This window comes from Pelophylax lessonae, assembly GCF_965119305.1.
Source record: "Pelophylax lessonae genome assembly, chromosome: 5".
NCBI classification, from domain to species: domain Eukaryota; kingdom Metazoa; phylum Chordata; class Amphibia; order Anura; family Ranidae; genus Pelophylax; species Pelophylax lessonae.
Window position 1 is genome coordinate 410,487,524 of NC_138772.1, and position 144,179 is coordinate 410,631,702.

At 43.0% G+C, this 144,179-nt stretch overlaps 1 protein-coding gene across 2 annotated transcripts; it reads left to right on the forward strand.

Annotated features, from left to right (window-relative positions):
- The first annotated feature begins 9,001 nt into the window (after positions 1–9,001).
- On the forward strand, positions 9,002–113,831 carry DSG2 (desmoglein 2). 2 transcript variants are annotated; one of them, XM_082259741.1, is made up of 16 exons: positions 9,002–9,084; positions 38,832–38,867; positions 51,186–51,314; positions 53,331–53,492; positions 60,562–60,706; positions 68,001–68,164; positions 75,532–75,669; positions 76,458–76,643; positions 78,093–78,249; positions 78,280–78,448; positions 81,602–81,744; positions 83,970–84,197; positions 84,719–84,949; positions 85,452–85,579; positions 106,754–107,128; positions 112,675–113,831. In XM_082259741.1, exons 1-16 carry the CDS (start codon positions 9,040–9,042, stop codon positions 113,692–113,694), a joined length of 3,456 nt encoding a protein of 1,151 aa, XP_082115867.1. In that variant the 5' UTR covers positions 9,002–9,039; the 3' UTR covers positions 113,695–113,831. The 2 variants fall into 2 exon arrangements, with proteins under 2 accessions (XP_082115867.1, XP_082115866.1); XM_082259740.1 differs by having other exon boundaries at positions 78,093–78,448.
- The last annotated feature ends 30,348 nt before the right edge of the window (positions 113,832–144,179 follow it).

The following is a 144,179-nucleotide window of genomic DNA, read 5'->3' on the forward strand; positions in this document are numbered from 1 at the left end:
TGAATGGGGCACATATACTGAACAAAATTATAAACACAACACTTTTGTTTTTGCCCCCATTTTTCATGAGCTGAACTCAAAGATCTAAGGCCTCTTTCACACGGTCCGCCTCCGTAGGCGGATCCGTGTTGCTCAGCGGGGATCGATCCGCGATCCCCGCTGAGACGGCGGATGACAGCTCCGTCTCCGCTTGCAGTGCGGAGAGGGAGGTGTCACAGCCCCCGCTGCCCTCTATGGGGGATCGGATGAGAGCGGACCGCCTGTCCACTCTCATCTGATCCGATCCGATTACTGAACGGATGGAAAAATAGGGTTTCCATCCGTCCAGATTTCACGGACAGGATCGGATACGGATGGCAGCGGGTGTCAGCGGAGGTGTCTCCGCTGACATCCGCTGCCCCATAGAGCTGCATGGAGGATCCGATCAGATCTGACAAAACTGACAGGCGGATCTGATCGGATCGCCCGTGTGAAAGAGCCCTAAGGCCCCTTTCACACATGCTGTCCGTTTTTCATCCATCCGTTGACGGATGAAAAACGGACATCAATGTATCTCTATGTAAAAACGGATGACAACGGATAATCATCCGTTAATATCCGTTTTCATCCGCTTCTGTCAATGTCCGTTTTCTTGAACGGATGAATGCCCTATTTTTCATCCGTCAAAAAAACGGATCGGACGAAAAACGGATGACAATGGATGAAAAACGGATGACAACAGATGAAAATGGATGACAACGGATGAAAAACGGATGACAACAGATGAAAAACGGATGGAAAACTGATACATTTTGACGTGACTGAACCGATGAACTGAACGGATCGTATGTGTGAAAGGGGCCTAAATCTGCGTTAGGCCCCTTTCACACATGCTGTCTGTTTGTCCGTTTTTCATCCATCCGTTGACGGATGAAAAACAGACATCATTGTATCTCTATGTAAAAATGGATGATCATCTGTTAACATCCATTTACATCCACTACCGTCAATGTCCGTTTTTTTGAATGGATGAGTGCCCTATTTTTCATCCATCAAAAAAACGGATGAAAAACGGATGACAACGGATGAAAAACGAATAACAACTGACGAAAAACAGATGAAAAACGGGTGAAAAATGGATGGAAAACAGATGGAAAACTGATACATTTGACGTGACTGAACTGATGAACTGATTGGACCGTATGTGTGAAAGGGGCCTGAGCACTTCTCCTTTGCTGAGATAATCCATCCAACTCACAGGTGTGGCATACCAATATGCTGATTAGACAGCATGATTATTGCACAGGTGTGCCTTAAGGCTCGTACACACTTGATGGAAATCGGACAAAATATCTTCCGATTTTTCGCTCTCTTGCTCAGCGTTCATAACCGTTTTTAGTTGACAGTGCATAAATTTTCACAAAATTTCTTGTCCGATTTTTTTTTTTTTTTGGACATTTGTTCCCAGACTTCCGGGTTGTCAGCAACTTCAGATCATGCGCGGTCTTTCGTATCCGATTTTTCACGGACATACTGCATACACATTAAACGAAAATTGGTCATCTGGGGACAGACGATAAACATTTTGGTGTTTGGCCCTCCGTTTTTTTTCGTTGAAAATGTCGGCATCGGCTGCTGAAAGTTGTGTACACACTAGCAGAAAATCGTACGATTTTACCTCGGACAGGAATTTTCGGCAGATTTTCTACTAGTGTGTACCCCACTTTAGGCTGGCCACAATAAAAGGCCACTCTAAAATGTGCAGTTTTATCACACAGCACAATGCCACAGATTTCACAAGTTTTGAGGGAGTGTGCAATTGGCATGCTGACTGCAGGAATATCCACCAGAGCTGTTGCCCGTGAATTGAATGTTCATTTCTCTACCATAAGACGTCTCCAAAGGCATTTCAGAGAATTTGGCAGTACATCCAACCGGCCTCACAACCACAGACCACATGTAACCACACCAGTCCAGGGCCTCCACATCCAGCATCTTCACCTCCAAGAGCGTCTGAGACCAGCCACCCGACAGCTGCTGCAACAATCGGTTGGCATAGCCAAAGAATTTCTGCACAAACTGTCAGAAACCGTCTCAGAGAAGCTCATCACCCTCATCGGGGTCTCAACCTGACTGCAGTTTGTCATCGTAACCGACTTGAGTGGGCAAATGCTCACATTCTATGGAGTCTGGCACTTTGGAAAGGTGTTCTCTTCATGGATGAATTCTGGTTTTCTTAGATCTTTGAGTTCAACTCATGAAAAATGGGGGCAAAAACAAGTGTTCAGTATAGAAAACAATGTGCATTTATCAGGGGCGGAAAAACACAGGTCACTGCAGATAGTTGGGACAAGCCCTTGTGACACTAAACAATGCCCTTACTCAGCAAAAATCAACCATACACATCCAATACTTAAAATGGGATGATCCGCTTGTTTGGCTCCTCCCCCCTCCTCTTTAACATTTCACACTTTTTTTTTGGGGGGGGGGTGGCTGTAACTGGTTTTGACAGCTACTTCTTCTGCTTCTGCACAGGTTGCCTAGGCGATCTGAATGAAAGACCCCCCTCCCCCCTCAGCCTTCTGGGATTCTGGAACACATCACAGGTTCAGGGGATTTGCCCTTCTCTATTTGTCCTGTTTACCATTATCATTAAAAGTGAAAGTAAATGAAAATCCCACATTTTGGGTTGTCCCCATAAGAATAATAGAATAATAGAGGGGAAATCTTCCAACGGGGGACATTGATTCTGGTAACCGGAGGGGGGGGGGGGGGCAAGGAATTCCCCTAGATTGCAGGGATTTCCTCTCACTTCCTGTTTTTGAAATCTCCACAATGGGACACAGATAGCGAAAAAAAAAAAAAAAATCGGACCCTCCCCTGCTCTATCCAAAATAAAAAAAAAGTTGACCTGGGGGGGCCTCAAGAGACTCCCTGAATTTGCAGGGATTTCCTCTTACTTCCTGTTTTGGCAATGGGTCAGGAGGTGAAGGAAAAACGGACAGGGGTTGTAACCCTCCCTTTCTCTATCCATAATGAAAAAGTTTTGCCTTTAGTTCTGCTTTAAGCACTTAAGCCCCGGAAGATTTTACCTCCTTCCTGACCAGGGGGTATTTTGCGATTCGGCACTGCGTGACTTTAATGGACAATTGCGCGGTCGTGCGATACTGTACCTAAACGAATTTGACGTCCTTTTTTTCCACAAACAGAGCTTTCTTTTGGTGGTATTTGATCACCTGTGCTATTTTTACTTTTTGCGCTATAATCAAAAAAAGAGCGACAATTTTGCAAAAATAACAATATTTTTCACATTTTTTTATATGAAATTCCCTCCCCAAAAAAATGTAAAAATCTAAATTTTTTAAATTTTTGGCCAATTTGTTTTCTGCTACATATATTTGTTAAAAAAAAAAAATCACAATAAGCGTATTTTGAATGGTTTGCACAAAAGTTATTGCGTTTACTAACTAAGGGAAAGATTTTTGTCATTTTTGTTGTTTTTTTTTTTAACGAGTAATGGCGGCGATCTGCGATTTGTTTTGCGGGACTGCGCCATTGCGGCGGACAGATCGGACCCTTGACTGACATTTTTGACACTTTTGGGGGTACCAGTGACATTACTATAGTAATCAGTGCTATACATATGCACTGTTACTGTAAAAATTACACTGGCAGGGAAGGGGTTAACTTTATTGGAGAGGGAGGGGTTAAGTGTGTCCCTAGGGGCGTGATTCCAACTGTGCAGGGATGTGGCTGTGTGTGTAACAGCACAGATCAACGGTCCTACATAGCAGGACCGTTAGATCAGTGCTTTTACACAGGGAAGAATGACAGGAGGCTTTGTTTACATTAGCCGCCTGCCTTTCTCCCTTCACAGCGGACGATCGCGAGTGACCGGCGGACATAGGGTCGCACACGCACGGAGGTGTCCGTGAACGAGCCGAGGAGGTACGTCACTTTGCCTGGCCGGGGCTGACCGCCGCAGTATATGTACTTGCGGCGGTCGGCAACCGGTTAAGAATATATATTTGAATAGAATAGAGTTCAGGGTCACTTACGTATAACATTAAGTAGGAATGCACTGCGACACACAAACACAATGCATTACCATATCCATTTAACCGCTTGCCGACCGCCCACAGTATATTTACTGCTGCAGTCAGCCCCTCCTGGGCAAAGAGACGTAGTACTGTGCGAGTGACCGCCGACTCCGATGTCTGCCAGCTACTCGCGATCTCCCGCTGGAGAGGGAGAAAGGCAGGCGGCCAATGTAAACAAAGCCGCCTGTCATTCTCCCTGGTGTAACAGCAGAGATCATACAATCCTGCTATGTAGGATCGTATGTGTCTGTGGTTACATCACAAGCCACGCCCCTTTACAGTTAGAATCACGCCCCTAGGGACACACTTAAACCCTTGATCACTAATAAAGTTAACCCCTTCCCTGCCAGTGTCATTTTTACAGTAACAGTGCATATGTATAGCACTGATTACTGTAGTAATGTCACTGGTACCCCCAAAAGTGTCAAAAATGTTAGTCAGGGGTCTGATCTGTCCGCTGCAATGTCGCAGTCCCGCAAAAAAAAAAAAAAAAAAAAAAAAAAAATCGCAGATCACCGCCATTACTAGTTAAAAAAAAAAACAATAAAAATGACATAAATCTTTCCCGTAGTTAGTAAACGCAATAACTTTTGCGCAAACCAATCAAATTACGCTTATTGCAATTTTTTTTTTACCAAAAGTATATAGCGGAAAACAAATTGGCCTAAAATGTTAAAAAATTTTGAATTTTACATTTTTTTTGGGGAATTTCATATAAAAAAATATGAAAAATATTGTTATTTTTTCAAAATTTACGCTCTTTTTTTGTTTATAGCACAAAAAATAAAAATTGCACAGGTGATCAAATACCACCAAAAGAAAGCCCTGTTTGTGGAAAAGAAAAGGGCGTCAACTTAATTTGGGTACAGCGTCGCACGATTGCGCAATTGTCCCGTTAAAGTCACGCAGTGCCGAATCGCAAAATAGGCCCTGGTCTTTGAGCAGGAAAATCCTCAGGGGCTTAAGTGGTTAACCACTGCCCTATAGCAAGTTTACTGCTACAGGGCGGCCGTGTGTAATATATATATATATATATATGTGATGCTGCACTTCTGAGCAAGGGGCGCGCGCGGGCCTCTGCTTCTGCTCTGATTTGTCACAACAGATGCGGATCAGTGGGTGCCAGCCAATGGATGGGTGGATGGAGCTTTGTCTATGTAAACAAAGCAGAGCTCCATCCTGACAGCAGGGATGTGATGCATTTCCTTCCTTGCAAAGCAGGGAATAAAATCCATTACTTCCCTTAGTAAAAGCACCACACTGTGTACAACAAAACACAGGCTAGGCAGACATTTAACCCCCTGATTGCCCTAGATGCTTAACTGCTTCGCAGCCAGTGTCATTAGTACAGTGACAGTGCATATTTTAAGCACTTTATTAGTGCCGGTTCACACATATTCAATGTCAGACATTGCATGCGATTTGCACCGCACTGCTGGGCAAATCACATGCAATGTCTGTGCGATGCGAATTCAGCCATGCAGATTGCATGGCTGAATTTGCATTGCATTCGGACCAAAGTCGTGCAGGAGCCTTTTTTTGGTCCGAACCAGAATCGGATCGCATGGGTATTAACATCTATGTGATTTGATTCTTGACCGAACTAAAAGTTTGCACTGCGATATGCAAATTGATCTGGAGGGGTCGTTAACTTGGTATTGGCACCCCCAGCGATTCGCATATGGCAGTGTGAACTGACTGCGAGTCGGGTGCATTGCGGGAACCCGCAGTGGATTTGCAGGGTTCCCACATCGCACCAATGTGAACTGGCACTTAAGCCTCATACACATGCAATGATTGTTGGCCGTGAATTTTCGGCCAACGTCCGATCGGCCGATTTTCGGCTTGTTAGTATGATGCTTCCGACAACCGACTGCGACTTTTCGGCCGAAAAAAATCTGGTGTGCAGGCTATAAAATTTTTGTTGGCCGTCAACAGAACGGACGATTTTCCATCAGTCAGTACAGATTTCGGCGGCTAAAAATCAGATGAGCAAGACTGGGCATGCTCAGAGAAGAAAAAGCACATGGAAAATAAACCAGCACATGACATCACTTCTGAAGTTGGTTGTTGTTGGCCGAGAAAATTTGTGTGCAGTCTAGGCACATTCCAACCAACAAAACACAACTCTGGACAAAAGACGGACGATCTGTCGGCCAACAATCGGTGCATGTGTACGAGGCTTTAGTGTCACTGGTTCCTGCAAAGTGTGAGTTTGTGTCAGATGGTCCGCTGCAATATCGCAGTCCTGCTATAAGTCAGTGATCACTGCCATCACCAATATAATAAAAATATATAAAAATTCCAGTTTATATATCATACTTTGTAGACGCTATAACGTTTCCACAAACCAATCAATATATGCTTTTTGGGGATTTGTTTACCACATATTTGTAGCAGAATACATATTGGTCTAAATCAGGGGTGGGGAACCTTTTTTCTACCAAGGGCCATTTGGATTTTTGTAACATCATTCGGGGGCCATACAAAATGTATGCATAAATGTAATAGGCATTGATTTGCGGCAAAAAACGCTGTAAAAAATTGCGTGACTTTGAGGTCACAAAAGTGTGAAAGGGGCCTTCAGTAATCAAGGTATAGCGTGCCCCCTTTCAATGCAGACTGACCACAGCGTGCCCCCCTTTCAATGCAGACTGACCACAGCGTGCCCCCCTTTCAATGCAGACTGACCACAGCGTGCCCCCCTTTCAATGCAGACTGACAACAGCGTGCCCCCCTTTCAATGCAGAGTGACCACAGCGTGCCCCCTTTCAATGCGGAGTGCCCAGAGCGTGCCCCCTTTCAATGCGGAGTGCCCAGATCATGCCCCCTTTTAATGCGGAGTGCCCACAGCGTGCCCCCTTTCAATGCGGAGTGATTGACCACAGCGTGCCCCCTTTCAATGCAGAGTGATTGACCACAGCGTGCCACCTTTCAATGCAGAGTGATTGACCACAGCGTGCCCCATTTCAATGCGGAGTGATTGACCACAGCGTGCCCCATTTCAATGCGGGGTGATTGACCACAGCGTGCCCCCTTTCAATGCGGAGTGATTGACCACAGCGTGCCCCATTTCAATGCGGAGTGATTGACCACAGCGTGCCCCCATTCAATGCGGAGTGCCCACAGCGTGCCTTCTTTCAATGCGGAGTGATTGACCATAGCGTGCCCCCTTTCAATGCGGAGTGATTGACCACAGCGTGCCCCCATTCAATGCGGAGTGCCCACAGCGTGCCCCCTTTCAATGCGGAGTGATTGATCACAGCGTGCCCCCATTCAATGCGGAGTGCCCACAGCGTGCCCCCTTTCAATGCGGAGTGATTGACCACAGCGTGCCCCCTTTCAATGCGGAGTGCCCACAGCGTGCCCCATTTCAATGCGGAGTGATTGACCACAGCGTGCCCCCTTTCAATGCGGAGTGCCCACAGCGTGCCCCCTTTCAATGCGGAGTGCCCAGAGCGTGCCCCCTTTCAATGCGGAGTGCCCAGAGCGTGCCCCCTTTTAATGCGGAGTGCCCAGAGTGTGCCCCCTTTTAATGAGCAGTGCCCAGAGCGTGCCCCCTTTTAATGCGCAGTGCCCAGAGCGTGCCCCCTTTTAATGTGGAGTGCCCAGAGCGTGCCCCCTTTTAATGCGCAGTGCCCAGAGCGTGCCCCCTTTTAATGTGGAGTGCCCAGAGCGTGCCCCCTTTTAATGTGCAGTGCCCAGAGTGTGCCCCCCTTTTAATGTGGAGTGCCCAGAGTGTGCCCCCTTTTAATGTGCAGTGCCCAGAGCGTGCCCCCTTTTAATGTGGAGTGCCCAGAGTGTGCCCCCTTTTAATGTGCAGTGCCCAGAGTGTGCCCCCTTTTAATGTGGAGTGATTGGCCACAATGCAGAGTGAACAGCGTGCCAAGCCCCAGAGCACTTACCTGTTGTAGCGGCGGCCGGCTTCCTCTCTTCAGTCCCCGCGTCTCTTCGAGTCCTCCCGCGTCCCGCCTCCTCCTCGGCCAACGACATTGGCCGAGGAGGATCCGTGACAGTAGCGAATTTTCATTCGCTATTGTCACACAAATGGGCGGGCTCGAAGCGCACTGCTCTGCGCCTCGGGTCCAGCCTTTTCGGAGATTCACAGTGTCAGAACGGAGCCATCGGCTCCTTCTGACACAGCGGCACGGATTGCGGGCCGGACAGAAGGTTCGTGCTGGCCACATACGGCCCGCGGGCCGGAGGTTCCCCACCCCTGGTCTAAATGGATGCAGAAATTAGATTATTTTTTACATTTTTTTTTATTAGAGATGTTTTATAGCACAAAGTAAAAAATATTTTTTTATTATTGGTCATTTTTTGTTTATAGCGCATAAAATAAAAACGGCAGTGGTGATCGAATACCACCAGAAGGAAGCTCTATTTGTGGGGAAAAAAGGACATCAATTGTATTTGGGTACAGCATCGCACAACCGTGCAATTGTCAGTTAAAGTAACGCAGTGCCGAATCGCAAAATATGGCCTGATCATAAAGGGGGGTAAATCTTCCGCAGGGCAAGTGGATATTGTGTGGTATAATAACGCGTTATACCTGACACTGTAGACTGCGGTGTGAATGAGGCCCAGCTCTCTAGGTACACACACACCTAGGAGACCATTTGTAAACACTGCAATGGATATTAGTAAACACTTTGTATAGAGAGAGAAGGTCCCATGTAGTGAGAGGAGTCCCCTGTGACACACCTAGCAGTGACGTCAGGAATGTGTCATCCCGGGCGGGCGCTATCACCTGTATACACACAGTACAGTCCATGTCGTGTCACAGCACCTCCCTGCTCCCCTCCCCCAATCTCTACACCTTTCCCTGCACTCCGACGGCTCCATTTTCTGGTGTGGTGTGAGGAGTGCAGAGTCCAGAGAGGTCCTCATTCCCGGTGCACCCCCTTCATTCGGCGACTTAACCCCAACTCTGAGGAGGATCCCCCGGGCTTCACTCACTATGCGGCGGAGTCTGGCCGGAGGAGGCGTCCTTCTACTCATACTGGTAAGTGTGTGCCGGACTGGTGAGGGGGATAGATAGAGCGGTGTACAGAGACTCTGTATTATAGTCTGCAACCACAGCGAGACTCCCACATAGAAAGAACAACGGTATCTGTGTGTGTCTGAGTGTGTGTGCCACACCTCACCTGTGGAAGAGTCCAGACCTGAGAGCCCCGGAACCAGCATACTCCATACTACCCTCCCTCCATCACACAGGAACCCCCCACCATTCTTATGGATTGGATCTCACACTGCTATGGAATGTAAAGACACAACTAACTGCTCTTTACATTGTGGATAGAGAAGGGAGGACAACCCCTGCTGCTTAGATTTTATTTTTCAGTGAACCAGAGGTAATGGAAATGGTGACAGAAAAAAGACAAAGTGTCCCATATTTTAAAAAAAAATAAAATAAATAAAAAAAAAAAAACCACACATTTTAATAATAATAAATGTATATATAAAATATTATATATATTTTTATTTTTTGTAAAAAAAAGTATATTTATTAATATATATTTTAATAATATATATTTATATGTACATGTACGTACACACACACACACATATTAATATTAAAATATAGCCATTATATTTGAAGAAAACCTTATTTTTTAATAATATTAAACAAATGTGTATGTGTGTGTATGTGTGTATATATATATATATATATATATATATATATATATATATATATATATATATATTTTTTTTTTTTTTTTTATTTTTTTATATTATTAAAAAAATGTTTTTTCAAATATAATGGCTATATTTTAATATTAATACGTGTGTGTGTGTGTACATATACGTATAAAAAAAAATAAATAAATATATATATATATATATATATGTGTGTGTGTGTGTGTATATGTGTATATATATATATATACATATATATATATATATATATATATATATATTTATATTTTTTTTTTTATATGTACACACACACACACGTATTAATATTAAAATATAGCCATTATATTTGAAAAAACATTTTTTTAATAATATAAAAAAAAAATATGTATGTATGTGTGTATATATATATAGTGTATGTGTGTGTGTGTGTGTGTATATATATATATATATATATATATATATATATATATATATATATAAAAAAAAAATTTTTTTAATTTTTTTTGATGTGTGTTCTATCAGGTTAAGGACAGGTGCAGGCCAGTCAAGTTCCTCCACCCCAAACTCGTTCATACATGCCTTTGTGACTTGTTTTGTGCACTGGTCCAAATCATTTGGTTGAAGGGGGATTATGGTGTGAGGTTTTTCAGGGGTAGGACTTGGCCCCTTAGTTCCTGTGAAGGGAACTCTTAAGTTGTCAGCATACCAAGACATTTTGGACAATTTCATGCTCCTAACTTTGTGGGAACAGTTTGGGGATGACCCCTTCCTATTCCAACATGACTGCACACCAGTGCAAAACAAGATCCATAAAGACATGGATGAGTGAGTTTGGGGTGGAGGAACTTGACTGGCCTGCACAGAGTCCTGACCTCAACCCGATAGAACATCTTTGGGATAACTTAGAGCGCAGACTATGAGCCAGGCTTTCTCATCCAACATCAGTGTCTGCCCTCACAAATGCGCTTCTGGAAGAAGGGTCAAACATTCCCGTAGACTCACTCCTAAACCTTGTGGACAGCCTTCCCAGGAAAGATGAAGCTGTTCTAGGGGGTGGGCCAACTCAATATTGAACCCTATGGATTAAGACTGGGATGCCATCAAAGTTCATGTGTGTGTAAAGGCAGGCGTCCCAATACTTTTTGTAATCTCGTGTATATACACAGTGTGTGTGTGTAGATGGATAGATATATATCTATGTATATCCCAAGCATGTGTGAATCCACTAAGGCCACGTTCGCACAGCCAGTTGCATGCGGGCATTAAGAACCATGGCAGGCCGACCACAGCTGCTGTTGCTCACATGGAGCCGCACACAGAGCAGTTAGCTGTGATTATAAATGGATATCCGAGTCTGGACGCTGGAATACGGTGCTTCTTGTAACTAGCCATGTGAAGGAGGCCTTATGGTTGACAGGCTCATCTCTGTTGGAAGTCTATCCCAAGCATTAACTTCTCTTTCAGTAAAACAATACTTTCTAAGATTAGTTTTGAACTTCCCTTCTGCTCGTTTGAGGTTTTTCTTGATCTTGACTTCATACTGAAAATCCTCCCCTCCTGAACCTTATTCACCCAGGTTTAAATCATGTCTTCCCTTTCCCTTCTTTCCTCCAGACTGTTCATATTATTATGTTCCTAAAGCCTCTCCTGATATGTTTTATCCACAGACCTCTTTTGTCACTATTTTTGTTTCCCCTCTCGTTCTGTCTAATCACCATCTTTTTGTAAGTGTGGTCTCCAGGCAGAAATGTTCCTTCACTTCCTGTGTCAGGCTGGGTTCACACACATGTGGGTTTCCCCGCATCCAATTTGCATGACAGGAGAGTGTGACCGCCTCTTAAAGAGGCCGATGCAGGTCCGCATTCAAAAAGGGTTCTGTGCGTCTTTGGGTTGATTCGGGTGCAAATTTAGGCAAAATTCAGACCTGGTTCGCACCTGAACCAGTGACCAGGGATGCACCGGACCCCAGGCATGAACCGCGTATGTGTGAACCCAGCCTTGGAGACTCAACAGGAAGTTAAGGAAACTCTCCCTAAGTGATGGACATTGCCCTCTTAGGCTTCCCCTACAATAGCTGCAGGCTAAAAAACGCACACTGCTTATCAGATCCCAGTTAACAACAGGCAGACATTGTTAATGTGCTGCCTTTAAGTTCTCTAGACCTCCCAATGTGCTAAGACCCAGAAAAAAATGATCTTGCTGAATGTTTTTAGGCTCCATTCACATCGGTGCATCTTCAAAGTCACGACTTTGATCCAAATTTACACTCAATGAATCTAATGGGCCATACACACTATAAGATTTTCTGAAGACTTTTTCCTTTAGGCTCCTTTCACACGGCCGCTCCGTGTGTCCACAAATCATGCAATCCGTTTGCGGATGATTTGCGGACATAATGTAAGTGAATGGCACTGCGGGTGTCAGCGGAATACCACCCGCTGACACCCGATTTTCCTCCATTCAGTTCTGTTCCGTTTTTACAAATGGAACAGAACCCATTTTTTCTTCCGTGTAAAACACGGAAAGGAAGGAAAATCGGATGTCAGCGGTGTCATCCGCTGACATCCGCAGTGCCATAGACTTACATTATGTCCGCATATCATCCGCAAACGGATGGGATGATATGCGGGCACACGGAGCGGATGACAGAAATGTCATCCGCTCCGTGGTAAAAAAAAAAAAAAAAGTCCCGCAGCGGACCTTTCACACGGAGCGGCCGTGTGAAAGGAGCCTTAGACTTATCAAAACCATATAATATGAGGTCAAACCTAAACACTTTCAATTTGTATGCAATCTGGCAGGCCCTTACACTACATAGAAAAGGTAAATCTGAAGGAAATCTAACCACAAAAGTTGGATAATGTGTATCCAGCTTAAGTTACATCAAAAGTTGGACAGTAGTGCAGGCATCTCTTCAAAGTCACTGTGACTTTGTCACATTGATTTGAACAGGTGCCATTGAAAAGAATTGGGTGTGATTTGTCATGCAAGTTTGATGTCCAAAGTCACATGACAGATCGTACAGGTGTGAATGGAGCCCCGAGTGCAGACAGACACTTTATTATAGAGACATTGGACAAAACTTTTTTAGGCCTCATGCACACTGGGCATGAAAAATGCTTCCTATTTTGGTGTTAGTCATTTTTTCTTTCAGCCTGTAGAAGCAACCCTGTTAGCCCCGGTGTCCATACACATTTGGGTGTTTACAGGTGGGAAAAAAATCACAAGTAAAGCCCCGTACACACGTACCGATCGTCGGCCGACCGATCGGCCGTCTTTTGTCCCCGGGCTGTTGTGTCCGCTGAAAAGTGCAAAAGACTGCACAAGAATTTTGTCCGCCGACTGCAGAAGTGATGTCATGTGATGGTTAACTTTCCCTGTCTTTTTTTTCTTTTCTGAGCATGCCCAGTCTTGCAAATCTGCTGTCTGTCGGCCGAAATCTGTACTGACTGGCGAACAATCGGCCGTTCTGGTGTCGGCATACAAAAATTTTAATGCTTGCACGACAGATTCTGTTCGGCCGAAAGTGCGCTGTCAGCTGTCGGAAGCATCATACTAACAAGCCGAAAATCGACTGATCGGTCGTCGGCCGAATCTTTTCGGCCCAAAATCTGCACGTGTGTACGGGCCTTTAGTTTTTTTTGAGGAGCTTTTGGGCAGAAAAAAAACATTTAAAGCATCTAAACGTGAGATTTAAGTGTATGTTTTAGGGGAAAAAGGCACCTAAACGCTCCTAAATGTGTGTGCGATATGCTCCATAGGGGGTGTTTATGCTGCTTTTTTCTTCCAGCAGTTCTGGCATTTTTTGTGCTGTGTGTGCATGGACCTTTAGCCTGTTGCAGCGTATGCGGTAAAACACAGAAGTGTAAGTGGGCCCTAGAAATGATGTTCCTTTGTCTGAAGTGACACTAGAATTCCCCCTTCACCAAATAAAGATCAGATTGAGATTTGACTTCTGCTTTTGTTTGTTAAAGCCTGACAGTTTTAACTAGTTGTTTGCTGGTGGCCTGATGTGCTAAACATTTGGTGTTCTATGGTGATGGCCAGATCTGACTGTAATGGGAATTCAAATGCCTCTAATGTATAAGAAATAATGGGAGCTGTCATGTAAGAAATCACACATCTGTCATTGCAGCCCTCCTACAAAATCATTCCCAACTGTTTGATTACCAAGCATATATAAAAGTGGAACTTTATTCTCTCAATCAACATTGACTATTTGTAATCATTATGCTGGTAGCATTAGTAAATAGATAGGAAGATATATTTCCGTGTTAGGTTTCTTTCACACGGTCCGCCTCCGCAAGTGGATCCGTGTTGCTCAGCGGGGATCGATCCGCGATCCCCGCTGAGCCGGGCGGATGACAGCTCCGTCTCCGCTTGCAGAGCGGAGAGGGAGGTGTCTCAGCACCCGCTGCCCTCTATGGGGGATCGGAGGAGAGCGGACCACTTGTCCGCTCTCATCAGATCCGCTCCGCTCCGATTACTGAACGGATGGAAAAATAGGGTTTCCATCCGTCCAGATTTCAGCACAGGATCGGATGCGGATGGCAGCGGGTGTCAGCGGAGGTGACCTCCGCTGACACCCGCTGCCCCATAGAGCTGCATGGAGGATTCGATCAGATCCGCCTAAAAAACTGATAAGCGGATCTGATCGGACCGCCCGTGTGAAAGAGCCCTTAAACTTTTTTTTTTTGTTTTTATCCATTTCTTTAGTTACTTCCTGGTTTCTATGACTAGGCAAATGTCATAAATCCCAGAAGTCTTTAGGAGGGGCATTCTCCGCTAAGTAAACCCTCCTGCATCTACCCTTATTGGGCGGCACAGTGGTGTAGTGGTTGGCACTTTCACCTAGCAGCAAGAGGGTTGCTGGTTCGAATCCCAACCATGACACTACCTGCCTGGAGTTTGCATGTTCTCCCTGTGCCTGCGTGGGTTTCCTCCTGGTACTCCGGTTTCTTCCCACACTCCAAAGACATGCTGGTAGGTTAATTGTATCCTGTATAAAATTGGCCCTACTATGTATGTATGTGAGTTAGGGACCTTGGATTGTAAGCTCCTTGAGGGCAGGGACTAATGTGAATGTGTAATGTATATGTAAAGCGCTGCGTAAATTGACAGCCCTATATAAGTGCCTGAAGAAATAATAATAATTCAAGATGGCCACAGCCAGAAATGTTAGGGAGTATTTTTTCAAAGTGATTTTCCAGCATCATAAACAATGGTGACATGGATGGATAGGGGAGTTTGCTTTGAGTATTAAAAATGTATTAAATAGTGTTTTTGTTTTGTGGTGTTCATATACAGTGTAGATTCACTTTAACCAGCCTTGAAATGTAGAGATGACCTAAACATTGGAGGAGTATTTACAGAGAACATCGGACAGTCTTTCCCTGGGGATTATCTCCCTGTATATGCTCACGTTTTGCTCTTGTATACTGCTTGCTTTGTGCACTATATTGATGTGTTTTATCATGCCAGTCTATCTAATGAAGTATAATGTGTTAAGTATAGAAAGCCTTAACAACCGCTTTCAATGATTTTTCAAGCACCTGATTTGTTATGGTTGTTTTGGGTTAGACAACCACACTGGCTATCAGGGTTTTTGCATTCACTTTAAAAACGTAACGTCTAATACTGTTCTGATGAAAGTTGGAATCTGATTGCTAAAAGCATTGTGGTGAGTGCTTTCGCTTTCCTTTTTTTTTTTTTTTAATGAGCTGGCAGAAAGATTATCCTGTGAAAGAAACCTGTTACTGCATTATCTGTTGCTCTGCACTATATCATGGCACAATCCATTCAGCTGCTGACGGTTACCCATTGATGACTTTTACCAAAATATTTAAGGAATGTCAGGAAGTGAAAGCCATTGATGTGGAAGGCTAATATCTTCGTGCTTCTAGGCAGGTTGCATTTTTTTTTTTCAACACATTGAAGAGACTGCGGCCTAGGCTACATTCAGACTTCTGCATTTTATTGTAGTGCATTCAAGCTGAAATCCAGTCAGAATTCACACGCTGCTAATCAGTTGGTGCCCTTTTGCACAGCAAAGGTTACAAGTTTTAGTCTGGGGGTAGGGCTAGCTATGTAATGTTAGATTTCCTTTGTTCAGCACTGTGGGCTTGGAGAGAAATCGGTCAATTTCCTCTTCTACACTAAACAGCATAGATGGCGGAATTTCTCAGAAATGAGCTACAATGTGATTGGCAGCTTATGGAATAAGGAGGAAATACTTGCATTACTCCTGGCTCCCAACGATTTCCTCCCTGCTGTGCATCCAGTCCTCCAAAGTCGTTCCTCTTCCCCTCTTATGCCCCTTACACACGCATCGATTATTGGCCGGGAATTTTCGGTCAACGTCCGATCGGCCGATTTTCGCCTTGTTAGTATGATGCTTTCGACAACCGACTCCGACTTTTCGGCTGAAAAAAATCTGGTGTGCATGCTATAAAATTTTTGTTGGCCATCAATACAACGGCCGATTTTCCATCAGTCAGTACAGATTTCGGCAGACAAAAATCTGATGATCAAGACTGGGCATGCTCAGAGATGAAAAAACACATGGAAAGTAAACCAACACATGACATCACTTCTGAAGTAGGTTTTTGTTGGCCGAGAAAATTCGTGTGCAGTCTAGGCACATTCCAACCAACAAAACAACACTCTGGACAAAAGTCGGACGATCGGTCGACCTATAATCGTTGCGTGTGTACGAGGCATAACTCAGTCCTGGTCATCAATGAGTACAATGCAGGACCAGTGCTCCTACATTGTACACTGATCTCTCGCCCACAGAGAAGAGTGTAGGAGTGTGCTGGCTATTGGATTACTCTACCCTCATATGAGGTTAACCCTTGCTGCGTAACTGGGGTTGCAACTGAATAACAGATTATGAATGCTGATTGTAGACCTGCTTTGGAGTAGATGAAAACCTTATTTTGCTAAAGCACTGTGTTTCATAAACAGTTGGTGAGTTGCTTTTTTTTTTTTTCTTAATTTTCTTGCATCTCAGTGCTGCTGTTTTCTTTGCATCTCAGTGCTGCTGTTTACTTGATGCCTCTTTGCAGTCACTTCCTGTCTATATGCTGCACTCCAGGGATAGGATTTTCGATGATAACATCAGACTATTCCTTCATGATGTGTGTAGAAACCACCACTTGTAATTTTTGTTGGAAGTGTGTGCTACAGGGTGACAACACAGAAGCACAGTTATGCCCCGTACACACTATCAGATTATCTGAAGACTTTTGTCTGCAGACTTACCAAAACCATATAATATGAGGTCAAACCTAAACACTTTCAATTTGTATGCAATCCGGCAGGCCCTTGCACTACATAGAAAAGGTAAATCTGAAGACAAAAGTCTTCAGATAATCTGATAGTGTGTACGGGGCATTAGGAAGCGGACACAGAAAGTTGTCACTCTATAAAAGTGCCTGAACATGTATCTTCATGGCAGGGTCACCAGCAAATTTTAAAATGTTGAAAGTTATCTTTAAAATGTAATTTTCTGTTAGGGTTTAGGAAATTGTATTGACTGGGTTTACATATACAATGCAGAAGTCTAAATGTAGCCTATTAAAGCGGCATAATCTGGATGGTTTTTGTAATATTTTCGACAGCCCTGTTTTAAATTTGAGTTAAATGACCAATCTATTTTTTAAAAAAAATGCCAGCAGTGGGTCTGTGCTTTATCTTGGTGTCATGTAGCATGGCTTGAGCCGTTGAGGAGGAGGAGGAGATGCCTTTAGGGAAGGCGGAGGAGGAATGTTACCACACCTTGTGTCTGAGTCTGTGGAAAAGAGAATTATTTATGACCAGATCTTGTATGCTGTTTGTGTGACAAAGAAGGGGGCTTCTTCACAGAATTCTGTTTTTATTTCCCATTTGACCTTGGCAGATCTTTGTGCTGAGTGGGTACACATGCTTGCTTCTGTTACCTGGGAGATTGTGTTTGTTTTTTTTTTGTTACTTTTGTAGGAATTGAAAATGACCTAATCCAGGATGGAATTCCCCTTAGATCAGACTCCCCAGTGCCTTTCCTTCTATTCACAAACAAATGACACAAACTAACATGTAAATTGTAAAATTGACATTGAGGATGCTGGTAAAATACAGTGCATTTAAAAAGTATTTATACCCCTTGGAATTTTCCACATTTTGTCATGTTACAACCACGAACATAAATGTATTTTATGTCAGAGATCAACACAAAGTGACACAATTGTGAAGTGGAAAGAAAATGATAAATGGTTTTTCAATTTTTTTTTTTTTTTTTTTTTTACAAATATCTGAAAAGTGTGGCATACATTTGTATTCAGCCCTTTACTCTGATACCCCTAACTAAAATCTAGTGGAACCAATTGCCTTCAGAAGTCACTTAATTAGTAAATAGAGTCCATGTGTGTAAGTTAATCTCAGTATAAGTACAGCTGTTCTGTGAAGCCCTCAGAGGTTTGTTGGAGAACCTTGTTGAGTAAACCGCATCATGTAGGCCAAGGAAAACACCAGACAGGTCAGGGGTAAAGTTGTGGAGACGTTTAAAGCAGGATTAGGTTATATATATATATATATATATATATATATATATATATATATATAAAAAACCCAAGCTTTGAACATCTCCATGGAGCACTGTTCAATCCATCATCCAAAATGGAAAGATTATGGCATAACTGCAAACCTACCAAGACATGGGAGTCCACCTAAACTGACAAGGAGAGTATTAATCAGAGAAGGGACCAAGAGGACCATGGTAACTGGAGGAGCCGCAGAGATCCACAGCTCAGGTGGGAGAATCTGTTCACAGGACCACCATTAGTCATGTACTCCACAAATATGTCCTTTATGGAAGAGTGGCAAGAAGAAAGCTATTTTTGAAAGAAAGCCATAAGAAGTCCCGTTTGCAGTTTCCGAGAAGCCATGTGAGGGACACCGCAAACATGTGGAAGAAGGTGCTCTGATCAGATGACTTTTTGGCCTAAAAGCAAAACTCTGTGTGGTGGAAAACTAACACTGCACATCACCCTAAACGCACCTCAAATCCTCACCTCCCATCCTCACCGTGAAACATGGTGGGGCAACATCAAGTTGTGGGGATGCTTTACCTAAGCAGGGACAGGGAATCTGGTCAGAGTTGATGGGAAGATGGATGAAGCCAAATACAGAGCAATCTTAGAAGAAAACCTGTTAGTCTGCAAAAGACTTGAGACTGGGGCGGGGGTTCACCTTCCAGCAGGATAACGACCCTAAACATACAGCCAGAGCTACAATGGAATGGTTTCAATCAAAGCATATTCATGTGTTAAGCTGGATACACACTATACATTTTTCTTTAGATTTTTTTTTTTTCCTTTAGACTTGCCTAAACCATATAATCTGAGGTCAAACCCAAACACTTTTAATTTGTATGCAATCAGGCAGGGCCTTGAACTACATAGTTAAAGGTAAATCGAACAACAAAAGTTGTATAGCGTGTATCCAGCTTTAAGGGCCATACACACTATAAGATTTTCTGAAGCCTTTTTTTTTTTTGTGTATGGCCCATTAGAATGGCCTAGTCAAAGTACAGACCTAAATCCAATTGAGAATCTGTGGTAAGACCTAAGCCCCGTACACACGATCAGATTATCGAACGATCTGTCGTCCGTTTTTTGTGGCATGCTAGTCTGATGTGGAAAGTGAAGAGGTTATTTTCATACGAATTTTCCCGTACGACAGAATTCTACTTCAGAAGTGATGTCATGTGTTTGATTGTTTTGTATGTGTTCTTTAGTCTCTGAGCATGCCTAGTCTTGCTCTTAAGATTTTTTATATCATATAGCCTGCACATCAGGATTTTGTCAGCCAAAAAGTCAGAGTTGGCTGTCCAAAGCACCATACTAACAATCCGAAAATCAGCAGATCGGTCGTCGGACGAATTTTCCCTTCAGATTTTCTTATCGTGTGTACGGGCCTTTAAGCTGGATACACACAATACAATTTTCTTTTGTTTTTTCCCTTTTTAGATTTACCAAGACCATATAATATGAGGTCAAACCTAAACATTTTCAATTTGTATGCAATCAGGCAGGCCCTTGCACTACATGGTTGAAGGTAAATGTAAAGGAAATCGGACAACAAAAGTTGTATAGTGTGTATCCAGCTTTACAAATTGCTGTTTACAGACCAATCTGTCAGCGCTTGAGCTATTTTGCAAAGCAGAATGGGCAAAAGTTTTACTCTCCTAGATGTGCAAAGCTGGTAGAGATCCCCAAAAAGACCTGCAGCTGTAATTGTAGCGAAAGGTGGTTCTACAAAGTATTGACTCGGGGAGGCTGAATACAATTGCACGCCGCACTTTTTAGATATCTGTAAAAAAAAATAAAAATTTAAATCATTTTTCTTCCACTTCACAATTATGTTTATCACATAAAATACCAATAAAATACATTTACGTTTTTGGTTGTACCATGACAAAATATGGAAAATTTTCATGGGGTAGGAATGCTTTTTCAAGGCACTGTAGATCTAAACCCTAACTAGATGAGTTATGTGTAGCATAAACAATGGCATCATGTTTTCTATGAAATGCAGTTTTCCATTTTTTTTTTTTTTTTTTTTTTTTACTTTTTTTCTGCAATTCAGGCTCTATTCACACCAATGTAGATGCGGCTATGCACGTGGGCTTAGGGCAGCTCATTAATCTTAGTGGGCTGTCCTACATGTTCACAATTGCACAAAAGAAGCAGTGCATTTGGGGTGCCATTAAGAATGAATCGCACCACACCTGCCTGTTTACATAATGCCCAGACTAATGCCTCGTACACACGCAACGATTATCGGCCGACCGATCGTCCGACTTTTGTCCAGAGTTGCGTTTTGTTGGTTGGAATGTGCTCTAGACTGCGCACAAATTTTCTCGGCCAACAAAAATCTACTTCAGAAGTGATGTCATGTGCTGGTTTACTTTCCGTGTGTTTTTTCATCTCTGAGCATGCCCAGTCTTGCTCATCAGATTTTTGTCTGCCGAAATCTGTATTACTGACGGAAAATCGGCCGTTGTATTGACGGCCAACAAATTTTATAGCCTGCACACCAGATTTCTTTTTCGGACGAAAAGTCTGAGTCGGTTGTCGAAAGCATCATACTAACAAGCCGAAAATCGGCCGATCGGACGTTGGCCAAAAATTCACGGCCAACTATCGATGCGTGTGTACGAGGCATAAGTTTAGCAGCATTATATTTAAAATTAAGCCGAATTCCAGCTTTGCTATTATTTTTTTAAATCGTGTTTGTGGTGTTTTTTTTTTTTTTTTTTTTGAGCCAATCTGGCCCAACCTAATACCTGGACTAAGGCCGCTATCAGTGCTATGGAAACTGTACCATCAGGAACTTTCAGTATACAGTGCTGTTTTATGGCAATGGTACAGAGAGATCATGAACATGACGCTGCTCAGCCATTCACAGGAAGCTTTGTATTTGATCAATGAATAAAAGCCTTCCTTTTAATGGCTGAGGTGAAGTTCATGACCTCATCCCGGCCTCTCCAACACAGCCATTCAGGGGAAGCCTGACTCTATTTTGTTGCAGGACAGAAAGTCCCCGTACTGCTGCCAGAGCACAGTGCTGTATATTGTACGATTTTGAAAGTGGTTGAGTGGTTTGTTAAACCTGTGGTTGAAGAAAAGAAAATTTGCATAATTTATTGCCCTCCTAACTTTTAAGCATAGTGCTGCAAAATTCACAACACATGGATTGTCCATTCATTAGTTTAGCCACTTTACCACCGGAGGATTTTGCTGTCTTCCGTCCAGGCCACTTTTTGCGATTCGGCGCTGTGCGACTTTAACTGACAATTGCGCGGACATGCGACGCCGTATCCAAACGAAATTTACGTCCTTTTTTTCCCACCAACAGAGCTTTCTTTTGCTGGTATTTGATCACCTGTGCGATTTTTACTTTTTGCGCTATACACAAAAAAAGAGCGTTTATTTTGAAAAAATAACAATATTTTTCACATCTTTTTATATGAAATTCCCCCCCAAAAAAATGTAAAAATCAAAATTTTTTTTAATTTTTGGCCAATTTGTTTTTTGCTACATATTTTTGGTAAAAAAAATCACAATAAGCGTATTTGTATTGGTTTGTGCAAAAGTTATTGCGTTGACTAACAAAGGGAAAGATTTCTGTCATTTTTTTTTTTTTTTTTTTTAACGCGTAATGGCGGTGATCTGCGATTTTTTTTTTTTTTTTTTTTTTTTTTTTTTTTTTTTTTTTTTTTTTTTTTTTTTTTTTTGGGGGTCTGCGACATTGCGGCGGACAGATCAGACCCTTGACTGACATTTTTGACACTTTTGGGGGTACAAGTGACATTACTGCAGTAATCAGTGCTATATATATATATATATGCACTGTTACTGTAAAAATGACACTGGCAGGGAAGGGGTTAATTTTATTGGAGAGGGAGGGGTTGATGTATGCCTGGTGCTTACTGACGTGTGGGGGGGGGGGGGGGAGGTGACAGAGTGACACAAGGACAGATCCAGGGTTCAGCTATGCTGAACCCTGCCTGTCACTTCAGAGATCCGCCTGCTGTGTTTACACACAGCGGGCGGATCTCCAGACTCGATCCCCGACGATCGGGTAAGGAGCAGCGGCGATTGCCGCTGCTCCTCCCCTGGCCCGACTCCCGCTGTGACTGAAAACAGCGGGAGCGAGCCTCCGGCGGCGCGCGCGTGCCGCCCACAAGGGGCGGAGTCCAGCAACGTAGGTCTACATCGCTGGACGGGAACGAGCCACTTTGCTGCAGTAGCAGCAAAGTGAGCGGGGGTAAAGTGGTTAATGCAGTTTTCATACACAGGCTGAAGCTTGGAACACCACGTGTAAACCAAAAACGTGTAAAGAGGGTGTTAGTTACACAAGTATGGTTGCATATTTGTAATGACTTTTAAAGCAAAACTCCAACTAAAGCCCCGTGCACATGGGCCGAATGGCGGGCGACATCGGCTGTTTAAAAAAAAAAAAAAAAATGGCAGATATTCAGCCAGTGTGTATGCCAGCCTGTTTGACAGAAGCTGGCTGAGCAAACTGGAAAACCAGCAGCCGACCAGCTCCCAATCAGCACACTAAGCCAGCGGCAGAGAGCGCTGATTGGAGTGTTCTGGAGGGGGGTGGGGGAGAGCAGTCCCCCGGTCAGAACACTGAGCTCTATCTCATTAACATGCCATTTTTAACCCTCTGTTTTAGCACTGTTCAAATGTAGTTTTTACAGCTGATGAGAACTGCAAACACAGTACAGACGGGGTTAATTATCTTAAACATTACAATAGTATTAGCCTTGGCAGTGAGGCTAGCCACAGCGCTTGCTGAATGTACCCCTAGTGATATGAAATAATAGTGGTTCAAATAGTAATCAAGTTCTTGTACATGACCAGATGTATAGATGCACTAAGTACTGAAGACGTCACAGGAAGTGACGAAACGCGTTAGTTTGGAACGCATAGCGTAACGACATTGCGTCGGATGGAACCCAAGTCGGAAACCTCAGCTCGCCGCTCTGCAGAGAGGATGTGCGGTGTGATACTGGACCGCTGGACAGTCATTTTTTCTACTTGTTTTATATTACTACTTTTAACTCATTATTGGGGAATAAAAACTTAATTTTACTACACCATCTGGAGCCTTTACTTTTTCCCACATATTTTTGGCCTATACCCACCATCCCACTGGAGAATTAAAGGGGAACCCATCCCGGCCCTGGGGGCCAATAAAGCGTGAGTGGTCCTAATGCCATAAGGCATATAGGACCCATTGGATCTGGTAAGTCATTTAATTTACCCACACCACGGTGGAAAAATCGATGTCACAAGAAATAATGGATACCCACTTTAAGCACCTGCACTTTGAATCTACTGGATAAGCACATTTGCACAAGGACTTTTATTATTTGAACTGTCTGGTCACAACAGTCACCTATTTGGACTTGGATTATATCATACATTGTTTATTTGCCATGTGCACTTTTAATTTTCACGAATGTTTATTGATTATTTTGTACAACTATTTTTATCTATGATCAGTCATTGATGCAATCGGGTACTTAGTGCATCTATACATCTGGTTATGTACAAGAACTTGATTACTATTTAAACCAATATTCTTTCATATCCCTAGGGGTACATTCAGCAAGCGCTGTAGCTAGCCCCACTGCCAAGGCTAATACTATTATATACTATACTACTCCTATAGCTGCTGCTGCACCATTCACTATTTATTTATATTTATTGTTAACACACACTCCCTGGCGCAGGAAATATACCTTGGTATATTATCTCACATCTTAAACATTACGCCACAACCCCCTCCCAAACAATACAAAGCATGTAAGGATTTTTTAGCAGGTAAAAGACTTAAAAAGGTAAAAAAATCAATCTGTTTTTTTTAAGTTAGGCCAGCCATAGACTATGCAAATTTCTTTCAGCAGGAGTGCTGACGGGGGAATCCCTGCTGCCCTAGACAGTGTCAAGACGGTGATTATTGCTAGTGGCTATAGCAGCGATTGATCAACTTAGTCTATTCAGCCTGCCCATACACAGTTAGAATTTCGGCCGGCCTTATTCTATGGTAATGGGGCAATGTAATAAATATTAATGTAGGTGTTACCCAATTTTGGCTGCAAAAGTGTAAATACACTTTTTTTAATGGTGTATTAAAAGAAGTTCAGGAATAAAAAAAAAAAAAAAAAAAAAATCATTATACTTACCTAGATGGCTGCAGCACCGATCTCAGCTGCAGCTGCCCCCCACTGATCCCGACTGATCGCTCAGTTCTCAGTATTCTGTCTGCAGAGAGCCATGACTGTCGGTCTCACTGGAGCGTTGGGTGTGGAGGGGGCAGGGGCTGAAAGCTCAGGCTTTCATTAGCTCGTTTTAGAGGCAGAGCCAGCTGCTGGTTCAGGCTTCTGGGCAGATTCTGACTGTAAAGTCGGGATCCTTCCCAGATCCTGGACCACCTGAATGACATTGACTGGCAGTGGTGAAATGGATAAAGGGGGAGAGAGGCACCACAGCGCTGAAAATAGTGTCGGAAAAGTAATACACTACACCATATTGGTCTCCTTGGCGCCTCCCCCCCCCTTTTGTTTCAGATGCCGGCGCTCCAAGCCAGAATGCAGCAGGCAGTCTGGTGTCAATCAGTCTAGATCAGTGTCTCCAAACTTTCAAGACAAAGAACCAGTATACTATACTTCAGACGGGCCGGACTGTGGCCAGTGAGTAGAAAAGTCCTGGCATCGGTTACAACGCCTCATGAATGGTGTCAGTGGGGGAGGAATAGTGCCCCAACCTTTGTGTTAGTGGGGGAGGAATAGTGCCCCATCCTTGGGGTCAATAGGGGAGGAATAGTGCCCCACCCTTTGTGTCAGTGGGGGGAGGAATAGTGCCCCACCCTTTGTGTCAGTGGGGGGAGGAATAGTGCCCCACCCTTTGTGTCAGTGGGGGAGGAATAGTGCCCCAACCTTTGTGTCAGTGGGGGGAGGAATAGTGCCCCAACCTTTGTGTCAGTGGGGGGAGGAATAGTGCCCCAACCTTTGTGTTAGTGGGGGGAGGAATAGTGCCCCACCCTTTGTGTTAGTGGGGGGAGGAATAGTGCCCCACCCTTTGTGTCAGTGGGGGGAGGAATAGTGCCCCACCCTTTGTGTCAGTGGGGGGAGGAATAGTGCCCCACCCTTTGTGTCAGTGGGGGGAGGAATAGTGCCCCAACCTTTGTGTCAGTGGGGGGAGGAATAGTGCCCCATGGGCCAGATAAAGGCAAGCAAAGGGCCGCATACGGCCCCCAGGCCGCAGTTTGGAGACCACTGGTCTAAATAAACAGCTCTACCTCCAGGATTCTGTCTTACATTACAAAGTATTGTGACAATTTGTATCCGTTTTGCTAAATTGACACTGTTTTATTTTGATTTTGAAACAATTTTCAGTTCATACAACAGTTTTTGTAGCTCAGACACTGACTGTCAGCTCACTCATCAGGTCTATTACCAGTTGCTTTCTTAAAACACCTGAACTGGGAATGAACGCCACGAGCATATTTTTTCTTTTTCTAAAAGTTATGGTAACCCTTTCCAGTAAACTGGAAAGAGCAGGTTTTAGGGACCCCCATTCTTGTCTCTTAGGTTAGCAGAAATTTAATCTACTTATATTTTTCAATCCCTGCCTTCATTTGCACACAGACCACCCTAGATAATGCCCATATGTGATGCTGAGCTTTTGTGATCGAGGGGAGGACCAGGGACAATAAAGTCTGGGGAGAAAATAGCTGGATGTCCTCCAGCCAGGAAATGAGGCGGACTCGGATATACTGCATCTAATGTACGCCATGGGATGTTCGCAATTTAGTGAAATCGAAGTAAGTGATTTTAGAGCAGAAGAGGCACTTGTCCATGACTGAAGGTAAGGCTGGAGTTCAAGCTTTGTGTCCCCAAACTATTTTTTATTTTTTTTTCATCCAAGTCCTCTTTCCAGGAAAGCACAGGTGAGAACATGACTCCACCCCTAGAGGTAGAAAAAACAATAGTTGGATGTTAAACAACGCTTGCCGACAGTACATATACGACGGTAAGGAGGCTCTCCTGTGCACAATCACGTACCTGTACATGATTCTGCACGTCTGGGGCGTGCCGCCTGCGACCTGCTCTTGCTGTGATTTGACAGAGCGCTAGCCAATCAGCGAGTTTGGCAGACTCTGTCCGCTGGGACCTGCCAATCGTTCCCGAGAGAAGCAGAATGGCGGTCTGCCGATGTAAACAATGCAGATCGCCATTCTGTGAGAAAGGAAGGTAGTGATCCTGTGTTTTTGCTAAGCAGGAACACGGATCTCTGCCTTCCCATGGTGAAAGCACTCCCTAGGCACACGTTTAACCCTTTGATCGTCCCTGATGTTTACCCCTTCCCTGCCAGTGTCATTAGTACAGTGACAGTACATATTTTTTTTTTTTTTAGCACTAATCACTGTATTAGTGTCACTGGTCCCAAAAAAAATTATGTCACTTCGTATCCAATCAATATGCGCTTATTGGGATTTTTTCTTTTTACCAAAAATATGTAGCAGAATAAATTGGACTAAACTGATGAAAAAAGTTTGATTTTTAATTTTTATTGGATGTGGTGCTTTTTTTTTTTTTTTTTTTTTTTTTTTTTGTATGAACATTTTTTACACAAGGGTTGAGATAAGATCATGTGGGTTTAATCTTAACTTGTCAGAGTACAATGCTGCAGCTGATGCAATGGATAAAAAAATCGCAGGTTAAGTCAAGGAACAAAATGCTGCAGGTAAATATTTAATGCTTTCAGCGTATTCTGTATACAAACTTGTGGCATAATCTATATAATCTATTTTTTACAGTTTAGGAAAGGGTGTAAGTTTTAGAATTCGGCTCTCATTATTAAAATATTTTAGTTATAATATTGTAGCTCTGGTAGAGCTAGAGTCCTTTTAAAGTGGTTCTAAAGGCAGAAGGTTTTTTTTTTTTTTTTTACCTTAATGCATTCTATACATTAAAGTAAAAAACCTTCTGTGTGCAGCTCCCTCCCCCAGCCCCCCTTATACTTATCTGAGCCCCATCTCGATCCAGCGATGCAGTCAGACTGCCGCAGTACTGAATGGGAAGAACTGAGTTGTGTATGGCCATCCTTAGTGATGATGAAAGCATTCATAGGTTGGAAGTGTTCTCTACCACCCCCCCAAAGGAAGTTCCTAATTGTCCTTGGGATTGAATCCTGGGCAGATTGGTTTTAAATAGTGGAGAGAGAACAAAATGTTTGTCCGTTTTTATTGCTGTCTGTGCCCCCCATTAAAGAGATTCACCCTCCTTGTTTATTCTGTTTTCCATCATAATTGAAAATGAAAGTAGAAGAAAATCTCAAATGTTAGGTTGTCCCCAGAAAAATAACAGAAGGGAAAAAGTTAAATGTGGACAGTACTTCTGGAGACCTGGGGGACCCCCAAGGAATTCCCATAATTTGAACTATTTCTTCTCACTTCCTGTATAGCTATGGGACAGGAAGTGAAAGGGAAATCTCCGTAATGGGGCACAGATGACAACAACAAAATAACCTGACAGAGGTTATAACTCTATCTAAAATGGGGGGGGGGGGGGTGAGGGTGAAGCTTTGCCTATAGTTCTTCTTTAGCAAATAGACAAGCGAGTTCTCCATGAGTGCTGGATACTGCTGACTTCCACTTCCATGGAGTTTTCATAGATAAACATCACAAGTAATTTGCATTTGGTGTTTGCTAATAAAGCCAATAATCTATTCCTGAATGAACACTACCTGTTTATGTGAGCCTGTGTGTTGGAAGTTATCTGAAATAGTGAACAAATTCTGACATGGTTCCAAAATAATCCCATTTTATCTTCATCTACTGTGGGAAATGCCCTGGGAACAGGTTTCCATGGCTACATTGGTTAGTTTTTGTCATGTTTTGTCATAGCGGATTAAAGGATAAATTCTCATAACAATCTCTTCTCTACACTCCCCTCTTACAGCATTTTTGTAAATGATCGTACTTGCCAGTAACAGCAGAATTACAGGTAAATTCTTGAGGGGCGGAGAGCCACTGTCAGATTAGAGGTGAACGTCATGCCCAAGAGGGTTAAGGCAGTGCTGGAAAAAAATTATGGCCACACAAAATATTGACCGAAGAGGAGGTTCAGTGCCGCTCCGTGCAATACCACTGCAAAGTGCAGGCAACCATACTATGTTTTAATAAAAAAGTTTTGACATTAGTGTGCAACCATCTTTTCCTACAACGCAAGCATACCTTTAATTTCCATGCAAATCAAGTGTGATGAGGTGATTAAACTTCCCTTCCCTACACCTCCCTCCCTATCACTTCATTCTATTAGTGCCGGTTTCCACTAGTGCGACTTGACACATGTCAAGTCGCACAGCAAGTCATAAGCCATTGATTTCAATTCGGCCCGTTTCCACTGCCGCGACTTCAGTTGCGGCGACTGGAGCCGGCTTCAGTGCGACTTCCCTCTATAATGAGGGACAAGTCGCACTGAAAGCCGCAGTTTACTTTCGCTACGAAGTCGCGCTAGAAGTAGCACGACTTCGTAGCCGCGGCAGTGGAAACAGAGCCTTACTGAAGTTCAGATATGTGCATTTTCTCCATCTATATAGCTTTATTGCTTAAAGTGGTCTTTAACCAGCTTTTTGTCATTGCACTCCTACCCACCTCTAGCAGTTAGGATCATTTTTAATTCTTTAATTTACTCCTCCTTCTTTTTTTTTTTTTTTGGAGAGCCTTCCCTGCACATCGTGGTTTCTCACCCATGTAAGAATGAGATATTCAGTTAAAGTGGAACTTCACTCTCCCAATCAGCATTGATTATTTTTAATCCTCTTGTTACTAGCATTAGTAAATAGGCAAATATATCATCATTTAATTGTAATTTTGTTTTTTTTATTTAGTTACTTCCTGGTTTCTTGCCTAGGCAAATGTTATACATCCCAGGAGTCTTCAGGAGGGGAGGGGTTTTCTCAGCTAAGCACACTCTCCTTCATGCATGCTTGAAGTAAGGGCAGATGGATTCCAGGAAGTAAATGCTACATGAACCATTTGACCTTACTCAAGATGGCCACAGCCAGAAATGCTAGGGGGTTGTTTTTCAAAGTGATTTCTCAACAAAATAAATCATGGAGAAATGGATGAAGGGGGGAGTTTGCTTTGAATATTAATAATGAATGAAATGTTTTTTGTTTGTGGCATGCAAGTGCCTCATCAGGAGGAATGGTTCTCTACTGGTTCGTTTATATTTTTCTCAAGTCGTCTTCCAGGACAGCCCATGAGACCTAGGGCTCCTCCTAACAGGACAGGAAACACGTTAACCCCACCAGATAAAAGGCGGTCCCCCAGTCCTCACACTTCAGTATTAGTGTTTCCTCCAGACAGGAGGTAACATGTTTCCTGGTTCTTTGGTCTCATGGTCTGTCCTTTGGAGACTTGAAAGAATCTTACTTACCTTCTGCTGCTCAGTGCGATACCTCTACTTACAGGTTAGTGGTGGCTGCTCTTTCTCCTGAAACGGCCAGAACGGTTGATGGCATCCTAGGAAGCAGGAGGGAGTCTATTCCGATCCATGTGATGTTTTGGCAGCGGGGGAGGTGCTCAGACAGTACACATGCACTGAGGTGTGTTTGCTGTTCCCTTTGCAGGCTTTCCATTTTTGGGCGCGTGCGCAGTGCATGCCATGCATTTTCTGGCTGCTTAAAGTCCCGGGCCACCTGCAGCTGCCCTGGCGGAGTGATCTTCCTTCACTCAGCTCCCCACTCAGTAGTCGGACTGAGGGCGATAGAGAGTGAGAGGCTGTGAGGTGGCAGGCAGCTGACAGCATCCAGGAGGAGAGGTGAAGCCAGAATTCATCATGGCTGCTGCAGTGTTGCTGTGTGTTATTAAGGCTTTTCAGCCGGGGGATCTGTCTGCTAATACCCCGCTGAGTGAAGTGGGCAGATGACAGATCCATGTCCACTACGCTTATGCAGAGCGGACCTGGACACAGCCGGTCTGCTCTAAGGATTACTGGTGTAAACAAACTGGCTGTCTGTTTACACCAGACTGTCCTCCAATCCAATCCTCTAGAGGGGAAGGGATTCACTTCCGTTTTCGGTTAGCGAATCAGATTTGAGGTATGCGGGTGTAAAAGTCCCATTTAGATCCATCGCTTTATAGTAGTGAATGGAGGGTTAGATCTGCTCCACCTGAAAAATGGACAGGTGGACCTGAGCAGACCTGTCGTGTGAACCCAACCCTTACATTTTCCCTTTAACTGCTTGCTCCACGCCGGCAGTACATTTTCTGCAGCAGGGTGGCATGGGCAGGCTTGATCACATACATGTATGCAATACAATCTGTTCCAGGTTAGGGACTCGCAAGCGTGTGCCTGCTGCTAACCCACTCTGTTATTGGCTACAGTGGGATTTTGTCAGCAGGTCCTGGCCAATGATTTATGGCCGAGACATGCTGATCAGCTGTAGCCAATCACAGCACAAAGTCCTGTGTTTACGTACTCAGATCAGCAATCTGGCTATTTCTTCTCCCAAAAATAGCCAGATCTATAAAAGCAGCACATGTTACACACATGACTCTCAATTAACCCCTTTATTGCCCCTTGATGTTAACCCAGCCAGTTCCATCAATATAGTGTACACTGTATTGGTGTCAATATTGATGTCAGTGTCAATTAGGCTAGCCATCGATGGTGACAATGTTACTCAGTTTAGCAGGGACCGGCAAAGATATGGACCATATATGTGCAGGCAGATTGTACACAAGTGATAGATCGACTTGTCCTGCCTTTCCCATTTTTACATGTGCTTATTGTTTCAAGGCGGGGTCTAGGGAGGGGCCAGGGGCAGGATGGGGCTGAAGGGGCCCTATCAGGTAGGCTGTACAAGACCCCATGATTTCTGTCAGCGACCCTGATTGTGGAGAGGAGTGCTCTATTGTAAGACTCTCTAAGAAAACAAATTGGGATGGGAGAGGAGGTGTTTGTGAGAAATCTTTTGGGTGGGATTTGACTATCCCGGTCAGGATTTTTTAAGCCAAAGCATGGCAAAGGTTTTTGTCTGTGGCACACAGCTGGGCAGAATGTTGGAAAAACCGTATTGGAGTCCTTGTATATGTAGCTGACAAGTTGTGTTTTTAGCTAGAAAATGAACTTTTTTTTTTTTGTACATGGATTCAGGCTTTTTACTCTTGTTGTGACATGACTTTCTCTGTACTTTCTCTATTTGACCTTCTCTGGGAAGCCTTTCTAGTGCTAATTACCCATGCCTGGACAGGAGGAGCTGCCAATTCCATTGTCTGCAGTCTTTACATTTTCTTGGCTCCGAGTCAGAAGTTGTAAAATCCTGCTTCAGATTCTGCTTATCAATTCGGGTTTTCAAATCTCCCCATGACAAAAAGGCCTCGGCTAAAGATCATGATTCCAGACCATAAATATCTTTCTGTATATAGCTGGCTACACATTACACATTTTTCTTGTTCAATTTCCTTTAGATTTACCCTTAACTATGTAGTGCAAGGGCCTGCCTGATTGCATTAAAATTGAAAGTGTTAAAGTAATATTAAAGTCTCGTTTTAAAAAAAAAAACCTGTTATACTTGTTCTTTGCAGTGGTTTTGCACAGAGCAGCCCAAATCCTCCCCTTCTCGGGTCCCTCAACAGTGCTCTTAACCCCTCCCCCCCACCGGTACCCAAGCAGCCGTGCTTCCGACCCGTGGCCCCCCAATGCTGTACTGTAAAGCAGGCCTCGACAATCCCCGGGCGCCAGGTCGCATTTGCGACTAGAATTAGCGACCTGGCGCCTGGGGTGCCCAGCAGGAGGTGTCCTGTCCCTTTTGCGTCCCCACCTTCTTTCCCGAGTGCACGGACTTCCACGCCGTCCATAAATTGAGGCCCCGGCTTTTCGGCCTTCTTCTGTGAGATGAGAGGCTAGGGGAACTGGCGCCCTCTTGTGGTGGCCGGGAGTAATGCATGTTCTCAATGCCTTCCCTCTCATCTGCTCTTTGGAAGGAGATGGGAAGTTTTTGCAGGCTTTATCTCTCTGTCCAGTTACCTTTGCTTAAAGGTAAGTGGACAGGGAGTGTGGTTATTATTATTAATTTATTTTTTAAATTTAATAAAAATAAAAAAAATTCGGATCAGATAGCATCGGATGGAAAGAGACAGACAGTCTGTTTCCATCCAATTGCGCTATAGAGGAGAGTGGGGTTCTAGTCGTATTTATGTGTAAATTTAGTATCCATTTTATTAAATAAAGCTTGGTTGTTAGTTTAAAAAAAAAAAAAACTGGCTCCTAACTTTTTTAGCTGGCTCCTAGATTTCAGGCAAATTTGTCAAGCCCTGGTGTAAAGGCAGGTTCCCACAGGTGTTGGCTTGTGTAACAGCGTTGTGTACTGCAAGCTTTTGAAAAGCAGTTGCAAAGCTTTCAGCAAGCTTCAAGCAGCTTTTTTTAGTTTCACTTTGTGAATATTATGCCTCGTTTCCACTGAGTGGTACGGTACGGTTCGGTTCAGTACGGTACGGTTCGGTACGGTACACATTGCGTTTCCACTGCCAATAGTACCCTTTTCATGATAGGCGTGGTGTAGCTGGTCACAGCAGGAAAGCTGTGATAGACGATTCTCTGTCAACCAATCAAAGTTCTGCAGAGTGTAGCTCCACCCAGTTGGTACAGGTCTAATGTGCTTGGTACCCCAACGAAAGGGTACCAAAAAGTGGTACGGTTCGGAATTAGGGTACCATTCATAATGGAAACGGCATAAATAGTGTACCGTACCGAACTGTACCAAAAAGCTCAGTGGAAACGCGCCATTAAATACAGATCTTAACTTGAGTGTTTACTAGCATTTTCACAACCTCCCACTCGCCATAGCATTCCTTTACTTGGGCTATTACACCCAGAGGACCAGAGGGTCTGTCTAATCATGTGACAACTGATTGACTGCCACAGTGGTCACATGGCCAGGAGCCGACCATTAGTACAGATGAGCAGTGAGCATGTTTACAGCACATAAACCTATGTTGCCTATAGACGCAAATGTGCAGCATGTGGATGTTAAAGCCCACCCTTTTTGTTGCTGCAAATATGCATTTTGTTAATGGCAACAGAATAAAAAAAGAAAAGCTGCTAGCAGGGTTTCAACATGCTTCCCTTTGTACTAAGTCTTCTAACAGGTTGTTTAACAACCAGTACTCTACTCATGTTAAAGGTCCATGCACACTGGGCTTAAACACTGCTGCTACAGAAGTTTTGCATTTTGCCTGTAGAAGAAGTTCAATGTTCTCCTAAGAGTCCACGCACATTAGGACCTTCTGGTTTATGTTTTTGAGAGGAGTTTTCTGGAAGAAAAAAACACTAAACACGTCTAAAAACGTGTACAAAAAACGCTCTATATGAGGTTTTTTTTTTTTTTTTTTTTTTTCTGCCAAGGGAACTGGCGTTTTTAAGTCCAGTGTGCATGGAGCCTAACTGTGTTTTAACCTGATTAAACTGCAGCAGGAAAGCTTGCTGAAAACTCTGCAAATGCTTTGATCACAGGGCGGCACTGACAGGATCAGCAGTGGGTATTTTTAGCAATTCTCTAACAGATATACCAAAATGCCTAAAGTTTTGATAACAGGCTAAATGCAAAATGGCTGCTGTTAGGGTTTACATACCCTTTAATCTATCACTGGTTCAGAATAAAGCTAACATTATAAAGCCTGCCATACATGACTCTGGTGATTTAAGGCCAGTTCACATTGGCGCGGTGCAGTTTGACGGCATCGCAGGTGCAGCACAGTATACTCACAGGTTTGATGTGGGCTAGCTGCAAGTGGAATTTTGGTGCCCTTTCAGAAAGCACACCAGAACTGAAAGATAATAGAAGTCAATGGAAAAACGTTGCTAACTGCACCAAATTTATTGGTGCACTGCACTGCATCTGCGGTGCGGTCAAGCTGCACCACATCAGTGTGAAAGGGGCCTAACTACTGGCAGGGAGCTCAGGTGCACCACCCAACTCTTTGGAGAGACTGACAGTTGATGTGCCTGTACAGTGCACCTAGCAGTACACAAGCAGTCAGGACTTGGGCAGTTGTCCCTTGATGCATGCTGCTAGGTGCACTTTCCATCCGCAGCAGCTGTTAGCCTTTCTATTAAAGGAGAAGTACAGCCAAAGCTCGTTCTACACTCCTGTGACCCATTTTTAGCTAAAGCCCACTGTTGGCTGATGTCACAGAGCCGGTCCCGGGTCGTGCAGGATAATGAAATCAGGATCCACCTACATGCCTTGACCAGTACCTGGCTCAGCCTCTCAGCGAGCTGCTAAGAGCCTGAGCTGACTGCTCCTGCCCCCTCCACAGCCTGCCCCTGTTTCAGTGAGCGTGGAGGAGACAGAGAGCTGGTGACTGATAGTCACTAGCTCTCTGCTCAGGGAGCCCTGAGAACAGAGCAATCAGCCTTGTTTGATCGCTCGGTTGTCATTGTTAGAGCTGGCTGGGGACAGATGCAGCATCATACTGATGCTGCATCCACCTAGGTAAGTATGATTCAGAAGAAAAGCAAAACCCCCATACTTCTCAGGTTTTGACAGGCTGCATGGTGTACCTGTGCCTTCCGCCCCCAACTAAAAGCCAGAGCCCGGTGCGCCAGAATTAAACACCCAGTGTGCATGGGGACTAATAGTGCAGACCCAAAAAATGATGCCCGCTCCAGCCTAGAAAGACCCTCTAGCTCAGGCATATCCAACCCACGGCCCTGTACCGCAGGCAATGCGGCCCAACGGCCGCGGAACTCCAGACAGTCTCCCGCGGTGTTGCCAACCGCCCGTTAATTTACGGGCAGCCCGTAAATTTCAGCCCGTTTTCAGGCTGCCCATAAATGCCCCTTACGGGCAGTGGTGACTGTAAAAAAGATGCCTGCCGGGCTCGGGAAAGCTTGTACAGGCTCAGCTGGGTGGGCACATGCACAGTAGAGTAATAGCGCCGCCTGGCGGCATTTTTAAGTGAAAGGCACAATCGTTTTCGGTGGCGCCTCGCTGCCACAGCAGAGAAGGAGTCGAGGAAGACTGGCTCAGAATGAGGAGGACAGACACTCATCTGAGTGAGGGGGACAATATTACAGCCATAAAGGGGGCAGAGGTTGGAGGACACACTGATGTGCCTGTGGAGGGGTGAGAGGGGCACAGCATAGGAGGACACTAATGTCTAGAGGTAAGATGGATAGGAGGAAACTACCATGTCTGCGCAGCCTCTGACCAGCTCCTGTACCCATAACCGCAGCCTCTGACCAGCTCCTGTACCCATGACCGCAGCCTCTGACCAGCTCCTGTACCCATGACCGCAGTCTCTGATCATCTCAACAATTATCAAATCACTGAAGTGGTCATGGAGGTTAAAGTGTTCCTTTAATATCTCTCAGAAGAAGTAAACCTCTGTATACTGATTCCATTTCGTTTGATCAACCTCTAGTTGTGTTAAATTAGTGTGGGAAGGGCACAGCGGCGCTTTATTACCGTACTTATATACCTTAACTATAGTATATATTTTATATGCGGCCTGAGAAAATTTCTCTACACTCAATGTGGCCCAGAGAAGCCGAAAGGTTGGACACCCATGCCCAGCTTCTATAAATTTTAGTGCTCCTTTCTGTTACTGTATTTTGTAAATATAATTTTTTTTTTGTGTGTGAGCAGTGAACAAAGTCACCCCCACACAGCACAGGGGGAGATAGAAGAGAGCAGATTGCACTGCAGGTGGTGGGATTCCACAAGTCTGATACCATGGGAAAATTCTGTACAGAGTATACAGCAGACAAAGGGAGTGCTAATGTAGCAATTTCTAATCTGACATGTTTTCTTGTTTCTGAATGGTTTTATGAATGTTCACCCTGACTGCACTTAGTTACAGTTTACTGCTATCTGTATGTCTGTACAGTTTATGGTGTGGAATATTTGTGAGGGCTTCTTTTTTTTTTTTTTTTTCAACATTTAGGGAAATTATGGGTAAAGCACACATTTATTATGTATTAGCCCTCTTGCACACTGCAGCCTAAAAAATGCTCAGTACAGTAATCCCCCGCTACATCGCGGTTCAGTTTTTGCGGTCCCGGTAATTTGCGTTTTTTTTTGTAATGTTATTTTACTATATAAATCATTAAAAATGAAAGATTTTTGTGTTTTTCATGGCTCTTGCTCTGTCTCTAAGTATCTTTTATGTGTTTAAATGAGTTTCTATTGTTTTAAAAGTGTGTTTAAAGACCTTAAAATGCTTTTACACGTACAGTGACAGTAAAAAAATCATGCCTACAATGCATTTTAATAGGGTTTTTCTATTTCGCGGAATTTCACTTTTCGCGGCTGGGTCCGGAACGTAACCCCCGCAATGGAGGGGGGTTTACTGTACAGTTTTTTTTTTTTTTTTTGTATGAGCTAAAATAGAGCCCATTCATTGTAATGTGCCTATGCACACAGGTGCGTAAATGTGCGCCGCGTATTCTTCAGTAAGAACAAAATGGAGAAATCTGCATTTTTGGACAGTAATTTGCGCCTAATGCGCACACGATCATACTGTTAATCTGAAAAAAAATTTGCATACTCAGAGGCGCGAAAATACGCAAATGTGCGCTTTTCAATAAGACAAAAATTACGGCTGAAATAGGAGATGCTCAAACAGGAGTATCGTGTGCAAGAGGCCTTATGGTTGGTCATTTCTCTTTTTTTAAGGTAAATGCACAAGTGTTTCGGGCAGCCCCATTCGTGTCAGTCGGAACGAATCCACTGCACACAATTTGACAGTAGTGTGGGTGCCGGTGCGTGGCTCCGAATGCACACTGTCTGTTTTGGGGACGGGGCACCTGCACGACTATCAGATTGGGAACAGCTGCTAAATGGGATTGCCTGCATGGTGATTCACACAACACCGGTGTGTCCCTGTGTGGACAGGTGGGGCGCTTGCAAGGACATACGCAATAGTACCTGTATGTGAACAAGGACTTGGAGACCCCATCACAAACTAAAAAATTGTGGGTAAAGCACAGAACAATAATTTGAATGCTAAATGCTTTTTGCGGTGTTTTTTTTTTTCATTTCCAGAACATTAATCAAAAAACAAAGATGCAATGTGCCTCTGAACTTGCTAGCAGATTTGGCTTTTTCAACATAGTCTGTTCCCTAGCACAGCCCCCTTCTTCCTTGCTCATCCTATCCCTCTCCTCTTTTGGAAGGGTCTAATTAACTGTCTGCCTGGTTGTCAACTTCCCTCACCACCCCCCATAAATGTTTCTGTAGCTGCTGAGGGAGGAGTGAAGGGGAAAACTATAGAATGTTGCATTAGTGACAGCTCTGAATTTGCAGTGTCATGGCTGATTAATCCCCCTATGTCTGTTATCCTTCACCCAGGTTGTTCCAAGTCACTAAATGGACAAGCCACTATTTATTTATTTTTTTTCTGGATCACATTCCATGCCTCACCATTTCTTCTGTTTTGTAACACAAATACCGGATTGCTATTATTATGAAAGCATGCTTGGTGATCTCTCTGTTATTTGCTCTGTCTGCTTGGTCTGTGTCAAATCTAATTACTAATTAGTTCTCACCTGTAGCGCACTAGACTGAGAGACTTGGGATTGTGGGATATATAGTTTCTTCATAGGAAATTCAGGTTCTCTCACTACAGACAGAGGTCATGCATTAACCTGTGCAGTGCCATGTCTTGTTTATGAACACAAACCTAAAATTCTTACACATGTTAAGATTTACAATGAAACTACATTTTTAATGCATATCTTATGCAGGTGAAAAACCTAAAGCACAGTTAGGAAGGTTTATAATGCCTTTAGGGATAGGTAAACTGCAATATAAAAACATTTTTGGGTTTAGATATGCTTTGTGTACATCCATCGTTAGAGAATTATGGTGGCTTTCATTGCCAGCTGCTTCATCTGAAAATGCTAACTTTCTAGCTGCTGTTCTGTTGTTTTCACTTTTCAATACAGTCTGAATCATTGACCTTTGTGACTTAAGAACACAAAGATAATATAATACAGAATACCAGTCCTTGGCTGATGGCTGCATTTTATTTTTTCAGACGAAGTACACTTTCTGCAGATGCAGAGAAGGAGCTGGGCAGAAAGGACGGGCATGCATAGTAAAGTTAGGGGTTTTTCATGAGTGCCTGTGACAGTTCCTCAATTCTATTAACCCCCGCCATACCAATGATTACAGTGGGATGAGGACTGTGCGGGGGACTTCCTGTCCTAGGATGACATTGTTACAACTATGTAGATATACGGTACAGTGATTGATATCAACCTAGGACAGGAAGTGTGCTACTGACAGGATCACCAAGGGGGAAAAAACCTTGAAGAGTCAATGCAGCCACCACAATCAAGTACTGGCAAGCTGAATTGTATAAAAATGTGTTCTTGGGTTTAGATACGCTTTATCAAATGTTGTTTTTGTCTTGTTTTGTTTTTTCATAATGTTTTATTGAAAGGTTTGGCATTTATTGATTACTTATTTATCCAAAATATGACTAAATATCTGTTTGTGCAAAATAAATAGTTATTTTTCTTATTGTTTGCAGGTCATCTTTGAGTGTGGACATAGTCTCCATGTAGAGGTAAGCAGTTATGGCTTCTGCCAGAAGGGCTAGTCTAAGTTAAATCACAGGCTCTGGGATGATTAGCATCTAACATACCGTACTTCTGTTTTTAAATTAGGTTTCCAGTGCTATACTAACTTTACAGCGGTGCAGTACTCCACTCTAGAACAGTTCAGTCTCCTACACAAATGTGGACTAGAAGCTATGTCCAGGCTTCTTTTTAGTCTTTCTGTTGCATTATAGCCTTTGTTTTATTCTTATTTGTTTTTAGCACTCTAGCACCAGTTGTAATTGTTTGGGTTTGTTCGCACGGGGCGCTTTACTGCAGGCCCAGTGCAGGTCTGTGTTTTCCCAGCAAGAGAATGCACAAGTGCATTTTGAGACCTGCATGTCCTATTACAACACAGTGCTGTATGCTGGGTGTCCAGTGCGCCTCTGTGCCTTTTATGAGGGATGGGCTCCCTCCAGGCTCACCTGCCCTCTGCCTGTTCATTATAATGAACACAGATAAACATCTATTGGTACTTTGATTCACAGCCTTGCCTTTGATGCCCTGTCGCTTAACACGCTCCCACTGGCCCGCAAAGCCCCGCCTTTTCTATCCCAATGTTTTTTCATTAATCCTTAACAGGGGTAAGGGCCTATATTGCACGGCAATTTTGTGTATTCATTATAATGCATGTGCATTCCACTGTGAAGGCTCTTAGGACTACAGAAAATACTGGGCCTCTGTAACATACGCATGTATTTGTAAAGGAGTGCAGACTAAACCCCTGTTTTTAACACATACTGTTATGCCCCATACATGTGCAGATTATCTGAAGACTTTTGTCTGCAGACTTACCAAAACCATAAAATATGAGGTCAAACCTAAACACTTTCGATTTGTATGCAATCCGGCAGGCCCTTGCACTACATAGGCATTAACTCTATGCAATGGCATGCACAGTTCACCCTGGTGTGACACACAGTGGACACACAGTGGAGCCTCTTACCAGATGTCTCTAATAACTTGCGTATCTGAGATAATTCCCCTCGTTAAATTGAATAATGATGTTGGTATCCTCCTGAGTGTTCCCCAGACTATCAGTTTATTCACTCTTCCAATGATATAGCTCAGCTTGTAGCTCCAGTGCATACCATGTAATGAAACAAATGAACCGCCCGTAGTGTATTATCCTTGGTTTATTAGGAAAACCTAGGCAAATGTACTTACAGGAAACAGGTCTTGGTATTGGCATGTAAATGTGGAGCCTTTCAGTATCCTGTGTCCGGCTGCAGCACGGACACCTCGGATGACGTGGTTGGCAGGCGCGACACGCCTCCTCTCCAACGCGTTTCCTCTGAAAAGACTTCTACTGGGATAGGCTTCATATACACTACAGCTCCTAAACTTGAGTTTAGGAGCTCTTGGCATTTTTTACCAAAGCTCCTAAACTGAACTCCATAAAAGTATGTGTGTCCATGTACACATAGGCGTTTAGGAGCTTCTGCAGTTAGGGGAGCGTCAACCTCTCCTAACCTTCCTCTCCTGAACGTGGAAAAATCATGTTCAGGATAGAAACGTTTTAACTGCTGGCCACAAAATGCGATTTTGATGCGTTTTCCTGTAGCCTGCGCCCAGCAGTCAAAGTAGGCTATGTGTACATGAAGGCCTTATTCTTTCAGTAGCCACAGCTCTTTGTGGATATTGATTGCTTTCCATCTGGCACTTTTTACACTTCAGCACCATCTGCTGGCCAATAGGGTTACACATCCCTTTTGTTCAGTGTTTGGCACACTTTTTACACCCTAAATGAGCAGTTAATTATCCCCATTAAGCATGAGCTTTGCTCGAAATTGCGCCTAAATCAATCAACTAGGCTTTTATCAAATTCACTGCATCAAATGCTAAAGAGTAGAATGGGCTCAAAAATTTGGATTACAGTACAAAGAAGAGAATGGGAACACCGACTGCAAAAAAAAAAAAAAGGAAGGAGTGAAACAAGGGAAACAGACAATAGGTAGTAGGGTGTGGACCACTAGGTCTGTATGCTGGTATTGAAAAGGTTATTAAGCCAAAACTCAGAAGAAACGTTTCCCAGCAGCGGGGTGTACAGGCTAAAATAATTAGGAGTACTTTAGACCATTATCCAGAGCAGTGCAATAGAACAGTAGGGAAAGGTGTATGAAGCTGATCAGTGTTGGGAAAAATAGGTTAATTTTGTCAGTGTTGAAAAGTAGGTAGTAGTAACCCCCTTTATTGGCACCCTAATGTTAACTTTTTAGGTTTAATTTTGTAATATGATGACATTGAACCTTCTAATTTTATAACAAATTTACTACAAGTAGAGCATGTTTCACTTAGTTAAGTGAATGAGTTGAAACTGAACTTTAACCACCAAGTCATATGTGATCAAAAGTTATTTTCTTTTTTTTTTTCTTTTTTTTTTTTTTTTGTCCTTGCAAGTGATCTTTAATTGCAGTTTCGCTTTGCTTCACCCAAATTGCTAAGCTCAGTATTCACTTACTTTGCAAAATGAAAATGCTCTATTCCTTTAGTAGCTCAACTCTAATGTTTCCATAACTGGCCTTCATGACTTCTTCTGTTTTGTTTTAGACTTTCATAGAATGCATTAGAAAAAAAAACACCTGTCTTTACAACCACTTTAACTTCTTCCGGCCCGCGCTATAGCCGAAAGACGGCTACAGCGCGGGCTCTAATTTCCGGTGGGCCATCTTTAAATGGCCTCCCAGTGACAGGCTCCCCGCGCTCCCGCGAGCGCGCATCGGGGAAAATCTGTGTCGGTCGTGTCCCTTGGACACAGCCAATCACAGATCGTGGTGAATGGCCAATCACATCGGCCATTTACCACGTGATCGGACCCTGCAATGAGAGATGATCTCATATGTAAACATATGAGATCATCTCTCATCGCCAGCTCTCCTTCCTCACACAGACTGCAGTGTGAGGAAGAGGAGAGCCGATCGGCGGTAAGGGGACACAGAGGAATGTAATCAGGGCACTAATCACCAGTGCCCTGATTACACAAGAGGGAAAAAAATGCCGTAAGTGCCCGCCATCAGTGCCCACAATCAGTGCCCATAGTGCTGCCAGTCAGTGCCCACCAGTGCCTGCTCATCTAGGCACTGATGGGCACTGAGTGTGGGCACTGATGGTGCTGCCCATCAGTGTCGCCTCTCAGTGCCACCTCTCAGTGCCCAGCAGTGCCACCTATCAGTGCTCATCAGTGCGGCATATTAGTGCCACCTCATCAGTGCCCATAAGTGCCACCTCATCAGTGCGGCCTCATCAGCGCACATCAATGAAGGAGAAAAATGTATTTATTTTCAAAATTTACTCACAGAAAATAAGAGAAAACTTTTTTTTTTTTCAAAATTTTCTGTCTTTTTTTCTTTTTGTAAAAAATAAAAAACCCAGAGGTGATTGCCACCAAAAGAAGGCTCTATTTGTGTGAAAGAAATTATAAAAATTTCATATGGGTACAGTGTAGCATGACCGCGCAATTGTCATTCAAAGTGTGAGAGCGCTGAAAGCTGAAAATTGGCCTGGGCAGAAAGGGGGTAAAAGTGCTCAGTAGGCAAGTGGTTAATGAACCTGCCCACAAAGGATCCTATAAAGTAAAGATTTAAAGGCAGATGAAATAAACATTTCCAGGATCACATTAATAGGTTACTGGTAAATGTTTTGAAGATGTTCTAGTTTAAAATAGTTAAAATCCTATATACATGAATTTCTACTTTGTGACTCTGTACTGTGACTGAGTTGTGAGGAAAAATGTTGTGCTTACACTTAGGTTCAGACTGTTCTGGCTTGTATCACCAATCAGTATAAACCATGAATGTGTTTGTCAGTGCAGACATGTAGTGCTTTTTTACATAATTTTTTTTTCTTCATAAAATAAAGCTTACCAGCATCCTATGCAGGTGCATCTCTAAAAATTAGAATATCATCAAAAAGTTTAATTTATTTCAGTAATTTAATTCAAAAAGTGAAACTCCAATATTCTTTAGACTCATTGTTACAAACAGAGTTATATATTTCAAGCATTTCTTTCTTTTTATTTTGATAATGGCTTGCAGCTAGTGAAAACCCAAAATTCATTACCTCCAAGTATCCAAGCATATTAATGGTAAGTTGAATGGAAAAAAAATGTGCACAAGCAACAGGGATAACCGCAGCCTTGAGAGGATTGTGAAGCAAAGGCCATGTTAGAATTTGGGGGAGATTCACAAAGAGTGGATATGGCTGGTGTCAGTGCTTCAAGAGCCACCACACAGAAGTATCCATAAAATGGGCTACAACTGTCACATTCCTTGTGTCAAGTCACTCCTGAACCAGAGACAACATCAGAATCATCTTACCTGGGCTAAGGAGAAAAAGGACTGGACTGTTGCTTCGTGGTCCAAAGTCCTCTTTTCGGATTAGAGTACATTTTGCATTTTATTTGGAAATCAAGGTTCCAAAGTCTGGAGGAAGAGTGGAGAGGCACAGAATCCAAGTTGCATGAGGTCCGGTGTGAAGCTTCCATAGTCAGGGATGATTTAGGGAGCCATGTCATCTGCTGGTATTGGTCCACTGTGTTATATCAAGTCCAAAGTCAGCGCAGCCCTCTAGCGGGAAATTCTAGAGCACTTCATGCTTCCCTCTACTGACCAGCTTTATGGAGATGCTAATTTAATTTTCCAGCAGGACTTGGCACCTGTCCACACTGCCAAATAGACCAATGCCTGGTTTTAATGATCATGGCATCACTGTGCTTGATTGGCCAGCAAACTTGCCTTACCTAAACCCTATAGAGAATCTGTAGGGTATTGTCAAGAGGAAGATGAGACCTCAGACCCAACAATGCAGATGAGCTGAAGGCTGCTATCAAAGCAACCTGGGCTTCCATAACACCTCAGCAGTGCCATAAGCTGATCGCCTCCATGACATGCCGCATTAATGCAGTAATTCATGCAAAAGGAGCTCCGACCAAGTATTAAGTGCATGCTATACTGTACATAGACATACTTTTCAGTAAGCCAACAATTCTGTATGAAAAATCCTTTTTCTCCTCTCACCTTCCCGGATGGCAACACATGAGATGAGAGGCTCCACCCTACAGGAAATACAATCACTTCACCTGTTTAAAAGTCCCCACCTTTCCCCTTGTCCCTCCAGTATTGATTGTGTTTCTCCCACAGCGAAACTTTTTTTTTTTTCTCTCAGACCAGAAGACCTGGAGAGTCAGATGGTACCCCTGTGAGGCAGATTTAGGAACTTTACCTGCACGCCTCAAGCTTTCTCAGGTCACCTCTTGATGTGGGACAGCCTGTTCAGATACAGTGTGGTGGTGCCTCCGCTTTGGTGCTCCGCTCAGCAGCTTGGGTCTCCTCCTATCTTCCCCTGCATACAGAGAGTGCCATGCTGTGAAGGGCCGGCTGCACATCAGCAGCAATGAGGGGTGGATTCAGTGTGCTCCAAGCCTCATCCTGAAACCGGAACTTCGGGTTTGAACAGGGAAGAGGCAGGGCAGAGGAATTTAAGCGCAGAGGAGACCCTGGATCTGCATGGCGACAGGAAAGTGACAGGCTCTTCAGCTACCAAGAGCCAGAAGGCTGCTAAGAGCATGAAGCCCATCTGGACCCACCTCATGGAGAAGGAGGATGGAAAGACTGCACAGTTGGCTGAAGCCAAGAGTAAATCAGGGTCTGGTAAGTGCATTTTTCTTTTTAGGGGTAATACCAGTGTCCGGCTTTAGTCCCTGGTAGTCCCCGTGCTCCCCAATTCGTGGGGGGGGGGGGGCCTGTGGCCAAGCTTATAAGAGGACAGGAAGAGTGACAGTTTACTTGTTTCCTCTTCTCTTGCAGAATCCCCAAGTGGAACCCAGGAGGCCTCTGACAAACCACCCCCTATATCCGCTAGCACTAGCGCCTCTAAAAAGTGTGGTAATTGTGGGGAGAGACTGTCCAAATCTCACACTAAGCTTTTGTGTTATAGGTGTATTAACAAGTTTGCTGGTAAGGAGGCCCAGGGTTAATGAAGGTTTTTCTTAGGGACCCCTACCGAGGAAGACGTTGGAGCCATACGTTCGTCGTAACGCGTATAGGGGGGCGGAGCTTGCGTGACCGACGCCGAACATCTCTCTAGTGACGCACGCTATCATTGCCATAACAGCAGGCACGGCGAAGTGCCCTGTCCATACCTCCGGAGGTGAGATGCTGGAGTGCCAGTCCAGGAGTCAGATATCCTCAGTATATGCCTTTGCTGGCCCGTCTGGGTCCTATTTGGAGGTGAGAGGCCAATCTATCAGGTGGAGGGATTTCACAGATTGGTGTTTACTTTTTCACAAAATTGCATCTCTGATTTGGACACTTGGACACTAATGCACAATTTATTGGATTTTGAGCACAATCTCATTCCTTATGGACTTTAGATATTGATTATATTATCATCATTTGAGTTTATTTGTGCACGTCTGGCGCAGCACGTTTTTGTATTTATATTATTTATTGTGGGATGTGAACACGATTGGTGTATGCTGCCGGCTATATATGTTTTACATATTTTTATGCACAGTGATATTTAAGCACTTTTTTAGTATATAGTTCACGCACAGTGTTTCTATTTAGTTTGAGTGGTATATCACATATTTGGTTTTGCGCTGATAGTTTTTTGTTATACATTGGTTTTGTAATACAGTAGTAAATGTTTCTTTTATGAATTCTTCATTGACACAATTATTCAACTCCTTAAAGACTACCACTCCGAAGAACAGAGGTTCATTGAAGTGTTTTCAATCAGGTATTGAAAACACCTGTGGATGTCAGGGAGCAGAAATAAAGCCTAATAAGCACCAATTAGGCAGCTTTAAAATGACTGTGATACTCAGCTCCTTCTAGACATTTACTGGTGTGGTTACAAACATGGTGAAGTCAAGAGAATGGTCCAGGAAGACAAGAGAAGAGGTGATTACTCTTCACAGGAAGGGCAATGGCTATAAGAAGATTGCAAATATGTTAAACATACCAAGAGACACCATAGGAAGCATCATTCGCAAATTCAAGGCAAAGGGCACTGTTGAAACGCTACCTGGTCGTGGCAGAAAGAAGATGCTGACTTCGACTGCTGTGCGCTACCTGAAGCGTAGAGTGGAGAAAAGTCCCTGTGTGACTACTGAGGAACTGAGAAAAGATTTGTCAGATGTGGGTACTGAAGTTTCTGCTCAGACAATACGGCGCACACTGCGTAATGAAGGCCTCCATGCCAGAACTCCCAGGCGCACCCCCTTGCTGTCTCCAAAGAATAAGAAGAGTCGACTGCAGTAAGCCAAAAGTCATGTGGACAAACCACAGAAGTTTTGGGATAGTGTTCTGTGGACTGATGAAACAAAATTAGAACTGTTTGGGCCCATGGATCAACGCTATGTTTGGAGGAGGAAGAACAAGGCCTATGAAGAAAAGAACACCTTGCCTACTGTGAAGCATGGCGGGGGGTCAATCATGCTTTGGGGCTGTTTTGCTTCTGCAGGTACAGGGAAGCTTCAGCGTGTGCAAGGTACCATGAATTCTCTTCAGTACCAGGAGATATTGGATGACAATGTGATGCAGTCCGTCACAAACCGGAGGCTTGGGAGACGTTGGACCTTTCAACAGGACAATGATCCCAAGCATACCTCCAAGTCCACTAGAGCATGGTTGCAGATTAAAGGCTGGAACATTTTGGAGTGGCCATCACAGTCACCAGACTTAAATCCGATTGAGAACCTCTGGTGGGACTTAAAGAAAGCAGTTGCAGTGCACAAGCCTAAGAATGTGACTGAACTGGAGGCTTTTGCCCATGACGTCATGGGCGAAGATACCCGTAGATCGCTGCAAGACACTTGTGTCAAGCTATGCTTCACGTTTAAAAGCTGTTATAACTGTAAAAGGATGTTGTACTAAGTACTAAGATTGAATATCACTTGGGGGTTGAATAAAACTGATAATGATGTGAGCACAGAAAAGACATTTGTGGTTATTTCATTATAAATGTTATGATATATTTGTCTGACCTACACGTGCCTCTTTGATTTAATTGTAAGCAGGATGACTGAATGATCAAAATCAATGTCAAACTGGCCAAAACAATCAATTTCAGTGGGGGTTGAATAATTTTGAATAGAACTGTACTCTCTCAGGGTCCAGTACTGCACCCCAGGCCAGAGTTCTTCCAGTTGATAGCCTGGTTAGTGAGCGCCAGATCCTTAGATAAAAGGCTGTTGAGACAGAGTGATACACACTCCTCCTGAGCAGAAAACCTGTAACGAGGGAAATGTACTCTAAGGTTTGGAAAAACCTTTTGTACTTGGCACAGGCAGAAGTGGATTTCTTCCAACTCCTGTCCCTGTAATCTTAGATTTCCTACAGGATGGGGTAGAGAAGGGTGTGGCGGTCAACACTCTTCGGGTACAAATAGAACCGCTCTCATTTTTGTTTTTTGTTTTTTAAACCCGAGACTAGCGAAAGAACCTTTTTGTTCAAATATGTTTGACGGCCAGAGCTACCCCGGTCACAAGAAATAGGTTTCCACCTTGGGACCTGACTAGGGTTCTAGAGGCCTTATCTAGAAACCCTTTTGAACCTATTGAAGAGGATTCCCTTAAGTTTTTGACCCTAATAGCCTTCCTATTAGCTGTCACAACAGCTAGAAGGGTAGGGGACTTACAAGGTCTTTCTTTTAAAGAACCATTTTTGTTGATCCTCCCAGATAGGATTATCCTCAGGCCAGATCCTCTATATCTGCCCAAAGTAGCATCTTCCTTTCATAGGAAAGGAGATCACTTTGCCATCATTTTGTGATAACCCTAAGAATGAGGTGGAAAAGACATTTCATTGTTTTGATGTGAGTAGATGCCTCCTAACTTATTTACAGAGGACCAAAGCGTTTAGGAGAACTAATCCTCTTTTGATCCTCTACTCTGGACCAAGGAAGGGAATTCAAGTGTCTAAGCCAGTGGTTTTCAAACTTCGGTCCTTAGGTCCCACTAATAGGCCAGATTTGCAAGATAACTGAAATACATCACAGGTGATATCATTTGCTGCTCAGTGATTGCAGTATTCTAGTCTGCTTCTCCCCAAGGTAATCCTTAAAATCTGGCCTGTTTGTGGGTCCCGAGGACTGGAGTTGAGAACCACTAGTCTAAGCCTTCAGTCTCTAGGTGGATCAGACAAGCCATTACCATGTCATATGAGATTTCAGGGTTTCCCGCACCAGCAAAGCTGAAAGTACATTCAACCAGAGCACTGGCAACCTCCTGGGTTGAGAAAGCGGGAGCTTCCTGGGAACAGATTTGCAGTGTAGCCACCTGGTACAGCCAAGATACCTTCATGAAGCACTCCAAAAGGTACTACAGGCTGTGGTCCCACCCTAAGGTAGGCCTGCGGTTACTTGATTATCATCTCATGTGTTGCCTTCCTGGAAGGTGAGAGGAGAAAACCGACGGTTAGACTTAACGGTAACAGTGTTTCTATGAACCTTCCAGGACGGCAGGCCTACTTCCCACCCAGTTAAAGGGTGAGGTAAAGAATGTAAACAATAGGTGGCGAGTACTCAAGTGAATGTATACCCCTTGTGGACCGGTTGGGAGAATTACTTTTTTACAACTGAGGGTCAAGGGGAAGGGTGGGGCCTTTAAAACAGCTGTGAACTGATTGCGTTTCCTGTAGGGTGGAGCCTCTCATCTCTCATGTGTTGCCGTTTTGGAAGGTTCGTAGAAACACTGTTACAGGTAAGTCTAACCGTCGGTTTTCTCTTTTGTTCATTGATGGACACAGCTCCTGGTATTCATAATCATTGGTTTATACTGCCAGTTACAGGAGTAGGACACTAGGCAACAAAAAATTCTGGCTACACCCATGGGCAGTCCCAAGGGGTATACTCCCTCTCTCTGCTATAGCCACATTTTTATGCCTAGTCAGGAGTAAGGACCTAGTTCCTTGCTGGGATCTTTGGTCCTGGCAAAATTTTTTCGAAAGGAAATTTTTTTTCCTACCTGGATTTTTACTGTGAGATCTACAATTAACTTGCGGACTTGGGCGATGGGCTGGATAACTAGATCCAGTGGTCACCCCAGTCTGGTCAGCGAACGCGCGCAGACCTCCACTCTGGAGGTGTTTCATCAGCTATGTCTCTAGTGGGGTACCCCCAAGCTGGATCTGTTGGCGTCTCGGCTCAACAGAAAGGTGAAGTGGCTTGGTCAAAGGATCCTCTAGCCGACGCCACAGACGTACTGGTGGCTCCGTGGGGTCAGTATCTGCTGATTTACGCCTTCCCTCCTCTCAAGCTTCTGCCAAGACTTCCTCGCAGGATCGAGGCAGAAGGAATTCCAGTCATCTTGGTGGCTCCAGACTGGCCTCGCCGGGCTTGGTACGCCAATCTGGTGCTGCTGGTCACCGATGTTCTTGGAAGCTTCCTGTCAGGGAGGATCTTCTGTCCCAAAGTCTTCCATCCTGCTTTACAGTCACTGGCTTTGATGACTTGGCTGTTAAACCCCTATCCTTCAGCACCTTGCGTTCATCTAAGTCAGTGATTCCTACCCTGTTGAAAGCTAGAAATCTACTCCTAGGAAGATGTACCATCGTACATGGAAGACGTACATTGCGTAATGCGAGTCTCTTGGGGTTCCTCCTCGCTTCTCGTGGCTTAGGTCTTAACCTTCCTTCAACGGGGGGGTTGAACAGAAATTGGCCTTGAGTACCATCAAGGGCCAGGTGTCGGCTTTGGTGGTCTTCTTCCAACTACCTTCGGCCACACACTCCCTGGTGCATACGTTTCTTCAGGGTGTCTGACATTTGGGTCCTCTAGTGCGGGCTACGTTGCAGCCTTGGGATCCTAATTTGGTGCTTTCAGCTCTGCAGTAGCCTCCTTTTGAAAATATTTGGGAGATTCCCCTGCTTATATTGTCCCAGAATGTGGCCTTTTTAGCGGCTATCACTTCTGTGCACAGGATATCAGAATTGGCAGCATTATAATGTTGTTCATGTTACCTGGTGATTCACAGGGATAAGGTGGTTCTTCTCCCCTGTCCGTCATCCCTTCCAAAGGTTGTCTCTGACTTTTATTTGAATAAAGATACTGTGTTGCCTTCCCTGTGTCCCAGGCCTAAACATCCAATGGAAATTTCCTTGCATGCCTTGGATTTGGTCCGGGCAATTAGGGTGTATCTGGCAGCTATGGAGTCATTTAGGAAAGTCAGACTCTATTTGTGCTCACGGATGGACCTCAAAGGGTCGTCCGCTTCCTCTGCCACCCATTTTAAGATGGATCACAGAGACGGTGGTTCAGACCTATTCTACCAAGGGTCAGGTTCCTCCTTTCCCTGTCAAGGCGCACTCTACAAGGGCGCTTAGTGCCTCCTGGGCCTTTCGTCATCTGATTGTCAGTGCACACTTGTACAAAGTTTTATGAAGTGGATGTGTTGGCATCTGCGGATGCTTCCTTTGGCCGCAAGGCTTTGCAGGCTGCTGTTTAAGAGGGACCTGATCCTGAGGATGTATTGTTTTTTTAGGTGGGCTCTGGTTATTTTGTTGAGCCTGTGTTGCCTGGTTGGCTATTGTTTAGCCTTGGGGAATTTTTTGGTTGTTCCGACCCTTCATGTTTAACACTGCTTTGGGATGTCCCAATGGTTATGCATACCAGGAGCTGTGTCCGTCCATGAACAAAAGAGAAAATTGGATTTTTGACTTACCATAAAATCCATTTCTCTGATGATCATTGAAAGGCACAGCACCCACCCCTCTGTGGAGTTGTAATTCCTCTGACACTGCTTGTAACAAAACTGAGTACCTATAGCAGAAAGAGGGAGTATACCCCCTGGGACTGCCCATGGGTGTAGCCAGAATTTCTTTATGCCTAGTGTCCTACTTTTGTAGGGGGGCAGTGTAACCCAATGGTTATGAATACCAGGAGCTGTGTCTGTCACAATGAACATGAGAGAAATGGATTTTATGGCAAGTCAAAAATCTTTTTTTTTTTTTTTTTTTTTAAATTGGTCTGACTTTTCGGTTTTCACTAGCTGTAAGCCATAATCCTTAAAATTAAAAGAGAAATACTTGAAATATTTTACTCCGTGTGTGATGATTCTATAGAATGAGTTTCACTTTTTTAAATTATATATTCTTTTATTTTTTGAGATGCACCTGTATGTGTTGGTACTTTTTTACATTTGTACTGTTAACGTTTTACATTCCAATACCGTTTAAGACCCTGAATTTTCAGCCTAGTTTTCTTTTTAATGAACTATGCCTACTTTCAAGATGTTTCTTTGCAATTGACCTTGTGTGTGTGCTTCTTTTTTTTTTTTTTTTCCTAAGCTGGTGAAGAGAAATATTAGACTGCATGATGGAACCAAACTATTGTCAAGACATAAACGAGAATGGATTATTCCACCTGTTTCAATTAGAGAAGAAATGGACAATTCTTACAAAAATCCCATTGCAAGGGTAAGCATACTAACTTTGTACAAATCAATGTTCAGTATTCAGCTTGTATGACTGAACACAGTGGGGTTGGTTTACTAAAACATAAAAGTGCAAAATCCTGGTGCAGCTGTGCATGGTGCAAGCTTCTAACTTCAGCTTGTTCAAGAAAACCTAAAAGATTGGTTTCAATGCACCAGATTTTGCACTCTCCAGTTAAAGTAAATCAAATCCAGTGTTTCTCAAACCTGGCCTTTAGAGTGTCTCTAGTTCACAAAGTTTAGATAGTACATAAGTAATTAAATTACACAGCTGAGACCAGGCTACTCTATCCCTAAGCTGGCCGTACACTGATCAAAATTCAGCCTGTTCAGCAGGGACCTGCCAAATATAGGTTAGAGTTTGGCTGTTCCCGCTTGACAGAGTTTGATTGTTTGACTTCTGTCAAAGGGACATGATGGGACTCTTCATCGATCAGCGGCTGGCCATTGTATTGTCATTGGATTTGTGTGGACGGAGGATTCGCTTAGTTTTTTCTTTAGCCCATTGGCTAAAAGGAAAAAAAAAAAAAACCTCTTTGCCAGCTTTACTCACTGTATCACTGTATGTGAGACTGAGACTTTAGGACAAGTTTGGGAAACTTAAGCTCATAGTTTAACTACCTCCCACCCGGGCCATTGTAGATATACGGCCTGGCGGGAGTCTCGTCCTTCTGAATGGACGTTCCGGAACGTCCTTCTGAATGGACGTTCCGGAACGTCCTTCAGAAGGAGAGAGATCGCGCCGCCGCGGGCACGCGCAGCTGCGCGATCTCGATGTGCCTGTGTCCCTCGGACACAGAGCAACATCATTCGGCAGGAGGGCCCTGTGATTGGCCCTCCTGATCACATGACGGCTATGTCCAATCACAGCCGTCGTGTAATGTAAATAGAGCCGTTGTAACGGCTTCGATCTCTTCTCCTCCTGACAGATCCTGTCAGTGAGGAGAAGAGGGATGATCGGTGCTGCTGCGGGGGTGATCAGTGAGTATTTCTAATTACTCACTGATCACAGGGGGGGGTCTGTGCTGGTAATCAGAACATTGATTACCAGTGCATCCCTGGGGGGGGGGGGGTGCCACTAAGCCACCAGGGATGCCCACCCATGACCACCAGGGATGCCCACTATGGCCACCAGGGATGGCAAGCAGGGCTCAGAGAGCCCCCCAGTGCCCTCCCTATCAGTGTTGCCCACCAATACCATCTATCAGTGCTGCCCACCAGTGCCGTTATTGCCATCTATCAGTGCCCATCAGTGCCCCCCATCAGTGCCGATCAGTGCCGATCATTGCCGCCCATCAGTGCCACCAATCAGTGCCCATCAGTGCCGCCAATCAGTGCTGCCTATCAGTGCCCATCAGCGCTGCCTATCACTGCCCACCAATGCTGCATATCAATGCTATCTATCAGTGCCCATCAGTGCTGCATATCAGTGCTACCTATCAGTGCTGCATATCAGTGCCACCCCATCAGTGCCACCCTATCAGTGTCTCCTCATCAGTGCCTGTCAGTGCGGCATCATCAGTGCTCATCAGTGCAGGAAAAAACATATCTATTTACAAAATTTTATAACCTAAACAAAAAAACTTTTTTTTTTTTTTTTTTCCAAACTTTTCAGTCTTTTTTTATTTGTGCACCAAAAAAGAAAAAACCTGACGGTGATCAAATACCACCAAAAGAAAGCTCTATTTGTGGGGAAAAAATGACACAAATTTGGTTTAGGTACAGCGTTGCATGACCGCGCAATTGTCATTCAAATTGCAACAGCGCTAAAAGCTGAAAATTGGTCTGGGAAGGAAGGGGGTTTAAGTGCCCTGTATTGAGGTGGTTAAACAAACATTTCCCCTGGCTATTTTCTTCATAGTTTATTTTGTATACCATTTCCCTAATATTTTCTCATTGTTTTGTTTTAATGGTTGAAATCTCTCCCATGATGTATAGTCCTACTTCTTGTGTTTTTCACAATTTTTGTTTTTGACTTTTTTCTCTTACATAATACTAGATCCAATCTGATGTTAAGCTGGACCCAACAAAGAGAATTCGCTACAGCATAGTTGGTAGAGGAGTGACACAACCACCGCTTGGCTTATTCATTATTAATGAAAGGACAGGAGACTTGAATGTAACTGGAATTGTGGACAGAGAAGAAATTGACATGTTCTTTGTAAGTTTTCCTCTATTTTCGATGCCTTTTATACTTCGGGTAACTCCTCAAATTCCTGCAATCTGTAAGATGTTAACATTTAAAGGGTAAGTTCGCCTTTACAAAAAAAAAAAAAAGCTGCCTTTGCAGAGAGGGGATATCTGTAGATAAAAACAACCAGTTCGAACTAAAATTGAAGAATACCCTTGCTGTAGGTGTAAGCCATTTACATACAGTACCTCGTGAAGCCTGACTGGAACACTCCCAGAACATTGCTAAGTGAGGCCTAGTCATTTTTGCTCACCTTTAATATCACAGGAGTGATCTTTTTATATGATTCAAAACTCCTCACTTATTCTTTCTCTCCCCTGATGCAGTAGCTTTGATAGCTCACTACAGTGATGGTGGGGGGTGAGCAGTAATAAATAGGCCTCGCTTAACCACCTCCTAGCAACATCCTGGGAGTATTCCAGTCAGGCTTCATTAGACAGAGCCGTACAGTTAATTTTTATCTACAGACGCCCCTTGTGTGTCTAGGCAGTTTTTTGGTAAAGGTGAACTAAGCCTTTAATCAAATTTATCAGTATTGTTATGATTGTATGTATGTTAGCGGGGGGCGCGCACGGCACGCTCTGTTATGTCCCGGCCCCTTACCACATGATCAGCTGTCAGCCAATGATGGCTGATCACATGATGTAAACTGAGCCGGTAATCTGCTTTTCTCTATCGTTCATTGACAGACGCAGTTCCATATTCTTCTTAACCATTGGGTTATGCTGCCCCCCTACATGAGTAGGACACTAGGCAGGAAAAAACTTTACCACGCCTATGGGGCAGTCCCTGAAGGCATACACCCACTCACTGCTATAGGATTCAGTTTGTTTCTGCCTAGTTTTAGGAGTAGGATCTAGTTCCCAGCTGGGACTTTGGTCTTGTGGTGGTTTTTTTTTTTTTTAGCTAGTTTATGTTCCTGAGAGAACTGCAATCAGCAGCCGGACTGGATATCCTAGATCCTTAAGGTCTTCCAGTCCAGCCAGCGAGCATGTGCAGGTTATAGCCCCACACTAGGCCTCACCAAGACAGAGCCCCAATGGACAGGGGCTGGCCCACGAGTGAAACACCTCGCCGGGGCGCAAACGACCTGGTTTGGCCTGAGTTGCAGCGTGCCCTTGGTGGTCAGCACCCCCATCCTGAGCGGAGAGGTAGTTTGTTTGGAGTAGCTGACAACATGAGGAGAAAAAAAAAAAAAACGGATCGGCGGCTGCTGTCAGAGGAAAATCCCCCCGAAAAGGAAAAGACACTGCTGCCTTATGTGTGCCCACCAGGGTCACCTACCAGTGAAGGTCAATGCCACCCATTAGTGCTGCCTTATCAGTGCTGCCTCATCAGAACACATCAGTGAAGGTGAAAAATTACCTGTTTGCTAATTTTTTTAACAAACTACCACCAAAAGAAAACTTTATTTGTTTGAAAAAAATTATAAATATTTAATTTGGGTACAGTGTTGCATGACCGTGCAATTGAAATTTAAAGGGCGACAGCGCTGAAAGCTGAAAATTGGCCTGGGAAGGAAGGGGGTTTTTGTGTCCCGTAGGCAAGTGATTAATTTAGAAGTTTACATCGGGAGCTTTCAGTTGTGTTAACCAACTTGGGAACATGAAATAGAATATTATACACATGCTTTGAAGGCCTTTAAAGCCCCACTTTGACTGTCACCTCCCACACCCTCTGTGATTGCTGGAACAAAAAAAAAAAAAACCCTATCTAAATGCCTGCTTTTACTTGCATTAACCTGAAATCGTACGATGCCGCAGTCCTGAGTCTCCTCTTCTGTTTACTTCTGCTTGGGAGTCCCTCTTTAGGAGTCCACATCGCAGCCTGCATAATGTGGACACTTCCTATTGAATGGCCACTGGTGGTGTCCTCAAAGGAGAGCGAAGAAGACTGACATCATAGGGTGATGACAGGGAACAGATGATCTCAGGCACCATCACAGCACTGGATTGGCAGTCCAGCCCCCTATTTTCACCTGAACTGGACCCAGTGGCGGCTTCAGCAAGGGATCTGGATAGTTACAAAGTTAGTCAGGTTGAAAAGAGACACAAGTTGATCTAGTTCAACCAATAAAACAGTTGATCCAGAGGAAGGCGAAAAAACCCAGCAAAGCATGATCTAATTTGCTTCAGCAGGGGAAAAAAATGTCTTCCTGATCCCCTGAGAGGCAATCGGATATTCCCTGGATCAACTTTACCTATAAAAGCGAGTACCCAGTTATATTATGCTTATATAAGAAAGAATTCAGGCCTTTTTTAAAGCAATCTATTAAGCTGGCTGGAACCACCTCTGGAGGGAGTCTATTCCACATTTTCACAGCTCTTACTGTAAAGAAACCTTTCCTTATTTGGAGATGAAATCTCTTTTCCTCTAGACGTAAGGAGTGTCCCCTTGTCCTCTGTGATGACCTTGAAGTGAATAACTCATCACAAAGTTCACTATATGGACCACTCATGTTTTATGTTTTTGTACTTGTTGATCATATCCCCCCTTAATCTCCTTCTCGAGAGATGCTTCTTATCAGTTTGGTTGCCCTTCTCTGCACTTTCTCCAGTTCCCCAATATCCTTTTTGTGAACTGGTGCCCAAAACTGAACTGCATATTCCAGATGAGGTCTTACTATTGATTTGTACAGGGGGACAAAATCCTATCTCTCTCTCTCGATATCTCTCTCTCGATATCTCTCTCTCGATATCTCTCTCTCGATATCTCTCTCTCGATATCTCTCTCTCGATATCTCTCTCTCGATATCTCTCTCTCTCTCGATATCTCTCTCTCTCTCGATATCTCTCTCTCTCTCGATATCTCTCTCTCTCTCGATATCTCTCTCTCTCTCGATATCTCTCTCTCTCTCGATATCTCTCTCTCTCTCGATATCTCTCTCTCTCGATATCTCTCTCTCTCTTTCGATCTCTCTTTCGATCTCTCTTTCGATCTCTCTTTCGATCTCTCTCGATATCTCTCGATATCTCTCGATATCTCTCGATATCTCTCTCTCTCGATCTCTCGATCTCTCTCTCTCTCGATCTCTCGATCTCTCTCTCTCAATATCATCTCTCTCTCTCTCTCTCTCTCTCTCTCAATATCTCTCTCTCTCTCTCTCTCGATATCTGCTCAGGGGCTTTGGTCCCTGGAAGAATCCAGGTTACCGATAAATGTATTGGAACTGAGAGCGATCAGACTTTGTCTGATTCACTGGACCGAGCAGCTCCGGGGCAGCCCGGTTCGGATCCAGTCGGACAATGCCACGGCCGTGGCTTACGTCAATCACCAAGGGGGCACCAAGAGTGTTCTGGCGGCCATAGAAGTGGCCAGCATTCTTCGTTGGGCGGAACGATTTGTTCCAGCTCTCTCCGCGGTATTCATTCCGGGGGTGGAGAACTGGCAGGCAGATTATCTCAGCCGTCAGATTCTGGATCAAGGGGAATGGTCTCTTCATCTAGAGGTATTTCACCAACTGTGCCTTCGTTGGGGCACCCCGGATGTGGATCTGTTGGCATCTCGGCTCAACAGGAAGGTGCGGAGGTTTGTAGCTCGCTCCCGCGATCCTCTAGCAGACGCCGCATACGCGCTGGTCGCCCTGTGGGGGCAGTATCAGCTACTGTATGCCTTCCCTCCTCTCAGGTTGCTGCCGAAACTTCTTCGCAGGATAGAGGTGGAGGGAATTCCAGTTATCCTGGTAGCTCCGGACTGGCCTCGTCGGGCCTGGTACGCCGACCTGGTCAGGCTGGTCGCAGACGTTCCTTGGCGACTTCCTCTCGGGAGGATCTGCTGTCTCAGGGACCGATCTTCCATCCTGCTTTACGATCACTGGCTTTAACGGCCTGGCTATTGAGACCCAGGTGCTGAAGGACAAGGGGTTGTCAGCTTCAGTTATTCCTACTCTAATTAAAGCAAGGAAAGCGACTTCCAGAAAAGTCTATCATCGCACATGGAAGTCTTATATCGCGTGGTGTGAATCCCTTGGGTTTCCTCCACGTTCTTACTCGGTGGCCCGAATATTGGCTTTTCTGCAAAAGGGGGTTGAGCAGAAACTGTCCTTGAGCACTATCAAGGGTCAGGTTTCAGCGTTAGCAATCTTCTTTCAGAGGCCTCTGGCTACTCATTCCTTGGTGCGGAGTTTCATCCAGGGGGTGCGGCACCTGGCTCCGCCGATGCGCACGCCCTTACCGCCCTGGGATTTTAATTTGGTGTTGTCGGTTTTTCAGAAACCTCCCTTTGAAAATATTAGGGAGATTCCCTTGCTTACTTTATCCCAGAAGGTGGCCTTTTTGGTGGCTATCACTTCTGCACGCAGGGTGTCAGAACTGGCCGCATTGTCCTGTCGTTCCCAATATCTGGTGGTTCATAGGGATAAGGTGGTTCTTCGTCCGAATCCATCCTTCCTTCCTAAGGTGGTTTTAGATTTCCATCTAAATGAAGATATTGTGTTACCTTCCCTGTGTCCTAAGCCCAGTCATCCTCTGGAGTTTGCGTTACATTCCTTGGATGTGGTTCGGGCGATCAGGGTATACTTGAATACTACGGACTTGTTTCGTAAGACGGATTCACTTTTTGTGATCACGGATGGCCCTAAAAAGGGGTTGCCTGCATCTGCTGCGACTATCTCCAGATCGATCAGACAGACGGTGGTACAGGCTTATTCCAAGGGTCGGGTTCCTCCGTTCCCTGTTAAGGCGCACTCCACTCGGGCGCTTAGTGCTTCCTGGGCCTTCCGCTATCAGGCGTCAGTGCTTCAGGTTTGCAAGGCGGCTACATGGTCGTCGGTTCATACCTTTGCAAAATTTTATAAAGTTGATGTGATGGCATCGGCGATGCCTCTTTTGGCCGCAAGGTTCTGCAGGCCGCTGTTTGAGGAGACCGTTGGTCTACCTCGAGGGTTTTTTTCTGTTGGGTTTTCAGTTGAGTCTCATCCTTTTGTCTGATGAGCCTTTAAGACTTCTAGTTGGCACCGGTTGGGCCTTCTGGATTGGATTTTGATTTCCGCTATCCCACCCCTCATTTGTGGCACTGCTTTGGGACGTCCCAATTGATATTAATCAAGAGGACTGCGTCTGTCAATGAGCGACAGAGAAAATTGGATTTTTGTAAGAACTTACCGTAAAATCCTTTTCTCTTAAGCTCATTGACAGACGCAGTACCCGGCCCCTCTGTTTATGAGTTGGGTTGGGTTAAATTCTCTGACACTGCTTTGTGACATAACTAACATCCTGTAGCAGGGAGAGAGAGGATATACCCTCTGGGACTGCCCCTAAGGTGTGGCCAGAACGTTTTCTTCTGCCTAGTGTCCTACTCCTGTAGAGGGCAGTATAACCCAATTGATATTAATCAAGAGGACTGCGTCTGTCAATGAGCTTAAGAGAAAAGGATTTTACGTTAAGTTCTTACAAAAATCCAATTATTTATTGATTTAGTCACTTAAGCACTGGACACTTTAATTCATTTTCATTGTGATGCACAATAATTTGTATATATGAGTTTATAGGATATTTAGCTAATTGGATAATTATTTATAGTAACAACACTATTTGATACTTTTGATTAATAGCACATACTGTATTTAATACCATTGATATATTTATTGAGATAGTAAGGTACAGTAATTTATTCATAATTTTACCACTTTAATGATTAACATTTGTAATTTTGCATATATTTATTGAGCAGCGCTGATACACATTTTATTTATCTTTCAAGGATGTTGTTCCACTGCAAAGCTTGGTGTCATCTGCAAAGACTGAAATGGTACTTTTAATCCCAGAGCAGTGGCAGCTGGTGCATTTGGGGGCACAGGGGCAGCGCCCCCCCCCCCCCTATCCATGCGTCCGGCCCCCTAATCTACATGCAGAGCGCTGGACGCATGGAGTTCAATGGGGTTTTTTTTTGTTTTTGTTTTTTCTGAAGCACGTGATTAGAGCCGGAGGTTCTAATAGGCTTCAAAAAAGGGTTGGCTCGGGGCGCAGTGAGCCCACCTATTTGTGTAACAATAGCGAATGAATATTCGCTATTGTCACACGGATCCTCCTCCTGGCCAATCAGGAAGCGAGTCTGAGACCGTATCCCGATCGGCCGAAAGGCGAAGCCATGCCATTGGCCAAGGAAGAGGAGGAGGGAGGACTCGAGGAGACGCAGGGGACTGAGGAGAAGACGCCGCTGAAACACATTAGGATATCTCTTGTCTTTCTCCATAATTGAATATTTGGTTGCATGGCTCATAGCAAAAATAACTTCACAATATCCAGGGGAACTGAGGGTCTGATGCTGTCATTTTTGCTGGAGCTTAACATGTCCAGTTCATGCTGACTGACAACTTCCTTCTCAACCCAGAAGCCTCACTCTTAACCACAGACTGATGTACATGTATGCCATAGGTTCCATAGCCATTATCTGTCGATGCTGGGTACAGACATTGTAGTGCTAGCAGACTCATGCTGTGGATCAGAGGTTGCATTCATTGATACAGCGAGAGACTGTCAGCAAAAGTTAAAGGGTGTGGTCAAAAAGTTTAGTTTTAACTTGGATTGGGGCTAGAGTTACCAGATTTTTCTACCCTGAGATTTGTTTGTATTGCCTCTTTGTTTATACTGTTTTACCTAGAACATGGATTTCTTACCTTGGAGAGTGTGTTATATGCCCATGGCACGTGATAAACAAATGTAATCTTTTCCAGATTTTGGTATTATATGAATTGGAAAATAACAGTACACATTAATAAATATTGGGTAGGTGGCCTAGAAATTTTTATGGATTAAAACATGTACATTAAAAATTATTCTATTTTTAATAGGCAGAAATTAAAGTATTACATTGGAATATTCCATATTTACCACTTGGGAGAATTCCAGTTGACAATTGTATAAAACCGCAGTTTAAAAATTTGTTAAATCTCTAAGTTTAAAGACATTCTACTTCCTTTTTTCAAATGGGGTTACAATATTTTTGCTTATTTGTGGGAGATAGTGGTTTCATTTGAACAATTTTCCAACCTGAGATCATTAATTCACTATACAATCATTTCACCTTTATTTTTTCTCAGTTAAAAGGTTATGCCAAAGATGAGACAGGAGCAGATGTGGAACCTCCTATAGAGCTTCGAGTTAGTGTTGAGGATATTAATGATAACCGTCCAGTGTTTACCAGCGAAGTTTTTGTTTGTTCAGTTGAAGAGATGTCTTCTGCAAGTAAGTAGTAATTTAATAATCTCTATAAGAGCAGTTCCATGAAAAATTGATTCGAGCGAAGTGTTCATTTATAACTGAAGCATAGTAAACTGCGTTTTGTATGCTTCAGTTTGTGTATGAACAGGAAGACTGTGCAAAGCTTTTCCTGTTAATTTCTTTGCAGTTGAGGCTAATAATTCGAATACAGGATAACGTGGAGACTTTTCTTAGGGTGGTGACAGCACAGCTTATTAGGTATGTCCTTTTTACAGTGTTGAATAAATGTAGCTCTGAATTATCAGAGCTCTCGCAAAAGCGAGAAAAAATGAGGGCTTGGGATCAAAGGAGTGGGACTTTTAGGGTACCAGATAGAAATTAAATATTTACCAAAAGTTGTAAAAATATCAAAACTTTATTAATGATACATAGATAAAATCATCCACTAAACAAGTGAGTGGAATGAAAGGATTGGGGTAACATGGAACAAACAAAAGACAATTTAATGGATATATCACATGATAATTTACAACAGTGCTACCAAGACCATCATACATTCAAATATGGGTGGCTGATCCGGTGGATGTTCCAGCTCTAGTCCACTAAGAATTGCCCAATTTGGAAAAATAATAATTTGATCCCCTGCAGATTAGGTTTGTCCACTTGCAAAGAAGTGAAGGATCTATAATTATCATAGGTGTATTTTAAAGGAAAGAGACAGAATTTCAACCAAGAATGCAGAAAAAAACACATGATACAAATGTTGTTATAATTTGAGTTGCAGTTCAGGAAAATTAAGTATTTGATCCGCTACCAACCAGACATAATTCTGGCTCCCATAGACTGGCTACAATATGTGCTCATGTGTTACACAGATTAGTCCTGTCAGTTTAAGAAAGGCGCTTCTAATAACAACTCGTTATGTGTATAAGACACCTGTCCCCAGAATCTTTCTTCCATTCAAACCTTATTATCCTGGGAAAGACCAAAGAACTGTCAAAGGACATCAGGGACAAGTTTGTAGACCTGCACAAGGCTTGAATGAGCTACTTAGAAGACCATTAGCAAGAAACTCTGTGAGAAGGAGACAACTGTTGAAGCGAATATTCGCAAATGGAAACCCAACATAACCCTCAATCGCCCTCGGTCTGTGCTACATGCAAGATTTCTCCGCATGGGCTAAGGATGATCAATATGATCATGAGAAAAGTGAGAAATCAGCCCAGGACTACCCAGGTGGAGCTTGTAAATTTTCAAGGCAGTTGGGACCACAGTTGCCAAGCAAACCATTGGTAACCCAATACATAGCCATTGATTGAAGTCCTGCAGGGCCCACAAAGCCCCCCTCCTCAATAAGGCACATGCACAGGCCCATCTAAAGTTTGCCAATGAACAGCTAAATGATTCAGGTAAGGGATGAAGAAAAAGCTGTGATCAGAGGAGACCAAAATTGAGCTCTTTGGCATTAGCCCGACTCGCCATGTTTGGGGGAAGAAAAAATGCAGACTATGACCCTAAGAACACTATCCCTACAGTCAAGCAAGGAGGTGGAAACCTTATGCTTTGGGGCTGATTCTCTGCTCAAGGTACAAGCCGACTTTGCCGCATGGAGGGGCCAATGGGCGGGGCCATGTATTTTAAAATTTTGGATAAGAACCTTCTTCCCTCAGCCAGAACACTGACGATGGGTCGTGGATGGGTCTTTCAGTGTGGCAGTGCCCCAAAACATTCTGCCAAGGCAACAAAGGTGTGGCTCAAGAAGCACATTAAGGTGACCGAGTGGCCTAGCCAGTCTCCAGACCTGAATTCTATAGACAATTTATGGAGGGAGCTGAAACTTCTAGTTGCCAAGTGACAGCCAAGAAACCTTAAAGCGTAACTCCACTTATGTTGAGAAAAAAAACATTCTCCTCTGGGTGATCTCTGTACATTGCAGGGATTTTCACAAACTTTGTTGCAGATTCCTACCTTTTTTTTGTTCTGAAGAAATCGCTGTTAGTTCCTCTGTGCTGAGTGGGTCAAATGGGAGTGGTTTCATAATTATCAGCTGTGACAGCTGCAGTAAACTGAGGAAAGCTGCTAGGCCTGCATCAATTTAGACGTGTTCTTGTTGGGAGTATCTCACCAAAAATCACATTTTTGTTGCAGGGGATGCCAGAAATCTGACTTGTATCTTAGTGCAGACTTCTGGGAAAATTGGTGAGCGAATCACACAAGCAGGAAACTGTTTCTGGGTTGTGGTCAGCACACATTCTGTTTACAGAACAGCTACAGGTTGCCATATTGCATTGCATTTTCATAAAATTACAACAGCTACAGTTTGAAAAGGAAAGGTATTTTTAATAACATTCAATCACAATATGATTTGTGTCGTAATTGTATACGCTATATTGTTTTTTTCTTTATTTGCTGATTTTTCTTTTCCCTACAAAAGTGGAGTTGCCCTTAAGGATTTAGAGAAGATCTGTAAAGGAGAGTGGACCAAAATCCCCCCCCCCCCCCCCCCCCCCAGGACGTGTGCAAACCTGGTAACCAACTACAAGAAATGTCTTGTCTCTGTGCTTGGCACGAAGTACGAAGTCATGTTTTGCTTGGGGATCAAATACATATTTTACTCACTGAACTGCAACTCAATTTATAATATTTGTATCATGTGTGTTTTTTTTTCTTTTTTGATTTTTGGTTGATATTCTATCTCTATCATTTAAAATGCACCTATGATAAAAATTGTAGCCTTCATTCCTTTGTAAGCTGGCAATCCTTACAAAATCTGCTGGGATCAAATAATTTTTTCTTTCGTTTATTGACGGACACAGCTCTTGATATTCATAACCATTGGGTTATACTGCCCCCTATTGGAGTAGGACACTAGGCAGAAAGAATCTGGCTACACCTATGGGCAGTCTCAGGGGGGTATACTCCCTCTCTCTGCTATAGGTACTCAGTTTTTTTTTTTTTTTCTGCCTAGTCAGGAGTAGGGACCTAGTTCCTTGCTGGGATCTCTAGTCCTGGCAAATTTTTTCTTTTTAGATAGAATTTTTTTCTCCTGGGTTTTTTTTCCTGTGAGCTCTACAATCAACTGCCCGACTGGGTGACTGGCTGGATAATCTAGATCCAGTGGTCACTCCAGTCTGGCCAGCGAGCGAGCGCAGACCTCAGCTCTGCGCTAGGTCAGCCGCAACCTAGCCCCACTGGACGGGGGCTGGCCTGCGAGTTAAACGTCTCACAAGGTTGCATACGACCGGGTCTCGGCCCTAGTCACAGCGTTCTTCCTGGCTGACAGTTCGATAGCCAGGGGTTCTGTCTGGAGCAGTGCCCGCCTGGTTGGTTCCTGTTATGGTGAATAGTTGTTCCCCCTGGGCCCCTCCTTGGGACAGTCGGACCCCCGGGTTCACGTGGGGCACCCCCCTTTCATCTGTTCCCATCCATCCCTCCCCCTCCACTTATGCTGGGGCTGTGTGGGTAGTCTGGTCCAGCTCATTGGGTGGGGGCAGGGTGCTATGCTGGCCGGGGGTTGCACTGCTGATGACCGGACTAGCGGCTGTGCGTGGGAGGGGTTGTACCTGGTGGGGGCTGCTACCAGGGTCCCCTGTCCTGCCCGGCTCTGTCCTTGAGGCCTACAGATCCCTCGTGGTGTTGCCATTTTGCTGTAGCCTGTGTGTTTCTTTGCAGGGCGGCCATGTTTATGTAGTCCGGCGGCGAATTTGCGGTGGTTTGCTATTGAAAATAGCAGCAGCCATGACAGTGAAGCCCTGTGGGTGGTGAATTTTCAGCAGCGGGGCCCTCCTCATCCCCTGGTGCTGACTCCTGGATCTTTTCACTTCCTGATCGCTGCATGTCTAGTGTAGATTATCCTGGTGGCTGCAGGTGCCAGTTTCTGCTAAATGGTGGGGTGCACTCCCTCTCTGCTAAGGATCCCTTGGTGCTTTGTGTCTGGCGACTGGGTGGTGCTGGCAGCGCGGTGGGGGTTGTCCCTTTGCAGTGTTACACTTTTTGTGGGGTCCCCCTGGTGACTCATGGAGTCTTTGGAGCACATGTCCACACCTGATCCCCTCTCTGAGGCTTCAGGGCCCTCCGGGTCCCAACCATCCATCGATGCACTGACGGCGGTCCTGGAGTCCTGTGTGTCCCGGGTGGAAGGGGCTTTTGGGCAACAGGCTACCAAAAAGCACCCCCCTGCCTCATCTGTCTCATCAGATCCTGAATCTGGTTCGGCCGCCGCAGACGTGGGTCACCCTGCTGGGTCTGCGACCACGCGCCCGGAATTCTTCAGATAATGAGGATGATTCCTCCACATCTGCAACGGCGCACAAAAAGGCGCTGGTGGAAGCACTGATTGTATCTGTGCGTGAGACTTTGAAGATGGAGGATGCAGCTGCGATGGAGGCGCAGGTTCCCTTTGGCACTCACAAGCCATCCAGAGCCACAAAGGTGTTTCCTTTCCCCGCCTATTTTGACAGAATTATCGCTAAAGAGTGGGGATGACCAAAGTGTCCCCTTGGGGTCCCTAAGCGATTTACTAGACAGTCCCTCTATGAGGAGCCCCTTATTAAGAAGTGGACTGTTGCACTGGTGGTGCACCCTTCGGTTTCCAGATTGAACAAGGCAACCATGATTCCGGTTGAAGAATCCCTCCACCTTATAGGATCCAGCTGCCAGGAAGGCGTAGACTATGGCCCACAATATATACTCTGTTATATATATATATATATGGCTGTTTCGGCACTGAGATCGGTATTCACCATTGCCCTGGTGTCGCAAACTCTAACCAAGTGGGCTAAGCTTTTACGCCGTGACCTGGAGGGAGAACCGCTCCCCCCTGCCTTTTCTGAGCTGGCGGACCAGCTGGTACAGGGGCTGCAGTTCATCTGTGATGCCACTTTGGATGCTATTTCCCTAGTGGCTCGGGTCTCTGTTTCGGCATTGAGATACAATGCAGGTAAGCCGCTCAGGGGAAACTGCATAATCAGGTGCAGGCCAGATTCGTAGTCCCAGGCAGCACTCTCAAACACAAAGCAGTGAACGTACTCCGATATAAATGAAAAACGTAGAATTTATTCACAGCTGTAAATCCAAAACAAGACTTGAAACCATCACGGAATAAGACCAAGGGTTGACGCGTTTCACGGAATTACATTTGCTTACTCATAACCACGGACAACATCCACTTAAATGAGACCCCTGAAATTCCATTAGAGTTCCCCATCAGTGGAGGAAAAGCAGATATATTGGTCCAGTGATCTACTATCACAAAAACGCTTTTAAAGGTGTTTGTGGAGGTGAGCGGCCACTGCACCCATTTTAGGATATGGCTCCCTTCGAGTGACACGGTTCACTTGCAGAAGTTCCACAAAAGTCACCATAACTTCTTTTTTTTTTTGTTGTGAAGAGTCACGAAAGTCACCCCTTTTGTTTCAAGCATTAATTTTGCACTTTTACACATGGACGTATTTATCATCATCACTTCACAATCTTTTTATTGATTCATTTATTGATTGTTATTTTGTATGTGGATATCGTATTATCACTACACAAACCTATCTTTATTTGTTTTTTATGCACTTAGGAATATCTTTTTTTTTTTTTTTAATCACTCATCACTATAAGTCACTATTGAATTAATTTATATATTTATATATTTTTGTATTCATCCCATCTATATATTGAAACGTGTATTGTGGTACCGCTAGGATTTTGTGCTATATACATAGCTTTGGGTAATTATCCCCTGGACCAACATTTAGCGAGATAGGCGCCAATTTCCCCTCTTCTTTCCTTTGAATGAAGATATTTTGTTGCCTTCCCTGTGTCCCAGGCCAAAACATCCGAAGGAAATTGCCTTGCATACATTGACTGTGTCCGGGCAATTATTGTGTACCTGGCAGCTACTGAGTCTTTTAGGAAGTCAGACTCACAATTTGTGCTCATGGATGGGCCTCGGAAAGGGTTGTCGGCTTCCTCTGCGACCATTTCCAGATGGATTAGACAGAAGGCTATTCAGTTCTATACCATCAGGGGTCAAGTTCCTCCTTTCCCTGTCAAGGTGCACTCTACTCGGGAACTTAGTGCCTCCTGGGCTTTCCGTCCTCAAGCGTCAGTGACACAGGTTTGCAAGGCAGCTTACCTGGTCTTCGTGTGCTTTTTCACAAAGTTCTATGAAGTGGATGTGTTGGCATCTGCAGATGCTTCTTTTGGCCGCAAGGTGTTGCAGGCTGCTGTTTAGAGGACATGATCCTCTTGAGGGTGTATTGTTTGTTTTTTCAGGTTGATTTGGTTGAGCTCCCGTTGCCTGGTTGGCCACTGTTTAGCCTTGGGAATTTGTTTGCTATGGTTATGATGATCAGGAGCTGTGTCTGTCAATGAACGAAAGAGAAAATGGGACTTTTAACTTGCCGTAAAATCCATTTCTCTGATGTTCATTGACTGAAACAGCACCCACCCCTTTGTGGAGTTGGAATTCTTCCGACACTGCTTGTGACAAAACTGAGTACCTATAGCCGAGAGAGGGAGAATACTCCCTGGGACTGCCTGCCCATAGGCATAGCCAGATTCTTTTTCTGCCTAGTGTCCTACTCCTGTAGGGGGCAGTATACCCCAATGGTTTTGAAGATCAGGTGCTTTGTCTGTCAATGAACATCAGAGAAGTGAATTTTTCAGTAAGTCAAAAAATCCCATTTTCCCACTGTACATGTCCGAAGTCAATGAATGAATGTATTGGAGCCACTGTGTCAGCATAATAGCAAGGCAAATATCACTTTTAAAGCGAAGGGTGGCAATGGCAGGGCACACATTTTTTACTTTTGAAAGTTTTTTAATTTTATCTGTTTTAGTTGGCAAAAAGTTTAATTCTGCAAGGCCCTATTTTTTTTTTTTTTTTTTGGTTCACACTCCCACACTGCGTAGCCAGGAAGGTGATGCCACTTTTCTATGTTGCAGTAAAAGGATTGGCCTCGGAAGGGTCAGAATTACTTTGGCAAAGTCATCTCTTTGCTCACCGCTTCTGCAAGGATGTTCCTCTCATTTAGCTGACTGCACTGAGAAATGCAGGAGAACTTTTCATTTTCACAAAGCATGTGTAATTGCACTAATTTGTTTGGTATAATGCTTTATGACCTTTACCTGGAACAAAGTTTTCAGTGCTAAACTATTTTTTATTCTTTGGCGTATGTCACAACATTGGCAGTTACTCCCATCTGCAGGGATTTTGGCTTTGTTTCTAATTGTAAACGTTCTCCTCACAAGATTTACAATACCTACACAAACTGTTGCTAAAATATATAATTTTGCTGATATTTAACTTTTTATTCTTTTAATTCAGATACTCTCATTATGGTTCTAAATGCCACGGATGCAGATAAGCCTAACACCCTAAATACCAAGCTTGCCTACAAAATAATTTCCCAAGAACCAGGAGACAAACTCCTTTTCCTGCTGACAAAGGATGGTGAAGTTCTCACAACGTCAGCAACACTTGACCGAGAGGTAATTGATGTTTATTAGGCATAGTACTTTAGGCAAACTGCTAAATACAGTTAACATGCAAATTTGTGTTTTTGATGCCAAATAACTTGCATACTGGTCATCCAATCATGTGATCAAGGTATTGCTTCCAGACAACACATCCAGGTCCTAGATTTCACTGCAGACTACACTGCAGTTTAGCAATATAGTCTTATAATTGGGGAGTGACAGAGTAGTAGCAAACAGCTGAGATCACATACAATCAAACCATTATACAAAGTAATAGAGCTCAGTAAAAAAAAAGATTCAGTGCTTATGGGAGTCGGGCAGCTAGCAACCAACTAGGCTGATACACCTTACCGATCATACAATACAGATAAAACAAAATTACCCATGTGCAGCACCATAAATAGTACATTACAATCAGAAAATATAATGTAACTCAATTTAAAACCAAAATGTAATCGCATAAATCAATAAGGTTCATGTACTAAGATTGTGTCTACCACCATTGTCAGATCTGTATCCAATTTAAATGTGAGTGCATGAACTTTATTGATCTCATTGATTATTCCAACATTGGAGAGCGCTGATAGGCTGAGAGTGATTCCCCTTCATCATGGTTTGAGTGATGTGCGGGGAATTATAGAATCTGGTATTAGTCTTTTATATCAAATTACTTTTTAAATGCTCCCAGAACTCCTCTCTAAATGCTCCCAGAAGCTGGCCGGCGTGCGTTCCACAGACTTGCCAGAAGTGAGGTCATTGGTTAGTAAGGAAGTGTAGACAGGTGTCATGTCATGGTAAACCCCGTTGATGCCTATGCCCTGTGGGGGATGAAACATGTTGGGGCAGGAGGGAAAGGAAGGTGTGATCTAAATGGAGTAAAGGCTGAGGCTGCTCCCACACTTTACATGAGGGTTTTGTGTGATGTGTGTTTCCTGGGACGACTTTTCCTTTCTCATTTCTCCTCCTTGCTCAACATTTCATAACTTCGTAGGTCTTTCCTTCTTGAATGCAATTTGCTTGACTCTCTGACTTTGACATTTCCCCAGTCACTAACTCACAACAAGCATGCAGCAAGTTAAATCAGAACCCCTGTTTTCTCTTTTCATTCATTGACCGACACAGCTCCTGGTATTTATAACTATTGTGTTATACTGCCCCCTACAGGAGTAGGACACTAGGCAGAAAATAATTTTGAGTACACCCATGGGCAGTCCCCGGGGGGATACTCCCTCTCTTTGCTATAGCCACTCAGGTTTTTTTTCTGCCTATTTAGGAGTAAAGACCTAATTCCTTGCTGGGATCTCTGGTCCTGGCAAATTTTTTCCTTTTTAAGATAGAAATTTTTTCTCCTGGATATTTCCTGTGAGATCCACAATCCACTGCCGGATTGGGCGAGGAGCTGGATAATCTAGATCCAGTGGTCACGCCAGTCTGGTCAGCGAGGGCACTCAGGCTCCTCACTAGGTCAGCCGCAACCTAGCCCCACTGGACGGGGGCTGGCCTGTGAGTGGAACGCCTCGCCAGGTCATATATGACTGGGTCTCAGCCTGAGTCGCGGCGTTCATCCTGGCCGACAGCCCGCCCCATTTCGATGGAGAGGGGTTCTGTCTGGAGCGGTGCCCGCCTGGTTCCTGATATTGTGAGTAGCTGTCCCCCCCTCAGCCTTGGAGGGTTTTGGGGTGGACATGGCCCCTCATTGGGACGGTCGGACACCCGGGTTCCCCTCCTTCCTGTCAGGCACCCCCCTTGCCGAGTCCCTCGCATGCCCCCCCCCCATCCCCTCCACATACGCTGGGGCTGTATGGGTGGTATGGCCACTGTTACTGGGGTGGGGGCAGGGCGCTTACTAGCGATGGGGGAGTGGGCTGCACCGCTGGTGACCGGATGATCGACTGTCCGGGGGGGGGTTGTACCTGGTGGGGGCTCCTGCCAGGACCTCCCATCCTGCCTGGATCTGTCCTTGAGACCTGGTCTCGCTCCTGTATGCCTCGTGGTGCTGCCATTTTGTTGTAGCCTGTGTATTTCTATACACGGCGGCCAGGTTTGTGTAGTCTGGTGGCCATTTTGCTGTGGTTTGCCATTGAAAATAGCGGCAGCCATGACAGTGGAGCCTCATCCCCTGGTGCTGACTCCTGGATCATTTTACTTCCTGATCGTTTCATGTGTAGTGCATTATCCTGGTGGCTGCCAGCGCTTCTTTCTGCGGGTCGTGAGTCTGGTGGGGTCCTCTCCCTCTCCCTGCTGAGGATTGCTTGGTGCTTTGTGCCTGGGACCAGGTGGTGCTGCCAGCGTGGTGGCGGTTATCCCTTAGCAGTGTTTTACATCTTTGTGGGGTCCCCCTGGTGACTCATGGAGTATTTGGAGTATATTTCCACACCTGATCCCTCTCTGCTCCTGCGGGTCCCTCCATATCCCAACCATCCATCAATGCACTGACAGCGGTCCTGTGGTCCCTTGTGTGCCGGGTTGAGGTGGCTTTTGGGCGACGGACTAGCAAAAAGCGCCTTCCCCTGCCTCATCTGTCTCATCAGATCCTTAATCTGATTCAGCCGCCAAGGACGTGGGTCACCCTGTTGTGTCTGCAAGCATGCGCCTAGAATCCTCTGATAGTGAGGATGATTCCTCCACGTCTGCGACCGCGCACGAAAAGGCGCTGGTGGATGCACTTATTCTATCTGTGCGTGAGACCCTAAAGACGGAGGACGAAGCTGCAATGAAGGGGCAGGTTTCCTTTTGCACTCACAAGCCATCCAGAGCAGCAAATGTGTTTTCTTTCCCTGCCTATTTTGACAGAATTGTCTCTAAAGAGTGGGGACGGCCATAGCGTCCCTGTGGGGTTCCTAAGCGCTTTACAAGGCGTTACTCCTAGGAGGAGTCTCTTCTTAAGAAGTGGGATGTGCCCCGTTGGTGGACACTCTGGTTTCCAGATTAAACAAAGCAACCATGATTCTGGTTGAAGAGTCCCCAGCCTGTAAGGATCCGGCTGACCAGGAGGCGGAGGCTGTGGCTCTGGCTGGTTCGGCAATGAGGCCGGTATTCACCATTGCCCTAGTGTCGCAAACTCTGACCGAGTGAGCTAAGCTCTTACACCGTGACCTGGAGGGGGAACAGATCCCCCTGCCTTTGCTGAGCTGGCAGACCAGCTGGTCCAGGGACTGCAGTTTACCTGTGATGCCTCTTTGGATGCAGCTCCCCTGATGGCTCGCCTCTCTGTTTTGGCAGTGGTCCTTAGGCATGTCTTTTGGCTCAAGTGCTGGTCTGCGGATCAGACTTAAAAAAAAAAAAAAAAAAAAAAGGCCTTGATTGACCTTCCTTTCAAAGGAGATTGCCTGTTTTGGAGCTACCCTGGAAGTCCTTATTAAAGGTCTCACAGGGGGGAAGAGTACTTTTCTTCTGCAGGCTACTAAGGACAAGTAACCTTGCTGCAGACCTGGGCTTTCTTCTCAGCTCATAAGTTTTTTTTTTTTTGGTCCCTCAGGGTCGACTGACAAGGGCTCAAAGCCTTTCAGTGCCTCTTCAGGAGGATCCTGGCTTCCTGATCTGTGGACTTCCCTGGTACAAGACAAGTGGGTCCACAAAGTCATTCGGTCCGGCTACAAGATCGAGTTTTGCTCTTGTTCACCGGCAAGGTTTTTTTTCCTTCCAACATGCGCCTTTCCCCAGATCACTTACATGGTCTGTTTGGGGTGGTACAAGACCTGTTTCTTCAAGGGGTGATTGTCCCTGCTCTGACTTTGGAAAGTTTTCAGGGTTTTTACTCAAACATGTTCATGGTCCCCAGGAAGGAAGGCAAAAATCCTGGACCTCAACTGCTTTGTGGGGGTACAGAAGCTCAGAATTGAATCAACTCGAACGGTGGTGGCATCCCTGTGTCAGGGAGATTTCCTATGCAAACTGGGATTGTGGTACTGGGCTACTTGGACAATCTCCTTTTGCGAGCGGAGTCTCCCTCTGCTCTGGTGGAAAACCTGGACATCACAATACAAACTCTGCGGCAGTTTGGCTGGATTCTGACTTTTCAGAAGTCTGCTCTGGCTCCGTCCATGAAGCTGGACTTTCTGGGCCTGACTCTGGATTCAATAGGAGGGCTGGAGGATAGGGAGCACTTCTGGTTATAGCTGTAATAATAGAGACAGTCACAGTAAAATAAAGCCAAAAAGTATGGTTTGTGGAAATAACTTAAATGAGGCTCCACTTCAAAAGCAAAATCCAAAGTCTCACAGTTTATTGGAATAAAAACCATTGAAGTTAAAACGCTGATCGGATGTCGGGCTGAGCCCGTGTACTTGCCCCCACTGCTGTTGATGTGCTAGCAAAGTCTCTGGCAAGACGAGGTAGCTAGCAGGCATCCGTGCTGTCACATGAAGGGGAGGAACACTAGATGTGGCAGGGCTCCGGGAAACAACCGGTACAGGGACCGATGCGGGAACACTTGCATCGGACAGCTGATCCAAGCAGCGACAAGGCGGGAGATGACGTCACTCAACCGCACCGGCAAGAGACAGGGAGGATAAGCCTGCGACTCCTACAGCGAGAGAGCCAACGGTCCTGTCACCATGACGACATGTTTCCGCGCTTTGTCAAAGTCAGGTGACTGGTTGGACCGGGCTATGTAATTTAAAAAGCACCAAATTAATATATTGATCAATTAAAATACAATTCTGGGTAGATAAATGAATAAACTGTGGGGAGAAGTACACACAGGACTCCATAGGATACTTTTGGCTCTAAATAACCATGGAGGGAAACAAGCTTTACAAACAAACGTTAATACAATAATATATATGATGAAAAATGTCTAAAAATACATAGGGAATTATTATATATATATATATATATATATATATATATATATATATATATATATATATATATATATATATATATATATATATATATATATATAAGGAAAGCAGAATAAAAACCAGACTTAAACATAACATATAAAATACCATAATGTCACTTCTAAGACTCATACAATAACAATCATTGCTTGAAATTACTAAGGAAAAGAAAAAAAGGTGAAAGGTAGAAAACCTGAGGGACAATATTGGACAAAATTTGCAAAAAAGCTGATGGACACATTATTAAACAAAATTAAATTATGCATCTCTATCTCCGCATTCAATATGTTGGGGGATAGTGTATTGAGCTTAAAAATCCAAAATGCTTCTCGTTTACACAACAGTGCGAATCTTTCATTATCTGTTAGGTCTTTTCTAGAAATGTGTTCAATTGCCAGAACTTCCAGAAAACTAAAATTCTTACTATGTTGGGTCAAAAAATGTTTGGGAACACTGTTTGTCACTCCCGGCCTTAATTAATTTCCTGTGTTCCCCTATACGTACACAAAGGGTACGTGTAGTACGACCAACATAGTAGAGATTACATGGGCATTTTATTAGATAAATAACGTACTCGGTTGAACAAGTAATGAATTGTTTAATACTGACCTTTGTTCTAATACTGTGACCTTTGTTATCACAAAACGTGGATGTGCCATGCGACATGGACTGACACGTGAGGCACCCTCTCTTCCTGCACTAGAAGGTTCCTACTCTGTTGTCAAAGTAGGCTTGAATGTCCATAATATGATCCTTTCCATTATTCCAAATCTTACTGGGGGCTATAAGATTTTTTCAAGGTCCTGGCCTTTCTGAAGGTCACCTGTGGATTGGAAGGCAGGATGTCTGCCAGTTTCAGATCAAGTTTTATTCCCTGCTTACGCTGTCCCAGAAGGCCTTTTTGGTGGATATCACCTCTGCGCGCAGAGTGTCGGGAACTGGCTGCGTTATCCTGTCCACCTTATCTGGTGATTCACAAGGATAAGGTGGTTCTTTGCCCCTGTCAGTCGTTCCTTCCAAAAGTTGTCTGGTTTTCGTTTGAATGAAGACATTGTGTTGCCTTCCCTGTGTCCCAGGCCGAAACAGCCGAAGGAACTTGCCTTGCATGCCTTGGATATGGTTTGGGCAATTAGGGTGTACTTGGCAGCTACGGAGTCTTTCAGGAATTTAGACTCTCGATTTGTACTCACGGACGGACCTCAAAGGGTTGTCTGCTTCCTCTGCGACTATTTTCAGATGGATCAGACAGACGATGGTTCAGGCCCATTCCAGGGGTCAGGTTCCTCCTTTCCCTGTCAAGGCACACTCTACTCAGGCACTTAGTGCCTCCTGGGCCTTCTGTCATTAGGCGTGAGTGACGCAGGTTTGAAAGGCGGCCACCTGGTCATCAGTGCACACTTTTACAAAGTTTTATAAAGTGGATGTGTTGGCAGCTCCTCTTTGGGTGTGTATTGTTTTTTTTTTTTTCTTTTTTTTTTTTTCAGGTGGGCTCTAGTGCTTTGGTTGAGCTCCTGTTGACTAATGTTTAGCCTTGGGAATTTTGTGGTTGCTCCCACCCCTCATGTTTAACACTGCTTTAAGAGGTCCCAATGGTTATGAATACCAGGAGCTGTGTCCGTCAATGAACGAAAGTTAAAATGGGATTTTTGACTAACCATAAAATCCATTTCTCTGATGTTCATTGATGGATACCGCAACCACCCCTCTGTGGAGCTAATATTATCCTGACAATGCTTGTAACAAAACTGTGTCTCTATAGAAGAGAGAGGGAGTATACCCCCCCCCCCCCGACATTGCCCATGGGTGTAACCAGAATTATTTTCTGTCTAGTGTCCTACTCCTGTAGGGGGCAGTATAACCAAATGGTTAAGAGGATTAGGAGCTGTGTTCATCAATGAACATCAGAGAAATGGGTTGTATGGTAAGTCAAAAATCCCAATTTTTCATATTCTGTCACAGTTGATTGATTTAGAATGTATAAAAGCCAGCTGATCATCATGGCAGCCAGCATCTTCAGAAGCAGCATACTTGTCTTGAGAACATGAAGGCGATTATTGCATTCTCCCTCCTTATTAAAATACCTATTTGCCTGGGCATCATGCTGAACCTCTTGCTTTAAGGTTCTTTGAATTACTGATCTGTGAATTGGGCATTCTGCCTTGCTCTGACCCTTTTCTGATTTGCTCGCCTAACTTGGGATCAGTGACTCAGTAGGAAAGCCAGATGGGCAGCTTTAAAAGAACAGACAGCCAGTGTTTTCAGAAGAGATTAGTTCCTATATTTCTCCCATGGCAGGTGTACTTTAAATCCAGGAAGAGAAGGCTTAAAAGGTTACGTAGGCCCATACATTGACAGTGCTGTCATTATCAAGACCCCTCTATTATTCATGTTGTTTGAAATGTGGTAGGCATTGTGCTCTGGAACATCAACATGCACCATTAAATCCCCTCTATATAGGTACAGTTTCTTTGTTTTAAAAAATAAAACAAAAATGTATGTAATTTCTGTGGTAAAGACTAACCTTCTATCTTTTAGCAACAATCAAGCTACAGTCTGGAGGTTGAAGTAAAAGATCGGGATGGAGATCCAAATGGAGGTCTCTCTGGAACAGCCAAAGTGAAAATCAAAGTGATAGATGTAAATGACAACATTCCTGTTCTTGAAAAGGAAGAGGTGAGACTATAGTTTGAATATATTGTTGGTTCACGGGCAACCACAAAAGCAGTGTAAATCTACATAACTACATTAGACTATTTGTTTCGGATGTACTGCATATGTAATTACGAGGAGCTTAATGTGAATGGTCTTATCAATGTGTGATGTAAAAAAAAAAAATATGTACATACATGTAGTGTGCTTTGTACTTAGTAGTGAAACATAATGATTATACTTTAATATGTTTATGTGAAATAACAGTGCACTCACGCTGATGGAAAGCACTACTATTAATTCATGACTTGTCAAATAGATGCTTTTGTGATGATCCTTTTTGTAGTATTGGATTCACTACACTTATTCATTCTCGTTTCTGCTTTAAAAAAAAAAAAATAATAATTTTTTTCAGAAAATATTGCAAACTGTGTGTTTGTTTTATTTTTTTGTTTTGTTTTTTTTCCATAGTGGTTTTGTTTTTTTTTTTTTTTGTTTTTTTTTTTTTTTTTTGTCCTTTCACATGCCTTGGCATGCCGAGCATAAGAGCCTAAAAATGTTTTCTTAAATAAAAGTAATACTACATCGGTCCAGTTCCCAACCTTGTTACAAGTAGGTGCAGTGGTTTGGTCATGTGATGCTGGCATCAAGGTCTAAGACTGCTCAACTGCCTCACCTAAAAGACCACATGACTTGTTATGGAATGCACAATTCATTGAACAGTTTTGGACTCTACCATCTTGAATAGCCTCTGTTCACTGAATAAATATGATCGAATTTCCTTGTGTTGATTTTTTTCTCCCTAATTTCAGTACTCAGGCGAAGTGGAAGAAAATGTTGAGGGTGTTGAAATATTGCGTATGAAAGCGTTTGATGACGATGAAGAGTTCACAGATAATTGGTTTGCTAACTTTTCTATAGTATCAGGAAATGAAGGGGGCCACTTTCAGATCATAACTGATGAGCAAACAAATGAAGGCGTGCTGATGCTGGTAAAGGTGAGAAAACTGAATAAAATATGCTAAGAAACATGAATGTTAAAACAGCTGCTACTTCTATTTTTTTTATTTGCTATTTGAATAATATGCTTGGGTGTTCCAGGGGCAAGAGGGGGCCCAAAGAACTCCCAATCTCATTAAAAAAAACACAGCTGTTACAGAGCCAAATAATAGCACACTTCCCAAACAGACTTTCTATAATGATGGAGAAACACTATGTGGAAGAAGCAGAGGGTACACTACTGAGGAAAAACTTGGCAATTGCTATATATAGCAGTAATTGCTTGAAAACGCCATCACTGCTCCTTGCAGTTTTATATTTTAAATTGCCAGTGTTTTGTGTTTTCAGAAGATGGAAAAAAAAAATATTGGCACAATTTTCAATCCAAAAATGCTCAAACGACTTCTCCTCAAAGTCGTAAGGGCCATTGTCAAAGGCATTTAATTGCTTCAGAACTGTTTATCTCCTCATACAAGTCTATGGGAATTCAAAATCAGCTGAATCAGGACACAGGCAGATCAAATAAACATTTGTACCTTAAAGCTAATGTCCATGTTTCATGTCATTTTAAATAGTTTGTTTGGACCAAGCTGATCCAAATTAACTATTTGCTTCGCTAAGTGCTGCAGTCTTAAGGCTCCATTCACATGTTAGCGTATGGATGGGCAGAACCGCCGCGATTCTGCCCGCGATCCGGAGATTATTGCAAATCGCGGGACGCCTGTGCGTTGCCCGTTGATTTGCAATAGCCCCCCAAACGCTGAGCGATGTTGCCGCGATTTCCGCCTGCCGAATCGCGGTAACATCGCGCAAAAAAAAAACCGCGGGACGCATTACGCCCAAAAAAGTACAAGAGCTTCTTTGGAGCGGATTGCGTCCTGCGATTTTTTTTGGCGCGATGTTACCGCGATTCGGCAGGCGGAATCGCGGCAACATCGCTCAGCGTTTGGGGGGCTATTGCAAATCAACGGGCAACGCACAGGCGTCCCGCAATTTGCAATAATCTCGGATCGCGGGCGGAATCGCGGCGGTTCTGCCCGCGATCCATACGCTAACATGTGAACGGAGCCTTAAGCACTGTATGTATCGCATGTAGCAAAACCTTCTGGCTGAGTGGCGCTCAGCCATTTATGGGCAGTTTCGTATTTTTGTGAATGGATAGCCCCAGGCTTGGTGCAAACAAACCATTTTTAAAGTGCCTTAAAACATGAACATCAGGTTTAACGGTCTGCCTCTATAGCTAATGCATACCTGAACCCAGTACAGGTCCTTGCCAAAGGTGTGATGGGTTCAATCTTTAATGTTGTTTAAAAGTAAAGCCAGCAAGTATACTATTTACCAATGTTTTGTTTGTTTTTTTTTTTTTGTTTTTGTTTTTTATTGCTTTAAAGTTTTTTTGTGTTCTATTTTGTTCACTTTTCTTAAAATGACACCTCCTATATTTTCAGGAAGCAGACTATGAACTGATGCAGAACGCACAGCTGAGTGTGGTTGTCTCAAACCGGGCGCAGTATCACAGCTCCATTATGCACCTAGTCAGTGGGTCAAGCTCATCCGGTGGCATCATAGGCGGAGGTGGTGGCGGTGGTGGCGGTGGTGGCGGTGGTGGTGGAGGTGGAGGTGGCGGCGGCGGAGTAAAAGCTATTCCCATTAAAGTGAAAGTTAAGAATACACGTGAAGGACCTGTATTTAAGCCAAGAAAGAAGAACATTGCTGTGGCTGAAGGAAAGAAAATAATAAACACAGTAATTGGTTCTTATCAAGCATATGATGCGGACACTGGAAAGATTGCAGAACATGTTAAGTAAGTCTGTGTTGTGTGTTTTTTTTTTTTTTTTTTTTCTTCCTTTTAATACAGTAAACAATTCAGTTCAATTTTATGAGAACTTTGGTTTAGAAAAAGTTGCAGATCCCTGGTGCTTCTCTTGGTGTGCTTGCAGGTCCAGTTTTTAAAAAAGTGATTAAAATTACAACAGATAACTCTGGATGAGGTTACAATGTTAGCATTTAAAGGGTTAGTTCACCTTTACCAAAAAATGCCTATGCAGCTAAGTGACACCTGTAGATGGGAACGAACTGGGCAGCTTTGAACAAAGTTAAATGTTGCCCTTGCTATAGGCGTAGGCCATTTACATACTGATTGAAAAACTCCCAGAGTAGGCATCATCCAACCACAGATGAGATAGTGGACCGCACATGTGCGGGTGGAGGGGGGGGGGGTTAAGGGATCCCTCCTGTGATGTCAGGGGTAGGAAGTAAGAACTAAAAAGGTCTTGGTAATGTACTAGAAAAATGTCTTCGTAATGTACTAGAAACAAGGCGGCCTTCAGGAGGTACATATGTATTTTAATTCCAGAAATGCCCACGGTGTAAAGCTAATGGTGGTAAATCACACAGCCATTCACACTCAAGTGTGTTCTGACATGTTCCAACTTTACTTGCCTGGTTCACCTGGTCTTTACAGAGTAGTGTTATCCTTAACACGTGCTGCTCTGTTGCCGGCAAATAAGTGGCTGACTGGTATCTCTAGCGTAGCAGATTGATAAAATTGCAAGTGAAACTTTAGCTCTGTTACAACAGGCTTTTGGTGAACATTCCATAAAGAAATCAAGTGTTTTTGAATGACCTAGACGGTTTAAGGAGGGGCTGGAAGATGTCCACAATGAAGCAGGAAGTGGACAGCCAAAAACACAATGGACAGATGCAAACGTGAAAAGAGTGCAAACCCTTGTGTTCTCAGATCAGAAAAATTGAACATAAACAGGGAAACAATGCTGTAGATTCTAACAGAGGATTTGGGAATGAGAAAGATTTGTTCTCTTCAAAATTTATCTGATCTTTTGAAAAATGCAGAGGTGTTTGACAGAGTTTTTTTATTACCAGGGATGAAACATGTTGGTTCCAGTATGATCCGGAAACAAAATACTAAAGCATATGCAGTGGAAAACAAAGAATTTATAGAAAGTTTGGGGGAAAGTACCCCACGTGAGTGACACTCTGACGTCACAGATGATGCGGCTCCACACACTGGCACATGCCAGATGCACCTACTAAGGCAGTGGATGCTATCTAGCACAGGCACCAGGATGCTTTTTTATAGCAAACAGACTGCAGACCACTTTAACCCCTGCGGGATACCTGAGCAATTAAGTACCTACATTGGCAGCCAGCCTGGTTCCCTGTGAGCTATACACCTGTGAGAACAGTTTCCTCCTATGATCCATGAAGTGGGCATACTCGTGTAATGGTCAGGCCTATACTATGCTTACAATGCAGGTGCACCTTACTGCTGTCTGAATGAATGTTTGAACTATCTCACTCATATCGGTATACACATGGTTTGCATAGCAAATCTCATCATATGGTGCTGAAGCTCTAAGGGACTCTATCCAAAAAAGTGAAGTCCTTTGCAATTTTACTTTAAGTCCCACTATTTGCTTTCATCTTTAATCCAGATGAGGACCGACCATACTATGCATGAGTGACATTATACCCTTAGATTAATCTGGTGACCAAACCCTAATAACGTTCTGCTGCAGATTTGGAGGGGCCATAATGCTTTATTATCATTATTCAGTGTACATTACAGGCAATACTCCTTCCTTGCTGACAGCTACATCATATACTTGCTTATTAGTGTGCCTATGTATGTGATCGCAGCTGCATCTATCCCAGACAACGTTGTCTTTTAAAATTTTTACCATTCTTCCAGAATCACATGTGTGAGGTCAGGCACTGATGTGGACGAGAAGGCCTGGTTTGCGGTCTCCACACTAAATCATCCCAAAGGTACTGTTTCGGGTTGAGGTCAGGACTCTGTGCAGGCCAGTCAAGTTCCTCCACCCCAAACTCGCTCATCCATGTCTTTATGAACCTTGCTTTCTGCACTGGCCCAAATCATTTGGTGGAGGAGGGATTATGGTGTGGGGTTGTTTTTTCGGGGTTGGGCTTGGCCCCTTGGGTTTCAGTGAAGAGAACCCTTAAGGCGACAGCATACCAGGACATTTTTGACAATTTCATGCTCCCAACTTTGTAGGAACAGTTTGGGGGTGGCCCCCTTCCTGTTCCAACATGATTGCACACCAGTGCACAAACAAGGTCTATAAAAACATGGATGAGTGTGTTTGGGGTGGAGGAACTTGACTAGGCCTTCTCATCCACATCAGTGCGTGACCTCACAAATGTGCTTCTGGAAGAATGGTCAAACATTTCCATAGACACACTCCTAAACTTTGTGGACACCCTTCCCAGAAGAGTTGAAGCTGTTATAGCTGTATTGGGTGGGCCAACTCCATATTGAACACTACGGACTTGAGGCCTGTACACACTTGACGGAAATCGGACGAAATATCCTCCGATTTTTCTCTCTTGCTCAGCATTCATAACCGTTTTTATTTGACTGTGCATAAATGTTCACGAAATTTCTCGTCCGATTTTTTTTTTTTTTTTTTTTTTTTTTTTTGGGACATTTGTTCCTAGACTTCCGGGTCATCGGCAACTTCAGAACATGCGCGGTCTTTCGTATCCGATTTTTCACGGACGTACTGCATACACATTAAACGAAAATTGGTCGTCTGGGGACGGACGATAAAAATGTTGGTGTTTGTCCCTCCGGTTTTTTTCGTTGAAAATGTCGGCATCGGCTGCTGAAAGTTGTGTACACACCAGCCGAAAATCGTACAATTTTACCTCGGATGGGAATTTTCAGCAGATTTTTTTACTAGTGTGTACCCCACTTAAGACTGGGATGCCATTAACGTTCATGTGTGTGTAAAGGCAGGTGTCACAATACTTTTGGTAATATAGTGTATGATACAATATAATTTTATATGGTGCCTGAATATGGATGGTTTTGGATGAACTGCAATTAAGTTATACATTGAAATTCTCATTAAGATTTCAAATAAAGTTTGTATGTGAACATGTATAAACTCTGTCCTATATATTTTTACAACAGGTATGCAAAAGAATATGATCCTGATAATTGGTTTACCATTGACCCAATTACAGCTGAAATCAAACTTACTAAAATACCTGATCGTGAGTCTATATATGTAGTTGATGGTTCCTATGTAGCAAAGATATTGGCAATAAGTGAAGGTAATTATAATATTGCTGCTTTTGTTGTTGCTATTTTATTATTAGTAGATATATATTATATTACATATTTTACATTGTCTGCAGTCTACTTAGTAAAGAAATGCATGTATTGCAAGAGCATCTACATAAATAACCTCTCCTGTATTCATTCTAAACCATGCAAAAGACCTATTAAAATAATAAAGGCTTATTTAATAAAGTGAGACTGAGAAATATGATGCACAAAGTGTCATGATTTTCAACAGCTTATTTAACCACTTCTGGACCGGAAGGTTTTTACCCCCTTAATGACCAGGCCATTTTTTGCGACATGACACTGCGGTACTTTAACTGACAATTGTGTGGTCGTGTGATGCTGTAAAATAGAGCTTTCTTTTGGGGGTATTTGATCACCTCTGCGTTTTTTTCCGCTATAAACAAAAAATGAGCGACAATTCTGAAAAAAACAATATTTTTTACTTTCTGCTATAAAACATTCCCAATAAAAATAAAAAAAAGAAATTTAAAATATTTTTTTTATTTATTTTTTCATAATTTTAGGCCAATATGTATTCTGCTGCATATTTTTGGTTTTAAAAAAAAAACTCCCAATAAATGTATATTGATTGGTCTGCGCAAAAGTTATCGTGTCTACAAACTAGGGGAAAGAGTTTTATGTCCTTATTATAAAAAAACAATTTCTTACTAGTAATGGCGGCGATCAGCGATTTTTAGCGGGACTGCGACATTGCGGTAGACAGATCGGACACCTGACACTTTTGAGGGGACCAGTGACATTACTACAGTAATCAGTGATAAAAATATGCACTGTTACTGTACTAATGACACTGGCAGGGAAGGGGTTAACACCAGGGGTGATCAAAGGGTTGAATGTGTCCCAAGGTGATGCTTTCTAACTGTGTGGGATTTACTCACTGGATGAACACCCGAGACCTGTGTTCATCACTGAAAGAACAGCAGTCTGCCGTGTTTACATCGGCAGACTGCTTTTCTGTCTCCATCGGGAGCGATCGCGGGTTCCGGCGGACATCCCATCCGCCGGACGTGCTGATTGGCTCCACCTCTCTGCCCCCACTATCTGCTACATGAAACAACGTACCTGTACATCGTTTCGCGCAACAGAGCCGACATGCTGCAATATAACTACGAAGGCTGATCGTCAAGTTGTTAAAAAAAAAAAAAAGTTCTCTTTTAGTAAAGGGCACATGCAGTCTTTAACCTACTGGGTTATATTGCTGTCTACAGGAGGATTGCATCTCAAAGCTGTGAATGTCTTGAGCCAAGAAATTTAAAAAAAAAATCCACCAAATCTGTCATTGCCTCTGTTCACAAGGGAGATTTTTGGACTTCTGTGGACATCAGACTTGTACCTGCATGTCTGTCTTCACATTATTTCCTACATTTTGCTGTGGTGGCCCCATACTACCAGTTAATTGCACTGCCATTTAGCTTCTCATTTGTGCTTTGGGTGTTTACCAACGTGTTAGCCCCAGCATTATGCCTGCTGTACCACTATGGGATACACAGATGACTTCCTATTAAGCAGGTTCTGTTGGACAATGTGGCTTTCACTGGTCAGATGTTACAATGGTTCAGGTGGATCCTGAAACTTCAGAAATCAATGGAACCGACTTATTGTTTGGAATATCTGGGTCTAGTCCTGGACATAGTTCAGGCCAGAGTGTTCTTCCACAAGAGAAACTGCAGGCTTTGCAGTCTCCAATTCGAGCTCTCCAATTCAGGAGTCCTCCAACTCTACACTTTTGCATTAGTTTTAGGCCTGATGGCAACCTCAATCGAGGTTGCATTTACCCTCCTAAAAATAGTGGTTGGGAACGCTCATTTCTGCTATGCAATATGTGAATGGGGCCTTGTATATTGCAGCCTGCAAGTCCTCAGATGCATTCATTTTTCACTTTTCAGATGAACATTTTCAGCAAGTACAGAAAAATGCCCACTATTCTTGCCAGAAATGCAGTATTGTCATTTAATTTCATGTTTTCTTACATACCCTGTGTGTAAATTACGAATCCTTTCCCCATGCACTGGATATGATGGAAGGCAGACCTGTCCAACATGCCTCCTTCCATAGATACGGTAGAGCAGTGAGTGTAATTTTTTTGGTTTAGATACACTTTATTATATTTCTATTATATTTTATCAGATTGAAAAATTGCTTGCATCAGTGAATATGTTTCTAATAAGCCTATTGATTTTTTTTTAAGATCTCTCAGGAAAGACTGCTACCGGCACCATCTCTATTGACGTGGAAGATGTCAATGACAATTGTCCAGTTTTAGTAAATGCAGTGCAAACAGTTTGTGAAAACTCGCCATTCATCAACCTGACTGCAGTGGATAAGGATTCCTATCCCAATGGTGCTCCCTTAAAATTTACAGTGCTGGATGAACCAATTGGCGTTGCAAAGTACTGGTCAATTGGAAAAACTGATAGTAAGTGATCTGTGCGGCTACCTCATAGTATGACCTCCACACATAGATGGTACCTCCTGTGTATAATACTGGATAATGGTGAGCGCTCTGGTCAGAGACTCTAGATACCTAGGCAGCTGTACTTTTACGCCACCTACAGCACATTCATGCCCTGCCCTAAATAGTAACCAGAACCTGCAATGCTACACATCCCTTTCTGGTGATGTTTAAAAAAAATATTTTTATTTGACACTGTCAATTTACAGAAAGACTGATTAAGTTTAAGAGGGACTGCCTAAAGAAGCATTCTATGTATAGTGCAAGGAGACTACCAGGAATTGGTGATATACAAAGATTACCCTAGTCTGAGATTGCCAAAGGCCTAAGATACTGTACCTTACAGAAAAGCTAGTTTTGACTAAAGATATTTACTGTAAATGGTCAGAAAAAGGGGGGGTGCCTTATCTGATACTAATTTTGTAGATCTTCGACAAATGTGTTCTCTAGTGTTTATTTTTATTTTATTTTCTTCTTTATCCTAGATAACAGTGCACAACTTATACCAAAAAACATTTGGATAGGATCACATCAAGTTAATATTCTAATAACGGACAATAAAGGTCTGAGCTGTCCAGAAAAGCAAGTCCTGAAATTAGAAGTGTGTGCCTGTGAAAGTGGCATTGCGGCCTGCTCAGGGAGACTATCGAACACGTCTGTAGGCCTCGGAGGAGGCGCTGTTGCACTCATGATTCTTGCATGTTTGCTTTTGCTATGTGCGTACTCAATAATACTTCTTTTTTTTTTTTTCAAAGCACACTATAGACTATTTCATCTTTTATGTATAATGCTGTAACAAATTGTACATTGACCAATCTAAATTTAATCTAATAATACTTTCTGATGGAAATGTTCTATGTATGTAGATTCATTTGTGGCATAGTTAAAAGTAAACCTATAAAGAAAAAAGGATACTGCTATTGCTGACCATCTTCTGGAAATTTTACTTGTCTGGCTGTTTGTAGGATGGTGATGGCGATCAGCTACCCAATCGCTACCATCTGACAAATGACAGTCAGCTTCTTAGATTTACACACAGGAGTGTGTAAACTTTCACAAATGCACATACCCCTTCCCTTTGTATGCCATACATCCGTGGCAGCAAAGGGATTACATTTTTTAACATTACAAGATTAAATCAAAGGCAGCTTTTTGATGGCTTTTTTTTTTTTTTTAATGCAGATAAATAAAGAATCATGTTTTTTATTTTTTTATTAGTGGTGCCACTTTTACTGCTTTTGTGCTCCTGTGGCTCAAAAGGGAAAGGATTTTTAACCGTTCCTGAAGATGGTCCTGAAGGAACAATTCTGATACACAACAAAGAAGGACCTGTACCTGAGGACACAGTAAGTACTAAAATGACAGAGTATAACTGTTTTTTCTGTTCATGAGATCGTCAGATAATTAGTGTTTTGTTTCTATGATCTCTGCAGTAGTTATGCACTGGCACATGTTAATCAGTACGCTTATACTTGTTTTGAATTAAAGAAGCCACTCTGAGAAATATATGAAAATGAGCTATCGGCGCTGCTGCTTCTATACCGTGCTACATATATGTGAATCAATACATAAATGATTAATATACACATGTGAATAAATATAAATAAATTAGAAATAAATTGGAATTAAAGTGACCTGTGCATATATAAATACAAATAAATACAAGTGCTCTGTGAAAAATCCTTCAAATTCAATGTTTGTATACTTGTATAGTTTTTTTTCTATGCATCAAAATGTTGATGATAAATGGGTACAAGTGCTTTGTGCAAAGTCCTTCAAATACAAGTTCCATAAATATATTTAGTAAATTCATAAATTTCTTCTGTGCATCAAAGTGCTGGTACTTTAGGGTCCAAACAAGTGAATCACTTTGTGCTCCCCCTTATGTGTCCCCACTCACCGGAACAATAAGGAATTTTGGCATCAAGTGCTATCAAAACACTATTGGTAATCCCAGTATTCTGTGACTTCCTGCTAATGGAGCGGGATATGTATCATATACCGATGACTGCACAATGGAATGAGTTCTCAGCTTTATGACTCCCTGTATAGGATGTTATAGAATGGATGAGAGGGATCCTCATAGTGTAAACTGTTTTTTTTATTCTACAAATTAATATAACACACTTAAATTTCGGCAGTACAGCATAAAATTCTTGTGGTAGAACGCTGCCGCGGCATGCGTTCCAACCACCGCAAATGACGATAGACATTTTTCCCCTGCTTGACACGTTTCGCCCCTCCCTCTGTGCGTCATCTGAAGCTCAGCTATAGAATCTCTCCATTCTATAACATCCTATACGTGGGAGTCATAAAGCTGAGAAGTCATTTCATTGTTCATCGGCATATGATACATATCCAGCTCCATTAGGAGGAAGTCACAGAGTACTAGGATTACCAATAGAGTTTTGATAGCACTTGATGCCAAAATTCCTTATTATTCCAGTGAGTGGGGATGCATAAGGGGGGGAGCACAGAGTGATTCACCTATTTGGATCCTTAACGCACCAGCACTTTGATGCACAGAAGAATTTATTCATTTATTAACTAAATATATTTATTGAACTTGTCTTTGAAGGACTTTGCACAAAGCACTTGTACCCATTTAGCATTGATGCATAGAAAGACCTAACCATTAAATTTGAAGAATTTTTCACAGAGCACTTGTATTATTTGTATTTATATATGCACAGGTCCCTTTAATTCCAATTTATTTGTATTTATTCTCATGTGTATATTTATGTATTGATTCACATATGTGTAGCACAGTATAGAAGCAGCAGCGCTGATAGCTCATTTTCATTTATTCCACAAGGAACTCACCTTTTTAATATCAGCAGCAGCTAATTATTATTACATTATTAGTATAGTTCATTCCTAAGCGCGGATACGTCCATAGCACTCTGAGAAATGTCAGTCTTCTGGCCTTTTTTTTTTTTTTTTGTACTACACCCTGTAAATTTAAAAACTGCAACATTTAAAGGACACTGCTGTCATAACTCGCCTCCTCCTAAAAAATTATAGTTGACTGCCAGATTTTGTCTTTAAACCCTTCCCACCGACAGTATGCATATATGCAGCCTCACAGAAGTGGGTCTTTATCCGTGGGGCTACTTTTATGCCTACCTGTCTTTGTGGTGAGAGCATGCTCCCAGCAGAGACAGGGTTTTTACTGACAGCACAGGGTCTCCTACTAACAATTGACCCGTGACTCCCAATTCCTGGTCACCCTCTGATTGGCTATCACAGTGATTAGTCAATGTGCCCACCCATGTGTTCTTTTGCCTCTGAATGGAGAAAAAGTTGAATTGTATCTTTCCCCTTGCAGGAGAGAAAGATGTAAACAAACGTGTAGTAGTAAAAAAAAAAAATAAAAAAAACAAAACTTGATCAAGGTTTCATTTAGGTCTAAGCCCCGGTTCACACTTGTGCGATTGCCGGGTTCGCATGTAATGTCGGAGCGCACTGCTCCTTCATTACATGCGATCGGCTGTGCGGTGCGAGTTTAGCCATACACTTTGTATGGCTAAATTCGCACCGCAGCCGCAGCAAACACGCACAGGGACCCTTTTTGGAAGCCGCATCAGGATCGGATCGCACAGCGGTTCACACTTGTGCGAACTGCACGATCGCACTGCGATATGCGATAAAACTGGGGGTGTCGTTAAGATTACATTGACACCCGTATCGCATATGGCAGTGTGAACTGCCGGGGGTGCGTGTGCGATGCGGGAACAGGCTGCGGATTCGCAGCCTTCCCACACTCGCATAAGTGTGAACCGGGGCTAAATGAAGGTATAAAATTTGGGTAGGATTTAAAAAAAAAAAATGATTTCGTTCATTGACGGATACAGCTCCTGATCTTCACACCATTGTGATATACTGCCCCCAACAGGAATAGGGCACTAGGCAGAAAATGAATCTGGCTATGCCTATGGGCAGCCCCAGGGGGTATTCTCCCTCTCTGCTGTAGGTACTCAATTTTTTTTTTCTCAGGAGAAAGGACCTAGTTTCTGGCTGGGATATCTGGTCCTGGCAATTTTTTTCCTTTTAAGATAGAAATTTCTTTTCCTGTTTTTTTTCCTGTGAGATCTACAATCAACTGCCAGACTGGGCGACAGGCTGGATAATCTAGATCCAGTGGTCACCCTTGTCTGGCCGGCGAGCATGCGCGCATGGACCTCAGCTCTGTGCTAGGTCGGCCGTTACATACCCCACTGGACGGGCCTGGCCAGCGAGTTACACACCTTGTGAGGTCGCATACGACCGGATCTCGGCCCGAGTCGCACTGTTCCTTCTAGCCGACAGCCCCCCTGTTTTGATGGTGATGGGTTCTGTCTGGAGCGGTGCCTGCCTGGTTCCTGGTATGGTGAGTAGTTGTCGTCGTCCCCCCCCCCTCTCCCCCTGGAGAATTTTGGGGTGGACGTGGGCCCCTCCTGGGATGGTCAGACCCCTGGGTTCCCCTCCTTCCCATCAGGCACCCCCCTTTCATCCCATCCTACCCCCCCCCCCCTTCTCCACCTATACTGGGGCTGTGTGGGTAGTCTGGTTCACCTCCTGGGGTGGGGCAGGGTGCTATGCTGGCAATGGGGGCCAGAGGGGGGATCGACTGTGTGTGGGGGGTTGTACCTGGTGGGGGCTCCTGCCTGGGCCTGTCCTTGAGGCATAGGTATCCCTCCTGGGAGCCTCGCGGGGCCGCCATTTTGCTGCAGCCTGTGTGTTTCTATGCATAGCGGCCATGTTGGTGTAGTTCCGGCCACCTTTGCGGTGGTTTGCCATTGAAAGTAGTGGCGGCCATGACAGTGCAGCCCTGTGGGCAGCGATTTTGGCAGTGGGAGACACTCCATATCTCCTGGTGCTGACTCCTGGATCTGGTCACTTTCTGATCGCCGCGCGTGGGGTGCAGATGATACTGGTGGCTGTAGGTGCCTGTTTCTGCTGGGTGGTGATTCTGGTGGGGTTTTCTCCCTCGCTGCTGACGATCGCTTGGTGCTTTGTGCCTGGCGACTGGGTGGTGCTGTCAGCGCGGTGGGGGTTGTCCCTTTGCAGTGTTTTTTACACTTTTTGTGGGGTCCACCTGGTGACCCATGGAGTCTTTGGAGCACATCTCCCCGCCTAAACCCCTCTCTGAGGCTGCGGGACTCTCCGGGTCCCAACCATCCATCGATGCACTGGCGGCGATCTGGGAGTTCTCTTTAGTGTCCTGGGTGGAGGTGGCTTTCGGGTGACGGGCTAGCAAAAAGCGCCCCCTGCCTTCCCCTGCTTCATCTGTCTAATCAGATCCTGAATCTGATTCGGCCGCCACGGATGTGGGTGACCTTGCTGGGTCTGAGACCACGCGCCTGGAATCCTCAGTGAGGATGATTCCTCCATATCTTCAACCGCGCAGGAAAAGGCGCTGGTGGAAGCACTGATTGTATCTGTGCGTGAGACCTTGAAGATGGAGGACGCAGCTGCAATGGAGGTGCAGGTTCCCTTTGGCACTCACAAGCCATCCAGAGCGACAAAGGGATTTCCTTTCCCTGCCTATTTTGACAGAATTGTCGCTAAAGACTGGCGACGACTAAAGCGTCCTCTTGGGGTCCCTAAGCGATTTACTAGGCGTTTCCCCTATGAGGAGTCCCTTTTTAAGAAGTAGGCTGTTCCACTGGTGGTGAACCCTCCCAGTTTCCAGACTGAACAAGACAGCCATGATTCCAGTTGAAGAGTCCCCCCACCTTTAAGGATCCGGCTGTCAAGAAGGCGGAGGCTGTGGCCCGCAATATGTACACTCTGGCTGGTTCGTCACTGAGGCCGGTATTCAGCATTGCCCTGGTGTCGCAAACTCTGACTGAGTGGGCTAAGCTTTTACGCTGTGACCTGGAGGGAGAACAGCTCCCCCCTGCTTTTGCTGAGCTGGCGGACCAGCTGGCCCAGCAGTTTATCTGTGATGCCTCTTTGGCTGCGGCTCCCCTAGTGGCTCGGCTCTGTTTCGGCAGTGTGTCTTTTGGCTTATACGTTTTTTTCATCCCTCAGGGTCGGCTGACAAGGGCTCAAACCTTTCAGGGCCTCCTCTGGAGGATCAAAATTAACCTGGTCTGGAAATCCAAGAGCGGGCTTATCCAGACCTGCGGACAAGGCTCCTTCAGCATGAAGGCGAGTCCTCACCTGTATCAGGTATAGTATACCTGGTATCAGGTATAGTATATATCTGGTCATCTTAGTGGCTCCAGGCTGGGCTTGGTACCCCGAACTGGTGTGGCTGGTCGCCAACATTCCTTTTTAAGCTTCCGCTCAGGGACGATCTGCTGTCCCAAGGACCAACCTTCCATCCTGCTTTACAGTCGCTGGCTTTGACGGCTTGGCTGTTGAACGCCAGGTGCTGATGTATAGAGGTTTATCTGAGTCGGTGATTCCAAATCTGTTTAAAAGCTAGGAAATCTACTTTTAGGAAGATCTACCATCGTACGTGGAAGATGTAGATTGCATGGCGTTAGTCTCTTAAGGTACATCATTGCTCTCTCGTGGCTCAGATCTTAACCTTCCTTCAACAGGGGTTTGAACAGAAATTGGCCTTGGGTACCATCAAGGGCCAGGTGTCAGATTTGTCGGTCTTCTTCCAACGAACCTTGGCCACACACTCCCTGGTGCGTAAATTTCTTCAGGGTGTCCGACAATTGGTTCCTCCAGTGCGATCTCCGTTGCCGCCTTGGGACCTCAATTTGGTGCTTTCGGTCTTCAAGAAGCCTCCCTTTGAGAATCTTTGGAAGATTCTCTTGCTTACGCTGTCTCAGAAGGTGGCTTTTTTGGTGGCTATCACCTCTGCGCACAGAGTGTCAGAACTGGTGATGTTATCCTGTCGTTCACCTTACTTGGGGATTCACAGAGATAAGGTTGTTCTTTCCCCCTGTTCGTCGTTCCTCCCAAAGGTTGTCTCTGATTTTCATTTGAATGAAGACATTGTGTTGTCCTTCCTGTGTCCCAGGCCGAAACATCCGAAGGAAATTGCCTTGCATGCCTTGGATATGGTCCGGGCAATTAGGGTGTACCTGGCAGCTTTTAGGAAGTCAGACTCCCTATTTGTGCTCACGGATGGGCCTCAGAAAGGGTTTTCCACTTCTGCAACCCTTTCCACATGGAGCAGACGGACAGTTATTCAGGCCTATTCCATCAGGGGTCAGGTTCTTCCTTTCTCTGTCAAAGCGCCCTTTACTCGGGGCACTTAGTGCCTCTTGGACCTTCCGTCATCAGGTGTCAGTGACGCTGGTTTGCAAGTAGGGCTGTGCATCTTCACTTACCTCACGATTTCGATGCGATTACGATTATTAGGGTCGCGATTCGATACGATTCGATTCCGCGATGCATCACGATTACTGCCCAATGCCCATGCCCAGTCCACTGCCCAATGGTTTTCAAAACTTTATAAAAAAAAACAAACAATCAAGCAGTCACAAATAAAAGAATCCTTTTTATTTTTATTTGCTTCAAAGGACACTTTCCTGGACCCTGTCATGGCCTGCAAGCCCTGCATACTTTAGTGCACTTGCACTGCAAACATATAGGAAGGTCTGAAAATGCAAACAGCATAGCAGAGACAGACAACAACACTAGTATTTTACTAGAAGTAACAGTAAAATTAGTAAAAAACTGTAGTAGTGCAGTTTACTGCTTCATAAAAGAAAATATTAATATAAGCCAGGCCTACCACCATTTAAAGTACAACTAAAGGCCAAACTTTTTGGATTTTGGATAAAGTTTGGCCTATAGTTGTACTTTAAGGCAAGCCAAGATAGAAGAAGCCAGCCAGCCAAGCTAATATTCTTGTGAAAATGGTCATCATAAATTCCCACAAAACATTATATATAAATCCTTTTATGTGAATATGCATTGCAATAAATTCCACTGACAGAGACCTGGGTGGATGTCCCACACCTTCCCCAATCCCCCACAGCACTGACAAACGCTGAGAGTGAGTGAGTCCCCCCCCCCTTGCCCAGACCCCCACACTGACAGAGACCTGGAAGTCCCACACCTTCACCAATCCCCCACAGCACTGACCAACGAGTGAGAGTGAGTCCCCCCCCCCCCCCTTGCCCAGACCCCCACACTGACAGAGACCTGGATGTCCCCCACACCTTCCGCAATCCCCCACAGCACTAACAAACACTGAGTGAGTCCCCCCCTTGCCCAGACCCCCATAGCTGACTGACACTGACAGAGACCCCCAGGCCCCCACTGACACTGACTGACCCCCCTGGCTGCCAGACTGCCACAGCAGAACAGTACCCCCGGGCCCCGACCAACCGTCCCCTGTCCCAGGCCCCCGCCCCATCACAGACATCCCCCAGAGATACAGACGAGAGACCCCCATGAATGATTACACAATTATTTGTTCGGACATACCTGCTGTGTGACTGTGTGGGTTGTTGTGCACTGCATTGCAGAGGAGGACAGGTGCTGTGCTGCTCTCTGGGCTCTGTGGCGGGCGGCTGGCGTCACTGGCAGTGGCGTGGCGGCTGGGCCTCCAGGGCCTGTCGGCTATGGTGAGGTGAGGCTGGCGGCACTGGCTGGCTGTGATGGGGACGCACTTGGGGCTCCTCGCTCCTGTGTGTGGACTGGCGGCTTCTGGCTTGGATGGCTGGCTTCTAGGCCGCAGGTGGGACGCCGATACACGCGGGGGATGTCTTGCTGCGCCTCGGCCCGGGTCAAAGAGGCGGAAGGGGAGGGGAGGAGCCTTTTTATTAAGCTCCCGCCACTAACCCACCAATCAGCTGCCGATCCTGCGATCTTGTGATTTTTTTTCCCTTGCGCGATAGGGCGTGGCCGCGGCTGATGACGTCATTTCGTATAATCGATTATGCCGGCAGCCCGCATCGATGCAGAATCGCGAAGGGTCGAATCGCGATGCATCGATCTTTCGATTATATTCCCCAGCCCTATTTGCAAGGCTGCCACCTGGCCATCTGTGCACACTTTCACAAAGTTCTATAAAGTGGATGTGTTGGCATTTGCAGCTGCTTCTTTTGGCCGCAAGGTTTTTCAGGCTGCTGTTTAGAGGACTTGATCCTCTTTGAGGGTGTATTGTTTTTTTCAGGTGGACTCAAGTTGTTTTGTTTTGAGCAACTGTTTCGCCTTGGATTTTTTATTTTTTTTGCTTTTGCCACCCCTCATATTTAACACTGCTTTGGGACGTTCCAATGGTTATGTAGATCAGGAGCTGTGTCAGTCAGTGAACGAAAGCTTTACGAAAGAATTACAACTCCACAGAGGGGTGGGTGCTGTGTCCGTCAATGAACCTCAGAGAAAATGATTTTACTGTAAGTCAAAAATCCAGTTTTCTCAATCGTTCATTGACAGACGCAGCTCCATATTCTTCTTAACCATTGGGACATCCCAAAGCAGTATTTGCATGAGGGGGTGGGAAAACAACTCAGAGAAAGAACGTAATTCCCCAAAGGCTAAATTTAGTCAACTAGGTAACATGGAGCTCAACCAGGAACAACTGGAGCTCACCTAGAAACAACATACACCCTCAAAGAGAAAAATTGCTCTTTGAAACCGCAGCCTGCAAAACCATGCGGACAAAAGAAGCATCCAAGGATGCCAGCACATCTACATTGTAGAATTTAGTGAACGTGTGCACAGACGACCAAGTTGCCGCCTTGCAAACTTGTAATACTGACGCCTGATGGTGAAAGGCCCAAGAGGCTCTCAGCGCTCTAGCAGAATGCGCCTTCACAGGGAAAGGTGGAACCTGACCCTTAACTGAATACGCCTGTACCACCTTCTGCCTGATCCATCTGGATATGGTTGCAGCAGATGCAGCCAATCCCTTCCGAGGTCCTTCCATGAGGACAAAAAGAGTCTGATTTCCTGATAGACTCAGTAACCGCCAGGCAAACTCGAATTGCCAGAACCAAAGCCAAAGATGCAAGGCAATTTCCATGGCATGCTTGGGCTTAGGACACAGTGAAGGCAGCACAATGTCTTCATTCAGTGAAAATCAGAAACCACCTTAAACGACTGTTTATGTCGAAGTACCACTTAATCTCTGTGGACCACCAGAGAAGGAGAACGGCAGGACAGGGCCGCAAATTAAGACACTCTGCAGGCAGAGGTAGTAGCCACCAAAAAGGCTACCTTCTGTGACAGTGTAAGTAGAGGAGTCTCCCTAAGTTTTCAAAGGGAGGTTTTTGAAAAACAGACAGTACCAAGTTAAGATCCCACGGAGGTAACTGGGACCGTACCGGAGGAGCCACATCACGAACTCCCTGAATAAAAGTGCAAATCAAAGAATGCGTAGCTAAAGGGCGTTGAAAAAACACAGCCAAAGCCGACTCCTGGCCTTTGATAGTACCCAAGGCCAACCGCTGCTCAACCCCTCTTTTGGAGGAAAGCCCAAATATCCTAGCCACTGAAAAGGAGCGTGGTTGCACCTTAATCAATTCACAACATGAGATGTATGGTTTCCACGTACGATAATAAATCTTGCTTCAACAGTGTAGGAATCACTGAGTCAGAAAGACCCCTATCCTTCAATACCTGACTTTCAACATCCACGCAGTTAAAACCAGCGAACCATAAAGCAGGATGGAAGATCGGCCCTTAAGACCACAGATCTTCCCTAATAGGAAGTCTCCAAGGAGCATTGGTGACCAACCTTACCAGATCTGCTTTCCAAGACCGACGAGACCAGTCTGGGGCCACAAGAATGACCGGAATCCTTTTCCACCTCTATTCTATGCAGAAGCCTCGGCAGACGTTTCAGCGAAGGAAATGCATAGATCAGCCAATACTGACCCCAAGGAGCCACCAGTGCATCTGTGGTGTCGGCCAGAGGATACCGAGACCTGGCTACAAACCTGTGTACATTCTTGTTGAGCCAAGGAGGGCCAAGGAAAGGAGCCACCACAGAAGAGCACTTCTTACATCTTTGACTCAACAGAATCAGGTTGTCCAAAGATTTTGAATCTTTGTTCCACTTGAAAAGAATACCCCTTTGCAGAGGTCTCGTGTGGAGCTGAGCAAACTGAACCGCCCCGAAGGTAGACCCCATCAGGCCTAGAGCTCGCATGCAAGTCCGCAATGAGAACAGAGTGCTGGATAATCGCAACCGAATTGCCCTCTGTAACTTTTGCGGTTAAAGAAACACCCTCGCAGAGGCTGAGTCCAGAGTCTGTCCCAGATAAACCATTTTGGAGGCTGGGACCAGAGCAGATTTTCTGAAATTGATGGTCCAACTGACCTCTTGCAGAGTCCGTACAGTGATTGACACCAGAACTGAGTAGGATAAATAGATAGATAGATAGAAAAGGCGCTGGTGGAAGCACTGATTGTATCTGTGCGTGAGACCTTGAAGATGGAGGACGCAGCTGCAATGGAGGTGCAGGTTCCCTTTGGCACTCACAAGCCATCCAGAGCGACAAAGGGATTTCCTTTCCCTGCCTATTTTGACAGAATTGTCGCTAAAGACTGGCGACGACTAAAGCGTCCTCTTGGGGTCCCTAAGCGATTTACTAGGCGTTTCCCCTATGAGGAGTCCCTTTTTAAGAAGTAGGCTGTTCCACTGGTGGTGAACCCTCCCAGTTTCCAGACTGAACAAGACAGCCATGATTCCAGTTGAAGAGTCCCCCCACCTTTAAGGATCCGGCTGTCAAGAAGGCGGAGGCTGTGGCCCGCAATATGTACACTCTGGCTGGTTCGTCACTGAGGCCGGTATTCAGCATTGCCCTGGTGTCGCAAACTCTGACTGAGTGGGCTAAGCTTTTACGCTGTGACCTGGAGGGAGAACAGCTCCCCCCTGCTTTTGCTGAGCTGGCGGACCAGCTGGCCCAGCAGTTTATCTGTGATGCCTCTTTGGCTGCGGCTCCCCTAGTGGCTCGGCTCTGTTTCGGCAGTGTGTCTTTTGGCTTATACGTTTTTTTCATCCCTCAGGGTCGGCTGACAAGGGCTCAAACCTTTCAGGGCCTCCTCTGGAGGATCAAAATTAACCTGGTCTGGAAATCCAAGAGCGGGCTTATCCAGACCTGCGGACAAGGCTCCTTCAGCATGAAGGCGAGTCCTCACCTGTATCAGGTATAGTATACCTGGTATCAGGTATAGTATATATCTGGTCATCTTAGTGGCTCCAGGCTGGGCTTGGTACCCCGAACTGGTGTGGCTGGTCGCCAACATTCCTTTTTAAGCTTCCGCTCAGGGACGATCTGCTGTCCCAAGGACCAACCTTCCATCCTGCTTTACAGTCGCTGGCTTTGACGGCTTGGCTGTTGAACGCCAGGTGCTGATGTATAGAGGTTTATCTGAGTCGGTGATTCCAAATCTGTTTAAAAGCTAGGAAATCTACTTTTAGGAAGATCTACCATCGTACGTGGAAGATGTAGATTGCATGGCGTTAGTCTCTTAAGGTACATCATTGCTCTCTCGTGGCTCAGATCTTAACCTTCCTTCAACAGGGGTTTGAACAGAAATTGGCCTTGGGTACCATCAAGGGCCAGGTGTCAGATTTGTCGGTCTTCTTCCAACGAACCTTGGCCACACACTCCCTGGTGCGTAAATTTCTTCAGGGTGTCCGACAATTGGTTCCTCCAGTGCGATCTCCGTTGCCGCCTTGGGACCTCAATTTGGTGCTTTCGGTCTTCAAGAAGCCTCCCTTTGAGAATCTTTGGAAGATTCTCTTGCTTACGCTGTCTCAGAAGGTGGCTTTTTTGGTGGCTATCACCTCTGCGCACAGAGTGTCAGAACTGGTGATGTTATCCTGTCGTTCACCTTACTTGGGGATTCACAGAGATAAGGTTGTTCTTTCCCCCTGTTCGTCGTTCCTCCCAAAGGTTGTCTCTGATTTTCATTTGAATGAAGACATTGTGTTGTCCTTCCTGTGTCCCAGGCCGAAACATCCGAAGGAAATTGCCTTGCATGCCTTGGATATGGTCCGGGCAATTAGGGTGTACCTGGCAGCTTTTAGGAAGTCAGACTCCCTATTTGTGCTCACGGATGGGCCTCAGAAAGGGTTTTCCACTTCTGCAACCCTTTCCACATGGAGCAGACGGACAGTTATTCAGGCCTATTCCATCAGGGGTCAGGTTCTTCCTTTCTCTGTCAAAGCGCCCTTTACTCGGGGCACTTAGTGCCTCTTGGACCTTCCGTCATCAGGTGTCAGTGACGCTGGTTTGCAAGTAGGGCTGTGCATCTTCACTTACCTCACGATTTCGATGCGATTACGATTATTAGGGTCGCGATTCGATACGATTCGATTCCGCGATGCATCACGATTACTGCCCAATGCCCATGCCCAGTCCACTGCCCAATGGTTTTCAAAACTTTATAAAAAAAAACAAACAATCAAGCAGTCACAAATAAAAGAATCCTTTTTATTTTTATTTGCTTCAAAGGACACTTTCCTGGACCCTGTCATGGCCTGCAAGCCCTGCATACTTTAGTGCACTTGCACTGCAAACATATAGGAAGGTCTGAAAATGCAAACAGCATAGCAGAGACAGACAACAACACTAGTATTTTACTAGAAGTAACAGTAAAATTAGTAAAAAACTGTAGTAGTGCAGTTTACTGCTTCATAAAAGAAAATATTAATATAAGCCAGGCCTACCACCATTTAAAGTACAACTAAAGGCCAAACTTTTTGGATTTTGGATAAAGTTTGGCCTATAGTTGTACTTTAAGGCAAGCCAAGATAGAAGAAGCCAGCCAGCCAAGCTAATATTCTTGTGAAAATGGTCATCATAAATTCCCACAAAACATTATATATAAATCCTTTTATGTGAATATGCATTGCAATAAATTCCACTGACAGAGACCTGGGTGGATGTCCCACACCTTCCCCAATCCCCCACAGCACTGACAAACGCTGAGAGTGAGTGAGTCCCCCCCCCCTTGCCCAGACCCCCACACTGACAGAGACCTGGAAGTCCCACACCTTCACCAATCCCCCACAGCACTGACCAACGAGTGAGAGTGAGTCCCCCCCCCCCCTTGCCCAGACCCCCACACTGACAGAGACCTGGATGTCCCCCACACCTTCCGCAATCCCCCACAGCACTAACAAACACTGAGTGAGTCCCCCCCTTGCCCAGACCCCCATAGCTGACTGACACTGACAGAGACCCCCAGGCCCCCACTGACACTGACTGACCCCCCTGGCTGCCAGACTGCCACAGCAGAACAGTACCCCCGGGCCCCGACCAACCGTCCCCTGTCCCAGGCCCCCGCCCCATCACAGACATCCCCCAGAGATACAGACGAGAGACCCCCATGAATGATTACACAATTATTTGTTCGGACATACCTGCTGTGTGACTGTGTGGGTTGTTGTGCACTGCATTGCAGAGGAGGACAGGTGCTGTGCTGCTCTCTGGGCTCTGTGGCGGGCGGCTGGCGTCACTGGCAGTGGCGTGGCGGCTGGGCCTCCAGGGCCTGTCGGCTACGGTGAGGTGAGGCTGGCGGCACTGGCTGGCTGTGATGGGGACGCACTTGGGGCTCCTCGCTCCTGTGTGTGGACTGGCGGCTTCTGGCTTGGATGGCTGGCTTCTAGGCCGCAGGTGGGACGCCGATACACGCGGGGGATGTCTTGCTGCGCCTCGGCCCGGGTCAAAGAGGCGGAAGGGGAGGGGAGGAGCCTTTTTATTAAGCTCCCGCCACTAACCCACCAATCAGCTGCCGATCCTGCGATCTTGTGATTTTTTTTCCCTTGCGCGATAGGGCGTGGCCGCGGCTGATGACGTCATTTCGTATAATCGATTATGCCGGCAGCCCGCATCGATGCAGAATCGCGAAGGGTCGAATCGCGATGCATCGATCTTTCGATTATATTCCCCAGCCCTATTTGCAAGGCTGCCACCTGGCCATCTGTGCACACTTTCACAAAGTTCTATAAAGTGGATGTGTTGGCATTTGCAGCTGCTTCTTTTGGCCGCAAGGTTTTTCAGGCTGCTGTTTAGAGGACTTGATCCTCTTTGAGGGTGTATTGTTTTTTTCAGGTGGACTCAAGTTGTTTTGTTTTGAGCAACTGTTTCGCCTTGGATTTTTTATTTTTTTTGCTTTTGCCACCCCTCATATTTAACACTGCTTTGGGACGTTCCAATGGTTATGTAGATCAGGAGCTGTGTCAGTCAGTGAACGAAAGCTTTACGAAAGAATTACAACTCCACAGAGGGGTGGGTGCTGTGTCCGTCAATGAACCTCAGAGAAAATGATTTTACTGTAAGTCAAAAATCCAGTTTTCTCAATCGTTCATTGACAGACGCAGCTCCATATTCTTCTTAACCATTGGGACATCCCAAAGCAGTATTTGCATGAGGGGGTGGGAAAACAACTCAGAGAAAGAACGTAATTCCCCAAAGGCTAAATTTAGTCAACTAGGTAACATGGAGCTCAACCAGGAACAACTGGAGCTCACCTAGAAACAACATACACCCTCAAAGAGAAAAATTGCTCTTTGAAACCGCAGCCTGCAAAACCATGCGGACAAAAGAAGCATCCAAGGATGCCAGCACATCTACATTGTAGAATTTAGTGAACGTGTGCACAGACGACCAAGTTGCCGCCTTGCAAACTTGTAATACTGACGCCTGATGGTGAAAGGCCCAAGAGGCTCTCAGCGCTCTAGCAGAATGCGCCTTCACAGGGAAAGGTGGAACCTGACCCTTAACTGAATACGCCTGTACCACCTTCTGCCTGATCCATCTGGATATGGTTGCAGCAGATGCAGCCAATCCCTTCCGAGGTCCTTCCATGAGGACAAAAAGAGTCTGATTTCCTGATAGACTCAGTAACCGCCAGGCAAACTCGAATTGCCAGAACCAAAGCCAAAGATGCAAGGCAATTTCCATGGCATGCTTGGGCTTAGGACACAGTGAAGGCAGCACAATGTCTTCATTCAGTGAAAATCAGAAACCACCTTAAACGACTGTTTATGTCGAAGTACCACTTAATCTCTGTGGACCACCAGAGAAGGAGAACGGCAGGACAGGGCCGCAAATTAAGACACTCTGCAGGCAGAGGTAGTAGCCACCAAAAAGGCTACCTTCTGTGACAGTGTAAGTAGAGGAGTCTCCCTAAGTTTTCAAAGGGAGGTTTTTGAAAAACAGACAGTACCAAGTTAAGATCCCACGGAGGTAACTGGGACCGTACCGGAGGAGCCACATCACGAACTCCCTGAATAAAAGTGCAAATCAAAGAATGCGTAGCTAAAGGGCGTTGAAAAAACACAGCCAAAGCCGACTCCTGGCCTTTGATAGTACCCAAGGCCAACCGCTGCTCAACCCCTCTTTTGGAGGAAAGCCCAAATATCCTAGCCACTGAAAAGGAGCGTGGTTGCACCTTAATCAATTCACAACATGAGATGTATGGTTTCCACGTACGATAATAAATCTTGCTTCAACAGTGTAGGAATCACTGAGTCAGAAAGACCCCTATCCTTCAATACCTGACTTTCAACATCCACGCAGTTAAAACCAGCGAACCATAAAGCAGGATGGAAGATCGGCCCTTAAGACCACAGATCTTCCCTAATAGGAAGTCTCCAAGGAGCATTGGTGACCAACCTTACCAGATCTGCTTTCCAAGACCGACGAGACCAGTCTGGGGCCACAAGAATGACCGGAATCCTTTTCCACCTCTATTCTATGCAGAAGCCTCGGCAGACGTTTCAGCGAAGGAAATGCATAGATCAGCCAATACTGACCCCAAGGAGCCACCAGTGCATCTGTGGTGTCGGCCAGAGGATACCGAGACCTGGCTACAAACCTGTGTACATTCTTGTTGAGCCAAGGAGGGCCAAGGAAAGGAGCCACCACAGAAGAGCACTTCTTACATCTTTGACTCAACAGAATCAGGTTGTCCAAAGATTTTGAATCTTTGTTCCACTTGAAAAGAATACCCCTTTGCAGAGGTCTCGTGTGGAGCTGAGCAAACTGAACCGCCCCGAAGGTAGACCCCATCAGGCCTAGAGCTCGCATGCAAGTCCGCAATGAGAACAGAGTGCTGGATAATCGCAACCGAATTGCCCTCTGTAACTTTTGCGGTTAAAGAAACACCCTCGCAGAGGCTGAGTCCAGAGTCTGTCCCAGATAAACCATTTTGGAGGCTGGGACCAGAGCAGATTTTCTGAAATTGATGGTCCAACTGACCTCTTGCAGAGTCCGTACAGTGATTGACACCAGAACTGAGTAGGATAAATAGATCCCGTCACTCAGTACCCAGTGCAAGTGGCCATCATCCCGATAATTGAATACAGAAAAAAGGAAGTACCCCCCAATGGTTTGGGACTTTATATGCCACTAATGAACTGAAAAAATTGGACAAGAAAGTGTAAAATATAAATGTTATTACATAAACAAAACAATAACATCTACATCACCAATATATGTGTATCCAGCAAACAGCTGGATCTACAAAGAATTAAAAATTGCATGCAATGACAGACCAGTTATTGTACAGAAGACTCCTAGGAACCATAGGTGGAGAGAACCGGACTGGACCCTACGCGTTTCGGGTGTAGCACCCTTCTTCAGGGGTCAACCAAAGTTCAATATCCTAAGTGTACCTATATAAATAAATTAATTTTAGTATGATGCCAAGTAAAGACATGTTTAGGAAGAGTTCCATTTCTATAGAAGGTATGAACATCTCTATCACTACAGGTACCTACCAAAGGAAGTCCTTCTGTGGAAGTAACTGGGCTGTCAATTAAAACGGTATAAAACCGAGAAGGAGACTGCCGGGTCTCACTTAAACATAGTTCACAGGGGAAGAGGAAAGTAGTATAGAAGTTGGCTGGTAGACCGCAAGACTGTGGGCGCCACAATGATCCACAGTTGGTCCTAACGGTCCTAAGTGGGCATCAAGGTCGGTGTGTAATACCTAAAAATCAGTCAATTAGACAGGATAGTATGTATATATATAATTATATTTAGTGTTTAGGCGACTGAATGGTCTTATAGCAAAGCATTAAAGGTGTGCGTATCATACCTGCTCTGGATGCGTATTTTCTCGTGGCTAGAGTTCGGCAAAGTGTAAAAGGAGTATTGGTCCAAGACGTGGGGTATGCCTGAGAATAGGAATATGGTATAGGGGGAGGGAGTAGACAATAAGCAGGATTTTTTTCTTCCCGTTCACCATAAAATAAGTGTCACACGGTAAGAGTGTATACTTTCATGTCCAATTTTTTCAGTGCATTAGTGGCATATAAAGTCCCAAACCATTGGGGGTACTTCCTTTTTTCTGTAACCAGAACTGAGTAGGAGTCTGCTCCTAAGAGAAGATCATCCAGGTACCCTAGTACTGCAATCACCCGCTGTCGCAGTAAAGCCAATACCAGAGCCAACACGATGAAGACCCTGGGAGCGTAGGCGAGACCAAACGGTAATGCCACAAATTGATAATGTTCATCTCCTACAGAGAAGCAAAGAAAACGCTGGTGTCCAGCGTAAATAGGGATGTGCAGATATGCATCCTCGATTATCGATAGAGGCCAAAAAGTCCCCTTGGTGTAGGAACGCCACTACCGTGCGAATGGAATCCATTCGGAACCTCTGTACCCGCACAAAGCGATTCAGAGCCTTGAGGTTCAGAATTGGACGCACTTTTCCTTTTTTTCTGGGAATAGTAAACGGGTTTGAATGAAAGCGTTCCCGAGAGGGAACCCGCACAATCGCCCTTTGCGACAGCATATCTTGTACCACCTCTCGTAGATCCCTTAACCAATCTGAAGATAAGTGTAGATTGGACAGGAAGAATCTGCCTGACGATCGGGACCTGAATTCGATCTAGTAACCTGATCGGAGCAGCTCATGGGCCCATTTGTCCTTAATCAATAAGGTCCCTGGTTTCAGACAGAAAACAAAGATGCCCCCCAACCCCAGATATGGGTGAGGGCGTCCCTTCATGCAGAAGGAGATTTGTCTGCAGATCTGGAGGGGCCTGTTCTCGGCTTACCCGACCACGTCTTCTTGGAACCCCCAGATGACCTAAATGGCCTAGGTCCTTTCTCCTGTGTGCCGAAGGCACGAAGGGCCTGCCTGTGTGCTGAAAAATAAGGGCCCCATCTATTACGCAGTGACTTGCCCTTGGCGGATAGAAGAAGAGTACTCTTCCCACTTGTGAGTCCTTTGATCAGTTCATCCAACAAAGACTCAAATAGGCGCTCCCCCGTAAAGGGGATATCTGATAGAGCCTTTTTAGAAGCCAGAGCCACAGACCAGCTTTTTAGCCACACCATGCGTTGCTACCATTATTGCATTTAGAACAACTCCACTGACTCGTGACAATTTTATCACAGTAGGCCGGAAAGGGGAGTACCTTTGCCCCTTTTAGGGGATCTGCAGGCCCCAAAGGGGAGTGGCGCCCCCATGTTAAAATTTTCTGCACCAACACAATCATTGCATCCACCAGCGCCCTTGCATGTGCAGTAAAAAAGAATCCTCCTCACCGCAGAGCACCCCAAGTGTGTGGATGCAGACTCAGTAGAGTCGCTATATACTAAGCTCATCCTGAGAACATGGAAGATCGCCGACCACAGTCCCGCAAAGAGACACCAGCTAAAGTTCCACAAAAGGACCCCTATTAGACCTAAGGGTCGCCCACCATAAAGGACATAGAGACATAGCCCCCTATAAAGGGGAAGAGGCGGCCTGCCGTGACGCAAACGCACAGGCAGAGTACCCCCACACAACCATGCCTCCACAGCAGTCCATATGTCCACCCCCCTGACGGGGGGGGGGGGGAGGGAGGGCGGAGGCCCATCCGCTGCTCTATTACCCCTGGTCAGCAGCTCAAACAGCCTGGTCAACAGCTCGGACAGCCAGCTGCGAGTAGGCCTCAAAGCCGCTGCCTAAATTTGGGGCCCAATCCGGTCGCGAGTCCGCTGTCAGCTTGATCAGTAAATTGGCCAGCTCAGTTAGGAGCTGGTCAGTCACTCAGACAGCCAGCTCCATCAGCCGCGAGTAGGCCGCAAGCCGCGGCCTCAGTTTTTGGCCCGACCAGGTTGCATAAGGTGATCCGTCGGCATCCGCCGGTCAGCTTGAGCAGGCACTCGGATAGCTTAATCGGCCCCTCGGACAGCTTGGCCAGTTACCCGAACGGCCGCGGCCTCAATTTTTGGGCTGATCCAGCCGCGTGAGGCACGCATCCATCAGCAGTATCGTCCCTTCATCTCGGTCGGCTGGATCAGGAGCTCAGTCGGCTTGGTCAGGTACCCGGACAGCCGCGAATAGGACGCAAGAACGTGGACTAATCTTTCGGCCCGGTCCAGCCACGTGAGGTGCAGACCCACGGATGAAGAAACATCCGCTCCCCCCCAAGCCTATAACCACCTCAGGGAGCCCAAAGGACATTCCTGCCCCAGTAACTAACCCCCAGGGAGCCCGGGAACTTGCTCCCCCATGTGCGATCCGGATAGCCCGGTCAGCAACAACCGCATCCAACCCCCTTACTGGAGAAAGTGGCCAGCTCCTACCTAACCCCAGGAGGGGGGCATAGGGGTAGGTTGAGACCAAAAGACCACAGTGATAGTTAGAGGGGATGGGGGAAATGGAAGGGAACCCTAGGGTCTGACCATCCCAAGGAGGGGCCCACGTCCACCCCGGGACCGTAAGAGCTATAGGGGGACACTACTCATCATACCAATGACAATCAGGTGGGTACATTGCGACTCAGGCCGAACCAGGTCGTGTGAGTCCCGCGAGGCATTTAACTCGCAGGCCAGCCCCTGTCCATTGGGGCTCTGTCGTGGCGTGGCCTAGCGTGGGGCTATAACCTGCACACGCTTGCTTGCCGGACTGGGAGATCTTAAGGATCTGGGATATCCAGTCCAAAACCCAGTCCGCTGTTGATTGCAGTCTTCTCAGGAACATTATTGGCTAAGAAATTACAATTTTAACAAAGGTTCCCTTTAAAATAGAAAAACAAGCGAAGACCAAAGTCCCAGCCGGGAACTAGATCCTACTCCTAAACTAGGCAGAAATAAACTGAATCCTATAGCAAAGTGAGTGGGTGTATGCCTTCAGGGACTGCCCCATGGTCGTGGTAAAGTGTTTTTTTTTTTTTTTCCCTGCCTAGTGTCCTACTCCTGTAGGGGGCAGCATAACCCAGTAGTTAAGAAGAATATGGAGCTGCTTCTGTCAAGGATCGATAGAGAAAATATTTTTACATTGTCGGTTTCATGGGTACTTTAAAAAAATGCAACAAGCAGCTAGCAGGCAACTATTTTATAGACTATTAGGTTGTCCAAGCCCAAATGCAAAGTGACACTTAAGCGGAGCTAAGCCCTTTTGTCCAGCTGAGGAAACTGCCATCTTTGTCTGTATGATCTACAGTTGCATGATGCTGCACAAATGATCAGTTATGACACCAGTTATTTAATGGCTTCACAGATGACCGTTCTCATTCACGGCATTCCTTAAAGGTAATTGTTTGGGGAAACCGTTAAATCAATGGGTTTAGTTCCCCTTTACCACTTCCCCAAATGGACGTTCCTGTACATCCTTGGGTTTTAGTACGTATACCAGGATGATGCCTGCACCCACAGGCATCATCTCCGTATTATTTTTTGCAGCCGGCGATTTTCTTTTAGGCAGAAGTGATCCGAGTGGCTATTTAGCCACTCTTATCACTTTTGTGGGTGGTGAAACGGGGTCCCACCCCCCTCCCGCTGCTGCCTCTTCCGGGCTCTACCGTACAATCGTGGTGCCCAGGATCGATGCGGCTGGTGGCGATGGCTGCCCTGTACACAGAGAGCGAGAGAGAAAGAGAGAGGAACTGACCTCGTTCCCCCTCCTCTCTGTAAACCCTGCAAACTAGGAGCAACGAGTAGTTTGTCACTTCTGACTCCGCCCATTTGTTTACCTGGCCACCAGCGGCCAATCTGACTGATCTTGGTCTGATGGGCTGCATAGGGGCCAGAGGAGAGATTTGGGGTCTAATAGACCCCAAATCTCTCCATAAAGGGGACCTGTCACTGCCCATGCTGTCACAAGAGTTGGCACAAAAAAATATGCGCAAACACATACGTTACTCCTGCAAGCATATGTAAACAGTGCTCACACCACACTTGAGGTATTGTCCTGAACATCAGAGCCAGAGCAATAATTCTAGCACCAGGCCTCCTGTGCAACTCTAAACTGATAATCTGTAAAGGCGTTTTAAGCACTGTGGTTTGCCACCATTTGATGGGCAGACGCAATTTTAAAGACTGTTCTGTATCAATTTATTCGGCGTAAGATTATCTTTCACAATATACAAAAAAATTGGGCTAACTTGAGTGTTTTTTACTTCATAAAGCATTTTTTGTTTTTTTACCCAAAAAAATTGTGTTTGAATAAACGCTGCGCAAATATCATGTGACATAAAAAATTGCAACACCTACCATTTTATTCTCTAGGGTCTCTGCTAAAAAAAAGAAATGATATATATATATATATATATAATATGTTTGGGGGTTCTAAGTGTCAGAATAGGCTTGAGAATGAGGTGGTTAAGACTGTAAAAGATGTCTCTAAATTAATGACTTTTGTTCTTGTTTTTTTTTTTAGGCTGTCATGCCACTTGCATTTGGAGCCATTGGTGCTGTTGGAGCTGGGGCTGGGGCTGCAGCTGGTGCTGAAATGCTAAAAGGCAGTAGCTATGCAGCAGGAGGATATGAATACAATAGAGGATATGAATACAATACAAAGGGGATGTACACTTCCAGTATGTATGCAATGAATGGACGATATGATGAACATGGGAATCTGCTAACTGGTGGAGAAATGGCAGCTGGAGGTGCTGGAGCTGGTATGAGAGCTATTGGTGTTCTGGGCTCTGGAGGCGGGGATAGAGCTGGCGGTCAGGTCTCCTTTGGTGCTGCAGGTGCTGGTGGGAGCCAGGTTGTGCTGAATGAAGAATTCATGAGAGGCTATTTCTTTGATGTAAGTATCTGTGATTTTACACTGGTTATTGTGTTGTCTCCATTCTGCAAGGACTGCAATTCCATAAGTTCTATAAAGAAATAGATGAATCAGCACTAGGAACTTTTTAAAGAGATTTTCACACACTGCTGAAGGTGCAAGCAATAATTTGTTGCAGTAGAAAAAATAATTTGCATTTTCCTTTTAGCCAGTAGCTGGAGCTTTTAGTCTCTTCTTTTTTCCAGGCTCACCTAGTTCCTCTGATACGGGAAAAAAAATGTTTACAGAACTCAGTAGTTCAAGCTGAACACAAGTGGGAAGGCTTATCTCAGTGACTCATCCTTTATCAGAGGGCTTTAGGCACAGTTTCTATCAGACAAATTTTTGTCTCATACTATCACAATTTGGGCACAAGAGTTTTGCAAAAAAAAAGGGGGACTGGCCCCTTTAAAAAGTGCAATATAAATGTCCAATATACACAAGTCACTGTTGTATGGTTGCAGCTCCTTTGGTAAAGGACTGGATGAATCCTCAAAATATAGCACTATAACAGAAAGCAAAAGGCGTGACCCTTAGCAATTTATTAAAATAAGGTTAAAAATGCACATATGCACTCCCTCGTAATCCTGCATAAGGGGTCCCCATTAGCCTGGCTCAGGATTGGGTACCGCATACAGAATTCGTCAGGAAATTGACCAGGTTCTACATCGTTAACACCATGGTCTCCTCCCATAGAAGTCGCCAGTCCCTTCCTGAAGGTCAGGCTTGAGAAAGGGGGTGTATTATGCCCTGAAATGCGAAGTCACGCCCACATAACACCCATGTTGACATCCTAGATCCACCTGACATGGAACTACTGCTTCTCACATCTGAGTTTTCATGCACTCCACACTAGTTCAAACAACCACTCCACATTCCGCTTCCTGGAAAATTCTGCATACTGTATTCTGTCCTGAGCCGGTCTAGTGGTGATTCCTTATGGAGTATGATATTGCCTGTTGCTTTTAATTACATGTGCATACATATTTTCTTAATCTTATTTTAGTAAATTGCTACACTCTACACTCACATGGTTAACTGTTATAGTGCTTTAGATGTCTTGTTTAGGTAACCCATAGTGCTCTGGGAATCGTCATGTAGCAATCACTGTTTGCAAAACAGTGATTGTATAAACATATGGGGGAAGGGAAGGGGTGCAGAACACAGAAGGACGTTTATCTTAATGTGTAGAGCATGCATTAGGATAAAATAAAACTTTTGGCTTTTAGAAACACTTTAACACTTATGCAGTGTTTAACTTTTCAAGCTTGGTGCTAAATTCCACCTCACAGCTTAGTCTCAGGTGAATGAACAGTTGTTACATACATCACACCACAGATTGTACAGTTTACCAAAACTTCTGCCTAGAGCCTTTTTTAAAAGGTAGACAGGCATTTCCTTCCACTCTTCTGCCCCAAAGACTTTGCTACTGGTTGATTCCCGAGTTACTGCTTATCCCTTCACAGATGCGCTTGCCCTATTTCTGTATCCTACTCGGTGAGTACCTCAAAGTAGAAAGTGTAAAGCACCCAAACCACTCAAAGTGGCAATGCTTCCCATGCACTGGAGCAGAACACTATCCTAACACTGGTCTCTGTATCCAGTTCCAGCTCAATCTCAGGAATGCAACAAGTACTGACTTAGGCAGACTTTTCTTTAACTATGTCACAATTTCTGTGACTACAAACGGCTTTAATACAGCCGTCATTGGTCCAGGGCTTAAGTGTCCGGCGGCTCCTTCATTCCCACTGTTTTAAACAGTCAAAGTGAAATGCCTCCTTTAGAAGATGCAGACAATTAGGGGATTAAGAGAACCCAGAGGTGGTTTTAGAGGAGGCTGTGGAAGATTTCTCTTGACGCAATATGTATGCCAATGTTGTTAATGCTCGCTTCTGCTGTGTGCCAAAGCCTCCACATTGTGCCACTTGATTCTCCTCCATCTCACCATGCTCTTTTGAGTACTAAGAGACCTGGCAAGTCTAAAAAGACATTCCCTGTTCAAGAAAAAGTAGAATGTACAGAAAAGTGTTTCACCCATCCAAGAATCATTGCCAAGCTTTAGCCAATGTAAAAAGAGCAGACTGTTCAAGTAGTAGATCCTGCCATCTGAGTCTTAAACATACCATTTACTGGTTTGCCCACCTTTCTCATTGTTTGCTTGGAGAAGTCCCAAGGTCTAGGAATATTAAGCCTGGGTTTTGAACAGTATGATTTAAGTTAAAAGGAATTTTGACTTGCTTACAAATTCCTTGTCTTGGAGTACAATATAAGACACGCCATCATTCCATTTGTTTCTGGTACTCTGCATTACTTAGTAAAACACTGAGGACTTCGAGTGGGGTAGGGTTACAGGAGGTCACCCAGAGGACGGGTTTGCAAAATGTTTGCTAGTTTACAGTGCAATGCCTTCAAAGTACCAGCCTATAAATCATGCCCATGCCCTGTACTATGCTCCAAGATATGTCATTTGTTACACTTCACTTCTCCACTGCATCTGTTGAGGTTGCTATGGCTGTCATCCATGCTGGACTTGAAACATCTGCCTTTGTTCCTTCTCCTTGCATAGCAGATTAATAGGATTGGTAGTTTTTAAGTGGTTTTAAAGGGATTTTTTTGTTTTTCTAAAACAAAAAAAAAAACCTGTTATACTTACTTGCTCTGTGCAGTGGTTTTACACAGAGCAACCCCGATCCTCTTTTTCTCAAGTCCCCTTGGACAAGTGCCCCTGAAAGCAAGCCCCTTGATATAGGAGCCCTGTTCCATGCGCCCATAAGACTCGGCCCTGGCTCACTGGCTGTGATTGACAGCAGTGGGAGCCTACTACTCCTGCTGCTGTGTCTCAGCCATCGAGGAAAGAGACCTGGGACAGCCAAGGCTCCCGTGGACATCGCTGCATCTAGAAGGAACTATAAGGCGGGGCTGTGGGGGGAGCAGCACACAAGTTTTTTTACCTTCATGCTTAGAACTAATAAAGGTTAAAAAAACCTTCAGCCTTTACAACCACTTTAACAAAAGTAATATAAGATTTTAATTGCGGTCATCTCAATTCTTCTGGGTGACCAGACACTGCATTTGTCAGGATCAACAGGTGTTTTGTTGCTGAAAAATGTTTTAACCTGAAAATTGAAAACAAACGCAGATTTATATATATATATATATATATATATATATATATATATATATATGTAACTTTTTTTTTTAAATTAGCAAATACTTGTAATAGCCAAGTGGTCTTCCTATTATTCAGGTGCTTGTTTTTTGTGCTTACCCTTTTGGGATTTTACATAAAGATGGCATTTGTACATAACTAATTTAAAGTGCAGAAACTGCGCTAAAGCCAAAAATTGAATTAAGGTAATCTTCTGCAGAGCAGCAACTCAGCCATGTGGTATAACCATAGTGTATACAAATATAATGAAAATGCAATGCCAAACAAAGTGAAATGCACATTCAGTGAAAAATGATAGTGTGTAAATGAAAATTCTTCTTTTAAAAGTTCAAACCCCAGCAGCAATATAAACCTCTTTGTGTGAAACCTCCACATCTGATGAGAGTGCTTACCAGATCTCATTGACCCTCTATCTCAAGAGGGGTTAATTGAGATAGGATCATGACCATCAATAGGATTTTGCAGGTTGGGATGCACTCCTGTGGGTGGTAAAACCACTGGTTTCTTCCAGACCAGCCTCGCAAGACACCGTGGACAAAGGTATAGAAGGAAAATAAATCCAATAGTGTAAATCTTCCAATTATATTATTAAAGGATTTAAAATTGCATTTTCACAAGTGAATTAATGAAAGCCAAACTGTACAGTAATGGGTCGGCAACCATTTCAGCTTGCATGTCAGGGATCAATAGGGACGCAATGACGTCAGTACACAGCACCGCCCTACATGTTTAGTCATAAATGTCTTCCGGGGCGTGAGCAGCATGCTGCGTTACCACTATTTATAACTACATGGAATAACCAAGCCTCGTTTTGATTAGTGGCCATATTGTATATAATAATCAAGCCTCAGGGATGGCATGTGTCCCTCTTATGCAATATCTACACATTACATTGAGTCTCAGCTCCTTATATTAATCGAGCTACAGAACTAAGATTAGACCGAATTAGATGAGGAGAATGCAAATCATTTAAAAAAAATACCCAAAATCAACCGCAATAAAAGGATAAGCTGAAATGAACGATCTAACTAACAGAAAAAAAAAAAACTGTTACATTTGTGTTCACATTGATCAATTAAATGTACCTATCCTGATTGAGGCCATCTTGTGGCTAAAAAGCAGCATTACATTAAAAAATTACACAAACTTGACTCAGACTATTCCTAAACGTTCCTCTAAAAAATTCACTAACAAGTAATCCCAATCATAATTGAGATATAGAATATTATTGCCTTTACAATTTTCACCTTTAAAAAGTGACATCTAAAAAGGGGGGGGAGGCGAACAAAAATAATTTTAATCCACACTGGGCATTATCAGTAGAAGCGTTTACTTCTATATCAACGTTAAGCCCAAAAGGAGTAAAACTTTGAACCTTGTATATCTGCTTTATCTCTAATTTTGGATATTTCTCATCTCCTAGAATCCCCTCTCCAATGTAATTTCAGTTTGTCTATACCCAAAAAAGATGTATCAGAAGGGTCTCTACTCGGTTCATTCGGTGGCTCAATTTATATAAGAAAGGAGCTGAGACTCAATGCGAGGCTTGGATATTGCATAAGTGGGCCACATGCCACCCCGAGGCTTGATTTTTATATACAATATAGCCACCACTCCAAAACGAGGCTTGGTTATTCCGTGTACTTATAAATAGTGGTGGCGCAGCATGGAAAACGTGTAGGGCGGTGCTGCGTCCAGACGTCATTGCGTCCTTGTTGATCCCAGAATTGCAGGTTGAATTGATTGCCAGCAAAAACTGTACAGTTTCTCTGTCCACGGTGTCTGGTGGGGTTGTCTGGTGAGGCTAGTCTGGAGAAAACCAGTGGTTTTACCACCCACAGGAGTGCATCCCTACCTGCGAAATCCTATTAAAGATCATGATCATAACTCAGTTGACCTCTCGAGATATAGAGGGTTAATGAGATCTGGTAAGCACTCTTATTATCAGAGGTGGAGGTTTCATACAAGGAGGTTTACATATCTGCTGGTGTTGGATTTCTTTTCAATTAACTTTTAAAGAATATTTTTCATTTTATTTTACTTAATCACGTAGACTTTTATTTACTAGCATTTTTTACTGAATGTGTGTTTCATTTTGTTTGGCATTGCATAAGCGCAGTGGTTTTTCTTTTTCTTTATATTTGTACATAATTGTGCTTGCAATAATTATTTTAAGCGGAAACTGATGCATCTATTTTTTTATTTTTTTTGTTGTGTTGGGTGATCTATTGTGTGTGTGTGTGTGTGTGTGTGTGTGTGTGTATGTATATAGGTTTGTTGACCTTATTTCATAACATCTGTCATTTCTAATATTTCTCATTTAATATATGTATATATATATATATTTTTTTTTTTTCAGAAAGGTATGATGTGTGCTGATGAAGACATGGCACAGGCAGCCAAAGACTGCATACTTATGTATTCACAAGAAGGAACTGGATCCATTTCTGGGTCTGTTGGCTGTTGTAGTTTGGTTGAAAGTGAGTTTGAAGATGACCGTTATCTGGATGATCTGGGACTGAAGTTCAAAGTCTTAGCAGATATTTGCCTAGGTGTAAATGCAGCCAGCGATGCAGAAATATACAAGTATACAGCCTATGAGGACGTTGGACAAGGTGCTGTAGCGTCAGAAGTAGTAGCCGATATTGATCTAGTTCATAAAGAAGAGGTAGAACAACGTGGCTATGAAATGGAAGGCTCTTATATGTCATCAGAATCTTATGTTCAGGAGACTCAACCAATAGTTAGGCAGAATGTGGTTTCTGAGGAATCCCTTGTTACTTCTAGATACGTACAGGAGCCCATCATGCGTGGTAATGTTCTGGTCACAGAGAAAAGATACACCACTGCTCCTACGGTATTTCTTGAGCCAGTTCATACACAGAATGTACTGGTGACAGAACGAGTAATTCGGCCTGCTGGCAGCTTGCATAATGTGCTGGAGGTTACTGATGGAGAAAATGTTATGTTGACTGAACGAGTAATCAAGTCTGAAAAAGAGTTTTCTGGCCTGGTGGGTGTAGCAGAAGTCCCTGAGTCCCAGTATCTGCTGGTCACAGAGCGAGTTCTTGCACCCAGCACCAATATCCAAGCTGCTGTTAGTATTCCTGATGTATCTATGGGGAAAAGTGTGATGGTGACAGAGAGACATTTTACCCCGATATCTGGGATTAATGGCAATGTGGTCATTCCTGCAGAGCTGTCAGCTGGCCCTAGTGTGGTAAAAGAGAGCGTCTCTATATCAGACGGTTTAAATCAAGGTCGATCTGTGTATACAAAAGGGGGATTTGGGGTGGAAGAAATTCCATCTTCAGGCAGTGCTGTAGGGAATTCAACAAGAGTGACAAAATACAGTAAGGTACAATATAGTCGTTCCTAAACCAGTGTTATAGAACACTGGATTTGGAGGAATGTTTTTTGCTTTCAGCTTTTAGAGTGTTTTATACAAAGCCACTAAGATTTTCTACAAAAGCACAAAGTTGCACTAAAATTGAAGATTTGTTCAAAACTATTTTATATTATGAAAAAAAGAAAAGTATGTTAAGAATCCAGATTACAAGTCCTGCTGATCCACTGAGTAGAATATTTGTAAACTTGATATGCTAAACCATATTTGTCATGGTGGAAATGCCTTCTTATAGAACGTAAATACAATATAACATTTTGTACTTCTAGAATACAACCTCAACTGATGCCTAAGCTATTAGAACAAAAAAAATTCTATTTGGCTTTACATTCAGGTGTAATTATTGAGTGAGAGTCAGTATATCCTTGCTCATAGGCCTGCCTCAATTTTAAATTTCAACTCCAGCGAAAATGCGTGTTTTTATGGTTTTAATCTTTGGATAAAGTGGGGAAGGGTTAAAATGTATGAGTATTTTTGCTCTCTGTTTTTGTGAAGATCTCCCTTCACTTTCTTCCTATTGACAGGTGTCCTAACCGGAAGTGAGGGGAAAGCTCTGTAAAAAAGGCCACAAGCAACAATAAAAATAATTTTTAGCAGAATGGAGAACAGTTAGAACACATGTTAGGGTTATATTGCTGTGCCCCCATTGGGGTGATTTCGGTTTTCTCTGTGTAAAACTTAGCTAGATTTGCGCTTTAATGGGGACATCAGTAATTTGGCTCAATAACACATAATATAGTTTAAATTATCCATTCCTCATTTAAATCCAAGGCTCTGCTGTCAGCCATTTTTATTAGTTATAATCTTGTCAATGTTTCAGTAGGTTGGCAGGCCATGGAGCAATAGTATAGTATGAGAACAGAAGGATGTGGTTTAGACGGGACCAGGAAGAGATCAGAGGATGGGGGAAAAAATACATATTCACACTTTTTCTCAGAGAGGTAAATGAATACTTTTCACAGCATATAGATATTGTGTTACACATATACTATCAAGCAATGTGTGCAAATGTCCTATAAATATATTTTACATGTAAATTAAATAGCCTTATACATCTATCTTTGACATAGTTTTGGCATTTCAAAAATATATAGGATAGGCATTCACAGTCAAAATTCATCATTCTGTATTTGCATACTAAGCCGGAGTTTCTGCTAGTTCAACCTTTTTATATATTTAGTATATAAGGGTGCAAAGCACAGTCACCCATTGAAAAATAATTTACTACAAACATAAGGCATAGTAACATAGCTTACGGTGTATTTATACTGCAATCTGATTTTGTGGCTTAGAATTTTGGCTAACAGATTTGGTTTTTTTAGACTATATGTAATGACCTCACAGTCTTAAGTGATACAGTGGAGTAGGTCTTCCTTCAAAGGAGGTGATAGATAATGTAGGTATAGTAGGTGGACCTTGCTTTGGTCCTAGGCTGCTACCTCTCTGATTGTGACAAAGCACACTCCATATATGATATACATACTCTGGGGTGGGTATGGAGGAGCACCTAGTAGTTTCTATCACCCAGAAATGCATTTCAGAAAAACTCTAGGAGAGTTTAATAAAGTGTGGAATTTGTGGAGATAAAGGACATTGGGGCCAATTCGACCAAGCATAAAGCATGTCTTTGTGTTTATTTTGTTTTTTATTAAGCATTAGCTAGAGATGTTTGTGATTGCAATGGTGTTTACAATTCATTCAAAGTTGTATTGCAAGTCCTCACACATCTTAGTGAACTGACCCTGACATCCTTCAGTCTATGCAAATGCTAAATATGGTAACATAGGATAAATGTCCCCCTTCAATAAACAAGTTCATTTGGACCTAACTCCGAATTCTGTGACCTTTTTGTTAGTGCATTTGTGCTGAGGCCTTTACAATTCCTTGTGTCCTTTATAGTAGAGGGTTTATTAATCCATATATACGTTCATGTGATATAAAAAAAAAAATCTCTGGTTTGAGCAGGGCTGTTAAGGCAGTTCATAGTTTTATCACTGATTGTTTAAAGTCTTCTGGAGTTCCAGAAGCATGCTATTATATCTCAAGACCAGCATCCATTGAGTGTTCCTTATATTAACTCCAATGTCTGTCGTGTTAAGTAAAATTATTAGTCCTCTACGTTGGCAAAGAATCAGAAAAAATGTTTTATATCTAAATATCTGTATTTTTGTATGGCTTTATAAGGTATTTCAGTAAGCACCTGTTAATGCTTTTTTTATCGCTTTAGTTAAAACTATTTCACCATTGTGTGAAGTTCTGGTTTTGCTACTTTCATACAAGGAAAAATCTATTTTTATGATCATATTTCTAGATCTTCATTCATAGATTCCTATTTCTATAAGCAGGTCTAAAAAAAAAAAAGTCAGTGATGGAATGGCTGAGGGTCTGTGTTGCATTGAACGGAACTTCTCCGTTTCTCTGTATTTTTTTTTTTATGTTGTGATGCCATCTTCAGGAGCACACATTGCACTGCCTACAACTTCTACTTTAAGTTACACATTTCTTTCATTTTATAGAACTGTGGCCTCCTATTCATTTTTTTTTTACTTCAGTACCTAATTTATGTATGCGTGCTTACAGATTTCCCTAAAAAGTACCACAAATACCTTTCATATGAGGAAAGGTATTTGTGGATCCTGCCAGTGAGATTCACCTAATGCAGCTTCCAGTGATGTGTCAACTGTGCTGCACTGCTCCTCTTCAGAGTAGAGTTATCACACTCGTGTAGATTGTCTCCGCTTGCACTAAAGTAGGTTGAAAGAAAAAAAAAAAGTTGCACTGGGCATGGCTATCAGTATTGTCACTGCAGATTTAAAAGCCTGTAGCTTGTGAAATATCTGGCCACACCTAGATTGGCAGTACTGCCTTCCTCTTGATGAGTGAGCTGCAGTGTCTAGAAAGGAAAGGGTGAGACACATACAAATTCTTGAAAGGAAGTTTTTGCTTACTTTATGAAGCTACACATAAGGTGCTTTTCTACTGCATGGTACAGATCGGTTTGGCGCTTTTCCACTGCATGGTACCGCATGATACGGGTTAGAACGGTTTGGTACGGTTTGGTACAGTGGCGCTTTTCCACTACATGGTACGGCGTCGGTACGGCTCACTTAAACAGTACCACCTCGGTTGGGATTCCAAGCAGGCCGTACTGATACCATATCCCACAATCCTTTGCATGCAGCATTGATTGTTTGTCACTACTAGCCACTGATTGGTCAGAGAAGTTGTAATCCCACCCACTTAGTACTAAGTACTACAACAGTGGAAAAGCAAACCGAGCCGAGTAGAGCCTATACAGTGCTGAAAGGTGCCGACTCGTACCACGCAGTGGAAAAGCAAACTGAGCCGAGCTGGGCCAAGCAGTGCCGAGTGGAACCAAGCCGGTACTTGCAGTGGAAAAGTGCCATTAGTTACTAGATTTGGTACTTGTTTAGTTTTGTTTTGCCTTTAGTTTTGCTTTAAGATGAGCTAACATACTTCCCCTTCTGCAGTCTGTAATACAGACTTCCACAGCCACGTTGCCAAGTATTTTCTGCCTACAAATAGGAACTTTTTAAATTATATTAATGATGATTTCAAAATATATGTATTAACAACTGAATTTAAATATGTATTTCTCACATATAGGATACAGAAATCCTACTTTTCAGACTGTTCTTTTTAAATATCACTGTTTCTCACTAAGCAATTTGGTGATAAAGTTAAAAAGCAGTGTGCTACCTTTCTGGCAACACACTTTTTTTTTTTTTTTAATGTATATAATGTACATATGACATGAGATCTGCTGACATTATATGTAGAAAATAAAATAATGCGGCCTTTTTTTGCAGCTTGTACATTCATTTTCTTTTAGAGTATTGAATTTTGTAAAAGAAACACTATTTCCAATGATGTTAATAAGTAAATGCACATGGTGCTTGAATGACTTATCTATTCTTTTTCTATTGTTTGTGTTTTTTCTATTGTAAAATAAAGAATAACAGAATAACTTGTACACGTTTTAATTGAACTGTTTTTTTTTTTTTTTTTTAATGCAAGCTTGGTTGCAACAGTAATGGGTTTTCCTTCCTTCCTTTTTATTTTTTTATGAATGCAGCATTACATCTAATTTTTATTTAAGCATACATCTCTCTTGGCCCTGCACTACATACATCTCAAAGTGGAACCTAGTAGATATTCTGGGCTAATCTTCTATGACGCCACTTCCCCCCTCCTTCCTTATCTTTAAATAGACCATTTTTAGAACTTCTGGAAGTAATGTTGCTGGAACAGTAAATCAAAAGTGATGCATACGCAGGAATAAGGAGTCTATCCCCTCCCCTATGCGACAGCATTGATGCCAGAACAGACCATCACCAAGTGCCAGTACTGTGATGGGTAAGGAAAAGGTGTGGATCACATGCTTCCCTATACCTAGAAGTACCAGGCCCTGAATAGGGAATGCACAGGTGTACATTAAAGTAGAAGTTCACCTTTGGGAGAATGTCACACATTACACCCATATTTAGGTACACACAAGCCGAATGTGGGGCTCCATCGGCTGGTTCAATAGAAACCGGCCGACATTTGGCCAGTATGTACTGCAGTTGGTCCAACGGCTTTTGTCGAAGGGGCATGACCAAAAAAGGTCTGCCAGTCAGCTTCTGTGGCTAAAAGCACTGACTGAAGTGATCTGGTGGGGGGACATCCCCCGCTACCCTGTCAGAACACAATAGCACAGCAGGAGAAATCGCTGTGCTAATGTAGGATAGTTAATGAAGAGGATATTAGGGTAATTGGCGCTGCCAGATAATAAAGTAAAATATAAAAGCGTGTCTCATAGATCTAGGTGCATTAAAGTGTTCTGAAAAAGTTATTGCTGTAAGTGATGGTCCCTATAATATAGCCAATGGTCTTGATGATAAGCCACAATAAATATTTAAAGATATCAATAAATTAATAATAAAATTAACCATTCATCAATTAATATCACAAATAAATACTTGATAACAATGCACTAATAAGGCAACCCAATAAATAAAAGCAGTTAAGTGTCTAAAAATTCAAAGTGTAGTGACTCTCAAAACAATTGGTGTAAACACTAGGGGCAGTGTTGATCAAAGTGAAGTAGAGATATCTAAGTGACTGAAAAGTGCCAAGTGCTATAATTAAGTCAAAATCTAATGAAGTGCAAAAAATGGGTATCCAAGTAAAATTAAATAAATATAGAAACAAGCCAAGTAGTATAAAAATGCATATGATGTGCCAAGTGAATAATAGAAAACAAATAAATAGGTGAATTTCTGGTGGTTAAATAAATATGAATATAAAAAATATAATAATAAATTAGTCCATATTAAAAGTGACAAAGTCCAAAGCAAAATATATGCTCAATATAATAGTCCAACAACGTGCAGTATGGTGATAGGACGTGCCAAAGAAAATCGCATGGATAGAGGGGGTGTCTCCTGGTGTGAATCAGGATGTGGGTGCTGGGTGAGGGAATTCCGTGCTCCCCTTCCTAAATAGCCCGCACTCACCAGAGAGCGGCACCCCTACAGGGGTAACCAGCGTTGAGTAATTGGGGTAAAAACCCCGATGAACCTCGGTGAGCCTCTCCTCTCCTGGTGGGACCAGTGGTACTTCCTCCCTCAAATGGTAGGTAATGGGGATGAGCGATATGTAAAATAGGGGTAATAAGCAGCGCTCCAGCAAAGATGATGTCCGGGATTATATGGATAAAGAAACACTCATATAGTGAAGTACCGTAATGTATGTTCTTTTATTAAGCAGATAAAATCAAGTACTCACATTTAAAAACCAGATAAAGCGTCTGTAGGAAAGTAGGGACCGCGAACCCCTCGTATAGCGGTATATCCGGACGCCGTGCGCCTCAACGGCCGGATGTGCGTCTCAAGGTGCGGAACTGACGTGCCTACGCTCTACGCGTTTCGTCATCAAACTGACGTCATCAGGAGCAGCGTGAGGCTACGTGAGTCCCGCTAGTATAAATCCTAAAACGTTGCCCGGCAACCGGAACCGGCGCCCAATCAAAAAAAGTGTACTAGCGCGTCATCAGTTGTTGGGCAGATGTGGTTAATGCAAATCTACATAGAAGGTGAAGCTCCACCCGATTTGGATTTTTCGACCAATGGGTTTTTAAATAGAGCCATATTCAGCAGTTGCTATGTTAAAAAGAGGAAAACCTGTTTGTTTATTACCGATAATTTAAATAGGTGACAAAGAAATATGTAAGGACCGTCCGAATTAGTGGTATAGTAATTATTAAGTGATAAATATGAGGAATTAAAATAAGAAAACTATTAAAAAATATATATATAATCGGGAAGGAAAAAAACTTCGTATTATGTGTTTTAAATCTAATTAAAACCTATGATATAAATAACAAATATTAAGGAGAAAAATGAATATATATGTGTATATGTGTTATAAGACCAAGTCTACGGTAAAAATGGACATGTATAAAGGGGATAAATTATATTCAACCAATGTAACATTGTGGCTTAAAATATGCTAATATAATTATGATATGGTTCCGGTGGGACTAATTAGTCTGTTAATGACACTAATGACGAGGGGAATATTAAAATGTTCTAATACTCTAAATAAAGAAGCCAAATTAAGTATGTGTATGTATATTATGATACAGTATGTTAGCGGAAATAAATATATTAGATATTGTGTGTCATAAAAGGGATATAGTTTAAAATAAATTATTAATGATTAAAATTAATGTAGACCTCTAGCTATGTATAAACTACTAATAATAACATATTAAATGGAAATGACCCAAATGATGTTAAAAATAATAATAATGTTAAAAAGACAAGGGATCTTGTATATGCATCGGGATACCATAAGTATCACGGTGTAATGTATATTCTTATTAATGAAATAAGGAGGCAATTGGGTTCCTGTGGACAGGCAACTGTGATACATACTATAGAAAACACATAGCAGAGAACATGATAGCAAGATATCGTATACGTATGCATAAAGGTATATATACCATTAGTGAATATCTCATGTGTTAATAACTAAGTGGTATGTGATATACCATAAAGACCAGACCATAAACAACAATTAGATTGGTTCGAAGGGTATATTAAAAAAAGAGAATAATAAGTTGTAGTGTTCAAATATTTAGTGTTCATCACTATCTTATCTAGATGTGCTCGATGGTGAAACAAGGATAAAGTGAATTAGTGACAAATATATTAGTGAATGATTCTATAGTGATGGAGGTATCTAGATTTATATATTAGTATGTGAAAGGAGTCGTATATAAAGTATATATATATATATATAAGTGTTACCATATAGTGATGTTAGTCCAATTGAAGCTTAAGATCAATAATATTGGTAGATTAAGAACATTAAAAAACATTATTAAAAAGACTAAAAAATCTTAAAAATCTTGCAGCTGCACTAAAAATCGGAGATGAAACAATTCAAGTCAATATCAAGGTTAAGCCCTCCGGGTTGAAGAGATTCCAGCAAATAAATCCACTTAGTTTCGTTTTGTGAGATTTTTCTAGTTTTATTCTCACCTCTCCAATGTTCTTTTATACTGTCTATTCCGTAGAAAATCAGCCCTCTAGGGTTCCGATTGTGAACCTCCTTAAAATGTCTTGATAAACTGTGTTTGGGAAAACCCCTCTTTATATTTCCAATATGTTCTCTGATACGAACCATTAAAGGCCTAGTGGTCCTCCCTATATATTGAAGTTTGCAAGGACATTCGACAATATAAGTTACATGGGTACTGTGGCATGTGATCAGATTTTTTATTTTAAAAGTTTTCTTGTTTACATTGGATTTAAAGTGTGTGATCTTCTTTTTCTGTGCTGTGTTATTTCTGCAGGCTAAACAGTTACGACAGCGAATGAATCCTTTCATATCTGGAAAGAGTTTCACTTCCTTTGGGGGATTAATGACATTATGAACAAGTCTGTTTCTCAGTGTAGGTGCCCTACGATAAATAAATTTCGGCCTACTTGGTAATATTTTGGAGAAGACTTTGTCCGATTTTAAAATAGGCCAGTACTTTTTAAAAATCTTTTCTAATGACTTATATTGTTTATTAAAACCAGTTATAAAAGCATATTCCAAGTTATTGTCGTTATTTCGAATTTTCGTTTTTAATAGTTCGTCTCTAGGCATATTTTTAATATTATCTTTTGTTTTCTCTAAAATCAATCTGTCGTATCCTTTTTCCTCAAATCGTTTAGTCAGTTTTTCTGCTTGTATTTCGAAGTCCTCAATATTAGTGCAATTTCTTCTAATCCTCATGTATTGTCCTTTGGGTATATTTTGCTTCCATTTTGGATGGTGGCAGCTGGAGGTCGGGATATACCCATTTTTATCCGTGGGCTTAAAAAAGGTTCTGGTCTGTATTCTATCTTCCTTTTTAAAAATCTGTAAATCCAAGAAATCAATTTGTTGTTGGTCATAATTGGCTGTAAATTTAATCCCATAGGGGTTATTATTAAGTTGTTCTATAAAATTGTCTAAAGTGTCTTGTGCTCCTTCCCATACTAAAAAAATGTCATCTATGTATCTACGGTAAAACTGTAACTGTGGAATATTTTTTCCGTAGACCATCCTCTCTTCTAGCATATTCATAAAGATGTTGGCCACACTGGGGGCATAACGTGCCCCCATGGCCACACCTCTTGTTTGTAGATAAAAAGTCTTGTTATACCAGAAATAGTTTTTCTCCATGGCAAGTTGTAATCCTTCTATAATATAGTTAATCTGTACTTGTCTTAAATCTGTTTCCTCCGATAAAGCTTTTCTGACACTCTCAATTCCATCCTTCTGGTCTATGCTGGTGTAAAGTGAATTTGCGTCAATGGTCACCAGGATCTGTGTTTCTGTTGTTGTAAATCGTTGCAATTCTTTAATCAGTTGGGTGCTATCTTTTAAATATGATGTTCCGTTACTAACTAGTGGTTGAAGAAAAGTGTCCAAATATTCGCCAAGTCTTGAAAAAAGTGACTCGATTCCGCTAACTATTGGTCTCCCTGGTGGTTTATCCAACCTTTTGTGAAGTTTAGGGAGATAGTAGATGACGGGTGTCTTTGCTGCTTTTGGGAGTAGGTATGTGGCTTCCTTTTCTGTTAATATTCCCAATTTAGTGCCTTTCTTGATGTAGGCTTCTAATTTTTTCTTGTATTCCTTCTTTGGGTTCTTAGATAATTGTTTATATGTGCCAGGAATACTCAAGAGATTATTCATCTCATTTTCATAATCCTGTTTTCTGATAATCACAAGACCCCCTCCCTTGTCGGCTGGGCGTATAATCACGTTTTTCTTCTTTTCAATTTCTGCTATGGTATTCCAGATTTTATTTTCCTTATTGTTATATGTTTTTAGGTTCTTAATATCATGTTCTACCATCTTCTTGAATGCCTGCATGCATTCATTATTTGGAACCTTGGGGTTAAAAGTGGAGCGATTCCTTAATTTGGTATGTTTAAAAGAGTTATTGTTGTCAGTGGCCCTCTGAGTACCATTCATGTTGATGAACTTTTTAATATTTAATTTCCTTAAGAATCTCTGTACATCAATATATGCTTCAAATTTGTCTAAATTCTTGTTGGGGGCATATTTTAATCCTAAGTCTAAAATTTCCAATTCCTCTTGTGTAAAAGCAGTGTCGGTGAGATTAAAAATTCCTTCTCCTAATATTCTCTTCTTCGTTTTCTTTCTCCCCCCACGTTTCCCTCTGGTCCGTTTCCTCCTTCCCATCGGTTGTTCCAAGTATTCGGCCTCCCAATATTCTGTTGGAAGGAGTTGGGGTTCCTCCAACCTCTCTGGTATGGTATTCCTTGGTGGTAGGCGTTGCCTATTGGTCTGTTGTAATCCGTGGGCCTTGGGGGTCCTCTCCAGTTTTGTCCTCGTGGTTGGTTGTACCAGCCTCCCTGTCTGGGGGGTCTCCCTCTGTTTCTTCCTTGAAAAAAATTTCCTTGTTCATAGGGTCCTTCATTCCTCCTGAATCCTCGGGGTGGGTGGGATCCCCTCTCCATCAAGGGAGAGAATCTATTTGAAGTGGGAATCTGATATCTTGGAGACTCATAATATTGGGGGTGTTGATATCTTGGAGATTCATATCTTTGGGGGTATTGGTATCTTGGAGATTCGTATCTCTGGTTGAATGGTCTCCTTGGTTGGTTTCCACGGGGTGTTCTAGGAGGTTCATAATTCTCCCTGGTTCTCGGTGTTTCCTCTACACGGTTCTCTATGTCCCTCATTGGTCTGAAGGAAAATTCTCTCGGAGTTCTGGGAGTAGGTGCTTCAGATTCATCCTCTTCATCGTCTCCTAGAACACCCCGTGGAAACCAACCAAGGAGACCATTCAACCAGAGATACGAATCTCCAAGATACCAATACCCCCAAAGATATGAATCTCCAAGATATCAACACCCCCAATATTATGAGTCTCCAAGATATCAGATTCCCACTTCAAATAGATTCTCTCCCTTGATGGAGAGGGGATCCCACCCACCCCGAGGATTCAGGAGGAATGAAGGACCCTATGAACAAGGAAATTTTTTTCAAGGAAGAAACAGAGGGAGACCCCCCAGACAGGGAGGCTGGTACAACCAACCACGAGGACAAAACTGGAGAGGACCCCCAAGGCCCACGGATTACAACAGACCAATAGGCAACGCCTACCACCAAGGAATACCATACCAGAGAGGTTGGAGGAACCCCAACTCCTTCCAACAGAATATTGGGAGGCCGAATACGTGGAACAACCGATGGGAAGGAGGAAACGGACCAGAGGGAAACGTGGGGGGAGAAAGAAAACGAAGAAGAGAATATTAGGAGAAGGAATTTTTAATCTCACCGACACTGCTTTTACACAAGAGGAATTGGAAATTTTAGACTTAGGATTAAAATATGCCCCCAACAAGAATTTAGACAAATTTGAAGCATATATTGATGTACAGAGATTCTTAAGGAAATTAAATATTAAAAAGTTCATCAACATGAATGGTACTCAGAGGGCCACTGACAACAATAACTCTTTTAAACATACCAAATTAAGGAATCGCTCCACTTTTAACCCCAAGGTTCCAAATAATGAATGCATGCAGGCATTCAAGAAGATGGTAGAACATGATATTAAGAACCTAAAAACATATAACAATAAGGAAAATAAAATCTGGAATACCATAGCAGAAATTGAAAAGAAGAAAAACGTGATTATACGCCCAGCCGACAAGGGAGGGGGTCTTGTGATTATCAGAAAACAGGATTATGAAAATGAGATGAATAATCTCTTGAGTATTCCTGGCACATATAAACAATTATCTAAGAACCCAAAGAAGGAATACAAGAAAAAATTAGAAGCCTACATCAAGAAAGGCACTAAATTGGGAATATTAACAGAAAAGGAAGCCACATACCTACTCCCAAAAGCAGCAAAGACACCCGTCATCTACTATCTCCCTAAACTTCACAAAAGGTTGGATAAACCACCAGGGAGACCAATAGTTAGCGGAATCGAGTCACTTTTTTCAAGACTTGGCGAATATTTGGACACTTTTCTTCAACCACTAGTTAGTAACGGAACATCATATTTAAAAGATAGCACCCAACTGATTAAAGAATTGCAACGATTTACAACAACAGAAACACAGATCCTGGTGACCATTGACGCAAATTCACTTTACACCAGCATAGACCAGAAGGATGGAATTGAGAGTGTCAGAAAAGCTTTATCGGAGGAAACAGATTTAAGACAAGTACAGATTAACTATATTATAGAAGGATTACAACTTGCCATGGAGAAAAACTATTTCTGGTATAACAAGACTTTTTATCTACAAACAAGAGGTGTGGCCATGGGGGCACGTTATGCCCCCAGTGTGGCCAACATCTTTATGAATATGCTAGAAGAGAGGATGGTCTACGGAAAAAATATTCCACAGTTAGTTTTACCGTAGATACATAGATGACATTTTTTTAGTATGGGAAGGAGCACAAGACACTTTAGACAATTTTATAGAACAACTTAATAATAACCCCTATGGGATTAAATTTACAGCCAATTATGACCAACAACAAATTGATTTCTTGGATTTACAGATTTTTAAAAAGGAAGATAGAATACAGACCAGAACCTTTTTTAAGCCCACGGATAAAAATGGGTATATCCCGACCTCCAGCTGCCACCATCCAAAATGGAAGCAAAATATACCCAAAGGACAATACATGAGGATTAGAAGAAATTGCACTAATATTGAGGACTTCGAAATACAAGCAGAAAAACTGACTAAACGATTTGAGGAAAAAGGATACGACAGATTGATTTTAGAGAAAACAAAAGATAATATTAAAAATATGCCTAGAGACGAACTATTAAAAACGAAAATTCGAAATAACGACAATAACTTGGAATATGCTTTTATAACTGGTTTTAATAAACAATATAAGTCATTAGAAAAGATTTTTAAAAAGTACTGGCCTATTTTAAAATCGGACAAAGTCTTCTCCAAAATATTACCAAGTAGGCCGAAATTTATTTATCGTAGGGCACCTACACTGAGAAACAGACTTGTTCATAATGTCATTAATCCCCCAAAGGAAGTGAAACTCTTTCCAGATATGAAAGGATTCATTCGCTGTCGTAACTGTTTAGCCTGCAGAAATAACACAGCACAGAAAAAGAAGATCACACACTTTAAATCCAATGTAAACAAGAAAACTTTTAAAATAAAAAATCTGATCACATGCCACAGTACCCATGTAACTTATATTGTCGAATGTCCTTGCAAACTTCAATATATAGGGAGGACCACTAGGCCTTTAATGGTTCGTATCAGAGAACATATTGGAAATATAAAGAGGGGTTTTCCCAAACACAGTTTATCAAGACATTTTAAGGAGGTTCACAATCGGAACCCTAGAGGGCTGATTTTCTACGGAATAGACAGTATAAAAGAACATTGGAGAGGTGAGAATAAAACTAGAAAAATCTCACAAAACGAAACTAAGTGGATTTATTTGCTGGAATCTCTTCAACCCGGAGGGCTTAACCTTGATATTGACTTGAATTGTTTCATCTCCGATTTTTAGTGCAGCTGCAAGATTTTTAAGATTTTTTAGTCTTTTTAATAATGTTTTTTAATGTTCTTAATCTACCAATATTATTGATCTTAAGCTTCAATTGGACTAACATCACTATATGGTAACACTTATATATATATATATATACTTTATATACGACTCCTTTCACATACTAATATATAAATCTAGATACCTCCATCACTATAGAATCATTCACTAATATATTTGTCACTAATTCACTTTATCCTTGTTTCACCATCGAGCACATCTAGATAAGATAGTGATGAACACTAAATATTTGAACACTACAACTTATTATTCTCTTTTTTTTTAATATACCCTTCGAACCAATCTAATTGTTGTTTATGGTCTGGTCTTTATGGTATATCACATACCACTTAGTTATTAACACATGAGATATTCACTAATGGTATATATACCTTTATGCATACGTATACGATATCTTGCTATCATGTTCTCTGCTATGTGTTTTCTATAGTATGTATCACAGTTGCCTGTCCACAGGAACCCAATTGCCTCCTTATTTCATTAATAAGAATATACATTACACCGTGATACTTATGGTATCCCGATGCATATACAAGATCCCTTGTCTTTTTAACATTATTATTATTTTTAACATCATTTGGGTCATTTCCATTTAATATGTTATTATTAGTAGTTTATACATAGCTAGAGGTCTACATTAATTTTAATCATTAATAATTTATTTTAAACTATATCCCTTTTATGACACACAATATCTAATATATTTATTTCCGCTAACATACTGTATCATAATATACATACACATACTTAATTTGGCTTCTTTATTTAGAGTATTAGAACATTTTAATATTCCCCTCGTCATTAGTGTCATTAACAGACTAATTAGTCCCACCGGAACCATATCATAATTATATTAGCATATTTTAAGCCACAATGTTACATTGGTTGAATATAATTTATCCCCTTTATATATGTCCATTTTTACCGTAGACTTGGTCTTATAACACATATACACATATATATTTATTTTTCTCCTTAATATTTGTTATTTATATCATAGGTTTTAATTAGATTTAAAACACATAATACGAAGTTTTTTTCCTTCCCGATTATATATATATTTTTTAATAGTTTTCTTATTTTAATTCCTCATATTTATCACTTAATAATTACTATACCACTAATTCGGACGGTCCTTACATATTTCTTTGTCACCTATTTAAATTATCGGTAATAAACAAACAGGTTTTCCTCTTTTTAACATAGCAACTGCTGAATATGGCTCTATTTAAAAACCCATTGGTCGAAAAATCCAAATCGGGTGGAGCTTCACCTTCTATGTAGATTTGCATTAACCACATCTGCCCAACAACTGATGACGCGCTAGTACACTTTTTTTGATTGGGCGCCGGTTCCGGTTGCCGGGCAACGTTTTAGGATTTATACTAGCGGGACTCACGTAGCCTCACGCTGCTCCTGATGACGTCAGTTTGATGACGAAACGCGTAGAGCGTAGGCACGTCAGTTCCGCACCTTGAGACGCACATCCGGCCGTTGAGGCGCACGGCGTCCGGATATACCGCTATACGAGGGGTTCGCGGTCCCTACTTTCCTACAGACGCTTTATCTGGTTTTTAAATGTGAGTACTTGATTTTATCTGCTTAATAAAAGAACATACATTACGGTACTTCACTATATGAGTGTTTCTTTATCCATATAATCCCGGACATCATCTTTGCTGGAGCGCTGCTTATTACCCCTATTTTACATATCGCTCATCCCCATTACCTACCATTTGAGGGAGGAAGTACCACTGGTCCCACCAGGAGAGGAGAGGCTCACCGAGGTTCATCGGGGTTTTTACCCCAATTACTCAACGCTGGTTACCCCTGTAGGGGTGCCGCTCTCTGGTGAGTGCGGGCTATTTAGGAAGGGGAGCACGGAATTCCCTCACCCAGCACCCACATCCTGATTCACACCAGGAGACACCCCCTCTATCCATGCGATTTTCTTTGGCACGTCCTATCACCATACTGCACGTTGTTGGACTATTATATTGAGCATATATTTTGCTTTGGACTTTTTGTCACTTTTAATATGGACTAATTTATTATTATATTTTTTATATTCATATTTATTTAACCACCAGAAATTCACCTATTTATTTGTTTTCTATTATTCACTTGGCACATCATATGCATTTTTATACTACTTGGCTTGTTTCTATATTTATTTAATTTTACTTGGATACCCATTTTTTGCACTTCATTAGATTTTGACTTAATTATAGCACTTGGCACTTTTCAGTCACTTAGATATCTCTACTTCACTTTGATCAACACTGCCCCTAGTGTTTACACCAATTGTTTTGAGAGTCACTACACTTTGAATTTTTAGACACTTAACTGCTTTTATTTATTGGGTTGCCTTATTAGTGCATTGTTATCAAGTATTTATTTGTGATATTAATTGATGAATGGTTAATTTTATTATTAATTTATTGATATCTTTAAATATTTATTGTGGCTTATCATCAAGACCATTGGCTATATTATAGGGACCATCACTTACAGCAATAACTTTTTCAGAACACTTTAATGCACCTAGATCTATGAGACACGCTTTTATATTTTACTTTATTATCTGGCAGCGCCAATTACCCTAATATCCTCTTCATTTTCAGATATAGTTTTACTATATTTTTGGGGTAGGCTGCAGCCAACCACACAATTAGATCCATTAGCGCGGAATTCTTTCTTCACTAATGTAGGATAGTTAGTATTGCTCCTGCTGAGCTATATTTTCTTTATTTCTTTATTTTTTCTATTCATTTAGTCCTGCTAGGTTGAATGAAATAAAACTACTAGTGTGTACTAGGCTTTAAAATATAACATGCTCCAGCAGTCACATCCCCCCCCCCCCCACGACAGGCAGGGGTTATTCAACACTGCCTAACCACCCCCCCCCCCCCATGTGTCTGTGTGCAGAATGGAAAGCAGATAATCTGCAAAGCTTGTCAGCACATTGTTTACCCTGATGATCAGTGCAGCCTATCAGTGCCCATCAGTAGGGATGATCGAACTTTTGAAAAGTTCGGTTCGACCAGAACACCCGAACTTCACGAAAGTTCGGTTCGGATTTCAGAACCCCATTGAAATCAATGGGACCCGAACTTCTGTAATCAAAAAACACCATTTTTAAGCCCTAAAACCCAATAAATGCCCCTAAAAAGTGCCTAGGGTTCTGGGTCATGCCCCAGGGACTATTAATCACACAAAAAAAAGTTCTTAAAAATTGTCATTTTTGATAAAAAAGCCAATTATTGAAAAATTAAAAAAAAAAAAAGAGATTTTTTTGATTTTTACTTTGGATTTAGTATCTGGGGGGTCTAAAAGGTGTGCATGTGAAGTTTCAGCTCTGTAGCATGTCCAGAACCATGAAAAAAAAAAAAGATAATTTTTCAGTAGAACAGGGATGTGGTTCGGGAGCCTCCTTTAACTTTAACACCTATATGATCTTTTTTTCTGGTTCTGGACATGCTACAGAGCTGAAACTTCACAGGTACACCTTTTAGACCCCCCAGACACAAAATCACACAAAAAAAGTTCTTAAAAATTTTCATTTTTGATAAAAAAGCCAATTATTGAAAAATTAAAAAAAAAAAAAAAAAAAAAAGATTTTTTGATTTTTACTTTGGATTTAGTATCTGGGGGGTCTAAAAGGTGTGCATGTGAAGTTTCAGGTCTGTAGCATGTCCAGAACCCCCCAAAAATTAGCATTTTCTTATAATTTTTATTAGAACAGGAATACGGCTTCTCTACGGCGCTTTTTCTTGCATTTATCGGGCATTTTTGGAGGCAGGCATGACTTTTTTTGGATTTAGTGTCTGGGGGGTCTAAAAAGTGTACCTGTGAAGTTTCAGCTCTGTAGCATGTCCAGAACCAGAAAAAAAGATAATTTTTCAGTAGAGCAGGGATGGTGGGACCCCTCTTTTACACTTATATGATCTTTTTTTGGGGTTCTGGACATGCTACAGAGCTGAAACTTCACAGGTACACCTTTTAGACCCCCCAGACACAAAATCACACAAAAAAAGTTCTTAAAAATTGTCATTTTTGATAAAAAAGCCAATTATTGAAAAATTAAAAAAAAAAAAAAGAGATTTTTTGATTTTTACTTTGGATTTAGTATCTGGGGGGTCTAAAAGGTGTGCATGTGAAGTTTCAGCTCTGTAGCATGTCCAGAACCAGAAAAAAAAGATCGTTTGTATTAGAAAACTTTAAGCACAGGAATATGGCTTCTCTGCTGTAACACCTTGCCGGTTTAATAGCAGGCATTTTTTTGGGTTCTTTGCAGTCAGGAAAAACATCTGAACTTGTGTATAGTAGTACTGTGCACAAGTTCTGATGTTTTGCCTGCCTCCAAAATTCCCCAAAAAATGCCAGCAAAAACACACCTGGGCATTTTTTTTTTTGACGCTAGCGTTTTTTTTTGGCATTTTTTGGGGTTCTTTTGAGGCAGGCAAAACATCTGAACATGTGTATAGGGGGGATATATAGACATATATGTCTGAATATATACCCCTAGACATATATAGGTGTGATAGTAGCAGAAATAAATGCTTGCGCTAATGAAATCATTTACAGTAATATATTTCTGCTACTATCACACCTATATATGTCTCGGGGTATATATTCAGACATATATGCCTATATATACACCCTATACACATGTTCAGATGTTTTGCCTGCCTCAAAAGAACCCCAAAAAATGCCAAAAAAAACGCTAGCGTCAAAAAAAAAATGCCCAGGTGTGTTTTTGCTGGCATTTTTTGGGGGGTTTTGGAGGCAGGCAAAACATCAGAACTTGTGCACAGTACCACTATACACAAGTTCAGATGTTTTTCCTGACTGCAAAGAACCCAAAAAAATGCCTGCTATTAAACCGGCAAGGTGTTACAGCAGAGAAGCCATATTCCTGTGTTTAAAGTTTTCTAATACAAACGATCTTTTTTTTTCTGGTTCTGGACATGCTACAGACCTGAAACTTCACATGCACACCTTTTAGACCCCCCAGATACTAAATCCAAAGTAAAAATCAAAAAATCTCTTTTTTTTTTTTTTTTTTTTTTTTAATTTTTCAATAATTGGCTTTTTTATCAAAAATGACAATTTTTAAGAACTTTTTTTGTGTGATTTTGTGTCTGGGGGGTCTAAAAGGTGTACCTGTGAAGTTTCAGCTCTGTAGCATGTCCAGAACCCCAAAAAAAGATCATATAAGTGTAAAAGAGGGGTCCCACCATCCCTGCTCTACTGAAAAATTATCTTTTTTTCTGGTTCTGGACATGCTACAGAGCTGAAACTTCACAGGTACACTTTTTAGACCCCCCAGACACTAAATCCAAAAAAAGTCATGCCTGCCTCCAAAAATGCCCGATAAATGCAAGAAAAAGCGCCGTAGAGAAGCCGTATTCCTGTTCTAATAAAAATTATAAGAAAATGCTAATTTTTGGGGGGTTCTGGACATGCTACAGAGCTGAAACTTCACATGTACACTTTTTAGACCCCCCAGATACTAAATCCAAAGTAAAAATCAAAAAATCTTTTTTTTTTTTTTTTAATTTTTCAATAATTGGCTTTTTTATCAAAAATGACAATTTTTAAGAACTTTTTTTTGTGTGATTTTGTGTCTGGGGGGTCTAAAAGGTGTACCTGTGAAGTTTCAGCTCTGTAGCATGTCCAGAACCATAAAAAAAAAGATCGTTTGTATTAGAAAACTTTAAGCACAGGAATATGGCTTCTCTGCTGTAACACCTTGCCGGTTTAATAGCAGGCATTTTTTTGGGTTCTTTGCAGTCAGGAAAAACATCTGAACTTGTGTATAGTGGTACTGTGCACAAGTTCTGATGTTTTGCCTGCCTCCAAAACCCCCCAAAAAATGCCAGCAAAAACACACCTGGGCATTTTTTTTTTGACGCTAGCGTTTTGTTTGGCATTTTTTGGGGTTCTTTTGAGGCAGGCAAAACATCTGAACTTGTGTATAGTGGTACTGTGCACAAGTTCTGATGTTTTGCCTGCCTCCAAAACCCCCCAAAAAATGCCAGCAAAAACACACCTGGGCATTTTTTTTTTAACGCTAGCGTTTTTTTTGGCATTTTTTGGGGTTCTTTTGAGGCAGGCAAAACATCTGAACTTGTGTATAGTGGTACTGTGCACAAGTTCTGATGTTTTGCCTGCCTCCAAAACCCCCCAAAAAATGCCAGCAAAAACACACCTGGGCATTTTTTTTTTTGACACTAGCGTTTTTTTGGCATTTTTTGGGGTTCTTTTGAGGCAGGCAAAACATCTGAACATGTGTATAGGGGGTATATATAGGCATATATGTCTGAATATATACCCCTAGACATATATAGGTGTGATAGTAGCAGAAATATATTACTGTAAATGATTTCATTAGCGCAAGCATTTATTTCTGCTACTATCACACCTATATATGTCTAGGGGTATATATTCAGACATATATGTCTATATATACCCCCTATACACATATTCAGATGTCATGTCTGACATCAAACATGTCCTCAAAAAAGCACTGGCAGTGGCAGCCCCTGCAGCATTAAAAAATGCTTGCTGGTGAGAAGCCACATGCCTGTCCCGAAGCAGAGAAATGATCATTTCTCTATAGCGGTCACCCTGCTATGGAAGGGTTTTGTCACCCTGCCATAGCAGTCACTGTCAGTTAACCCTACACTACACTACGGTCCCCTGACACTTAACACTTTCCCTACAGAAACTAAATTTTTGAAGCTAACTTAAGTGTAAAGGAGCACTCTAACTACACTAGATATCCCTTTCCTCACACTAAAAATAGCTAAATGACACTTTTAAAGTAAAATTAACAGAACTGCTTCCACTCTCTTCCATGTCCATTATAACAATGCTGGGAATATGGCGGGGGCGATCTTATATACTGGGGGGCGTATTCACTAATGATTGGTCTAGGGACCCCCTAGTCACTCCAATCACATTCCTAGCATTCTTCTGCCCCCTCAATTGGCTTTTGCTAATGGTTCTGGTCCAATCACGGGCTTTTAAAGCCCATTTCCTGAAGCATTGCATTTTGGGCGGTTCTGGTTGCCGAATTCCGAACTTTTTGGGCAAAAAGTTCTAAATTCGGCTGAACCTCGAACACCCAATGTTCGGGCCGAACCGATGGTGGACCCGAACCGTTCGATCATCCCTACCCATCAGCGCACATCAGTGAAGAAGAAAAATTACTGATTTGCAAAACTTTATAACAAACTAAAACTTTTGTTTTTCAAAATTTTTGGTCTTTTTTTCGTTTAGCAAAAAATAAAAAAACCCAGTGGTGAATAAATACCACCAAAAGAAATCTATATCTGTCTCAGAAAATTCTGGGTACAGTGTTGCATGACTGCACAATTGTCATTCAAAGTGCAATAGCACTGAAAGCTGAAAATTGGCCTGACCAGGGAGGGTGAAAGTGCCCAGTATTAAAGTGGTTAAGCCTGACAAACCCCTTATTTCTTCTCAGGAAAAAAGAGCACTAAATTAACCTAAAACCTTTGGTAATTCTGAATATTTAACTCCGCAAGAGGTGTGCTGTTTACATTCAGCTTTTTAATGTGTGTAATTTTAACAACCTGGAATGGTCTTGTGTGAAATGTTTTGGAAAATGGCTTCTGCATTTTTAATAGATGCTAGAACTAGTAAGGCTTATCTTACTTTGATGCCTATGAGTACCTTTTTAACAATGTATTGACTTTACCAGTTTGAGCTTTATCACAGAATAATGTACAATGGTTGTTTGGTTTCTCCTAGTGTACATTAAAGAACCTTTGCACTGGGGAATAAATATAATTCAATTATAAGTAATTTCCATGCGTGTGTGTGTATTTTTTTTTTTTTTACTGTAATTTTGTATTTTTTGCTTTAGACTTAGAATTCACACACTTGTGCTACATTATCTAGCTCCAATGGCTTTAGTACTTGATTTTGGTCTGCAGGGGGCAACAATTGATATGCATAGGGACTGTGCTTAAAGCTATAGCTTTGCTAAATACCTGTGCATACTGAGCAATTCTGGATACTGTTTTTAATATATCTTCCATTTACACCCCTTGATGGCAACACTTTAAATGTGTATATACAACCCCAATTCCAAAAAAGCTAGGATGCTGTGTAAAATCCACAAAACATAATGCAGGGATTTGAAAATCTTATAAACCGATATTTTCACAATCAAAAATATATCAAATGTTTAAAATGTACCATTTTAAGAAACAAAAAGTATTTTGAAATTTGATGGCAGCAACACATCTTAAAGTTGGGACAGGGCAAGAGAGAGCTGGCAAAATAAGTGGTACTAATGAGGAAGAGCATTTAACTAATTGGATTAATTAGCAACAGGTTACATAGGGGCATATATAGTTTCATAGTTGGTGGGGTTTGAATAAAGACTCCAGTTCAACCTGTGTAGATGTGTGTATTTATAGCTCTATTTCTCACATACCCCTGTATATTGTGATGGCTAAGATGCCTGTTAAGTTTTTTTTAAATTGTCGACACTTCCCACTAACACCACTGATTGTCGAGGGAAGTTCCACATCCTAAAGCCCCGTACACATGTACCGAACGATCAGCCGTCTTTTGTCCGGTGCTGTCCTGTCGGCTGAAAAGTGCAAAAGACTGCACACAAATTTTGTCGGCCAACAACAGCCGACTGCAGAAGTGATGTCATGTGATGGTTAACTTTCCGTGTGTTTTTTCTTTTCTGAGCATGCCCAGTCTTGCTAATCTGCTGTTTGTCAGCCGAATTCTGTACTGACTGGCGAACAATCGGCCGTTCTGGTGACGGCCAACAAAAATTTTATAGCCTGCACACCCGATTCTGTTCGGCCGAAAAGTCGCCGTCGGTTGTCGGAAGCATCATACTAACAGGCCGACAATCGGCCGATTGTTCAGCAGCCGAATATTTACGGCCGACAATCGGTACGTGTGTACGGGGCTTTACTGTTCAAACCGTAAAGAACCCTCTTTGCAGTAGGTTAAACCACTTCTCATCCAACTTTATTCACTGGCTGCATGTCCTTTTGAGCGAACCGGAGACTGAATAAGTTTCTGCCTATGCTAGAATTACCCTTTTAAATATGTATATATTGTGATCATATCTCTCCTTTTTAGGGGTCTTTTCTCCAGGGAAAATAAGTTTGCATGTAGCCTTTCCTTGTGACTGAGATCCTCCACCCCCTTACTTTTTTGTGCTTCTATGGATTCTCTATAGTTCCAGCACATCCCTTCTGAGGACTGGTGAAAAGAACTGGACAGCATAATTGCCCTGTGTTCACTGTTTCTGAAGTTATCCCTTCCACATCTGCTATCAGCGCTGGGTCATTTGTAATTAGGTCAAGCAGAGCCTTGGATAAGTGAAAAATGTGTTGGGTCACCTGCTCCAGGAGATTAATTATATGCTGCTTAAAAGTTAATACAACTAAAAAATACTATTAAGTTAGAAACAAAGAAGAAGCAGCTGCTGTGGCCTGGCCTGCTAGAGCCAAAAGTATAAACCAATGAGGAGGAGAATGCAGATATACCTTCTCCTGCAACACAGCACTTGCTATAATAAATGTGTTTTAAATAGACATGTACAAGGTTGAAAAAACACAAAAACTAAGCAAGTTATTACTGACTAAATGCTATCATATACAGTGGGTATGGAAAGTATTCAGACCCCCTTAAATTTTTCACTCTTTGTTATATTGCAGCCATTTGCTAAAATCATTTAAGTTCATTCTTCTTCCTCATGAATGTACACATAGCACCCCATACTGACAGAAAAACACAGAATTGTTGACATTGTTGCAGATTTATTAAAAAAGAAAAACTGAAATATCACATGGTCCTAATGATTCAGACCCTTTGCTGTGACACTCATATATTTAACTCAGGTGCTTTCCATTTCTTCTGATCATCCTTGAGATGGTTCTACACCTTCATTTGAGTCCAGCTGTGTTTGATTATACTGATTGGACTTGATTAGGAAAGCCACACACCTGTCTATATAAGACCTTCCAAATCACAATGCATGTCAGAGCAAAGGAGAATCATGAGGTCAAAGGAACTGCCTGAAGAGCTCAGAGACAGAATTGTGGCAAGGCACAGATCTGGCCAAGGTTACAAAAAGATTTCTGCTGCACTTAAGGTTCCTAAGAGCACAGTGGCCTCCATAATCCTCAAATGGAAGATGTTTGGGATGACCAGAACCCTTCCTAGAGCTGGCCGTCCGGCCAAACTGAGCTATCGGGGGAGAAGAGCCTTGGTGAGAGAGGTAAAGAAGAACCCAAAGATCACTGTGGCTGAGCTCCAGAGATGCAGTCAGGAGATGGGAGAAAGTTGTAGAAAGTCAACCATCACTGCAGCCCTCCACCAGTCGGGGCTTTATGGCAGAGTGGCCCGACGGAAGTCTCTCCTCAGTGTAAGACACATGAAAGCCTGCATGGAGTTTGCTAAAAAACACCTGAAGGACTCCAAGATGGTGAGAAATAAGATTCTCTGGTCTGATGAGACCAAAATAGAACTTTTTGGCCTTAATTCTAAGCGGTATGTGTGGAGAAAACCAGGCACTGCTCATCACCTGTCCAATACAGTCCCAACAGTGAAGCATGGTGGTGGCAGCATCATGCTGTGGGGGTGTTTTTCAGCTGCAGGGACAGGACGACGGTTGCAATCGAGGGAAAGATGAATGCGGCCAAGTACAGGGATATCCTGGACAAAAACCTTCTCCAGAGTGCTCTGGACCTCAGACTGGGCCGAAGGTTTACCTTCCAACAAGACAATGACCCTAAGCACACAGCTAAAATAACGAAGGAGTGGCTTCACAACAACTCCGTGACTGTTCTTGAATGGCCCAGCCAGAGCCCTGACTTAAACCCAATTGAGCATCTCTGGAGAGACCTAAAAATGGCTGTCCACCAACGTTTACCATCCAACCTGACAGAACTGGAGAGGATCTGCAAGGAGGAATGACAGAGGATCCCCAAATCCAGGTGTGAAAGACTTGTTGCATCTTTCCCAAAAAGACTCCTGGCTGTATTAGATCAAAAGGGGGCTTCTACTAAATACTGAGCAAAGGGTCTGAATACTTAGGACCATGTGATATTTCAGTTTTTCTTTTTTAATAAATCTGCAACAATGTCAACAATTCTGTGTTTTTCTGTCAGTATGGGGTGCTATGTGTACATTCATGAGGAAGAAGAATGAACTTAAATGATTTTAGCAAATGGCTGCAATATAACAAAGAGTGAAAAATTTAAGGGGGTCTGAATACTTTCCGTACCCACTGTATATAACCCTAGGTCAGTGAATGGTGAAAGGGCTATACCAATAAAAATTAAATATGAGTTAATAAATTCAAAAATGGATAAATATTCACCTAAGTGAAATGAGATAATGCCAGCAAAGGCCAATAAAGTGCAATGGAAAAAAAAAAAATCACAATTTTAGCAATACAAATTCATAATAAAAAAAGTCCATAGTCCTAGCATAGTCTAAAAGGATTGATGAAATGAAGAAGTGGGAAGTGGAGCAGTGTTGATCCCAGAGGAGATGCTGAACACTAATGCCCCATACACACGTGCAGATTATCTGCAGACTTTTGTCTGCAGACTTACCAAAACCATATAATATGAGGTCAAACCTAAACACTTTCAATTTGTATGCAATCCGGCAGGCCCTTGCACTACATAGAAAAGGTAAGTCTGCAGATAATCTGCACGTGTGTATGGGGCATTAATCATGCAGGGAGTGAAAGCCAGGATCACCACGAGGGCACGGGCAATGTGGGTCAAACTTGCCAGATAAAATGGATCCTCTCTTGCCTTACGGCAGGGGAATCCCACAGGCTCAGGTGGTTTTTTTGACCAATATATCAGTGGCGCCTAGATGGGTCCTCCCTTTCCTCCTTCCTCTCGTGTCTCAATAGTTTAGGATTTAAGTATAAAGAAAAAGGGTCCTCATAGTGAATTCTGTAAAAACCGCTTTATTACAGTACAAACAGGTAAAATATATATAATGTATCCTGCGTGTTTTAAAAAAAACTCCCAGGCGGAGTGTGGACAAAAAACTCAGACTACGTTGTAGTGGTGTCCCGAGGGTATGAGTGGAGGGGACACCGCACGAGCTAGCAGCGTGCGTTCCACCTACCGCTTCCGCCTCAATGGCACGTGATCAACGTGCGTTCCAAATTGACGTGTTTCGTCACGAGGTGTGATGTCTTCAGAAAATGGGATGCACGCACTCGGTACTCACTTCCTTATATGTGAATTCAAATGCTTGTGTTGGCCACACTTTTCATTCACAAAGAGGGGAGGGAATTAACCTTCACAGCTACATTATACATAACACTAATACATTAAGGAGAATGTTTTAGCCAATAAAAACATTAGAATTGGATGTTAATTAACCACTTGCCGACTGCCTAACATCTATGTCAGCAGTCAGCCCCTCACAGGCAAAGTGACGTAGATCTACGTCGCTAGCCTGTGAGGCTCTAGGGAGCGAGCGCGCGCCGCCGGAGGCGCGCTCCCACTCACGGATCCCCCCGCGCCTGTGAGCGGCGGACCCGATGTCCGCCGCTCACTCGCGATCATCGGTTACACCGGGAGAAAGGCAGGCGGCTAATGTAAACAAAGCCGCCTGTCATTCTCCCCTGTGTAACAGCAGAGATCATACGGTCCTGCTATGTAGGACCGTAGATCTCTGCTGTTACATGAAAAGCCACATCCAATCACAGTTAGAAGCACGCCCCTAGGGACACACTTAACCCCTCCTTCTCAAATAAAGTTAACCCCTTCCCTGCCAGTGTCATTTTTACAGTAACCGTGCATATGTATAGCACTGATTACTGTAGTAATGTCACTGGTAACCCCAAAAATGTCAGTCAAGGGTCCAATCTGTCCGCCGCAATGTCGCAGTCCTGCAAAAAAAATCGCAGATTGCCACCATTACTCGTTAAAAAAAAAAAAACAATAAAAGTGACAAAAATCTTTCCCTTAGTAAATGCATTAACTTTTGCAAACCAATCAAAATACGCTTTTTGCGATTTTTTTTTTTTTTTTTTTTTTTTTTTACCAAACATATGTAGCAGAAAACAAATTGGCCTAAAATGTTAAAAAATTTTGATTTTTACATTTTTTTTGGGGGGGGGGGGGAATTTCATATAAAAAAAATGTGAAAAATATTATTTTTGCAAAATTGTCGCTCTTTTTTTGTTTATAGCGCATGATCAAATACCACCAAAATAAAGCTCTGTTTGTGGGAAAAAAAGGACGTCAATTTCATTTGGGTACAGCATCGCACGATTGTCCGTTAAAATCACGCAGTGCCGAATCGCAAAATAGGCCCTGGTCAGGAAGGGGGTAAAATTGGTTAAACCAAAAATAATGGGTAAAAGTTATTGAGCTAAATTATAAATAAACCTAAACAGATGATATAAAAATATTGAAAGTGAGAAAAAATTCCCACTACCAACAATGGAAATACCATGATGAAATTTTATAGTATGTGTCCTACCACACAGTATGATTAGACATATAAGTATGAAATTGAGTGAAAAATGAAAAAAATCTTAGTATATGATATAAAATAAAATTGTGTTATGTGAGAAAAATAAATACCAAGTAAAAAATGGTTAATTAATTAGATGATAAACTTATAATAGGTATACTGTTGTCTGCAAAATTAAGTGCAAAAATTTACTAAAATGTGTGTGATGAAGATTTGCACAAGAAAAGGTATATATACAAATCTATATAATCCCAGAAAAATACAATGGGTATATATGTAAAAAAAAGATATAATTTAGTCATATTTAAACCGTGACTAGCTCTCATTATTTATATTATAGTGAAAAGAAGGGAAGAGGTGTCCTAAATAACTAAAAAAAAACCAAATAAACAAAACACGAAAGGGGGAGTATATATGCAAAAATTTATATTAATAAACAAGAAAAACCTTACATTCAAACATCTGATATGAAACAATTGATGTCCATATCGATGTTCAAACCTAAAGGGCTCATACTTTCCAGTTCGTAAATCAACGGGATTCATTTTGTGACGCTGCTAAACGCATGTTTTTGCCCCGCCAGTGTGTTATATAGGGATATAACCATTCTTATCTGTAATTTTTTTTTTTTTTAAATGTTCTAATGCATAGCTTGGTAAATAGTTTTAATATTTGGAGATCCAGAAAGTTTACAATAAGGAGCAAGTAAACTTTCTGGATCTCCAAATATTCAAAAATTTAACAAGTTATGTACTATTTAACATTTTTTTTAAAATTACGGATAGGAATGGTTATATCCCTACACATAGTTGTCACCATCCCCAATGGAAAAAAGGTATACCTAAAGGACAACTAATGCGTGTAATGTAATTCAATGCAGTGAACCGGATTATTACAACCAACAAGCTGATATGATCATAGATAGGTTTAGCTATAAAGGATACACCAACCAGACACTACAAGAGCATAAACAGGCTATTGCACAGATGGGGAGAAGCACTATTTTAGAAGATAAACCTCAAAAACCTACGTCCACTCCTTAGCCTTTCTCACTGGGTTTAATACAGAGTATAAAAACTGATTATCCAAAAACATTGGCCCATTTTTTTAAGAGACGCGCAATTACAAAAAATCTTGCCCCTCAGACCTCGTTTTGTATATCAACGAGCTCCAAATTTGAGGGATAGGTTGGTACATTATATACCTAAACCTCCAAGAAGACCAATCACCTTTTTAGACCACAAAGGTTTTTACCCCTGCAACCTGTGTAAGACCTGTAAAATAGTTTTCCTAGGTTTATTAGGTACTATGTCCTTTCAGTCCAATGTTACACATAAACAATATGCCATAAAAAGCTTATCACGTGCCATAGCACCCATATCGCCTACCCACTTTCCTGTCCGTGTGGCCTCCAGTATGTGGACCGCACTACAAGGAAGTTGGGGGTAAGATTAGGGGAGCATATTACCAACATTAAAAAAGGCTTCAGAAACCATAGTTTGTATAACTATTTCAGGTTGAAACAAAATAAAGACCCCTGTTTCCTAAAACTTTGTGGCATAGATAAAGTTGATGCACGCTGGAGGGACAAAAACATGCGTTTAGCAGTGTCATAAAATGAATCCCGTTGGATTTACCAAAAGAAGAAAATTCCCCTATTGGTGGGACTTTTTAGGCACTCATATAAACACAAAAAATAGTAAATTTTATAATTTTATTGAGAAATACAAAATATAAAAGGCAAGTAAATAAAATACATCACATATGCTTTACAGAATGACCACACCAGTTCAGGGTGAAGACTCAGAACCCGACTAGTTTCGGAGTTTACAACAGATACTCCTTCTTCAGGGGGGGGAGAGGAAACCCTGGGTGGTGGTCTGTAGATAATTGATCAAAAATAGATCAGTCAATAAACATCATAGCAACATCATTTTTACATCATGTCAATCCGTACAACAGATTCAAAAGGTATAATGGCAATGTGACTTACATTCTATGCAAAGATGAAAAACACTATATACTTGCGCACATAATGTTAAAATCAAGTGGTCTGCATGCTCTGCTGGGTCCAAACATTGGCTGCATCAAGGATATGATTAGAGTGGCAATACCTCTCAAATATCAATTGTATCAGAGAAAGGTTGTTGGAATAAGTAGTGGATGGCCCTCGGATGAACACCAGATAAAGACAGCTGGATCTCAAATGTAGCTGATTTGGCTGGAGAGGAGAGACATGAAATTATCAGATGGGAGCCTTTGATTTCAGATCAAGACAATGGCTCTATTGGAGAGGAGGAAGGAACAAGAAACATTCATTGCTGATGTTTGTACTATGTAGTGATATAATGAAATCAAGTTCAATTTAACTTTTTTCACTACCAGAAAGGAAAAAAGCCTATTGTTCTGGTGTGTTGGTGGTAAAAACCACCAATAATTGCAATTAAAAGTTCTGTTCCTCCAATTCAAAGCCACAGCCATTCAAAAGAAAAGAAATAGACTTTTAGTAAATAAGAAAAAGGAGTATGTGGTTACCTTTGTTTAGATGGCCATAAATTTGACACTGCCAAACAGTCCTCGATGTTCTCAGCCAGCGAGCAATGTAGCTGACTGCCGAGAACCCGAGGCTTTAAGTAGGTAAGTTAATTGTGGTTGCAGCTGAATTTACTTATCTGATTATGTTCCTCTTCTTGCCAAACGCCTAATGGGATCCCTGGTGCGAAGGGGCCGGGCGTTCCCCCATACCCTGTAAGTCCGGATATCCGGCGGGGCGGAAGTGCGGTCGGCTCCTGCGTTCCACCGGCACGTCACACGCCCCGTCAGCGTGATTTGCGGGCGGGGCGTTGTGTGAGTTAGCGTCTGCACGTCCTGTGAACACAAGACTGTTACAGACAGCTTGACCCAAGTTGCGGCTCGCCACTAGGTGGCGGCCGCCTCCCGTGCCGGGTTGCTTTACCTGGCAAGCATCAGAGGGCCAGTGTCTCCACTTGTATGACCACATGAAGCGCAGCCCAGTGGGCATGCTAGATATTGCACCCCCTGTGGACAATATGGTAAAAAATGACATTGAGAGAAATAATGAATGGTCTGGATAAAGCCCTTTGGAAATTAATCCTAATATTCTTACTATATAAAACTTTCAACAAGTAAGTAGATACAATCTCAGTGTGGCCCAGATGAGCATGGGATGACACTTGTAGGGAGGTTAGAAGCCAGGTCATGCTTAACAGAAATGATAATTTTAACCATATGCATCTGCATGCGATTCTCATCTGCTGTTGGAAGCTACAGCAGAGAGTTATTAAATCCACCATAATGCACGATGGAATACAATAAAAAGAGGGGGGGGGGAAGAGTCATTTTTCCATGCCCCCTGAGGTGAAACCCTCCAAAAAGGGTTTGAAGGATATCATCTCATTGAGCCCTGGAGGTTCAGTAGCTTTGAGGAGATATATCCACCGTAGCTCCATCTGGAGGAGAACCTTGTTCCAGTCTCCTCCTCTGGGGCTAGGGTGGATCCTGTCAAGAATCAGAAATTTAATTCTTGGAAAACTCCCTGGATGAACAAGTCCTGCATGCCGCCCAAGGGGCAGATCCGGATCACAAGTCTTTATGCTTTTGATATGTCTATTGGCCCGTTTAAAAAATTCCAACTTGGTCTTGCCAACATAAAAACAGCCGCACCCACAGAGGAGCAAATAAACCACTCCGTGGGTGCGGCAGTTGGCAAAGTGTTTGGGTCTAAAAACTTGACCATTTGGCAAAACTGGGTTTTTAGAAGTAAG

Coding starts and splice junctions, on each gene's coding strand:
- DSG2 (XM_082259740.1), top strand. CDS start 9,040: ATGCGGCGGAGTCTGGCCGGAGGAGGCGTCCTTCTACTCATACTG. Junction 75,670..76,457: donor CTGTTCTTGAAAAGGAAGAG/GTGAGACTATAG, acceptor CCCTAATTTCAG/TACTCAGGCGAAGTGGAAGA. Junction 85,580..106,753: donor GACCTGTACCTGAGGACACA/GTAAGTACTAAA, acceptor TTTTTTTTTTAG/GCTGTCATGCCACTTGCATT.